Source organism: Pelophylax lessonae, assembly GCF_965119305.1.
Source record: "Pelophylax lessonae genome assembly, chromosome: 4".
Classification (NCBI taxonomy): Eukaryota; Metazoa; Chordata; class Amphibia; order Anura; family Ranidae; genus Pelophylax; species Pelophylax lessonae.
Genome location: NC_138771.1, coordinates 487,417,690 through 487,561,868, shown reverse-complemented (window position 1 = coordinate 487,561,868; position 144,179 = coordinate 487,417,690). Strand labels below are relative to the sequence as shown.

Sequence of the window (144,179 nt, the reverse complement as noted above, 5' to 3'; positions counted from 1 at the left end):
TGATGTGCATTTGTGTTCAGTCAATACTTTGTAGAACCACCTTTTGCTGCAGTTCTTTTTGGGTACATCTGTACCAGCTTCGCACATCTAGAGTGACATTTTTGTTGACAATTTTTGCTTAAGCACGTGGTGTGAAACGCGTCTGCTGACCCAGTGTCTTCCTGTATGTCGGGTGTTGGAACTTTATATCTGCAATAAACCTTTGTTTCTTTGAGTGCTGGATGTGCCGCTTTTTTCTTCTATTACATTGATCTTAACCATTGCATTGTAGCCCTCGCAGTATATTTAGTGTTGTTGTCATGCTGGAAGGTGAACCTCTGCCCCAGTTTCGTCTTTTGCAGACTCTAACAGGTGTTTCTAAGATTGCCCTGTATTTGGCTCCATCCATCTTCCCATCAACTCTGACGAGCTTCCCTGTCCCCACTAAAGAAAAGCATCTCTACAACATGATGCTGCCACCACCATGTTTCACGGTGGGGATGGTGTGTTCAGGGCGATATGCAGTGTTCGTTTCCCACCACATCTAGCATTTTGCTTTTAGGCCAAAAAGTATAATTTTGGTCTTATCTGACCAGAGCACCTTCTTCCATGTTTGCTGTGTCCCCCACATGGCTTCTCCCAAACTGAAAACTGAACTTTTTCTGTCTTTCTTTCAACAATGACTTTCTTCTTGCCACTCTTCCATAAAGGCCAGATTTGTGGAGTGCACGTCTAATAGTTGTCATGTGGACAGATTCTCCCACCTGATCTGTGGATCTCTGCAGCTCCTCCAGAATTCCCATGGGCCTCTTGCATCTCCGTGAGATGTTCAAAGCTTGGGATCTTTTTTTTTTTTTTTTTATAACCTAACCATTGGCAGCCGGCCGATAGGGGGCACAGGGGCGCCGCCGCCCCCCAAAAAAAAGAGGAAGGAAAAAAAAATTGTTACTTTTCAGCCCACTAGGGGCACCGGACCGCCAGAGTGGTATGGGGGGGGTGGGGTTTTTGACCCCGCGTGCGGCGCCGATTGGCAGCCTTCTGGGGAGTGTCGGGGCGCAGAGCATTGCGACCCGACACTCCCCACTTTACTGGACTCCTGGCTGTGATTGGTCCAGACTCCAGCCTGGACCAATCACAGGAGGACATCCCGGGGACCTGGTGACGTGACGCCTGGGGCGGTGCACCTCCCCGGCGTCACGTGATCACCTTCCCGCCCGCCGGATAGAGGAGAGTCGCCGCCGCGCGCGCCCGCCCGTGTGAGGAGTGCAGAGTGTGGTCGCCGCCGGGACTCGGTCGGAAGAACAGGCGAGAAGAAGCGCTGCAGCCGTCCTTCCAGTCCGTCCGTGTCAGTGAGTGACTCGAGGTAAGTTCGTGATGCCGCGAGGGGGCCCACACGTCACTGACAGGCAGCTTTGAAGGGGGCACGCACGCTGATCTCCGCATTGGGGGGCTGAGCTGGTCAAAACATTGGGGGCACGCACGCTGATCTCTGCATTGGGGGCATCATGTATGCTGGTCACAACATTGGGGGCACGCACGCATGCTGATCTCTGCATTGGGGGCAATGAGCTGGTCAAAACATTGGGGGCACGAACACACGCTGATCTCTGCATTGGGGGCAATGAGCTGGTCAAAACATTGGGGGCACGAACGCACGCTGATCTCTGCATTGGGGGCAATTAGCTGGTCAAAACATTGGGGGCACGCACGCACGCTGATCTCTGCATTGGGGGCAATTAGCTGGTCAAAACATCAGGGGCACGCACGCACGCTGATCTCTGCATTGGAGGCAATTAGCAGGTCAAAACATTGGGGGCACACACGCACGCTGATCTCTGCATTGGGGCAATTAGCTGGTCAAAACATTGGGGGCACACACGCACGCTGATCTCTGCATTGGGGGCAATGAGCTGGTCAAAACATTGGGGGCACGCACGCACGCTGATCTCTGCATTGGGGGCAATTAGCTGGTCAAAACATTGGGGGCAAGCACGCACGCTGATCTCTGCATTGAGGGCAATTAGCTGGTCAAAACATTGGGGGCACGTACGCACGCTGATCTCTGCATTGGGGGCAATGAGCTGGTCAAAACATTGGGGGCACGCTGATCTCTGCATTGGGGGCAATTAGCTGGTCACAACATTGGGGGCAAGCATGCACGCTGATCTCTGCATTGAGGGCAATTAGCTGGTCAAAACATTGGGGGCACGTACGCACGCTGATCTCTGCATTGGGGGCAATTAGCTGGTCAAAACATTGGGGGCACGCTGATCTCTGCATTGGGGGCAATTAGCTGGTCACAACATTGGGGGCAAGCATGCACGCTGATCTCTGCATTGAGGGCAATTAGCTGGTCAAAACATTGGGGGCACGCACGCACGCTGATCTCTGCATTGTGGGCAATTAGCTGGTCAAAACATTGGGAGCACGCACGCTGATCTCTGCATTGGGGGCAATTAGCAGGTCAAAACATTGAGGGCACACACGCACGCTGATCTCTGCATTGGGGCAATTAGCTGGTCAAAACATTGGGGGCACGCACGCACGCTGATCTCTGCATTGGGGGCAATGAGCTGGTCAAAACATTGGGGGCACGCACGCACGCTGATCTCTGCATTGGGGGCAATTAGCTGGTCAAAACATTGGGGGCACGCACGCACGCTGATCTCTGCATTGAGGGCAATTAGCTGGTCAAAACATTGGGGGCACGTACGCACGCTGATCTCTGCATTGGGGGCAATGAGCTGGTCAAAACATTGGGGGCACGCTGATCTCTGCATTGGGGGCAATTAGCTGGTCACAACATTGGGGGCACGCATGCACGCTGATCTCTGCATTGGGGGCATCATGTATGCTGGTCACAACATTGGGGGCATGCACGCTGATCTCTACATTGGGGGGCAATTAACTGGTCAAAACATTGGGGGCACGCACGCATGCTGATCTCTGCATTGGGGGCAATTAGCTGGTCAAAACATAGGGGGCACGCACGCATGCTGATCTCTGCATTGGGGGCAATGAGCTGGTCAAAACATTGGGGGCATGCACGCACGCTGATCTCTGCATTGAGGGCAATGAGCTGGTCAAAACATTGGGGGCACGCTGATCTCTGCATTGGGGGCAATTAGCTGGTCACAACATTGGGGGCACGCATGCACGCTAATCTCTGCATTGGGGGCATCATGTATGCTGGTCACAACATTGGGGGCACGCACGCACGCACGCACGCTGATCTCTACATTGGGGGGCAATTAGCTGGTCAAAACATTGGGGGCACGTATGCATGCTGATCTCTGCATTGGGGGCAATTAGCTGGTCAAAACATTGGGGGCACGCACGCACGCTGATCTCTGCATTGGTGGCAATGAGCTGGTCAAAACATTGGGGGCACGCACGCAGCCTGATCTCTGCATTGGGGGCAATTAGCTGGTCACAACATTGGGGGCACGCACGCACGCTGATCTCTGCATTGGGGGCATCATGTATTCTGGTCACAACATTGGGGGCACGCACGCACGCTGATCTCTGCATTGGGGGCAATTAGCTGGTCAAAACATTGGGGGCACATACGCATGCTGATCTTTGCATTGGGGGCAATGAGCTGGTCACAACATTGGGGGCACACACGCACGCTGATCTCTGCATTGGGGGCAATTAGCTGGTCAAAACATTGGGGGCATGCACGCACGCTGATCTCTGCATTGGGGGGAATGAGCTGGTCAAAACATTGGGGGCACGCACGCACGCTGATCTCTGCATTGGGGGCAATGAGTTGGTCAAAATATTGGGGGCAGGCACGCACGCTGATCTCTGCATTGGGGGCATCATGTATGCTGGTCACAACATTGGGGGCACGCACGCACGCTGATCTCTGCACTGGGGGCAATGAGCTGGTCAAAACATTGGGGGCACGCTGATCTCTGCACTGGGGGCAATGAGCTGGTCAAAACATTGGGCGCACGCACGCTCGCTGATCTCTGCATTGGGGGCAATGAGCTGGTCAAAACATTGGGGGCACCCATGCACGCTGATCTCTGCATTGGGGGCATCATGTATGCTGGTCAATGCGTTGAAAGGGGGTCTGTACTGTGGGGTTTGTGCTAGGGGGTCTGTACTGTGGGATTAGTGCTAGGGGGCCTGTACTGTGGGGTTTGTGCTAGGGGGCCTGTACTGAGGGGTTTTTTTCTAGGGGGCCTGTACTGTGGGGTTTGTGCTAGGGGGCCTGTACTGTGGGGTTTGTGCTAGGGGGCCTGTACTGTGGGGTTTGTGCTAAGGGGCCTGTACTGTGGGGTTTGTGCTAAGGGGCCTGTACTGTGGGGTTTGTGCTAAGGGGCCTGTACTGTGGGGTTTGTGCTAAGGGGCCTGTACTGTGGGGTTTGTGCTAAGGGGCCTGTACTGTGGGGTTTGTGCTAGGGGGCCTGTACTGTGGGGTTTGTGCTAGGGGGCCTGTACTGTGGGGTTTGTGCTAGGGGGCCTGTACTGTGGGGTTTGTGCTAGGGGGCCTGTACTGTGGGGTTTGTGCTAGGGGGCCTGTACTGAGGGGTTTGTGTTAGGGGGCCTGTACTGTGGGGTTTGTGCTAGGGGGCCTGTACTGTGGGGTTTTTGCTAAGGGGCCTGTACTGTGGGGTTTGTGCTAAGGGGCCTGTACTGTGGGGTTTGTGCTAAGGGGCCTGTACTGTGGGGTTTGTGCTAAGGGGCCTGTACTGTGGGGTTTGTGATAGGGGGCCTGTATTGTGGGGTTTGTGCTAGGGGGCCTGTACTGTGGGGTTTGTGCTAGGGGGCCTGTACTGTGGGGTTTGTGCTAGGGGGCCTGTACTGAGGGGTTTGTGCTAGGGGGCCTGTACTGAGGGGTTTGTGCTAGGGGGCCTGTACTGAGGGGTTTGTGCTAGGGGGTCTGTACTGTGGGGTTTGTGCTAGGGGGCCTGTACTGTGGGGTTTATGCTAGGGGGCCTGTACTGTGGGGTTTGTGCTAGGGGGCCTGTACAGTGGGATTAGTGCTAGGGGGCCTGTACTGTGGGGTGTGTGCTAGGGGGCCTGTACTGTGGGGTGTGTGCTAGGGGGCCTGTACTGTGAGGTTTGTGCTAGGGGGCCTGTACTGTGGAGTTTGTGCTAGGGGGCCTGTACTGTGGAGTTTGTGCTAGGGGGCCTGTACTGTGGAGTTTGTGCTAGGGGCCTGTACTGTGGGGTTTGTGCTAGGGGGCCTGTACTGTGGGGTTTGTGCTTGAGGGGTTTGTGCTAGGGGGCCTGTACTGTGGGGTTTGTGCTAGGGGGCCTGTACTGTGGAGTTTGTGCTAGGGGGCCTGTACTGTGGGGTTTGTGCTAGGGGGCCTGTACTGTGGAGTTTGTGCTAGGGGGCCTGTACTGTGGGGTTTGTGCTAGGGGGCCTGTACTGTGGGGTTTGTGCTAGGGGGCCTGTACTGTGGGGTTTGTGCTAGGGGGCCTGTACTGTGGAGTTTGTGCTAGGGGGCCTGTACTGTGGGGTTTGTGCTAGGGGGCCTGTACTGAAGGGTTTGTGCTAGGGGGCCTGTACTGAGGGGTTTGTGCTAGGGGGCCTGTACTGTGGAGTTTGTGCTAGGGGGCCTGTACTGTGGGGTTTGTGCTAGGGGGCCTGTACTGTGGAGTTTGTGCTAGGGGGCCTGTACTGTGGGGTTTGTGCTAGGGGGCCTGTACTGAAGGGTTTGTGCTAGGGGGCCTGTACTGAGGGGTTTGTGCTAGGGGGCCTGTACTGTGGGGTTTGTGCTAGGGGGCCTGTACTGTGGGTTTTTTTCTAGGGGGTCTGTACTGTGGGATTAGTGCTAGGGGGCCTGTACTGTGGGGTGTGTGCTAGGGGGCCTGTACTTTGAGGTTTGTGCTAGGGGGCCTATACTGTGAGGTTTGTGCTAGGGGGCCTGTACTGTGGGGTTTGTGCTAGGGGGCCTGTACTGTGGGGTTTGTGCTAGGGGGCCTGTACTGTGGGGTTTGTGCTAGGGGGCCTGTACTGTGGGGTTTGTGCTTGAGGGGTTTGTGCTAGGGGGCCTGTACTGAGGGGTTTGTACTTGAGGGGTTTGTGCTGGGGTGGTCTGTACTGTGGGGTTTGTGCTCCTCTCAGTCAGTGTATCCCATAATAGGGTGTCTCTCACAGTATATCCCATAATAGGGCCCCTGCTCCCAATTATGAGATATACTAGTACTGATGGACCCCTTAATATGTGATATATTGGGAGAATTTGTTCACGCAAGCTAAATACAGGGGACAAAATGGGTGGAGTCTATAAGGGGTGGGGCTTCTGAGAAATGGGAGGGGTCAAAATGGAAGGGCAGGGTCTTTCGCCCCCCATCTTAAAACTTCACCAGCCGCCACTGAACCTAACCCTGCTACTTCTCCACAACTTTATCTTTGACCTGTCTGGTGTGTCCCTTGGCCTTCATTATGCAGATTATTCACTAAGGTTCGCTAACAAACCTCTGAGGGCTTCTCAGAACAGCTGTATTTATACTGAGATTAAACTATACACAGGTGGACTCTATTTACTAATTATGTGACTTCTGAAGGCAATTGGTTCCACAAAAGTTTAGTTAGGGGTATCAGAGTAAAGGGGGCTGAATACAAATGCATGCTACACTTGTCAGATATTTATTTGTATTCATTTTCCTTCCCCTTCACAATTATGTGTCACTTTGTGTTGGTCTATCATATAAAATCTCAATAAAATACATTTATGTTTTTGGTTGTAACATGACAAAATGTGGAAAGTTTCAAGGGGTATGAATACTTACATAGTTAGTCAGGTTGAAAAAAGACACAAGTCCATCTGGCTTAACCGATAAAAAACAAAAAAAAAAAAAAAAAAACAGTAAAGAAAACCCAACCATACAATCCCATGTACACAATCCTATACCCGCAGTTGATCCAGAGGAAAGCAATAAACCTCAGCAAAGCATGATCCAATTTGCTACAGCTGGGGAAAAAAATCTCTTCCTGCTCCCCCGAGAGGCAATCGGATATTCCCTGGATCAACTGTAACTATAAATATTAGTACCCATTTATATTATGTACACCCAGGAAAGAATCCAGGCCTTTTTTAATGCAATCTAGTGAGCTAGCCAGAACCACCTCTGGAGGGAGTCTAGTCCACATTTTCACAGCTCTTATGGTGAAGAAACCTTTCCGTATTTGAAGATGAAATCTCTTTTCCTCTAGGTGTAAAGAGTGCCCCCTTGTCCTCTGTGATGACCTTAAAGTGAATAACTAAACACCAAGTTCACTATATGGACCCCTTATGTATTTATACATGTTGATCATACCCCCCCCCCCCCTTAATCTCCTCTTCTCAAGAGAGAATAAATTCAGTTCCTCTAATATCTTTTCTCATAGCTGAGCTCCTCCATGCCTCTTATCAGTTTGGTTGCCCTTCTCTGCACTTTCTCCAGTTCCCCGATATCCTTTTTAAGAACTGGTGCCCAAAACTGAACTGCACATTCCAGATGAGGTCTTACTAATGATTTGTACAGGTGCAAAATGATATCTCTCTCTCTGAAGTCCATGCATCTGTTAATACAAGAAAGGACTTTGCTTGCTTTAGAAACCGTAGCTTGGCATTGCATGCTATTATAAGCTTAGGATCTACCAGAACACGCAGATCCTTCTCCGCTATGGATCCCCCCAGCCCCAAGTGCATAACTTTACATTTATCAACATTTATAAACCTCATTTGTCACATAGTTGCCCAATGAAACAGTGCATTGAGGTCAGCCTGTAAGTTGAAGACATCCTGTAAAGAAGTTATTCCACTGCCAAGCTTGGTGTCATCTGCAAAGACTGAAATTGTACTTTTAATCCCAGACCCTATATCATTTATAAAGATATTAAAGTAAGGGTCCCAACACTGAACCTTGAACCCTGAACACCACTAATAACCTTAGACCATTCAGAGTAAGAATCATTAACCACTACTCTCTGAAGTCTATCTTTACCTTACACATTAGCCGTGTGTGGGGAACTGTTTCAAAATCTTTTGCAAAATCCAAGTATACTACATCCACAGCCACCCCTCTGTCCAAGGTTATACTTACCTCCTCATAAAAAACAAAATCAGGTTTGTTTGACAACTTCTGTCTTTCATGAATCCATGCTGTCTATCATAGGCGTGCGCACGGGGTGTGCCGGGTGTGCCTGGGCACACCCTAATCACCCTGTGTCTGTTAGTGTAGGGCCTGCTGTCTCCCGAGATCTCCATCTTTGGCACTGAGGGTAGTGAGATACTCGGTGGAGAGGCGGCTGTGCTGTTGGCTCCAGCAGATAGTGCGGCTTACCAGAGCCGTTCAGTGTGTGTGACACTGTCAGGTAATGTTACTGCTTGCAGGGGAAAGACCAGCTGTCAGAACTCAGGGGTGATGTCGGGGATGGGCGGGACCGAACAGCTATCAAACACCAGCCAATGGGATGGGGTCTGGGCGGATGCTTCATTTATGTGGCTCCGCCCATTTCTTAAGCAGCCCAATCATTGGCTGGTGTTTGACAGTTGCTCGATCCCGCCCACCCCCGACATCACCGCAAGCAGCTACTACAGGACAATGTCACACACACAGTGGGGTACCAATGGGGGGGGGGGCGCACTAGGGGTATCAGCCAGCTTCCTCTGAGAGATCCTGTATGGCAGTGTGAAGGCAGCTGCAGTGGCAGCTCCTTCAATCCGTGCTGCAAGCGGGGGGCGGAGCCGCGGCGGGAAGAAAGGGGGCGGAGCCTCGACGGGAAGAAGGGGGCGGGGCCACGGCGGGAAGAAGGTGAGTGCCCATTGCTCAAGGGTGTGTGCTCTGTGCTGGATAGGAGGGGGATGGGGAACCTGCATATAGAGGAATTCATCCTTCCCTATTCTTCCTGCAGCTGCTGAATAACTGATTCTCCTCCTCTCCCTCCTGCAGGAAGAATAGGGAAAGATCAATTCCTCTATATGCAGCTGCCCCATCCCCCTTATATACAACTTCCTTTGCTGACCCCCCAGTGATCTTAACCCCCCAGCGCACTAGACCCCCCTGTTCCTTAGCCCCCCCCATGCTCTTCAGCTCCCTTTTCATCTCCCTCCCCCTATTCTCCCTGTCCCCCCCAGTGCTCTCCACCCCCCTGGTTTTCCCTGCTCCCCCCCCAGTGCTCTCCACCCCCTGCGCCTTCCAACCCCCCTACAATGCTTTCCAAACCCCCTCTTAATTCTCTCCTGTCCCCCCCCCCCACCGTGCCCTTCACCTCCTCCAGTGCTCTCTGCTTCCCCTGTGCTCTCCGGCCCCCCTAGTGCTCTTCTATCTTCTATCATGTCCTCAGTCTCTGACCATCTCCTGTATCATGTCTGCAGCCTCTGACCATCTCCTGTATCACGTTTGCAGTCTCTGACCATCTCTTGTATCACGTCTGCAGTCTCTGACCATCTCTTGTATCATGTCTGCAGTCTCTAACCATCTCCTGTATCATGTCTGCAGTCTCTGACCATCTCCTGTATCACGTCCTCAGTCTCTGATCATCTACTGTATTATGTCTGCAGTCTCTGACCATCTACTGTATCATGTCTGCAGTCTCTGACCATCTCCTGTATCACGTTTGCAGTCTCTGACCATCTACTGTATCATGTCTGCAGTCTCTGACCATCTCTTGTATCATGTCTGCAGTCTCTGACCATCTCTTGTATCACGTCTGCAGTCTCTGACCATCTCTTGTATCATGTCTGCAGTCTCTGACCATCTCCTGTATCATGTCTGCAGTCTCTGACCATCTACTTTATCATGTCTGCAGTCTCTGACCATCTCTTGTATCATGTCTGCAGTCTCTGACCATCTACTGTATCATGTCTGCAGTCTCTGACCATCTCCTGTATCACGTTTGCAGTCTCTGACCATCTACTGTATCATGTCTGCAGTCTCTGACCATCTCCTGTATCACGCCTGCAGTCTCTGACCATCTCTTGTATCATGTCTGCAGTCTCTGACCATCTCCTGTACCATGTCTGCAGTCTCTGACCGTCTCCTGTATTATGTCTGCAGTCTCTGACCATCTCATGTATTATGTCTGCAGTCTCTGACCATCTCCTGTATCTTGTCTGCAGTCTCTGACCATCTCCTGTATCACGTCTGCAGTCTCTGATCATCTCCTGTATCACATCTGCAGTCTCTAACCATCTCCTGTATCACATCTGCAGTCTCTGACCATCTCCTGTATCATGTCTGCAGTCTCTGACCATCTCCTGTATCATGTCTGCAGTCTCTGACCATCTCCTGTATCACATCTGCAGTCTCTGACCATCTCCTGTATCATGTCTGCAGTCTCTGACCATCTACTGTATCATGTCTGCAGTCTCTGACCGTCTCATGCCAAGGTTCGCCATCACTGCTCTATATATATATATATATATACAAGCATGTGTGTTTGAGCTTTGGGGTGCACACCCTAATGCAATAGGCTGCGCACGCCTATGCTGTCTATTGCTTAAAATATTTTTTCCCAGCAAGAACTCATCTATGTGTTCTTTTATTAAACTGTCCAGTATCTTCCCGACTATAGAAGTTAAACTAACAGGTCTATAGGTACTTGGCAAAGACTTTGATCCCTTTTTAAATAAAGGCACCACACATTGGACCTAGACCAATCCAGTGGTACTATTCCAGTCCTTAACGAGTCCCTAAAAATTAGAAACAAAGGCTTTTATCCACCCTTATTCTGTCTAAATATTTCTGGACCATATCACTTTTGAGCCATTGTGGATTTAGGGCTGTGTCAATACCATCCCCATTATGGTCATGAGCTCCCCCATTCTCCTTTGTATACACAGAGCAGAAGAAAGTATTCAATAAATTTGCCTTTATTTTTGTCCCCAGTCACCAACTCCTGATTATTTTGTAAAGGGCCTACATGCTCAGACCTAACCTTTTTGCTATTAATATATTTGAAGAATTTGTGGGGGTTTGTCCTATCTTTTACAATCTGTCGTTCATTTTGAATTTTTGCCTCCTTAATTTCCTTTTTACATATTCTGTTATATTATTTGTAAGGATTAAACAATGATAGTGTCCTTTCATTTTTATATTTTTTTAAAGCTCTTTTCTTATTATTTATAGCTTTTTTAACTTTGGCCGTGAGCCACATAGGTTTTATTTTTAGCCTTTTAAACTTATTGCCCATGGGAATATACTTTGCAGTGAGTTTGCATAAAGTCTTTTTGAAAAATTCCCATTTCTGTTCTGTGTTCATCAATGCCAATATTCCCTCCCAGTCAAAATCCTGGAGAGCAGCCCTCATCCTTGTAAAAATTTCTCTCTTAAAGGTTAGTGTTTTTGTAATTCCTGTATGCGTTTTTTGCTTACCGCTATCATTAAATGAAATCATATTATAGTCACTGCTACCCAGATGTTCTTTTGTATGAACATCATTAATAAGCTCTGCATGGTTTGAGATTACCAGGTCCAGCAGAGCATAATTTCTAGTGGGGGCCTCAATAAACTGTACCATAAAATTGTCTGGTAATAGGTTTATATATTTTTGCCCTTTAACTGTTCCAGCAGTGCCATTACTCTACTCCATTCCACATTATTATCACTGTCGCAGCCCTTGCAGCTCTCTATATCTGTGCCAGGAGCTGAGTCTCCACCTCCTCATTAATACTGGGAGGTATATAACAAACTCCAATGATTATCTTTGTATTATACACACCCATGTACATTTCCACCCATACTGCTTCAGACTCATCACACTCTCCATCAACTAGGTCCTCTTTCACACTCACTTTGAAATCACTTCTCACATAGAGACAGAAACCCCCACCCCTTCGTTTTACCATCTTTCCAAAAGAGAGCATAGCCAGGAATATTAATAGCCCAGTCATGTGAAGAATGAAGCCAAGATTCAGCAATACAAATTAAATCATAGTTCTCATGCACCAGAGCTTCCAACTCACCTATTTTGCTTGGCAGACTTCTGGCATTGGTGAAGAAACACTTTAATTCATTGTCACATTTTGCACACTTATTTTGCATATTTGTAATTTTGGTAAAAATAGTACTATTTCCAATAGTACTTTTTTAAGGCACTGTATTTAATAGTTGTAACCAACTACCCTTGATCATCATTTATGGAGCCAAAATGCTCTAACTTTACTTTTCTTACTATTAATACCTGTATATTTAAAAACATTTTGGGGATTCTTTTTACTCTACTTCACTATGTGTCTCTCGTGGTCTATTTTTGCTGCCCTGATTGCGATCTTACATTTCTTATTGCATTTTTTGTAGTGCTGGAATGTTGACAGTCTCCCCTCTACTTTACATTTTTTTAAAGGACAGTTTTTTCTCTTTAATGTGCCTTTTTACACTTTAATTTTTTCATTTAGGTTTAGCCTTAGTTCTTTTATATTTGCTGCCAATTGGAGTACACTGGCGAATGCATTACCTAAAATGTTCTTAAACCACTTTTCCTCCTTGGTGTTGTCTGATTATATCCTGATCGGGTGAGCTCCAGGATTTTGATGGGGATCATTTCATGCTGGCCCCTTTTACAGGTATAGCTTTGTAAAATAAAAATAAATGCCTATACGGTTTAAAATTCAGTAATACATGGTCTCACTCCACTCTACAAATGCTCAGTTGCTCTCTATTTTTTTGACACTGTGCCAAAAATCAGAGACATGGGAGGCCAATCTGCTGACATCCTAAAGATGTACTGCTGCTCAAGGGCTCTAGGCTTTAGCAAAATGGCAGGCTCCGCCTGAACAGGAGCAATGCTGGAGGCAATTTACAACACACACTAATTTTGGTAGCATAATTATTAATGTGAAATGTATGTTCCTCACTAAAGAACGTTATTTTTTTATCAAGTTGTTATGGGTAAAGTTCTCGTTTAAACAGAGCTTTTAAAAGTGTTCTAAATTTTCTGTTAGCAGAATCTTTAAATGAAGGAACAGCTTCTATAAACACAGTAAGATTTTTAAGACTGCTTCCTGAAGATGTCAGATGATGAAACATGTAGAGGCAGGTCTTCCAGTCATTCACTATTGGTTTAGATTAGATCACATCCGCTGTGTGGAATGCACGCTGGCTCGTGGTGATTACAGTGGCTGTGTAACTTGCAAAACTAGGTGGCTAATCATAACGGGTGCCCAGGCAGGAAGGCATGGGTTAATGTGAGGGAGGAGTGGAGAATGGTCATGGTTTAAAGTACTTTGAGACCTACTTTTCTCATAGAAGAGGTCAATGATTTTTGGTGAGTGAGCATTTTCTTAAAGGGTCACATTGGTCCATAGAAGGTTATACAAGGGGAGAAAAAAAAATATTACCCTGACGCAGATTTGTTCTGCACTTGAATGGACTGTTTTTTTTTTCACTTTGGGCACCAAATTACAGATTGTGTGCAATTGATTACTCACAGTGTTCAACAATGGTTTTAAGGAGTAATTATTCACTTGCCGACCACACACTGTAGTTTTACTGCTACAGTGCGGGCCGGCTGTGCAGAATCGTGTCTATATACACACGTGAGTCAGCATGTCTGGATAGAAGGCACGAGCGCAGCTGTGCAGTCACAGGCTCCAGCACATGCTGATCAGCAATTTCTGGCCAATAATTTAGGGCCAAGACCCGACGATCATCGGAGTGAGTGACAGGAGAGAGCTTTGTGTATGTAAACATCACAAAGCTCTCTTCGGACAGCGGGGATGTGCCGGTTTTTGTTTCCCTCCATGGAATAAAAACCAGCACATTGCTAAGTAAAATCAGCACATATTACACATCATTAGGCACACATTTAACCCTTTGATTGCCCCACATGAGATGTTAACCCCTTTCAAGCCAGTGTATATCATTAGCCAGGGCCGGCGCTACCAGTAAGGCGACTAAGGCAGCTGCCTAGGGCGCAACTTAACAGGGGGCGCCGCCATCCTGCACCCCGAATCAGTAGTGGACCGGCCGGTGTGGCACTCCTCATGCTGTGCCGCCTGAGCGCTACAGCAAGCGAGCCTCAGGCAGCACTCACCACTAGTCTAGAGTGCACATTAGAATAGAAATCACAGGTTTGAGCTCCTCCTGGCGATCCAGCTCGGCGCTCACTGCACTCCGGTCTCTGCCCCTCCAGCTGATTACTGCTGATTTCTGCTTGAAGATCAGGAGCCGATCTCCAATCACACCCAGGGAGCTGGGCTTGTGCCTCTCCAGACGCCCCCCCCCCCTCTCCTCCGTGTTCAACTTCTGGCAGAAGCAGATTGCTGGACACTGGACTCCCATCCCCCATCACATACCGAGGACAGCATGCCAGGTGAGACGATGTGTGTCCCCTCCTCTCCCACCCCTCACACAGACGACACAGTACACTCCCCCACCCGGACACTGGCCTCACTCTTCATACATGGGGGGGCTGCATTGTATCATATGGAGGGGGCTGCATTGTATCATGGGGGGGGCTGTATTGTATGATATGGAGGGGACTGCATTGTATCATATGGAGGGGGCTGCATTGTATCATGGGGGGGCTGTATTGTATGATATGGAGGGGGACTGCATTGTATCATGGGGAAACTGTATTGTATGATATGGAGGGGGCTGCATTGTATCATATGGAAGGGGGGGCTGCATTGTATCATATGGAGGGGACTGCATTGTATGACAATGCAGCCCCCTCTGTATGATACAATGCAGCCCCCTCCCTATATCATATGGAGGGAACTGTATTGTATGATATGGAGGGGGCTGCATTGTATCATATGGAAGGGGCTGCATTGTATCATATGGAAGGGGGGGCTGCATTGTATCATATGGAGGGGGCTACATTGTATGATATGGAGGGGACTGCATTGTATCATATGGAGGGGCTGTATTGTATGACAATGCAGCCCCCTCTGTATGATACAATGCAGCCCCCTCCATATATCATATGGAGGGGGCTGCATTGTATCATATGGAGGGGACTGCATTGTATGATATGGAGGAGGCTGCATTGTATCATGGGGGGGGCTGTATTGTATGATATGGAGGGGGCTGTAATATATGGGGGGAGCTGTATTGCATCATATGGAGGGGGCTGTATTATATGAGGGGCTGTATTGTATGATATGGAGGGGGCTGTATTGTGCAGGCTGTATTGTATGATATGGAGGGTGTGCTGTATTATATGGGGGGGCTGTATTGTGTGATATGGGGGGGCTGTGTATGCTGGACAGTGTCCCCGTCTACCCAAATGCTGACCTCTGACCTCGTCTGACTGATGGTGATCTGTGATTGGCTGTCTCCATGACCTTATTCACATGGATGGCGGTGACGCTGCATTATTACCAACCACCAACCAGGAGGAGAAGCTGAGGTTGTTTGGGACTGTACACAGGTCACAGCAGAAATTACCCCCATCAGTGTTCCTTTAAACTGCTTCCCACCTCCACTACATCAACCACTGTGCTCACACTTGCATAATGCAGAGATCTTCTGGCTCTCGGCTGATGTAGTGAAGGTAGGTCATATGGGGGGGCGGCAATTTTTATTTTGCCTAGGGTGGCAAAAATCTTGCACCGGCCCTGTCATTAGCACTGATCACTGTATTAGTGTCACTGGAGATGGCAGTGGCAGTTAGCCAGTTCCCACAAAGTATCAGACTGCTTGCCGTCCCACTTTAAGTCACTGATCACCGCCATTATAAGTATAAAAATGCCAGAACATCTCAGTTTGTAGACCTTATAACGTTAATGCAGACCAATCAATATACACTTATTGGGATTTTTTGTTTTTTTTTTTACCAAAGACATGTAGCAGAAAATATTTTGGCCTAAATTTATGAAGAAACTTGATTTTTTTTTTTTTTTTTTATTGTATAGGTTTCATAACAAAGTACAAAATATTATTATTATTATTTTTTTTTTTTTCAAAAAATTCAGTCTTTTTTCATGCATAGCGCAACAAAAAAACAAAAACCAAGTGATGATCAAATACCACCAAAAGAAAGCGCTATTTGTGTGGAAAAAAAAAAAAGATATAAATTTTGTTTGCATACAGCATTGCTGACGGGGTTAACCCAGTTAAAATAGCGCAGTGCCGCATAGCAAAAAAAAATGGCCTGGTTATGAAGGGGGTAACATTTTCCGGTGCTCAGGTGGTTAAAGTTTTATATGCACAAGAGCACTTTAATTATCATTTTTGATATTGGTTATTGAGGATTGATACATTTTAGGTAGCACCGCTCTCTCACATGCATGCAAGGTGGTCATGGCAAGAAATGCTAGGGGTGTTTTTCAAAATGATTGCTCAGCAAAATAAAGCATGGAGAACTGGATGGATGGGGGAGTTTGCTTTGAATATTAAAAATGAATTAGTGTTTTTGGTTTGTGTTGATTAGATGCACTGTAGTTCCGCTTTAAAGCCCAACTCCAGTGAGAGGGGGGGAAAAAAAAAGCCTTTGATGCAGTAGTGCTGCCGCTGGACTGCAGGGGTTAAATGCTCATTTAAAGCGAAGACATGAAAAATTAAGTTTTACTTACCTAGTGCTCTACTTCTGCAGGCTCCCATACTGAAAGACCAGGCCCTGCAGCCTCACCCCCTGCTCTGGTGGTCAGATACTCTCTGATGTCATTAAATATAATTCTGGGTTCACAGCCTTACATTGGATGTGGGGATGCCTAGCGGAAGTCCACTGCTAGATTGTAAGGGAACACTGACCAGTGTGGGAGTAAAGGATTGGTAAAAATTGGATTTCTGACTTGCTGTAAAAACATTTTCTCGCTGATGTTAATTGATGGACACAGCTCCCGGTCTTCTTAACCATTGGGTCATACTGCCCCCTACAGGAGTAGGACACTAGGCAGAAAAAAGTCTGGTTTTGCCTATGGGCAGTCCCAGGGGGTATACTCCCTCTCTCTGCTATAGGTACTCAGTTTTGTTAAAAGCAGTGTCAGATTATTGTCTTTATTCAACTTCAACTACTATGCAACTATTGTTTATGAGAAATGATCAAGCCACTGCCACACAGTGTGTGTATATACATATATATATACACACACACACGCTGAACTGGTGTCTTTATTCAACCTCAACTACTATGCAAGAAGAATTACAACTCCACCGAGGGGTGGGTGCTGTGTCCATCAATGACCATCAGGGAAATGGATTTTACGGTAAGTCAAAAATCCCATTTTTCTCTTTCGTTCATTGACAGACACAGCTCCTGATCTTTTTAACCATTGGGACATCCCAAAGCAGTGTCAAACATGAGGGGTGGGAACAGCGAAAAAGAAATTCCTAAAGCTAACTATAGGCAACCAGGAGCTAAACAAAAACAACTGGTGCTCACCTGGAAAAAAACAATACACCCTCAAAGAGGACCAGGTCCTCTAAACAGCAGCCTGCAAAACCTTCCAAACAAAGGAAGCATCCGGAGAAGATGTCAACACATCCACTTTATAGAACTTTGTGAAAGTGTGCACCGAGGACCAGGTCCTTGCAAACCTGCATCACTGACACTTGGTGATAGAAGGTCAAGGAGGCACTGAGCGGCCGAGTAGAGTGCACCTTGACAGGGAAAGGAGGAACCAGGCCCTTGCTTTAAAAGCCTGAATCACTGTCTGTCTGATCCATCTGGAAATGGTCGCAGAAATCAACCCTTTCCAAGCCCCATTCCTAAGCACAAAAATGGGGAGTCCCGACTTCCTAAAAGACTCTGTAGCTGCCAGGTAAACCCTAATCGCCCAGACCACATCCAAGGCATGCAAACCAATTTCCTTCGGATGTTTGGGCCCGGGTCACAGGGAAGGCAACACAATGTCTTCATTAAAATGAAAATCAGACACATTTTGAAGGAACGGACAGGGACAAAGAACCAGCTTATCTCTGGGAACCACCAAATGCACGCAGAGGTAATAGCCACCAAGAAGGCCACCTGCTGGGACATCTCCCGAAGATTCACAAAAGGGAGGCTTCTAAAGGACTGAGCACCAAATCGAGGTCCCAAAAGCAGCAGTGGAGACCACATTGGAGAGGCCAAGTGCCTGACTGTCTGAAGAAAAGTACGCACCAATGAGTGTGTGGCCAAGGGCTGTTGAAAGAAGGCCGCTAAGGCTGAGACCTGAACCTTGATAGTACTCAAGACCAGGTTCTGCTCAACTGCCCATTAAAAGAAAGCCAAGATCCGAACCACCGTGAAAGAGCAAGGATGAACCCCCCAAGAGAGAGTCACACCACGCATTGTAGATCTTCCTAGAAGTAGATTTCCTAGCTTTGAACAGCGTTGGAATCACAGACGCAGACAAACCTCTATCCTTCCAGGGACTGTAAAACAGGATGGAAAATTGGTCCTTGGGACAGCAGATCCTTTCTAAGAAGAAGCCTCCAAGGAACATCGGCAACCAGCCGCACCAGATGGGCGTACCAAGCCTGGTAAGGCCAGTCCAAAGCCACTAGAGATGACCAGAATCCCTTCTGCCCTGATCCTGCGTAGAACTCTTGGCAGAAATTTGAGAAGGAAAGCGAAAATCAGATGATACTGACCCCATGAGGCCACCAGCACATCTGTGGCGTCTGCCAGAGGATCCCGTGACTGAGCCACAAACCTCTGCACCTTTCTGTTAAGCCAATACGCCAACAGATCCACCTCTAGGACGCCCCACCGGAGAAACAACTGATGAAACACCTGCGGATGAAGGGGCCACTCCCCTTGGCCCAACGCCTGCTGACTGAGAATGCGCCTGCCAGTTTTCCACCCCCGAGAACGTGTACGGCGGAGAGAGCTGGACCAAACCATTCTACCCACCTTTAGAATTCCGGCTACTTCCAGAGCCGCCAGGACACGTCTTATGCCCCCCCCTGGTGATTGACAAACCACAGCTGTGGCATTATCCGATTGGATGCGCACTGGACATACCTGACGAAGATCCATCCAATGGTCCAGGCACAGTTTGATTGCTCAGAGTTCCAAGACATTTATCGGTAGTCTAGACTCTTCCAGTGTCCAGAGCCCCTGAGTAGAATTTTTACCGAGGATGCCTCCCCAGCCGAACAGGCAGGCATCTGTGGCAACCACTGTCCAAAACAAGGGGAGGAAGGAATTGCCCAGCCAAAACACAAAGCCACCATGTCAAGGACTCCTTAGATCCCCGGCTCAGCCAGATCGGATTGTCTAGAGACTGCAGAGTCTTGTCCCATTTGGCCAGAATCTCCCTTTGCAGGGACCTTGTCTAGAACTGCGCAAACGGAACCTCCTCGAAGGTAGACATCAGGCCCAGCACCCACATGCAAGTTCGGAGGGATGACCATCTGCTGGACAGCAGGAGGTGAATTGCAGTCTGTAATTTCTGGAGCTTCTCCAGTAAAAAGGAGCACTCTGGGTAAGGCAAAGTCAAACCCAGATAGTCCAGCTTTGTGGATGGAACCAGAGCAGACTTCTGAAAATTCAGAATCCAGCCAAACTCCCTCAGAGTTCGTTTGGTGATTTCCAGGTTTTCCACCAGAGCAGTAGGAGACTCCGCTCGCAGAAGGAGGTCATCCAAGTAGCCCAGTACCGGGATCCCCCATTGGCGTAACAACGCTAGCACCGGGGTTAACACTTCTGTGAAGTCCCAAAGAGCAGAGGCGAGGCCAAAGGCTAACGCCACAAACTGATAATGTTTCTCTTCCACGGCAAAGCGGAGGAAGTGATGGTGACCGATGCAAATTGGAATGTGAAGGTAAGCATCCTTGATGTTGATAAAAGGCCAGAAAATCCCCCTGATGCAGGGATGCCACCACCGTGCGAAAGGACTCCATCCTGAACTTCTGCACCCTTAAAAAGCAGTTCAGCGCCTTGAGGTCCAGGATGGGTCGCACCTTGCCTTCCTTCCTGGGAACTGTAAACCAGGTTTGGGTGAAAACCCTGAAAACGTTCCAAAGTTGGAACCAAGACAATAACCCCTTGAAGTTACAGGTCTTGTACCGCCCCAAACAGACCCTGTAAGCAGTCCGGGGACAGGCACAAGTTGGAAGGAAAGAACCTTGCCGGGAGAGGAGAGCAAAACTCAATCTTGTAGCCGGACTGAATAACTTAGTGGACCCACTTGTCTTGTACCAGAGAAGTCCACAGGTCCGGAAACCAGTGAAGACGTCCTCCACCCCCCCAATATGGGTGAGGGCATACCTTCATGCTGAAGGAGCCTTGTCCTCGGGTCTGGAGAAGCCCACTCCTCCACAGCTCAAAGAAGTAGCCTGCGGAATAAGGGTACTCTTTCCCCCTGTGAGACCTTTATTGATGTAATCCATGGTAGCTCCAAACAGGCAATCTCCTTGAAAGGGAAGATCAGCCAAGGCCTTTTTAGAAGTCTGGTCCACAGACCAGCATTTGAGCCAAAAGACACGCCAAAGGACCACTGCCGAAACAGAGAGCCGAGCCTCTAGGTGAACCACATCCAAAGAGGCATCACTGATAAACTGCAGCACCTGGACTAGCTGATCCGCCAGCTCAGTAAAGGCAGGGGGAGCTGTTCTCCCTCCAGGTCAGGGTGTAAAAGCTTAGCCCACTCGGTCAGAGTTTGCGACACCAGGGCAATGGTAAATACCTGCCTCATAGCCGAACCAGCCAGAGTGTACATATTGCGGGCCACAGCCTCCACCTTACTGTCAGCTAGTTCCTTAAAGGTTGGGGATTCAACCGGAATCATGGTTGCCTTGTTCAATCTGGAAACAGGAGGGTCCACCCCCAGTGGAACAGTCCACCACTCAAGAAGAGACTCCTCATAGGGAGTATCACCTAGCAAATCTCTTAGGGACCCCAAGGAAACGCTTTGGTCATCCCCCCTCTTTAGCAATAATTCTTTCAAAATAGGCGGGGAAAGGGAACATCTTTGCTGCTCTGGATGGCTTGTGAGTGCCAAAGGAAGCCTGCGCCTACATCGCAGCTTCAACTGTGTCCTCCATTTTTAAGGTGAACCAAGTAGTTTGTTGCCAACGGCTGTTAGAAAAATATTGCCAAGGCGGAAAGCTGGCCCTTGATAGTGCCCAGAGCTAAACGCTGATCTACACCTTGTTGTAGAAACTCCAGCAGGCGGGACACAGAAAAGGCATGGGGAGAAACGCCCCGAGACTCACACCAAGTAATGTACGCCATCCAAACTCAATGATAGATCTTCCTTCCTTAAGTAGATTTCCTAGCTTTTAACAGCATAGGAATCACCTAATCCGACAGCCTTCTTTTCTTCAACACCTGGCTTTCAATAGCCATGCCGCTAAAGCTAGTGACCGTAAAGCAGGATGGAAGATTCTCTGAGAGGAAGTCTTCAAGGAGCGTCAACTACCAGCCTTACTAGGCCTCTGGACTAAGATCGGCGAGGCCAGTCTGATGTCACCAGAATGACTGGAATCCTTTCCACCTCGATTCTGTGCAGCAGTCACCACAGAAGTTGTAGTGGATGAAAAGCGTAAATTAGGCAATACTGAGCCCAAAGAGCCCCAGAGCGTCGGTGGTGTCGGCCAAAGGATCCTGAGACCTTGCCACAAACCTCTGAACCTTCCGGTTGAAAGGAGAGGTCAACAGGTCCACATCAGGGGTTCCCACCGGAGACACAGTTGTTGAAACGCTTCCAGGCAAAGAGAATTCACCCGGCTGCAACGCCTGCCGATTGAGTTAGTCTGCCTGCCAATTTTCCACCCCTGGAACGTGCACAGCAGAGGGCTGGAACATATTCTGCCCACCTTAGAATGCCGGCTACTTCGCGGGCCGCTAGGGCACTTCTTGTGCCTCCTTGATAATTAACATATGCCACAGCCGTGGCATTGTCCGATTAAACCCTTCCTGGGCACCCATGCAGACGATCTGTCCACTGGGACAGGCAAAGCCTGATCGTCCAAATCTCCAGGATGTTGATCGGCAGACTGGACTCCTCCCGAGTCTAAACACCTCCTGAGTCCAATCACTGCCCAATACAGGGGGAGAAAAAGATAGGACTTCCCTTGTCAAAGCACCAGGAAACGGGGCCACCAAATCAGAGATCCCCTCGTATCCCGGCTCAAGTGAATCAGATTGGCCAATGATTAAGAATTCTAGTCCCACTTGGCCAGAATCTCTTTCTGCAGAGGCCTGGCATGAAACTGAGCAAACGGAACCACCTCGAAAGAAGACACCATCAAACCCAGCACCTTGCATGCAAGTCCTGAGAGATTACAGACGGTTGAACAACAGGAGCCACTAGAGATGACCAGAATCCCTTCCCAGACCCAGGGTCTTTTGGAGTCTCCCGCAAAGGTACAGGTGGATCTCGATCCCTTGTCTGCTGGACTAAAGGCCTGCTTGTGAGCCGAGAAAAAAAGGTCCAGGTTTGCGACGAGGCTCCTTGCTCTTAGCAACCTGCGGAAGCAGAGTACTCTTACCTCCCATAAGACCTTAAATGATCTCTTCCATAGAAGCACCGAACAAATGGTCTCCTGCAAAGGGAATGTCAGTCAGCACCTTTTTGGAAGGCTGGTAAGCCAAACAGTACTTCAAACATATCATGCGGCGAAGGGTCACCGCAGTCACAGATACTCTGCAAGCCAAAGAAGCCGCATCCAAGGATGCATCACAGATATAATGTAGCCCCTGTACCAACTGATCCTCCAGCTTCGGAGGATGTTGACCCCCCCTTCCAGATCCTGGTGTAGGAGCTTCGCCCATTCCATTAAGGTCTGGGAAGCCAAGATGATAGCAAACACCGGCCTCAAAATTGAACCAGCCACAGTGAAGATATATCGGCCCACAGCCTCAGCTCTCTTGTCCACAGGGTCCTTAACCACTTAAGCCCCAGAAGATTTTACCCCCTTCCTGACCAGGGGGTTTTTTGCGATTTTTTACTGGGTGACTTTAACTGACAATTGCGCGGTCGTGCGACGCTGTACCTAAACGAATTTCACATCCTTTTTTCCCACAAACAGAGCTTTCTTTTGGTGGTATTTGATCACCTGTGCGATTTTTTGATCATGCGCTATAAACAAAAAAAAGAGCGTAATTTTTGCAAAAATAACAATATTTTTCACTTTTTTTTATATGAAATTCCCCCCCAAAAAAATTTAAAAATCAAAATTTTTCAACATTTTCGGCCAAATTGTTTTATGCTACATATGTTTGGTAAAAAAAAAAAAAAAGCGTATTTTGATTGGTTTGCGCAAAAGTTATGGCGTTTACTAACAAAGGGAAAGATTTTTGTCATTTGTGGTGTTTTTTTTTTTTTTACGAGTAATGGCGGCGATCTGCGATTTTTTTTGCGGTACTGTGACATTGCGGCGGACAGATCGGACCCTTGACTGACATTTTTGACACTTTTGGGGGTACCAGTGACATTACTGCAGTAACCAGTGCTATATATATATATGCACTGTTACTGCAAAAATGACACTGGCAGGGAAGGGGTTAAATGTATTGGACAGGGAGGGGTTAAGTGTGTCCTAGAGGCGTGCTTCTAACTGTAGTGGGACATGGCTATTGGTGTAAAAACAAAGATCAACGGTTCTACATAGTAGAACCGTCTGATCTTCATTTTTACACAGGGGAGAATGACAGGCGGCTTGTTTACATAAGCCGCTCTGCCTTTCTCCCGCTGTACCGTCGATCGGCGAGTGACCGGCGGACATCGGGTCTGCCGGTCACACGCCCGCACTCCTCCCTGAACGAGCCTCAGCGGGCGCGCGCTCGCCCGCTATTGGCTCCAATACCACTGACAGGCAAGTGACGTAGATCTACGTCACTCTGCCTGGCCGGGGCTGACTGCCGCAGTAAATATACTGTGCGCAGTCGGCAACCGGTTAAAAGACAGGGAATCCTCCACCAAAAAAAAAAGAAGAGTGGCCTCATTCAATCTGGAGGCCTGAGAGTCCACCGCCAGTGGAACCATCAGCTTCTTTAAAAGAGACACCGCAAAAGGATACCGCCTAGTGAAACGCTTAGGGGACATGTGTTTCGGGGACCACCACTGACCAGCGAAAAATCTCGTCAAAATGGGCAGGAAAACACCTTAGTCACCTTGAATGGTCTACTGGTGCCAAATTTGACCGGCGCAGCTGTGTCCTCCAATTTAATTTCCAATAAAGTTTCCCACACTGATACAATCAGTGCCTCCACAAGCGCCTTTTCATGCGCGGCCGTAGTGGAAGAGGGTTCATCCTCACTGTCAGAGCATGCGTGGGCACAGACCCCAGTGGGTTGACTCCCGTCCACGGCGACCAAAACCACCTCAGACTCTGAGGAGGCAGAGGATACCGGTGAAAGCGGGGGCGCTTCTTGCCAGGCCGCTTTTTGCAGGGCCATATCAACTTTTGACATAACTGACTGCAGGACCGCCGTCATATCCGCCCAAAGGGTCCCGCAGCTTCCGAGAGTGGGTCAGGTGGTGATACCTGCTCCAGGGACTCCATTGTTAATTCAGGGGCCACCCTTAATATGCAAGGGAAAAAAAAAAACCCTCACACTGCTACCCCTGTGGTACTGCAAGACCCAGTGCACTAGGTCGCTGCTATAGCAGAAAAAGTAGCTGTATACCCTCAGGGACTCACCACCACCTATTCAGAGTTGGATACAGAGCGCCAAGCTGCAATCAGAGAGAAAGAGGAAGCACAGTCACTGCCCCTAGAGGCCCACTGCCGCATCACCGCTCCACAGGCTACAAGGAAATGGCCGCCGCATTGACTTTCATGGGAAACCCCAAACACATGGGCACTGAGGCTGTAAACAGCCATCCAACAACAAAATAGCGGCGCGGCACCCAGGACCTAGAACGGCCCTACAGGTACTTCTAGTCCACCACGGGGGGCCCTCACAAAACGAGCCGCGGCGGCACGCTCCCAGCTCCCTCCAGCCCATCACCAATGAGACCTCATACCCATAACAGCCCGTGCACTACTCACCACACCTGGGAACCGAGTGGCACCACTCCTGACAGTTCACCGGGCTTTCTTGGAATGGGGGTGCTGTGGGCCAGAGGTACACTGACTCTGGCCATGACCATTATCGTGACCAGGGCTATGCGTCTTTGCAAGGTGTTTTACTCGCCAGGCCAGCCTCCGTCCAGTGGGGCTATGTCGCGGCCAACCTGACGCAGAGCTAATAGTTGGGTCGCACTCGCTGGCCAGACTGGGAAGACCATAAGGATCTAGGATATCCAGTGCGTCACCCAGTCCGGCAGTTGATTGCAGTTCTCACAGGAACAGAAAATAAAAGAAAAAATTCAATTTAAAAAGGAAAAAACACCAGGCTCACAGATCCTAGCCGAAAACCAGGTCCTTACTCCTGACTAGGCAGAAAAAACTGTGCCAGGGGTGCACCCAAAATTATTTCCACCTAATCCTACTCCTGTGGAGAGAGCAGTATAAGCCCAAGGGTCTAAGAAGATATAGAGCTGTGTGTCAGTGAACGAAAGAGAAACTGATATTTTGTTGTATTTCATTTTTCATAGTTTAAAATTTAACTCCAGGTAGATCTAAAGACACAAATTAATGCAGCACTGTATTCATGATCACTTCAATAAATGTACTTGTTTAAATGCAAGCAGTGTGTAAATACCTAATCCTGACCTGGTACCAGAAGAAGCAGTACAAGGAGCCAATCAGTTTTGCTGCATTGCTCATGGGCAAACAACATGCTGATAGGAGGAGAGAGCAGTAAAATGAAGATTAGTCTGCTGCCTCTCCTTTCACTGTCCAGTCACAGGCTGGGGGAGGGAAAAGACCTGTAAGTGTTAAAGTGATTGTAAAGATTTTTTTTTTCTTCCTTTTCAAAAACAAACATGTTATACTTACCTGCTCTGTGCACCTCTTCTGAAGTCCTTTTCGCCAGAGCTCCTGGCTCCTTCTGCGTGCCCCAATGGCTCCCGCTGCTGATAAAGAGCTGCACCACAGAGAATGCATTAAAGGGTATGTTCACCTTTCATAGCAGGTTACAGCCATATTTAGGGTGTAACATTTTACGAAAGGACCGGCTCCTGCACCTCCATCCTCTGACAGCTAGCAGGGATCTCCCCCCCCCCCCCCCGCTAGCTGTCACAATTTGAAAAAATGTAACCAAGCGGTCGTATCACTCATTTACAGTGTCCTGTAAATTGAAAACTACAAGGTCCATAAAAAAATTTAGAGATATATATATATATATATATATATATATATATATATATATATATATATATATATATATATATATATATATATATATATATATATATATTTTTTTTTTTTTTTTTACCTGTTTTTATTCTAAAAAGTGAACCTATCATTTAAGATAATAAAAAACCTTTACAATCATTTTAAAGCTGAATTCCAGTCTTCCCTCTCGCACAGTTGCTCAAGCTCTTCTCTAGTACCAAAACTGCTTACTCCAATTTCACTGCACACTGAGCTTCTTACACCGCATTAGAGGCTGCACCAAGTCAGATACAGGCAGCTACATTTCCTTGCTGAAGGGTCATCTCTTTCTTCTGAAGCCTTACTGTCCTAGGCCTGCCCCGTTTCTCTGGATTTTAGTTTTTTCTAATCATTCAAGCTCAATATCACATGTAGGCATTATCTAGGGTGGTCTTCATGCAAATCCAGTCTGCCTAGGCATGCCCACTCACCCAGACTGACAGAAACCCATCAAGACATTTTTATATTTGCATAACTCCTCCCCAGAGCCAGTCCACTGCTTGTATCAGGGCTGAGGGTTCCTGAGTAATAATGATGCAGGGTGCTGTGATGTTTGTGTAAGTTATATACAGCACTCTAGCAGGCACTCCCATCAGCCATCACCTGCCTGCATTGAATAAAGAAGCACAAAGACCCAGTGATACAATCACTAGGCCCAAAATATGGTATGTAATGAAAACAGATTAGATGTAAACATTTCATTACCGTGTTGATTAGTGAGGACAGAAGGAACCAGATAAGACAAAATGTATACTTCCGGTTGGGCTGCAGAAGAGAAAAATCAGGTCCTCTGCCTTGCCAGACAGGGCTGTGCTGTGGCAGAGCTGTGTAAATCTCAGGACTGGATGGACCAAAATACACATCTTTTGGTAGGTAGAACAGGCCCCATTTTGTATGTAGAGGTTTGCCTGGAGTTTAGCTTTAAATTCCATAAACAGCAGAGGTTTTGCTGGAAGTGTTATAGGAGTATTCAGCACACAGACACTAAGGACTAGAGTTCTCTCTTTATTTCGGATCAGTCAGAGAAATGTACAGGTGTAGATAGATTTCACAGTTCTGTTTTTCACCCTCCCAAGCGTCACCGTCACACAGCCACGTTAGGAGAATTTCTGTCACTTATTGCCGAGCGTAGAACAATAAGTAAAGTGCTTTCATCAGTAAAAATGATCCGATTTCATTAAATCTTTTGGTTAAGACGAGGCTCCTTGGTAAGTACTGACAACATAACAGATAATCTGACAATTCAACGACAAGTTTGCAGGAAAAGGGCTATGGAGAGGGCCAGGTAGAATCTGGCATCACCACAGCAGTTTATACAAAGCAGACCAGATGTTGTACAATCCATTCTAAAATTTACAAAGGTCATTTACACTGGCTGTGTATGTACAATATGCTACATGTGCCAGAACAATATGCTTTACACAGGTCCTCTTTTCAGAGTCAGCCCGATGGCCCATTATTGTACACAGCACATCCCTTCAGGGAAAAAAAAAAAAAAAAACAATTTCTTATTTACATTTTTTTTTAAAAATAACATTAGTGAAAAGGAAAAAAGGCAATGACACCCTAACAAAAAGTAAACCGATTTTGAGAAGTTAGGGAGGTAGCTCCTATTGGATAGCCCATAACAAAGCAAAACATTTTTCACCAAAAAGAAAATTTCATCAGCGGTGACACTGGAAAACATAAGTTTGCTTCAATGAAGCCAGGACTGGGAGGGCTGCTGAGGACCAATAGATCCTAGATGCTGGCTGGGAATGCTGGGAGTTTTATTTGCAAAAATTTCCCAATCCTGTAAGTCAAAGAGCTACAAGCCTGTCAGCCATATTAATGCAAAAACAAATAAAAATTTGGCCCAGTGCAATGCCGCTTATTTAGCAGTGTTCGGATTCCATCTACGGTACAGTAAAACGTCCACACACGCTACACACCGAGTGATGTGGGGAGGACCGAGGTTCCAGCTTCCCGGTGTCAATGAGTACCAAACAATACAAGACTCACACAGTAGCCACACACACCCTGAAATAAGGGCACTGAAATACACTATATAGCCAAAAGTATGTGAACATTCCTTAATTATTCAGTGCCAGTGTTCCCAGTTAAGAGTACAGTACTGTTAATACTACAGCATATAAATACAATTGTGCGTTTCCAACCTTCGTGGTATCGGGTGGGTAAGCACTTCTGCCTTGTAGTATGCATGTTCTCCCTGTGCTTGACTGAGTTTCTTCCCACACTCCAAAGAAATGCTGGTAGATTAATTGGCGCCTGTCTAAATTGGCCCTAGTATGTGAGATCAGGGCCTTCGATTTTAAGCTCCTTGAGAGCACTATATAAATACGTGTAATAATAGTTTGCAGAGGTCCTTTTCTGGTCTAGCATGATAATGCCCCTCTGTACAAAGCCAGGTCCATAAAACATGGTTTGGCCAGTTTGGTGTGGAAGAACTTGAGTGTCTTGCATTGAACCCTGATCTTAACCCTACTGAACACTTTTACATGAATTGAAACACCGATTGTGAACCAGGGTTTTCTCCTCCAACATTAGTACCTGGGCACAAAATTCCAACAGGCACTCCAAAAACTTGTGTAAAGCCTTCCCATAAGCCTAGGGACTGTTACATCCACAAAAGCGGGGCAACTCCATATAATGGTTTATGAGTGGATTGAGTGGAATGTCCAACACACTCAAAGGTGTGATGGTAAGGGGTACACAGACTTTTGGCCATACAGTACAACTTGTGTGCGATTCAGCATGGACATTTTTGGTCTAGTCTGTGCACTTGATCAGCATTAAACATTGCTCCCAAGATGAAGAAAGACAAGTGAGAAAACAATCATAAAATGGCACACAGATCTGCAGATAAAAGGACATGACACGACAGAGCTCATACAATCCATAGCAATTACATCCAATAACAGATTAATTATAATAGCGTCTCACTAGGTTCCCTGCAACTATATTACATATATACATTTCAAGGCAATTCAGAAGCTCAGAGCCCCCCCCCCCTTAATTACCATCTATATGCTACAAGGTGGAAGGAGAGGGGCAGAGCAGATCAGACACAAAATAGAGACTTTTGAAAGTATAAGGTACACTGTAAAAAGGTGCTTTTCACAGACAGACCACGTCCATGTGGGCACTTCCATCTCTAAAGTGCGTCTAAAAATCAACAGCGAAGCAGCGGCTGAACACATATCAGCCATGCCCGTTGGTGCCTGTATAGAACACTATCATCTCTTGCTGGCTCAGAAGCTACGAGGTACTGAATACTTCCAGTTACTAAGATAAAATGTACCATCGAGCATCATTAGCGCAGATTCACATTGAAGTTTCATGTAGTGAGTACACAGGGAGGTCAGGCCACCCCAAAAACAGTATCCAGTGAAGGGGACAGAGCACACGTGATGCACCACAGACAACGTTATCAGAAAGTAGGATTCTGACGTCAGCAATGCGAGGACAAAAACAAAAAAAAAAAAAAATGGATTTTGGTTAGACGTAAACGATATACAACTGTATCTGAAGGAAAATTGGAATCAACACTATAAATAACTTACATAAAATATTAAATAAAAAGCCTCTAGGTTGTTTGCTTACAAGTTAAATTTGATATTAAAGGCTGTGTCTAAAAAGGCAATAGGAGATTGTGGAGCAAGGCCCGGGACAACAGACTTGTCCCAGGAGAGTCCTCGAAGTGCCATGTCATGTGTAGCTTAATGAAGAACGCTCTGCTTTCTCTCTTCTCGTTATTCGGGAAGGGTCAACGCCATCACTTCCGATTTCATTTTAAAGTACTGGCTGAGCCGCACTATGGCGTATCTGGAGAAGGAACAGAAGAGAGGGGCAATTATCCAACACAGATCACACAATTCTTATAAAGCAGTCCTGAGAGAATTTATTACCTCCTTTGGCACACTGCAGTAGTGTGGGTTTACAATAATTACATTAACCTATAAATAGGTCTGATGATAATTACACATCTCTAGACACATTTTACAAAGATGCATGCCCCTTATAATCTTGTTATTACATCACAGAATATCCCTTCACCTTAATATTCCAGTGTATAGTGGGTGTTTATTGAAAATGTTCTCTATAAACATGTTTTCTTCAAGTATCATAAAGTCACCCACTTCCCCTACATATATAGAACCATTCACAGTACAGAATAACTTGCCACAATGCTGGGGGCTGTGCCATCTGTTCTATTCTATTGCATAGTGGAATGTGGGTCTGGTCATAAGTAACTTTTGTGCAACTCCAGAATTTTTTTTAATTATTATTATCATTATTTATACTACTATTATTAGGTTTCCCCCAATAGTGCTAACCTTCATTTTCCCTTTCCATGCATCAGTACTGTCCCCAGCTTCCTCCACAGTCAAGCACAAGTGGTCCTCTGTCATTCTGACATTTCCTGTGAGCCCAGCCACGTAGGCTGTTTAGTAGTTTAGGACTGCACTTAAAGAAAAAATGTTTCTTAATACCAGGGAGGAGTGGGCACATCCTGGAGTTCTGCTTTAACGGATCAACAATCAGCCCCAAGACAGCCCAAACCCTTAGTTCCTAGCCAACTGAATAATCTATGCAGAGCAGTGTGACTGGTAAATATGTAGCACCACCTATGTACCACAGCAATTCAGGAGTAAGGAGAGGGTGTGAAATTTGTTGGTGGCTAACCAATGAAATGGCTCAGCAAGGGAGTTGGTACATCTTCAGGCTGGTTGCACTTGTTAATGACAACCAGTTCAGCATTCCATAACAGCGAAGACTGCTCCCACCTCTAAAGGTAAGGTATGCTGTTGGAGGGTGGTGAGCAGGGAAGTTACTGTATGTAGCGGTAGGGCGTACTCATTATTCGAACTTTCAGAATTCATAACAAGAAAATTTGGTTGAGAAGATCAGCTGCTACCTTCTATTGTCCTCCTAAGCTTACGTACACATTCGATCATTTACAGAAAAACATTTGAACAGTAGTAATTTAATAAATAAAAAACAACAGCAAAGGGGAAAGTGGAAATCACTTACCCCAAGAAATCAAAGTCAATTCTGGAATATTTTGCTTGAATCAAAGCCCAGAGACCCCAGAAAAAGTGCGAGGCCTTTAGAAAAGAAAGAAGGATTTCAAGATGAACTTACACAATTGACATATATTACCATTAAACAGCATTACACATGGTATAGGGTTATACTATATAGTAGGACTGAAATGTGAAAAGGAGCCAAGTCCACAGTATGCTGCCATCACCAGTAAATTTGGGAGAGGTTATCTAAATACCATTAATATTTTGTCTTTGTTCTGGATCAGGTAGGGAATTAGAAACTGTCAGGCTTTAACAGACAGTTTTAGATTTCTGAGACCTTTCCCAACTGGGACACAGAAAAGAATAAAAGCCTAACTCCAGGCTTTCTTTCAGTCTTGCACAGGTATAAAGTCTAACTGTTCCATTCCCACAATTTTCATTCATCGAATTACATTTTTTTCAGTCATGAAGGCTCAGCATTAGATGTGGGCGGTCTGCATGCAAACTAAGCCTTCTTAAGAACACCCCCACGCCTCCAGACTTACATCCACCCATCAAGGCATTTTGAAATTTGCAGAACTCCTTCCAAGAGCCAGCCCCACTGAAGGCTCTTGAGGAGTGCCGAGGCAGGGAGCCATGTACAGCATCTGACAACCCCTCCCACCATTCTGATCTGCTTGCATTGCATAGGGAAGCACAGAGACCCAGTGATGATGTCACTGGGTCTAAAATATGGTAGGTCATGAAGGTGGAAAGGTTGTTTTTTTTTATATGTCATTAGCAGAATAATGGGGTTGAGAGGAACCAGGGAAAGCATTTGGCTTGTCAAGTCCAGTAACTGTTCTGCACTGTGGTTACATCACAAGCACCTGACCAGCTGCCAGAATCCATTGCCAAGTTTACATTAGACTTAAAAGGCTGCAGCCACTTGAAGATCCTCAATATTGGATAAATCTTAAGAGACTTACCAGAGCAAACTGATTGACTTGTACATAGAGAACCTCCACTTCTTTCTCAGAGACATCGCCTGAAAAGCCTTTGAATTCTTTGAATGCCTCTAGATAAGACTGTAACCATTGGAGCTGCAAGGCCCGATCTGGGTACAGGTTGTAATCAACCTCGTTTACACCTGTGGATGAGATTGGGGTGTCATTACTAAATTAAAATGATAAAACATACAGAAAACATGAGGTATTTGTGCAGAACATCTCTTCCTACCTGCAAACTCATTGAAGTGATTGCCAATATCGTAGGCCTGGTAATTGTAACCAGCATACTCATAGTCAATGAACTGTACGTCACCTAGAATAGAGATTTGAAATATTACACCTGGGGGGACACAAACTTCCCTTTCACAAAGCCCAGACCCAAAGTAACCGACACAAACTGCGACTGTAACTGAATTTTACACACCCCGGGGAGGCACCTACAACCAAAAATATTCCAACAGGCTCCATCAATTATGAAATGTTCGATATCACATGTTATGAGATGCCTGTGAAACTGCTGTTCATAAGTTGAAATGACACAACTTGGACACAAGGAACCCTGTACCTCTGATGCTGCCACGTAATGGAAGCCAATAAACGGTTCAGCAACACACATGAATGACATGATCAGAACACAACCCACTTTCTCTTTAAAGGTTCACTTTTTATCATCAATAAAAAATACTATTTCATGACAGGTCAAGATTCACCATCAAGAAATTATAGTTTGAGAGAACTGCCATATATTGGCATCTCAGAGTTTTTAGATTATACTGGCCACTAGTAGATGTACTGGCCACTAATAGATACACTTATGTGTGTGGACTAAGGATTTAAAATGTTGTAGTGCCCATAGCTCCCCGTCAGGCTTATATTCCCTAGTCCCAATACAGCAAGATATTGGCTGTGCACTTTGAAAATTGCTACTCAGACGCTTGTCAACGTCTTACTGCTTTACACTCTCCTGAAGTATACTCAATAGGACTGAGTAGAGGGTACAGACTGGATGAGTGTGCCCACCATTGAAAATTTAGACAGGTGCCTGTGCAGTGTAAACAAGATGCATAGCTGAGTTCTCCCAAAATAAGGGACAGGCTAGTGTTTGGCTTACAGAGTGGGCGAGGGGTATTACAACACAAGCAGTATTCCCCAAATAATTTCATATGCTTAATATATTTATAATAGTATGTGTAATTCTCAGCACACCAAAATAAGTTTTTTGTGCACAAATCACTTGAATGACTAAAGTATTTCTTGTTCGGAGGGAAGATCTTTGCTGGCATACTTCTGGTGAAGAGATCTTAGCTATCTCTACTTTAACCAGTAAACACAAAGACATTAAAGACTCAATTGGTGCTGTAATTGCCAATCACCAAGACTGTGCAATGATTTATGTATGCACAATTATCAGTGGAAATGGCACATTCAGGGGGATAGGACACTTTTTGCCAGACCCATGAGTACAAGTGCATTCTGGTACTTCCGTCTGGCTGCTGGACCTCTTCTAAATGGCATGTTTAGAGTAAAATTCACAGCTCAGCCCAGAACAGATGATGCATTTACAGTTTCCTAGTCATTATCTTACACAACATGGGGGGATTGTCATTTGATAGAAAAATATTGCTGCACCGCTTAACATATAAACAATTTTGAATAAAACTAAAAATTTTGTGCCGAGTTAAAGATGAAGGTTACAAACAAAAATAAAATAAATAATAAATAAAAAAAAATAAAATAAAAAAAAACACATAAAAAAGATCTAAGAAGATACTGATGAGGCCGTTACCAGGATGCGTTCACTCCCATGTGGCAGGCACGAGTGAACATGTGATCGACAAACCTCCAGTCACTGCGTTTAAGAAGCATGGAGAACGCCGCCACAGGGCAGCGGGCAATGGCAAACCTAATCTGCGGCAGATGAAGAGAATTTGGCACTCACATTTCACAACACAAAACGTTCACGGTTAAAAGTTAGATCTTTACCCCTTCTTCCCAATAGTTTTAAAGTGGAATTCAGGAAGCATGTCATTAAGTATGCTTTAGAATCTTTTAAATGAACGTAATGTTCAATATTATTGGTACAGTAAGGGATTAGCAGAATTATAACAAAAAAAAAAAAAAAAAAACCCCCACACATTGGGAACTAAGCGTCCTATGAAACGTATCACCTTTTTATACTGCAATATTATAAGTGACCCTGTCTATTCTTCAAGGAGATAAAACTGGAAATCACCTGAAAAAGAAGAAGAGGAATACTTCCCTAATAGCGGTGTGTTAAATCTTTGCTTTCATGTAGAGCTCCGGGCACCGCCCTTTTCTCATATATCTGTGACAGTGGGCCCCCTCCCGCTGAATCCTGTGTCACTAAAGCTGGGTGTAGAGGGATCTTTTTCTTTTTTTTGATCAGCTTGAAGGCCGATAAAAAAAAAAAAAAAGAAAAAAAGAATTACTACATCCACACAAGCGAGGAATACAGAGGAATCCTCACTGATGAGACATTGTAATCCGACAGCCGGACTCCAATTAGCTGCAGCCGCTGATCGTGACAAATTTCCCAACATCCCTGTTTAACAGAAGACAATAGTTACATCGACTTCTATCAAGTGGGAGCAGCCACACATGGATAGCAATTCGGCCAGTCTCTGCTGTACCGGCTAAATTTTGATCCAGCTATGGCCATGTTAAAAACATAGTAGTGACATAGGGGTTAATGGGAGGAACCATTGCTGCCATTGGTGATTGTTTGGGGGGGCACACGCTATCTGACACAGCTAGAAGAGATAGTGGCATAAAGAGCTCTTCAAAAGAGTGCAGATGCAGCACCACAGCCAGGGAGGAAAGAATTTCTCCTTTCTTGCAGGTCACTTCCAGTTTTATTTCATTGAGGAAGAGACTGGGTCACTTTGCAGTAAAAAAAGAATTGCCATCTACTTTAAAGTACACAATCAAACCTCTGAGATTAAGTATCGCAATCTGAAAGTATCAAAATACAAAAACTGTAGCAAAATACTGGAATTTATGCTTTTTTGATACAGTCACATGACTACTTAGCCATTATACCTTCTCCTATGTGGCCAGCGGGCGGAGATTAAATACAAACTGACATCACAGAGGGAACCCTCTCCTCCTGTGAATATCTTATATGGAGGCTAGGGGGAATTAAGCAATTCATGCTGGCCAGCACTAGATGTTAGCATTTCACCACACACAATTTCAGCAGCGGCTGGCAAACGTTGCTAGCCCTTGGTGTAAACCCAGTGAAAACCAAGGAACTGGGCAGGAACAACAGGCAATCTATGAATAAAGAAAATAAGGCTAGTATCATTGAACATACACTGTGCTTCTATAAAGTGTATTTTTATACTGGCCCGGAGATTCACTTTTATGTTATCTGAGAAGTTACAGGGATGGAAATTTTTTTTAAACTTAGACTTCTCTCACATCTCTGCCAACACAATATTCAGAAGAACCTTATTACCAAGTAGGACATTATTTTATGACGCATACTCTGTACCTGCCCACAATCTGTACCTGCCCACTGTGTCCAGAGTTTAATTTTTAGATACATATAAAACACTTTAACACAGCTTATTTAAAATTTTGCAGTTAATAGCCTTGTATTCTAACCAAGCTTCAACTCTAAACCCATAATATAGGCCTATACGCTTAACTTTGCGGCACCATCTGCAAGAGGCTATGATTGAAATATATAATTTTATTTCAAAGTATGTACATTGTTGATATGTTGACATTTGGGGGCAGAATGGTTTCTCAGCAAGCAATTGAAGTGATAAATGAGGTTTTAGCAGCAGAAGAGGTGCTCTTTATACTCGTTTATGGAAATAAACTCACAACGCGTCTTACCTTTAACCGCAGGTAGGAGACTAATGACAAGTCAAAGTCAGTGCTGTATGAAGTGACTGATCCTGGGATGAAATATACCCAGGAAAAAAATTGTAGGGGTCTGCTGCCATGCTCAAGCCATAGCCGCTCTGTACTACTCGTTAGTTAAAAGGTTAATTTTGGAAAATTAAAGATTTTATTTTTTGTGAAGATGGTCATTGATCTCAAATAGATTTTATTTATTTTAATCTCGATTTGTTATTTTATAGGTAGCATAGACAATTATTCCCATGTGAAGATTTCTGCACACACTTACGACACTGAATAGAGAAAAAAAAAAAATTCCACTTTAAAACCAAGGGAGTTTCTGTCCTGACCCAGGGAGCGGCCTTACAAATAATCTGTAACATACATGTAATAGCAGATATCACCTTCTAATACAGCCCACTGTGCAGTGCCTACAGTACTTCCTTTAAGCTACTTTTACATAATTAGTGCTTTCTATAAAGTATGATCCCGGACTGGAAGCAGTCAAAAGTAACATATTAGGTCCCACCCACAAGACAAGCCTTAATCATCATCACAGTGACCCAACACTTTCTTTATTTTAACAACGTACCTTCTGCTAGAGATGTCTAAGAATATCAGAATTCACCACAGATTTCAGTTCTCTTCAAGTAAACCTTTCTATTCCCCAAGCTAGTGAACACAGTGATCCCTTTGAAATCGGTTCCATTAGCTGTTTTAAACACTCTTATCTCCCCACAAAACAGAGCATAGACTAAAACAATACCAATAGGATAATTTTGGCTACGTTAAACTTTATAGTAATAAGCCATGTCATGGTCTCCATCTTTTCCCCCTCTCCATAGTGATTGATGTATGCAGATTGCAGAGATGTATCAAATCACTGGAAAGACAAGAGAACAGATTTGTAGGCTGTGACTGACAGCTTCAACCTCTGTGTTGTTGTTGTGTACATTACAAGATGGCAGCATCCGGGGCAGGAGGGGGGACTGAGGACTGCCCCAAAACCTCTATCCGTTTTACAAGTCAGCATTTGCAGATTTCAGCAGACAGATATTTAGCTTTTATGTAATCTGTACTAAGAGAAATATGAAGGCTCCAAGTGCTGTATGAACTGCGTGTAGCTTCATACTGTATGAACTGCGGTAGCCTCATACTGTATCTAGTGTTCTTGGGGGCATGCAACATTATCACATCAGCTTGTAGTCCTCTCCCGGATGTGCGAATGAAAGGGTGGCCACGACAGGGCTCCACAGGAACTTGCAAGCCAGGGAGCCACTCTGAAACCAGAAAGCTGGGCTAATAAGGAAACTGGATGAAACGGCAACATTCTTAACAAGTAGAAGTGGCAGATTTTTTTTTTTTTTTTTTTCAATAAATCAAAAAGGAAACAAGAAAATATAGCATGACTTAGGCCCCATTCACACTAGTGCGACTTGTCCCGCGATTTGGACCGCAAAATCACATGACAAGTTGTTTTCCATTATTTTCAATGAGCCCCATTCATATCAGTGCGTTTTGAAGTCGCACCGACTTCAAAGTAGTTCCTGCACTACTTTGCCACGATTTTAATGCGTTTTGAGGCATATAGCCTTGCCATTGCTTTCAAAATTGCGTCAAAATTGCGCCGCAAAATCGCAGAAAAATTGGGTCGCATAAGTGTGAAAGGGGCCTTAATGATTAAAGGCTGATGCATTCGGCCTTGGCAGGTTCACTTGCCTAGATATGCCACTGAGCACTGAACATCTAAAGGTGAATTCTAATGTCCTTATTAACAGCAGAATTGAATTACTTCTAAACCCTCACGTCAGTAATCTCTTCTACGCAGGGAGCCTAGCTAGATGGCAGCCACAAGATAAAGAAACATGCACATACAGTACCCCCATATACATACTAACCAGCAAGGCTCAGAAAGGGCATCCTTCTTAAAGAGAATCTGGGAGGTGGATTTTACTTCCGACAAGGGCTCATTTTTATTAAAATGGGCATCTCACTTAGGGACTTCATCCCCAAAACACAGTCCGAGTAGCAACCACTACTTGCTGGATTTGCACCTAGCACACCTTCTTCCACATTCCAAACCTTCCTTATTGTTCAGTGAGGCTGACTGTTGCATCTGGTAGCCAATAAGAAGGCATGGGGGTGGAAAGACAACCCAGTAATGCATCTTGGAGCCTGTGGCTGTCATTTGCACCACGTGTTCTGGGTTTCAGAATCAATCAGAACATTTAAAGACTGTCATCAAAAGAAAGGGGGACAAACTGCTACAGGTATCAAGTGCAGGATTCTAGATGATCACATACCTACAGCAGCTTCCCTAACTTTCCTGTTAAAGTCAACTCTTAAGGCTGACTGACTCTTAGCTAGTGAAGCTGGGCATTATAGTAACGGACCAATAAGAATGTGTGGGGCAGGGTTTATTTGCTAGATCAGACACTATCTGCCTGACAGAAAAGGCCAGATATAAGCCATGACAGGAAGGTTTGATAGGATGCTGCGGATGTTTGCAGACATGTCCTTTATGTGCCGGTTACTAATTTCTGCAGATTTGTCTCCCTCCTTCCCTCAGTGACAAGGTCTCTTTAATGAAGAAGACTCACCATAATTTACAAATCGTGGTGGAATTTACCAGGGGACCAAGTGTACGGATCACTGGTCTAATTCTGCTCCATGGCTAGATTGTGCAAAAAAAAAATTGTATTTTTGTCTTACTGTAAAATCCTTTTCTCGGACGTTCAGCTCCAGAATCTTCTTGACCACTGGGTTATGCTGCCCCCTACAGGAGTAGGACACCAGGCAGGAAAAAGCTTTACGATGCCTACAGGGCAATCTCAGGGGATATACTCCAATTTCCTGCTATAGGCTTTGCAAGCAGTGTCAGAAGAAATATAACCCAACTCAAAAGAGGGACAGGCGAGGTGTCCGTCAATGATCAGAGAAAAGGATTGTACGGTAAGACAAAATCCAATTTTCTCTTTCGTTCATTGACGAACACAGCTCCAGAATCTTCTTAACCATTGGGATGTCCCAAAGCAGTGTCAAACATGAGGGGGGGGGGGAACCAGCTGAAAAAAATTCCCAAAGGCTAAACCTAGCCGACCAGGTAACATGGAGCTCAACCAGGTACAACTGGAGCTCACCTGAAACATACACCCTCAAAGGAGATCTCAAACAGCAGCCTGGAAAAACCTTGCGGCCAAAAGCAGCATCTGCAGATGCCAGCACATCTAATTTGTAAAATTGTGTGAAAGTGTGCACAGACGACCAAGTGCCGCCTTGCAAACCTGCATCACTAACGCCTGATGACAGAAGGCCCAAGAGGCACCAAGTGTAGAATACGCCTTAACCGGGAAAGGAAGAACCTGACCCTTGATTGAATAGGCCTGCACCACCGTCTGTCTGATCCATCTGGAAATGGTCGCGACAGACGCAGCCAACCCCTTACAAGGTCCATAAGGACAATAGTGAGTCTGACTTCTCAAACAACTTGGTTGCCGCTAGGAACACCCTGATCGAACCACACCCGGAGAATGCAAGATAAGCTCCTTAGTATGCTTAGGACACAGGGAAGGCAACAAAATGTCTTCAGAGGAAACCAGAGACAACCTTAGGAAGGAATGACTGACAAGGGCGAATCACCACTTTATCTCTGTGAACCACCAAGTAAGGTGAAGACAAAGCTGCCAGCTCCGACATCCTACTTGCAGAAGAAATAGCCACCAAGAAGGCTACTTTCTGGGACAATGTATGCAGAGAATTCTCACAAATATTTTTGAGCGGCGGTTACTGAAGAACCGACAGCACCAAGTTGAGATCCCATGGGAGCAACGGAGATCGCATTAGGGGAGCCAAGAGGCGAACCCCCTGAACAAAAGTGTGAACCAAAGAATACGTAGCCAAAGAATGTTGAAAAAACAGCCAAGGCCGAAACCTGGCCCTTGATGGTACCCAAGTCCAGACACTGCTCAACACCTCGTTGGAGGAAATCCAAACTCTGAGCCACCGAAAAGGAGCGGGGGTGAACCCCAAGAGATTTACACCAAGCAAAGTACATTCTTCCAACGCAATGATAAATCTTCCTAGGAGTTGATTTGCTAGCTTTCAGCTGCACGGGAATCACCAATTTAGACAACCCTCTATCCTTCAGCACCTGGCTTTTGACAGCCAAGCCGTTAAGGCCAGTGACTGTAAAGCAAGATGGAAGATTGGCCCTTGGGCCAACAGATCTCCTCTAGGAGGAAGTCTCGGCAACCCAAGGAGCCACCAGTGCATCTGTGGCGTCGGCCAGTGAATCCCAAGACCGTGCAAACCTAAGCACCTCCCTGTCGAGAGGAGAGGCCAAACGCACAAAGCGGTTCAGAGCTTTGAGGTCCAAGACTGGACGTACTGTGCCTTCCTTCCTGGGAACTGTAAACAGGTTTGAATAAAACCCATGAAAAAAAACGTTCCCATTCCGAAACCGGAACAACCACCCCTTGTAGTAGCAAGTCTTGCACCGCCCCGAAGTGACCTCACAGGCGGTCTGTGGATAAACGCAGGTTGAAAGGAAAGAACCTCTCTGGAGGATAAGACCAAAACTTGATCATGTAGCCAGACCGAATCAGCTCGTGGACCCACTTGTCTTGAATCAGAGGTCCACGGGTCCGGAAAGAAGTAAAGACGTCTCCCCACCCCAGATATGGATGAGGGCGCCCCTTCATTCAGAAGAGGGCTTGTCTGCAGGTCCGGAAGGACCCGCTCTCAGCATACCAGACCAGGTCCTTTTTGAACCTCCCGAGGAGGTCCGGACAGACTTGGATCCCTTGATCTTGAGATCCCGAGGAACGAAAAGGCCGCTTATGAGCCAAGAAAGAGAAGGCCCACGACTAAGACGAGACTTTGCCCTTGGCAGCCGGTGGAAGAAGGGTGCTCTTCCCCTAAAAGACCCTTAATGATATCATCCAGGGAGGATCCGAACAGGCTATTCCCGCAAAGGGAAGGTCCGATAAAGCCTTCTGGAATGTCTGGTCCCCAGACCAGCATTTCAGCCATATTATGCGCCAAAGGACCACTGCCGTCACGAACAGCCTAGAGACTAAGGGAGCCACATCCAGGGAGGTATCACAGACGAACTGCAACCCCTGGACCCACTGGTCCGCCAGCTCCGCAAAGGCAGGGGAAACTGTTCCCCCTCCAGATCCTGGCGTAAAATCTTTGCCTACTCCGTCAGAGTCTGGGACACCAGAGATATGGTGAACAATGGCCCGAGGCCCGAACCAGCCACAGCATCATGTGGCGGACCAAGTCTTGGCTCTCCTGTCAAAGGGATCTTTAAAGGCCGGAGACTCTTTCACCGTAAATTAAAGTGGATTTATTCGGCCCTGGAAACCTGAGAGTCCACCACAGGTGGGAAATCCACATATTCAACAGAGACTCCTCCAAAAGTATACTGTCTATCGAAACGCTTAAGCACCGCCATAATGCATTTAGGAACCCACCCCCACTGACTCGCGACAAGTTTGTCAAAGTAGGCAGGAAAAGGAAATACCTTTGCCGCTTATGAGGAGCTGCAGGTACCAAAAGAGGACCAGCACCTCCAACGCAGCAGCAGCTGAATCCTCCATATTTAAAAATGCCTGCACCGACACAATCAGTGCAGCCACCAGTGCCTTTACATGGGGGGGGTGGGGGGGGGGGGGTGTCGCTCTCTGAGCCCTCCATAGAGGACAAAATAGGACATAGCCCCCTTAAAGGGGCGCCGCCCACTGTGACACGGACGCCTGGGTATCTTCACCCATACAATGATGGCGGCAAGACTGTCACTAAAAATAAAGCGCCCACAGGATCAAGGGAGGTGCCAAGCTGACCATATGGCCCAGCAGGCCTAAATTTTTGTGGAGGCCAAGCCGCAATTGCACAGATTTCCAGTCCGGCAGATGCCCAAAGGGAGAGTTGGGGGCTTCAGCTAGACTCCGAGGCCCTTACTCCTGACTAGGCAGAAAATAACTGAGAGCCTATAGCAGGAAGTGGGAGTATATCCCCTGGGTTTGACCCATAGGCCTGGTAAAGCTTTTTCCTGCCTAGTGTACTACTCCTGTATGGGGCAGTATAACCCAATGGTGAAGAAGATTCTGGAGCTGTGTCCGTCAATGAACAAAAGAGAAAAGCACATTTTTTTTTCTCTTTCTGCTGTCTGCTCCACCCCAGGTTGAAGCCCGATTTATGGGTGTTTCTATAGGCAGCTACACAGCCCTGTCCCCCACCGTTTGATGTGTGTGCACCTGTCTTCGCACCAACCAGATTGGGTAGGTAAGTTTAGCTGATCCAGCCAGGATAAGCTGAGACAGAGCCGTAGAGCACTTTGTACAGGGATGCTCTTTTAAACACTGTTCACTTCTGCCGGCAAGCCTGTGTATGTGTTCCTCTATGAACACCTCCCCCCTAGGAGAAAAATGGGGCTTGTCTATAGAGCACCAGCTGCCAGAGACTGTCACTCCTTTAAAAAAAAAAGGCTCGAGCTGAGCAGCATGGTCACACAGTGGTGCGGGAAGATGGGTGCTTGTTGTTGACCACACTAGCTCAGCAACCACACAAGTCAAACAGGACCAAGTGTTACCTTCACTTGGTCCTCAAGGGGGATTCCATAACAGTTTGGAAATGATGACAATACTTCTGTTTTAAATATACAATTATAGAGTAAACAATATACTCTAAAAATCTGGAACCCTTTTGGAAGTAAAGATCTTCTCTTCCATTCCTCTTGTTTAGTTTCGGCTGCTAACTCTCAGAAACCAAATGGTAACCAAAGTCCTTGAGTACATAGCAGCATCAAAAAGATACACATTCTACGAATGAAGTACAGTATATAAACAAAGGAATTCACCAGATCAAGCCTTGTTTGGTTAGAATGCCTTAAAAAAAAAAAAAAAGGGGGGAGGAGATACATACAACTATGGCTCATCACCCTACACATAGATTGTACATCGATGGCATTTTGTAACCTGAACCAATCAATCTACTAGCGGTGATATAAATGAAGAAAAACGGTAGCTCAAATTTTGGCTGAGGTCACAAAATATAAGCCGCACATTATGGATAAACCCCACAAAAAGTAAAAAGGAGGAGAAAGCAGTCAGAGTGGTTAATAAAGGCTTAGGAGTGCCCATTAGTACAGAGGAGTGACAAATGGATTAAAGGAAGAATAACCTTCTCCACAAAGACCTCTCAGGTAAGAAAACTGTCACTAAAATAACCACACACTATTCACAGCAGAAAATTTTCCCTACTTACCAAAGGAAACAGAAGTAGGAGCAACAAGGAAAAGTATGTGCAAGTGTAGCTAAAAGAATCTGACAGCTGATGAGATGTACTTACTGTTTCCCAGTACCTACCTCTCTTTTCATTGTAGATTATGTTCTTGCACAGCAGGTCATTGTGACACAGAACCACTGGAGAACCCAAACTGGATAGTACATCTTTCATCCATGCCATTTCCTGCTGCAGGACCTGCCGGCTTGGTACATCACGAACAAACCTGCCATGTTGATTAAAAAAAAAAAAAAAAAGTGTGGGTGAATACACGAGAATCCATGCTGCTTTTGGCTTCATTTTTTATTCTGCAGTATGTGTGTGTGTGTGTGTGTGTGTGTCGAGCAATTAACCACTTCACCTCCAGAGGGTTTTACTCCCTTAATGACCAGGCCATTTTTTGTGATACAGCACTGCGTTGTTTAAGTGACAATTGCACGGTCGTGCGATGCAGCACTCAAATAAAATCAATGTAATTTATTCCCCCACAAACATAGCTTTCCTTTGGTGGCATTTGATCACCTCTGTCTTATTTTTTTGCGCTATAAACAAAAAAAGACCGCCAATTTTGGGGAAAAAAAAAAAATATATCATATTTTTTACTTTCTGCTATAAAAAACATTCCCAAAAATAAAAAAATAAAAAATTTAGGCCAATATGTATTCTGCTACATATTTTTGGTAAGAAACATCCTAATAAGTATATTTTGATTTGTTTGCACAAAAGTTACAGTGTTTACAAACTATGGAATAGATTTATGGCATTTTAATTTTTTTTACTAATAATGGCGTCGATCAGCGAATTTTAGCGGGACTGCGACACTAAGTGACACTTTTTTAGGGACTAGTGACACCAATACAGTGATCAGTGCTAGAAAAAAAAAATGCACTATTACAGTATAAAAGACACTGGCAGGGAAGGGGTTAACACAAGGGATGATCAACTGTGGGGTGAGGGATGTGCTAGAGGAAAAGAGATCTGTGCTTCAGCTTAGCGGAAACACAAGATCTCACTCTTCCTGTGTGACACAACAGAGGCCGTTCTGTCGTTCCCCCTACACGATCGCGGCCGCCGGACCCGCTAATAGGCTCATGCTGCGTCTAATCACAGCAGGAATGGCGCCCGGAAGGTGCGCGCCCGCTCCCGAGAACCCCTGCACAAAATCATGTATTACCTATACATAATGTTGCGCAGCCGGGCCGCCCTGCCGCAGTATATATGCGGTGGGCGGTCTGGAAGTGGTTAAAGGGATTGTAAAGGCAGAAGTTTTTTTTTTTTTTTATCTTAATGCATTATATATGCATTGATAAAAAAAATTAAAAAAAAAAAAAACTGTGTGCAGCAGCAGCCCTCCTCACACTTACCTGAGCCTATCTTTATCCAGCGATGTTGCAGTAGTGTCTCAGCTGCCCAGGACTCCCCTCCTCATTGGCTAAGACAGCAGTGTGCCGCGATTGGCTCTCGCCGCTGTCAAAGTCAGTCAACCAGCCAATCAGGAGAGAGATGGGGTGGGGCCGGGACGTGGCTCCAAGTCTGAATGGACATAGGGAGCTGTGACTCGCTTGGGTGCTTCCACAGCAAGCTGCTTTTGTCCAGAATCTGCTTAGCGTAGGACAGGTCCACTGGATATTCATGACATCTCCAAATGCATTGCATGCTGTAAAGTTGACTTTGCTTTTTAACATGAAGGGCCAGTTCATACTAGTGCAATGCCAGACATCGCATGCGATTCATACCGTGCAGATCACATGCGATGTCTGTACGATGTGAATTCAGCCATGCAAACTGTATGGCTGAAATCGCATTCGCACCAAAACGGTGCAGGACTCTTTTTTCCGCACTGGATTCGGATTGAATGAGTATTCACACCTATGTATTTTCACAGTTTGCACTGCAATCTGAACTGAGGGCGTCATTAACTTTACAATGACATCCCCAGTGGTTCGCAGATCCAGTGTGATTCAGGTGCGATGCAGGAACGGGCACTGAATCGTAGGGATTTCCGCATAGCACCAGTGTGAACCAAGACTAAACAAGAAACTGTTGGTAAGGAAACCATGTGAAAAATACTCCGCAGCAAGCAATTTTTGTTCTAATGCGTAGATCAGTAGTGGAAGATATATGATAAAAAAGGTGTCACAGACTATTCAAAGCATTAAATATATCTAAAACACTAGCAGCGCTTAAACAGAACTCGAGTATTAAACAAAAGTCCTCCAAAGAAACATTCATATATATAAATTAGCGTTTAAATATCAATAATCAATCCAGTCCATGAGTCTCTAGATCACACGAAGTTCATCCGAACAGGGTAAGGGAGTGAAGGATCTTGATTGGTTCACCAAAAATTTCCACCACCACTCGGTGCTCCCCCCCTATTCATAAAACTCACCAGATCCAGGTGAAAAATGATCCTTTAAATCTCCACCAATTAACCGGGTATAGGACTCAAGACTGGAACCGCTTAACTCATTCCTTCCAAATGATACTCAGTCCACCCCCACATAAAAATGAACAGAGTGGGAGCGACAATAGTGTAATTCCGCAAACAGATTTATTAATGGAAAAAAAACACAAAAAGAGCCCCTCTCCCCTCCAGATGTCTACTTACAGGAAGGACATAAGTGAAGGCATTGAGTCAAATCTTATGCACGCTGGATGGCCACCAATTCCTTAGGGTCAAGGGAACATGGATGATGTCCGGCGTGGTACAGATGAGTAGGGCGACCGCGCACATCAGCTCTGACGCATTTCGTCTTTTTGACTTCTACTGTGTGCGTGGCGCGGTCGATCCATATTTATAAAAAACGCCGGCGCATGCGCAGCTGCACCATGCTCGGTATTACCCGGAAGTACATAGTCCGTGACGACGTCCGGTACTGGCGTCACGGTCATCCAGCTTGTACTTCCGCCAGAGAACGCCCCGGCGCTGGAAGCAACGTCGCGCCGGAAGTGAGTGGCCGATGACTACATCCGGTTACCAGCACCCGATGCGTGTCCCTGCGTATCCGCCAGCACTTCGGCTTATGCAAATAGCATTATTACAACACTGCTATTTGCATAAGCCGAAGTCCTGGCGGATACGCAGGGACACGCATCGGGTGCTGGTAACCGGATGTAGTCATCGGCCACTCACTTCCGGCGCGACGTTGCTTCCAGCGCCGGGGCGTTCTCTGGCGGAAGTACAAGCTGGATGACCGTGACGCCAGTACCGGACGTCGTCACGGACTATGTACTTCCGGGTAACACCGAGCATGGCGCAGCTGCGCATGCGCCGGCGTTTTTATAAATATGGATCGACCGCGCCGCGCACACAGGCTCTCAGTAGAAGTCAACAAGACGAAACGCGTCAGGGCTGATGTGCGCGGTCGCCCTACTCATCTGTACCACGCCGGACATCATCCATGTTCCCTTGACCCTAAGGAATTGGAATTGGTGGCCATCCAGCGTGCATAAGATTTGACTCAATGCCTTCACTTATGTCCTTCCTGTAAGTAGACATCTGGAGGGGAGAGGGGCTCTTTTTGTGTTTTTTCCATTAATAAATCTGTTTGCGGAATTACACTATTGTTGCTCCCACTCTGTTCATTTTTATGTGGCGGTGGACTGAGTATCATTTGGAAGGAATGAGTTAAGCGGTTCCAGTCTTGAGTCCTATACCCGGTTAATTGGTGGAGATTTAAAGGACTTCATGTGATCTAGAGGCGCATGGACTGGATTGATTATTGATATTTAAACACATATATATATATATATATATATATATATATATATATATATATATATATATATATATATATATATATATATATATATATATATATATATATATATATATATATATGAATGTTTCTTTGGAGGACTTTTGTTTACTACTCGAGTTCTGTTTAAGCGCTGCTAGTGTTTTAGATATATTTAATGCTTTGAATAGTCTGTGACACCTTTTTTATCATTTTTGGTTGTATAGCAGCTGCTCAGACTTTGTGTCAAAGGTTTATTATTATAGTTGCCATCATTGCATGTTTTTGAGCGCAGGTAAGTATATATATGAGATTAGCCCTTCGTATCGAACACATTTTTCACTCCTTTTGTTTATATAGTGGAAGATATATGCTTTATTATTTAGATTACCTTTCATTAATGATGGCGTCTTCAAATTCAGTCGGGATAAGAGAGAAGTACTTCCTCATTTTAAACCACAAGTTGGATTTCGGAATCCAGCCATTGTGTGCATGAATGGCATGGATCTTAGCGAGCTGCCGGGCTATGAGTCTGAAAAAAGAAAAGAATAAAAACATTTTACAGCGCTGTCTCCAACAAGTCACTTTACTGAAGGCTAACCACCATAATCGGTTCATATCCAAGTGTCTTTACATTTAAAAATAAAAAAAAATAGGACACCCCCACAGACCGAGCCTCAGCAGATCACTTCCAATTACTCCAATTTTAACTGTATTGTGCTGTGCAGTGATCACCAATGCTCTAAACCGCAGCATTACAAGTCACCGGAATCTTCTTAGGAGCTAATTTTCCCGCGTAAGCATTGGATGTATTACGTGTAAAGGTTTAACTCTGTCACCTTCAGGAAGAAGCCATGCACACAGCAGGCAGGGAAATGAACAGGAAGGAATAGCTGAATGTTCTACTGTCAGAGGCCTAGGCAGACCTCACTATGTTCTACAAAATTGTGCGAGTAAACAAGTCGCTGAACTGAGCATATGGAACAGGATATGAGTGTTATTCAGCTGAATTTGCACACATGCATGCTTTTTTTCTGTGCTTACATTTGACAAGTGATCCTATCCAGTATACGACTGTATCCACACGCAATGTTTACATTGACAAATAACCCTTAGGCAGAAAGAACACGCCTTGTATCCACAGATACAGTAAAACCTTGGTTTGAGAGTAACTTGGTTTAAGAGCGCTTTGCAAGACAAGCAAAATTTTCAAATAAATTTTGACTTGATATACAAGCGATGTCTTGATATACAAGTAGCCTCAAGTCACAGCTGAGTATAAAAGAGAAGAGAGGAGCCTCTAAGTGTAGCAAAATGGTTAAATTTAATGAAGGTACAACATTTAGCAATTCACATGGTTGATGATTGGAACAGGCACATCTAAGTATGCAGGCATCAGGGGTAAAGCTGTCCACATAGACCATCCTCCGCACCATCATCTACGTCATCCTTTCCATGCTGCCCCTCGCTTTCAGATCGCTTTACTGCAGGGTGGTCTTCCCGGTCAGGATTACAGACTAGCAGCCGGTGGTGCAGAAGATGGTCTATGTGGACAGCTTTACCCTGGATGCCTGCATACTTAGATGTGCCTGTTTTATTCATCAACCATGTGAGTTGCTAAATGTTGTACCTTCATTAAATGGAACCATATTGCTACTCTGTAGCTCCTGCTGGATTTTGCTTCCAATCCCCTTGTGGAAGCGGCTATTTGTAGATGGACATTGTATGGTTACACAACCTATCGCAATGCTATAATCTTTTTATATGGAATATAAATTGAAGGATTTATGAATAAATGGTTGTGGAACGAATCATCTGAGTTTCCATTATTTCTTATGGGGAAATTCGTTTTGATATAAGAGTGCTTTGGATTACAAGCATGCTTCCGGAACGAATTATGCTCGCAATCCAAGGTTTTACTGTATTTACTGACAGATTATAGATACAAAAAAAAAAAAAAATTGTAATAGTTTGTCAGCAATGAGTGATCAGAATTAAAGTACATGTAAACCCCAACAAAGAACTTCTCTTATTTGGTACCTTTGGTTGGTTAAGCCCTTCCCTGCCCTTTAAATAATCGTAACACCAGAGACATGCCTATCACACTTTGCTGCCAGGAGGACTGGAATGTGCTACACTTAGTCCCGGTTCACACTGATGCGAGTGCCGGGTTCGCATGTAATATCGGAGCGCACTGCTCCGACATTACATGCGATCAGCTGTGCGGTGCGAGTTTAGCCATACAGTTTGTATGGCTAAATTCGCATCGCACCCGGTGCAAACACGCACAGGAGGCATTTTTGCAGCCGCATCAGGATCGGATCGCACAGCGGTTCACACTTGTGCGATCCCATCCTGTGCGAACTGCACGATCGCACTGCGATATGCGATCAAACTGGGGGTGTCGTTAAGATTACATTGACACCCCCAGCGTATCGCATATGGCAGTGTGAACTGCCGGGGGTGCGTGTGCGATGCGGGAAAAGGCTGCGAATTCGCAGCCTTCCCGCATCGCAATAGTGTGACCCGAGCCTAAACAAGAAGGCTTATGCTGGCCATAGATGATACGATTCCCCCAACACAGTCAGTGCCGATGGGGGAATCCCTCCCGGGGTGCTATTGCGTTCTCCCGGCAGGCGTGGGGAGCTATATAGTCATTACATAAATCACATGCAAAAAAAAAAATAGATAGAGGTGTTCTGCAGCCCTGTTCTAGGATGACAATGATGCTCCTCTCCATACATACAGTACAGTGGACGAGTGTTGTAACTGGAAGTGAATTACTGGCAGGACCACCAGGTGAAAAAGTAAAAAAAATAATGCAGCCACTACATCTAAGGATTGGGTAGCTGCAATCTATTACATTTTTATTCCTGTGCCTTATTGAAAATTAAAACATGTACCTGAAAATGCTAGGATTACAGACATGTTCTGGGTCCAAGGCAGCTCCCTCCATGAACTCATAGCAGAGTCCATTGTTAAAGGTGCAGTACAGGTGGGGAGCACAACCATGAGCCTGTAGTACCCGAAAGCTCTTCAGCTCCTCATCACGGTCCACAAGCAGCTCTGTTTTATTCCCATAGATCCTCACCAGGACTACGTCGTCCATCGTATTGCCAACATAGCAGCCGATTAGTTTGTTGGTTATGCCATCAGTAAACACCTGTAAAATGAAATGCAGGTTCAACACAGGACCAGTATCTAAAATGTTCTCCATTACACAAGTCATCATATACAATTCCAAATAATGGAATATTTTAGTAGATTACTTTTTTATCTGAACTCCAGGCAAACCGCTTAATGTGCAGATGAAATTCATACTGTATATGGGAGTATTTTTTCCTGCCAAAGGATTTGTATTTCTGTCCATCCATTCTTGAGATTTACACAGTTCTGCCACACAAAGCAGTCAGCCCTGTGTGACAGGAAAGAAAGTGTGATTTTTTCCTCTGCTGTCATTAAGTAACCCTTACATAACTTGCTGACCTCACTGCCCACTCCCTCAAATTTCAGCCGATTCGTGCTGCATCTACCAATAAAATCTGAGCCATGGATGGCCCTGCAAACTCCACCTGGCTTGACAAAAGTTGATAATAAAGACTGAGTTGGGAGGAAAATTATTGGCTAAAAAAGTGACATTTTCCTGCAGTCACTGTTCAGCAGTACCACTGTATTCAGGCAGCTGAGGGTACAATGGCTGCCTGAATACAATAGCTGGCAGGGGATTTTCTCTCAGTCAGCCTGAGCTTCGTATGACTAGTCAAAGTGGTTGCATACCCTTGGATATACCCAGTGAAGTGACTGGCATCAGGTGATACAAAGATTAAACAAATCCTCCTCCATAAGTTGTTACTGTTTATCTGCACTCTTCTTTTTCTCTATATCCGTTCAAAGTACAGAATTTATCAAGCTTGTCTGAACTGGCAGAAAAAAAATGGGGCAGAGAATTTACATCTTAGGGTCGTTTCACACGGGCGCAACCACCGACGGAGTCCGTTCTGCTCAGTGGGGGATCGATCCGCCGATCCCCGCTGAGCAGGCGGATGACAGCTCCGTCTCCACTCTGTGTGTGGAGACGGAGCTGTCAGATCCCCGCTGTTGTTTATGGGGAGATCGGATGAGAACGAGCCACCTGTCGGTTCCCATCCGATCCGCCAGACGGATGGAAAATAGGGTTTCCATCAGTCTGGATTTCATGGACAGAATCGGATCAGAGAGCAGCGGGTGTCATCGGACATGTCACCGCTGACATCCGCTGCCCCATAGGGATGCATGGAGCATCCGATCAGGTCCACCTGAAAAACTGACAGGTGGATCGGATCGCCCGTGTGAAAGGACCCTTACACTGCAGAGCTCCGTAAGGAGAGCTCTGAGATCTGATTGGAGGGTAAGGACACAACCACCTTTCATACAGCACACAGAAACAGAGTTGAAGTGCTCCCTCCCTTGTCACCTTTTTTCTCTTGGGGTCAGGATTTCTCTCTTCAGTGACTCATGGCGATAGAGGAACAAGTACACACTGTAGAGGGATATGCTTTATTATTTCATATTGGAGGTTTACAACCATTTTAAGCTGAATGGCCCTGTCAGAAACATTGTCAGACATCCTCCAATTGCAAATTAAAAGCAGCTGGGTGGAAAATTACCAGCCGAATAGTGCCTGCATCTGATGGTCGCACTGGCTGGCAGGATATAATATCCGCAGGAGATTCGTTATTTCTGTGCTGGTTAGCTTAGATGGAGGAATCTCTTTTTTTCGTTAGGCCAGCAGGCGGAATATGAAAGAGTCTATGTGTATGGCCAGCTTTAATCTTTTCTTTCTGACCTTGGAAATCATCTGGTCCATAATAGTATTTATGGATAACAGCCTCAAAAATCATGCATGGGAAGATTGCAAATATAACCACACATGCAGATCAGGATACCAAAGATGACAGTGGCAAATGAGATATTAGTGGAGCAGCCATGAGGCAACCTATCATACTATATAGAGAGGGGAAAAACCAGTGTGACCCTAGAACTGCTGGAATAATGCCGAAAAGAAGATCAATTAATACGCCGATTATCAACTAAGAATCTCTGCAGATAAAAGTAACATTTTGAGAAAGGGAGTGAAAACACTATTCTACAGGATTGCATATATTGGAGCAAATGGCACAGCAATCTGAATCATCATCAATGTATCTAAAATCGTATTTTTAGAATGTGCTAACCTAGCGTTAATGAGCTTGTCTGTCCAAAATAAGAAAGGACAGAATAAAATGAGTTCCAAGTACAGAAAGATCAGGAGCAGCAAAGGTATCTTTATTGTATATAAAAAATTGCATCAGTCGCTTAAGAGTGCATTCACACCTGTGAATGGACCCTGCCTGCATTTAGAAGCGAGAACCCCAGCAGAAGTTTCTGCAAGATGCAGCCCCACCAAAAGTAAAGGGAGGATGCCGCCTACCACAGCCAACTGCTCCCACTTGCATGTACTCGCTCATGCTGACTGACTGACCAGGGCCCATCACTCGCATGTGTTTGCTGCATTCGAGATTACATGCAAGTGGGTACGATAAGCTGCAGATGTCATCAGCCCCCCATTGCTTTCAATCGATCTACTACCTCTCACAGAAAAACCTCTGCTGGGGATCTCACATCTAATTGCATGCAGGATCTATTCACAAGTGTGACTACTACTCTTAGCCCCCGTTCACATCAGCGCGATTTGACAGGTCAAATTGCAGCCTTTTGCCGGCAATGGCAGCATTCCAAGCCAACTATGCTGCACCGCATTGATTTCCAAAAGTAGTTCCTGAACTACTTTTGACTTCGGGGGCAACTTCAATAGACATTTATGCAAGAACCCGCACAGATGTCTTTCAAGTTGCCCCCAAAGTCGGACTAAAATGTGGCTTTGAAATTGTGCAAGTTCAGATTAAGTCTGAATACGACTTAATATGAACAAGGGCTTAAAGCTCAACTGTACCCAGGTTTTTTTTTTTTTACTTTGCACACAGTGGAAAAGGGACAGCAGCTCTGTTGAGGTTGTTATGATCCAAGTCCAGACTAAGAAAAATTTCCACCAACTTCCTATTGGGACAGGAAATTATCAGAAATCTCTCCAATGGTGACATGAACTTCAAAAAGAAAGAAACTAACGTAAAAAACTGTACAGATTTTTATCCCTGTTCACTAAAGAGAGAATTGTTCATGTTGCCAGAAGCAAGCAGTGGATCTCCACCTCCTCGTACTACCCAGTAGGAATCTGCTGAATACATCACGTTCTTAGCAGTAATACATGTGCATCAGAAGGAATTCTAATGGATTCAGAAAATGCTTCTGCTTCTAGTATGTTCAATAAAATGCTTTTGAGCCGTTGATACCACAGGAAGACACATACAGACTGGCTGACAGCCACAGTACCACCACATCCCCAGTTATACCTTACTGCAATAACTAAAATACAAATATAACAGTAAATATATAAAACCCGCTAGCAGGAATTTGTGGATCACAAATAGGTAGCAAATTATATCAATCTGCAATGCTAAACACAATGAATTAAACGGTCCATATAAACACTAGAGAGAGTTCATATACAATGAGCAGCCAATTCTAAAGAGGAAATCCCAGCACCGTCTCCAGTGTCAGAAAAGGATCCCCACAGCACCACAGTGATACAGTCGAACTGCTTACCGACCAGCAATAACCCTCAAACTATAGTTCAGTCATTCAGGCTCAATTGTTACACCACTTCCAGGCACGATAGGGCTGCTCTCCGGACTTCTATTAGTGCAGGCACCGGGAATCCCAGCTTAGTCAGCCAGGTTTTAAATCGGTAATACTCCAAAGTATCCCCAACACCCTGTCTGCAGATCACTTGTCTCACCATGGAATTATACCTCATAGGAGTATAAAAGGAAGCCCACCAAAGGGCCGCGGTGTCCGGCACAATGACGTTACAGGTCCTGCCTAATGCGTTACGTCACCATTTGATGTCATCAGGGGTGTGGAGACTGGATGTTGGGGATACTTTAGAGTATAACCGCTTAAGAACCGGCTAATTAAACCTGAATCCTGGTGCCTCCACTGACAGAAGACCAAAGAGCAGCCTTAACGTTCCTGGAAGTGGAACAACAATTGAGCCTGAATGACCGCTCTATAATTCGAGGGTCACTGCTATTAGGTAAGTTTTGCTGCATCACTTAGGTGCTGTGTGGATCCTTTTCTGACACTGGATACGGTACATCATGAAATACAAGAATACAAGAAGTACATCAAGAAATATTTCTTTAAAAATCTACAGCCTTATTCTTGATCACATTACGGCACTGTTAAAAATCACATACACATGATTGCATGCCAATACAGAGTTCTCATTCTATAGAGAAATAGTAAAAAAAAAAAAGTAGGATATTCCTGTTCCCTAAACACACACACACACACACACACACACACACACACACACACACACACACACAAGCTCTTTTGTTACTTATTGCAACATTAAAGTGATTTGTTCTCTATAAAGATCATCATCAGATGACCCCTGCAGTTACAGGGATGTGTATAAATGTTGGCATGCAGGTTAATGAGAGGAATTCTGTTCACCCCCCCTCCCCCGAGGGCCCGGAATGTGCTTACACCCACTAGGAGTCAGAAGGACCATTCCACAGCACAAAGCCGCTTCCAGTGATTTGATCAGAATGTCCTAAAAAAAAAAAAAAAAAAAAAAAACACGTCCTCTTTATACACTACTGGGATTTCATACAGGTTCACAGGACTAAAAATACAAGTGTCACACGTGTGCTATAAGACCAAGATGCAGATTCCTCCGAGTACACAACACATGGGATCCCAGGAGAATGTGCAAAGTGTATGCAGACACAATGCCAGCTTACCAAGACAGGCACCAGCAAACAATGGGACTGTTACATAACTTCACCAAGAGGCATAACAGAATGAAGTACAAGTGCTATTTTTGTTTATATTGCACAATGTACACATTCTGCAGAAAATATGTACTTTTTGCGTGTGTGTGTGTGTGTGTGTAGAAAATACATCAGGAATGCAGAACCACTACCGAGAAAAAAAAAAAAAAAGGGAACAGCTATTCTATGTAAGCAAAGCCAGGACATCGATTGAAGAGGATAGACTTAGGCCCCGTTCACATAGGGGCGACGCTACTTCGCACCACGACCTCCGATGTCGCGGTGCGAGCAGCGCGCCGCGACCTCGGAGCGGCCGCCACGGACTTTATAACATTGAAGTCTATGGCGGTCGCCTCCTGGTCGCCCCAAAGAAGCTCCGGACCCTTTTTCTAAGTCGGAGCGACTTGTGTTGCTCCTATTAGAACGGGTCCGCAGCTTCCCTATGGGAGGCGACCTGTGAGGCTACCAGGTCGCCTTAGTGTGAACGGGGACTCACTGTGTCCGTGAAAAATGGACTGCAATGAGTTTGTTTTTAATGTGTCCATCGCTTTTAATTACAAAGTTAGAAGCCTGACCCCATCTTGATCCAGCAATGTGCATGAGAGCCCCGGCACTCCAGGGACTCTCTCTCCTCAATGGCTGAGACAGCAGCGGGAGCCACTGGCTGTCATTCACAGCTAGTGATTCAAAGAGGAGGGGGCAGGGACAAGCCATAGCTCAGAACAAGCCTGCATGAGTGCCCCCATTGCAAACTCCTTGCTCTAGGCTCATTCGGGAAGGGAGGGGCCAATAGCGCCAGCGAGGGACCTGAGAATAGGAGGATGCGGTCTGCTCGGTGCATATTCACTGCACAGATCGGGCAAGTAGAACAGGTTTTTTGTTAAAGTCTATAACCACTTCAATCCCCTCCCTGCCCAGGCCAGTTTTCAGCTTTCAGTACGGTCACACTTTAAATGAAAGTTGCACTGTACTCCAACTAAATTTTGTATAAATTTTGTTCGCACAAATAGAGCTTTCTTTTGGTGGCATTTAATCACCAATGGGGCATTTTTTAGTAATTATATATATATACATATATACATACACACACACACACACACACACACACACACACATACATATATATACACATACATATATATATATATACACACACACACACACACACACACACACACACACACACACACACACACACACACACTAAAAAAAAGACTGCAATTCCATTTAAAAAATATATTTCTTTGTTTCAGATATAAAATATTGCAAATAAATAAATGTTTTTTAAAAAAAATCAGCCCAAAATGTATTCAGCTACATTTCTTTGGTGAAAAAAACCCAAATCAGTGAATATTTAGTATGTGTAAAAGTCCACATACTATGGCATATATCTGAAAACTGATCAATCCTCCTGACAGACTCATTTCTTTCTAGAGAACCCAGGGTATTTAGAAAGAGGCATGGCGGGTTTTTTGAAGTTGTAATCTTTTGTCATTTTTTCTTCTTTTTTTTAACATACTATCACAAGTGCAGTACAAAGTCACAACCGGTGTGGCGGTTATCAGGGACATGGACTGGTGACAGTACAGGGGGAAAAAAAAAAAAAATTATACTTTTTTTATATTACATTCTTTTTATGATTTTTATTTTTTTTTTTTAAAAAACACATTGTGACCAGAGCAATATAATGTTACATTAACAAGCATTAGCAAGCATTTTACTGAATGAAACTGAATCAGTCTGTTTTGTTGTGATTAGTGGTGATTGGTCAAAGCTAATCAAAATGGTACAGATGGGCTAAGATTGGCCCAAGTGATCAAATTGACCAATCACAGCTAGCAACGCCTTTGTACATGCTGGGTGGCTTGAAAGGAAGCTATTCATTGCGTACAGGGCCGCTGATAGGGGGGGACCACCAGCCCTCCTGTAGGGGGCCCACATAGAGAGGGGGGATTAGTGATGGACAACAAATACAGAAATCTTCCTCCAGCATCTGAATCTGATCTGTTCCTCTCCCTGCTATCAGCTTTTATCTGCTAAGAGACAGCTGTCCCTCACTAATCCCCCTTCCTGTGTGGGCCCCCTTCCGAGCACTGGCTCTAATGTTATCTCTGCTCAGGAGTTTATTTGTAACTTTGTTTCTCTCCCTCTGTCTCTGATCCAGGAGCTCCAACTGCCCAGCCTGTATATTTTTCTCATCTTATCTTCATTTTTATTTAACATAGTTTTTTTTTTTTAGATTTAGCAGGAATTGTGAGTTATGTAATATTTGTGTCTGCCAATAGTGATTTTGTTGTAATTTTAGCTAAATATAGCTAATATTTTCTTGGGGGGGGGGGGGGCCTGTCAGGTAGTCTGTACGGGGCCCCGCGATTTCTAACAGCCCTGATTGCGTACAACAGTTATGTGACCTGATGTGATTCGTTATGGCGGCCACATGGTATCTGCAGTGAGCCGTAACTCTGATCAGTCGACGGCTGTGTTCCGTTGATTGAGGCATCCTGACAGGACATCATATGATGTCCTGTCAGGATGGGTAAGCCACCGCCCGGTCGTCATTTGTCTTTAGGCGGTAGTGAAGTGGTTAATATCACTTTAACCATTACAACTAATGCATAGCACGTAAACATCGCTATAAAACACTGTTGTAAAACTAAAGGGTCAGCATCTAATTCCAGGACCAAGATGCTGGCTCAGAGATGACACAATGCCGTCAATCCTGGTGCCTGTGTAGTTTTTGGCTCATGTCTGACACAGATCAGCCCCTACTGCAGCCTCTCACCTCGTGATTTGCTATAAAGTTACAATGTTGCAGTCTGATCACTGTGGGAGAGGAGACTGAGGATGTACTCACTGGTTTAATTGAACTGTGTCCGAGTTAGATTCTGCTGGTTTGCACTGGATTGTACTGTTACAAGTGGACAGGGTACATTTTGGAGCATGCACACTATACAAAACGAACTGCCCGAAGGGGTGAAACCGGATTGGAGACTGGTACTGGTTGAGTACACTTCCTTCTGCCTACAGCTGAATAATGACACCATGTCAGCCTAGACAAAGTCATTGGAGCTTATAGACAGTTTGAAATGGTAATAGGTGCGGTTGCGGTATATTGTAATGCATCAGGAATGTATTCATGCAGACTTATAATTTTAATGACAGGTCCACCTAAACAATTTGGTCTAAAGTGAATTACAGTAATCTTTTGGATTAAAGTCGTTTTCAGAGCGGTATGCAAACACGGGTAAGCAGCTCTGATTTTACTCCCATCAACTGATCGCCCATTTTACAAATAAATATTTTCCTATGTGCAAACTGACACACAGGTAACAGGGTAAAGAGATTGTAAAGTCTTTTTTTTTTTTTTTTTTAATTAAAAAAAATAACACATGCTTACCTGCTCTGTTGCGGTGGATTTGCACAGAGCAGCCCTGATCCTCCTCTTCTCGGGTCCCTCTTTGATGCTCCTGGTCCCTCCCTCATGTTGAGTGTCCCCACAGCAAGCAGCTTGCTATGGGGGCACCTGACCAGAGTCAACTCCCTGTGTCCATTTGGACATAGAGCTGCAGCCAGGCCCTTTCCCCCCCCTCTCTCCTGATTGGCCAACTGACTGATTGATAGCAGTGGGAGCCAATGATGCCACTGCTGTGTCTAAGCCAATCAGGAGGGAGAGCCTCAGACGGCCAAGCCACTCATGGACATCGCTGGATAGAGATGGGCTCAGGTAAGTATTAAGGGGTGCTGGGGAGGCTGCTACATGCATAAGGTTGTTTTATCCCAATGCCTGGAATGCATCATGATAAAAAAACCTTCCGACTTTACAACTCCTTTAACATGGCCCAGTATTTCCTGTCTGGGTTCAGACACGCATGGCCAAATTTTAGAAGATTCAGTGACATTTAAATGAAATGTTCAAACTAATTAAAGAATAATTGCCACAATAAAGAACAGAATGATTCTGATAACATTGGAACTGTAAAAATGATTTCCCAACCTGTGCTCCATACAACCAATTTAGAGAGACAACTAGCTTGGCACAATGAGCTGCCATTGTTCGTATAATCATATCGCTTAAATAAAAATTCTGTCGAGTAGATTTTTTTTAGAAGATAAAAGCTGATCTATTGTCAGCCTGTACGGATGTAATCTGAGGAGACCTTCACCCGCATTAAATGACAATAAAGAATGTATGACATCCCCCCCCCCCCCCCATGGGATGGCTTGCAAACCAGAGGGAATTAGTGATAAAGAACACATTGTGCAAGATGCAGAATGGACTGTTTGTGGGCAAGCATTATAAATGCACCAGCGCATGTTAGGATGTGTTAACTCCAAGCTGCACCCACTGTTTTGTTTGCAATGCAAAAAGAACAAAATATCCAGCTCATGTACAGTATGTACGTATCCAAAGAAGGTTCAAGAGTTCAAAACATGGTTGTTTTTACATGGAAGTTCTAGTTTCTATATTACTGTACTGAAAGATTTTAGAAAACATAACTTAAGTGTCCAGGCACACTGGGCTTAAAAAAAAAAAAAAAAAAAAAAAAAAAACACACGCCACTTCTTTTGACAGAAAAACAAAAAAACATTCATATAGAACCTTTTTGTACAGGCATTCAGGAGAGTTTCTCAACACTCCTCACAAACCAGAAGGGTTCTTTGTCTGCACCTAAACATGGAGCTTATAAATGTGCAGGATAACACTGAGCTGCTTCTACAGGCAAAACTTCTGTAGAAGCAGCATTTTTTATTGTTGTGTCCAGTGTGCATGGACCCTTAGGGCTCATGCACACTGGAGGTTTTTAAAAAACGCCAGTATTAGCGGTGGAAAGCTGTAGCATGAGTTTCGCAGTAGCGCTTTTTAGCTTCTTTTAGCAAAACTGTACTCCCACAAAAGCTTATGGGAGGAAAAAAAAAAAAAAAAAGCTGATAAAACACCAAATAGCCAAGTTTTCACCTGAGGCTCGGTTCACACTTGTGCGATGCGGGAAGGCTGCGAATATGCAGCCTGTTCCCGCATCCCATCCGCACATCTGGCAGTTCACACTGCCATATGCAATACACAGGGGGGTGTCAATTAAATGTTAACGACACCCCCAGTTTGATCGCAGTGCAATCTGACAGTTCGCACAGGATCGGATCGCAAAAGTGTGCACCACTGTGCGATCCGATTCGGAGGCGGCTAAAAAAATGCCTCCTGTGTGCGTTTGCTGCAGATGCGCTGCGAATTCAGCCATACAAAGTGTATGGCTGAATTTGCATCTGCATAGCAGATCGCATGTAATGAAGGAGCAGTGCGCTCCGAATTACATGCGATCAGCGCATCCGCAGAAGTGTGAACCGGCACTGAAAAACTCATCTTAAAACCCACCAGTTTTGGATTTTTTTCCAGCCAGAAAACACCCCTGCCAAAAACTGCTAAAAGCCTATGTATACATAGACACATAGGATAACATGCTGGGGAGTTTATTGGCTGCAGAAAAAAAAACATATGAAGCCAAAAACAGCAGCTATAAAAACATCCAGTGTGCACAAGGCCTCAAGAGCAAGTTCAGTCAGGCCCGAAAAGTTACATTCTGGATTTAAGGCAGGCCATAAACAGTTAGAATATCAGCCGGTTCAGCTGGAACCAGTCGGGATTCGAACTGTTAATAGGCAGGCTGAATGTACCAAGTTGATCAACCGATCAACTAGGGTACAACCCATATGCTGGGTTTTACCTGCAAATATCGCTAGCGGCTTCTATAATGGCCTAGCAGGAGGGATTCCCACATCAACACTGTCTGAGTTGATTGAGGAGGGAATCAAGCAAATTTCTTCCAGGTACAGAAAAGAAAAATTCAATGTGTATTGTCGGCCTTACCTTACCTTACGCTCATTTTTTTTTGGGGGGGGGGGGGGGGGGGGGAGTGGTTACCACAGGTCCTAAATTAATGCTGTAGTAAACCACAAAAAATAAAAAGGTCTTTATTTATTTATTTATTAGGTCATAATGTGCTAGAATGCATCGCATACTAGTACATTACTACAGACTGGCATGAAAACTAAGCCCTCCAGCACCATGCTGTCCCCGCTGAAGGCACTTCCTTCTTCACCCGTTCTCCCTTCCGTGTTTTTCGGGCTTCAGCAATATGAATGACCGAGGAAGCGATTACGTCACTTCCACACATGTGCACGGGAGTCACTGTTTACAGCACTGGTATGCCGTGCCTTCAGAACGCGTGCGTCGGTGGCGTCACCGGCTGCATCTAAAGTAAATATCTCCCAAACAGTGCATGTTTACGAGATAGTTGTTCCATCTAAAAAGTGGATCTTCCGCGCAAGTGCTCCTGACCCCCATGAAATGCTACATTTGGTATGTCATTTTTTTTTTTGGGGGGGGGGGGTACCTAGATTTGACAGGTACCCGCTCCCTCCTAGGCAGTCCAAGTGGAAGTTCTCTCTTCCTCCCTCCCTGCAATTTTATGGGACACGTCATAACATTCACGACGTGCAGCGCGACTTGCACATGCGCAGTTGCGCACCCGGTTGTGAACCTGCAGGCTGTCACAGCTGGGTACCCATACTAGTGATGGCGGCGCCTCGGAGAGGAGAGGGAGAGAATCAAGGCTTTGAGCGGCTGCATCGCTGGATCCTGGGACAGGTGAGCGTGTATATTAAAAGTCAGCCGCTACACTTTTTGTTAAAATGGAGATTGTTGCAGAATTTTTTATCACACCGTATTTGCGCAGTGATCTTACAAACGCAATTTTCTGGGAAATAAAATACACGTTTTTGAATTAAAAAATAGAACAGTAAAAGGCAGAGTTACAGGGGCGGTCTAGGGCTAGAATTATTGCTCTCACTCTAACAATCGCAGCGATACCTCACAGTTATGGTTTGAACACTGTTTACATATGTGGGCGCGACTTGCGTATGCATTATCTTCTGTGCGCAAGCTAACAGGGAGCTTTAATTTTTTTTTTTCCTATTTTATCTTTTTTTTTTTTTTTTCACAATGAAAAAAATGGGCCCTTCATGGCCGTTGGGAGGAAGCGACGTATGACGTCACTCCGCTCCACCAAGGCCAGAGTCAAGTGGGGGCAATCTTGGCCTCCCTCGACTTCCTGCCTAAGAAGAGAGAGGACCAGATTGTTTTACCCGCTACAGACGGCTCCGGTAAGTTGGGGGGCCTACCGGAAGCGGCGGGAGGGGGCACCTCTCCTGCCGCCCATAAAGGTGATCCTACGGCGAATCTGCTGATGGGAATACCCTCATGTTAAAGTCGACCGCCCGCTTAACAAAAATACCCGGGTTATAGCACTTATCTGCTGATATATAAAACACACACATACACAGTGGGCGGTCCCCTTTAAGTGCCGGTTCACACACATGCCATGTCAGACGACATTGCATGTGATTCGCACTGCTGTGAAAATCACATGCGATGTCTGTGTGATGAGAATTCAGCCATGCAGATTGGATGGCTGAATTCGCATTGCATTCAGAACAAAGTCGCACAGGACCCTTTTTTGGTCCGCACCAGAATCAAATCGCATGGGTGTTCACACCTATGCTATCCGATTCCTGTCCGAACTGATAGTTCGCACTGCGATATGCAAACTTATCTGAGGATGTTGACACCCCCAGCAGCTCGCATATGGCAGTGTGAACTGCCTGCAAGTCGGGTGCGATGCGGGAACCCGCAGTGTATTCCTGCATTGCACTAATGTGAACTGGCACTAAATGGTTAAACTGACCTCATTTGCAGACTGAAGTTCAACCGTTTGATCTAAAAGAACAAAATGATACATTGTAAAACAGGTTTATAGTCATCTCTCAGCACTTAGCAACGTTGATAAATGTTTTTTTTTTTTAGACAGCTGTGAGTGAGCAGAGAACAGCTCTGAATGTATAAATCCTGGAAATGCAGAAAAAGGATTGTGAGGGGGATTGAATAGAGATGGTAATTTGTTAACAATCGTGCAGCTCTAATGCAAAGGATTATCAGCTGATTCAGTCTCAACTGATGGCCTATAAAAAGAGGTCTCATTACCAAGGTGTCACACAAGAAACATCTTATGATAAAAAGCAAAGAGCTCTCTCAAGATCTTCGCAACCTTATTGCAAAACATACTGATGGCATTGGTTACAGAAGGATTTCTAAACTTCTGGAGTATTTCAGTGAGCACTGTCAGGGCCATAATCCGGAAGTGGAAAAAACTTTTCACTATAAACTGCTCATGACCAGGCGCTCCTCCCAAGATTCAGACATCAGCGCACATCAGTGAAGGACAAAAATTACTTATTTGCAAAATGTTATAAACGAAATTGAAAAAAAAAAAAAAATTGTGACCAGGTGTGAGCATTTCCTAATGCCCGATGCCCCAGACATGCAGTTCTCCGAGGCCCAATTTGGACATTTTACCTTAGGGATGTACTCACTTTTGTTGCCAGCGGTTTAGACATTAATGGCTGTTGAGTTATATTGAGGGGACAGAAAATTTACACTGTTATATAAGCTGTACAATCACTACTTTACATTGTAGCAAAGTGTCATTTCTTCAGTGTTGTCACATAAAAAGAAAATATTTACAAAAATGTGAGGGGTGTACTAAATTTGTGAGAAATATATTTATTTATATATATATATATATATATATATATATATATATATATATATATATATATATATAAAATTATAGGTGTGTGTATTTGTAAATCCAGGAAGTGAACAGTCAGCAGCTTCAGCTGCCAACAGTTAAAATGGCTGCAGCCAAACTTAGCGAAGGGGTATTTCTGCAGCATATTTGGCAAGTACAAAATCAGAATCCGTGTATATATATATATATATATATATATATATATATATATATATATATATATATATATATATTTTTTTTTTTTTTTTTTTTATGCTAAGTGGTTGAAGGGAAGCTTCAGAATGACCAATATGTTTTTATTACAAATTATTTGAGATCACTGCAGTTCCTCTTTAATTAGGGAACCTATTTGCTTTGGTTTCTTTGTATTTATGGATAGCATGGGTTATTACCAACATGTAGGGAAAATTTCATGTCAATAGCTCCTTTACAAATATATTTACCCAGAAAAATAGTGACGTGTTCAATACTTATTTTACCCGCTGTATAGTTGGATGTTACAGGTCACAGGATTTGTAATTCTTCCCATTCAATCCTGAGATTTACACAGCTCTGCCACACAGGCCCCTCTGGCAGGGCAGGAGACCTGTTCTTTTCACTGATGCAGTTCAGAAACACCTATAGGTCTTATCCATCCCCCAGCTGGTATATGGGCAGTGATTGGAGAATCAGCAGGCCGATGAGCTCATCTCTCTGTTACTCTGCTCTCTCCTTTCAGCTTCCTTGTTAGCACAGCAGTACAGCTAAATAGCTAGTTGTGCTTTCTCTCTCCCAGTCAGAGGTCTACAAGAAGCGATTGACAAATTAAATTCAGACATTAAAAAAATAAAATAATAATATTTCTCCTGTACCATGCCCGCATCACTGCATCTCTTGTACCATGTCAGCAGCCCCTGCTTTGGGTCTCGTGGTGGTCCAGTAGCTGCTGCATTTCCCATCCTAGGCTTATACTCGAGTCAATACGTTTTTTGTGGTAAAATTAGGTGCCTCGGCTTATACTCTAATATGATATGATATGATAATATATATATATATATATATATATATATATATATATATATATATATATATATATATATATATATATATATATATATACACACATACATACACACACACACACACACCGTATTTAATCGGCGTATAACACGCACTTCTTTCCCCTGAAAATATAGTGCAAACTGTGGGTGCGTGTTATACGCCGATATTTTTTTTTTTCCCCAACGAGGGGGGGGGGGGGGCGGGGATCGGGCAGTCCGCTCCGCCTCTCCTGGCCCTAGGACAGCCCAGCCAGCGTACTCTGCATTTAAGAAAAAAATCACTGCCAGCCCTTTTTATAGATCCTTACTACATAATAGATCACGGTCATTGAAAAATGCAGCCTCTAAATACCTTGTTAGCTTCGTTCTTGCTGGCTGCTCTCCTCCTCCCACTCCTCCTCCTCTGAGTGTAGCTTCGGATTGGTGGAGGAGTGCGATCACATGACTGGCCATTGAACGTCAGAGAAGAGCAGTCACATGACCAGCCATGAAAGAACGGAGCTACTGAGGTATTTAGAGGCATCGGTTTACAATAACAGTGACACATTGTAGGAAGCATCTATGGAAAGGGTCTGGCAGTGATTTTGTTTTTACTTTAGAGTACGCTGTCAGGGCTGTCCCAGGAGACTGGGGATTTCCTGGTAGTGCAGGGGGGCTGTGCAATGTAAAGGAGGCATGTAGTGTGCATGGGGGGAACTGTGCAAAGTATAGGGGGGGCTGTTTAATGAAAGGGGCAGTGTACTGTTATTTTTAAATATTTAAAATGTTTTTTTTCCTAAAACTTCCCTCTTAAAGTGAAGGTGCGTGTTATACGCCAATAAATACGGTGTGTGTGTGTGTGTTTTTGCAAAAGTAGTTCCTACACTACTTTTGCCGATTTCGCATGCGACGTCAATAGACACCTGTGCACGAAGCCACACAGATGTTGTTCAAGTCGCGGCTGTGAAATCGTGCAATTTCAGATAAAGTCGCATGCTTTTAAAGCAGTGTTCACTGTGAACCATGGCTGAGGATAGCGAGCTCCCAGTTTGGAGAGAACTCCCAGTGTGGAAGACAAAAGTTCTCACCCATGGGTCAGAGGTGCCCCAGCCAGCAGCCAGGAGGTATCATTTCAGGAGTCAGGTGGGCTCCTATTGGGCTGTCAGGAGAACCCCTATGTAAAGGCCAGGATTGAGCTGTGCAGCAGGACAATGCGACTAAAGGCTAAGAAAGACATAGAAACTAGTAAAGCTGGACAGAGGGTCTGGTAAGAAGAGCAGTGGTGCTACCAACAAGGGAGCCAGGTAGCTCAGTATTTTCGTTTGACTTCATATTGATGTGGAAGAACCCCCCTAAACACTAATGTCCCACTGTGCAAACGATGTACTGCAAAAAAAAAAAAAAAAAAGGAAATAAAAAGGAAAAAGTCACACACATGGTTTTCCAACTTCTACACAATTAGGAACAAGGGGCCTCAATTTCTTTCATGAAGAGACACACCCAGTATAGTGAAGAGCATTCCTCACACAGACTAAGATTATAAATACATATTTGAAGAACCTCAGTACGTGGAATGTTTACAATCTATGTTCAATGGCAGAAAAGTACACAGCCAACATTCCAGTCTTAAGATACACACAAGGCTCAAGGCTTCCATATACCACTACTGTCACTAAACCAGAAATCCAAATAAAAAAAAAAAAAAATGGAACCATTTTGCAAAAAGCTAAAATTTGCATTGGAGTCGGCAAAGCATTGGTGCAATGCCCTTGGTCCTGCAGACTTTTCTTCCATCTCCCCGTACGGATTTTCAGATACGAAGCTGGAGAAAGTATCAATGGACTAGAAGTGCGGTGAAATCACTCCATGTGTGCTCTATTGAGAACTACACTCCCTTTGCAACAGTGACAGTTGGGAATTTTTTTTTTTTCATTCACAAATTCCTGCAATCGTATTACATGGGTGTGCAAGGGCAGGCGATGCAGCTATTCTGATTTCACATCAGACAGGATCAGGCAGGGAGAAGAATCCCATGGTTCTGTAAGTGGGGGCCAGTTTGAGGGGCTGTGCACACTGACCATGTTTCATGTCAGATCCTAAATATGGATGAAACATGCTCGGAAAAGATGGGAGTTTACTTTTGGCAAGCAACTGGTTGAAAATTACAAAGATTTCCGGGCACTATGGGGAGTGGAAATGAAGGCAGGACTAAACAAAAAGAAAAAGATAGCCATAAGCAGCTCAAATTTCAGCTGTGAGTGACCCTGTTGGCACTACACTGGTCAACAAAATCTGACTTAAAAAAAAAACAAAAAAAACAAAAAAAACAAACAGAGCCCAATGAAAAACTGTCGGCCGAACAATGCCTTCATCCAATCAGATATAGTCACTGTTGGGATATTCAGGCAGCGCAAATGCATGCCAAGGGTGCACACGCATATGCAATCCGAGGTTGCACCACACGTGATGTATTGCTGCAAACGAAAGTAAAAGCAATAATTCTAGCACAAGAGCTCTTGGTTAATGTTAAACTGATGAGCCGCAAAGGCTTTAAAAGCGTCACCTATGTCGAATTTTGGGCACATATAGTAGGTGCACATAATTTTAAGACTTGGCACGTTTGGCATCTATTTATTCAACCTCATCTTTTATATTTCACAAAGAAAAAAAAACATCAGGTGACATAAAAACTTGCAGCCATCATCTTTTATAATAAATACACACACACACACACACACACACATACACAATCCAATTGAGAATCTGTGGGAAGATTTGAAAATTGCTGCTCACAGGCGCTCTCCATCCAATCTGACAGAGCTTGAGCTATTTTGCAAAGAAGAATGGGCAAAAATGTCACCCTCTAGCTGTGCAAAGCTGGTAGAGACATACCCCAAAAAGACTTGCAGCTGTAATTGCAGGGAAAGCTGGTTCTACAAAGTATTGACTCCGGGGGGCTAAATACAAGAGCATGCAACACTTTTCAGATATTTGTAAAATATTTTGAAAACCATTTATAATTTTCCTTCCACTTCACAATTATGTGCCACTTTGTGTTGGTCTATCACATAAAATCCCAATAAAATACATTTATGTTTTTGGTTGTAACATATTAAAATGTGGAAAATTTCAATGGGTATGAATACTTTTTCAAGGCACTGTAATGTTCAGAGGGTTTAAGTAATTGTATTGCCAAGAATTAAGATTTTTACGTGTGCAAAAATTAAGCAAAATTTACTCTAGTGCCGAACTGGTTAATGAAACATGACTGAACCTAAAAAACCTTGTGGACTGTTAGTGATTATAAAACAAGGGAGGGTGAGTTTATTTGGGTACGTTACCGTGAAGTTACTACCAAGGGAGCGGATCGCTTTTAGGTTTGCTCAACTGCTACAACTAGTGTTAGTTTTGTAGTGACAGGTTCAACTTTCACTTTGAGAAACTGATAAACTAATAAAGCTACCAAAGAAGAAATCCTCCAAGAATGAAAGTTGGTTTATGTTTGTTTAGCAGCAAGGAAATAGTTTTCTCTTCCACTCTGATCCGCTTAATGTTTAGCCAAGTTTTACTCAAGTTTTCACACAAGCTGGCTGCATGAATGTAAATAGAGTGCTTCGGGGTGTGAATGACCACTCTGCTTATTGAAAAAAGACCAGATGTAGAAATGCCAGATTAGACGCGAACATTCAGCAAATTTACATTCCATTCCTGCACAACACATCCATTAAGATGGACAAGGATTTTCAGGAATATCAGTCACAGAACTCAAAGTTACCATTTACGCAATCAAAGCAAACAATCATGTTATCATGGGAGTCTGCCATAACACATAATTAAGCCTTGTACACACGCAACGATAGTTGGCCGACCGATCGGCCGTCTTTTGTCCAGTGTTGTTGTGTTGGTTGAAATGTGCTCTAGACCAGTGGTCCTCAACTCTGGTCCTCAGGGCCCACTAACAGGCCAGATTTTAAGTATTACCTTGGGGAGATGCAGACTAGAGTACTGCAATCACTGAGCAGCAAATGATATCACCTGGGATGTATTTCTGTTATCTTGCAAACCTGGCCTGTTAGTGGGCCCTGTAGGCCAGGGTTGAGGACCACTGCTCTAGACTGCACACGAATTTTATCGGCCAACAAAAACCAACTTCAGAAGTGATGTCATGTTCTTGTTTACTTTCCGTGTGTTTTTTCTTCTCTGAGCATGCCCAGTCTTGCTCATCTGATTTTTGTCTGCCGAAATCTGTACTGACTGACGAAAAATCGGCCGTTCTGTTGACGGCCAACAAAAATTTTATAGCATGCACACCAGATTTTGTTCGGCCGAAAAGTCGGAGTCGGTTGTCGGAAGCATCATACTAACAAGCCGAAAATCGGCCGATTGGACGTTGGCCAAAAATTCCCGGCCAACAATCGTTGCGTGTGTACGAGGCTTTACACATTATGGCAAGAAAAGCACAACTAAAAGCTGATTTAACCCTTTACTCCCACCGACTTATGTCACAGGTTGGTAACAGCAAGGAGTATCTACATACAAAAACTGATTACGTTACATACGCCGGAGTGACTCCAATAATTCTAGAGCCAGTACTCATGGTTAAGTGTAAACTAATGTCCTTTGAGGGTTCTATGGAAAATGTTGGGTACCAAAGTTGGTCTTTGTTGCAGGGGCAGATGCAATTTTAAAGTCAGACATGTTGGGTTTCTATTTACTCGGCACAATCTGTTATAGGTTACCAAACTGGGTAGTATATTGCGTTTGTGTGCATTAAATGATAGATTTCATCCACTTTACATAGTTCCTCACTAACCGGTAAGGCCACTGGAAGTGCGGAATAAAAGGTATAAAGCTGTTGCTACATACACCATACTGCACTGTGTTCCGGATTTGAGCTGAGACTAAGTCTCATACCCAGAACACATTTGAGAGTCTATCACAGCTGAGCTCCGCCATTCAGAGAAAGCAATGCATTCTAGCAATGAATACAAACCTTCCTCTGATTGGCAGAGGTTGTGGCATCATCAGTCTGCCTCTCTGACCCAATCAGGAAGCTTTGTATTCATTGCTAGAATACATTGCTTTCTCTGTATGGCTGAGCACTGCTGTGATAGACCCTACTGTGCTCCGGGTATGAGAATGGAAGCCTTCGGCTCAAACCTGGAACACAGTGTGGTATGCTGTATATAGCCTCATGTAAATACAGTTTACACCGCACATCCAGTGGCCTCGCAGGTTGTTAAGGGACATACTCTGTTTGGGACATCTTGGCCTAAACAAACTATGTAAAGTGAATCAAAAGCTGGCGTTCAGCTTTAGAGCCCATTCACATTGCTGCGACTTGTCAGCCTGACAAGTCGCGGTCTGTCACGGTCCATTGAGTAGTACAGGACCCATTCTAATTAGGAGCGACACAAGTCGCTCCGACTTAGAAAAAGGGTCCTGTACTACTTTGGGGCAACCTCGGAGCGACTTGCATAGACTTCCATTATGTAAAGTCCCTGCAAGTCGCGGTGCACGCGACTTCACAAGTCGCCCCCCGAAGTCGTGCCGTTTCAGTGTGAACCGGCACCTAATGTATCTACTAAAAATTTGTATTTGATAATCTGTTGCACCAATATCAGGTGTCCTAAACAAAAATTAACTACCACCATTATTATTATGTTTGGAGTTTTCACTAATTGATTTTTTTTAACATTTGCGCAAAAATAAAAAAAATTAAAAAACAAAAAAGGCTGTGGCAGTGAAAGGGTTAAAGACAGACTTGCTATCATTTATGTTCCTGGGTGCATTTTTTCCACACTGAAACCTTTGCCAAGATTAATGCCAAGGCTGCATTTCCAGCTCTTCTTCTGAATGGCTGATACAATGAGTCCAATGCCTTTCCAAGCACCGACCTTGGACACGCACTGAGATCTCATGTGCATATATCTCCCAGGTCAGTAACAATGTATTGATTTATTAATTAATGAAGTTACCGGATCAGCATGACAGCAAGGCACCTTACATCCTCAAAGAGGTCAGCACTGACAGCTTACATTCTCCTGTGTGCACATATTTCCTTTAATTTGCAAGAAGACTTTTGGGGACATGCAAATCAGAAAAAAAAATTAAGAAGCACAACCAAATAAAGTGGTCAGACAGTGGTAGATGAGAGATAAAGTCCCATGAAGAGAAACTTTGCCAAGAAAACCCAGTATTTTTATACAGCTGTTTAATACTTGGTAGGCTACACAAGCTAAAAAGGATCCCATTGCAAAAAAAAAAAATAAATAAATAAAAAGAGCTGGTTCACACTGGGGCGACTTGGTCGCCTGACAAGTCGCCGTGGGTCGCCTGCCATAGATTAGCACAGGACCCGTTCTAATAGGAGCGACACAAGTCGCTCCGACTTAGAAAAAGGGTCCTGTACTACTTTGGGGCGACCTGGAGCGACCTGCATTGACTTCAATGATATGAAGTCCGTGCATGCCGCTCCGAGGTCGCGGTGCGCGCTGTGCACCGCGACTTCACAGGTCGCCCTGGCAAGTCGGATCGCCTCAGTGAGAACCGGCTCTTAAAAGGCAAAAGAAACTTACAGGCTATAAAAAATATGGTAATAAGGGGTAAATACAAAATGACAGCATTTATTTAGGTTTGGGAGTATCCAACCTGTAAGCGTCTTTTCGGTTGAGGATACACACATTTGCACATATTAGCGGTTTAAACTGCACGTTATGATGGTTGCAACACGTGAGAAATGGTTTATGATTTTATTTTGTGCGAAAAGAGATTTATTTGCGGTCCATGTAGTCAAAAGCTGCTCTGTCGATCAGGGATTGTGCTGTGTCCCGGGTCTCCTGAGAAGCAGACAATTCTGGGAGTGTTGATTTCTGCAGTGCTAAAAATGTTCTTCCTGCCGAACTCCACATACACAATATTGTCAAAAGTTTTGTTAAGCCTGCCTTTACACGCACATGAACTTTAATGGCATCCCAGTCTTATGGGCCATACACACTATAAGATTTTCTGAAGACTTTTTCCTTTAGATTTACCAAAACCATATAATATGAGGTCAAACCTAAACTCTTTCAATTTGTATGCAATCTGGCAGGCCCTTGCACTACATAGAAAAGGTAAATCTGAAGGAAATCTAACCACAAAAGTTGGATAGTGTGTATCCAGCTTTAGTCCGTAAGGTTCAATATTGAGTTGTCTCACCCTTTGGAGCTATAACAGCTTCAACTCTTCTGGGAAGGCTGTCCACAAGGTTTAGGAGTGTGTCTATGGGAATATATGACAATTCTTTCAGAAGCACATTTGTGAGGTCAGGCACTGGTGTTGGAGAGAAGGCCTGGCTTGCAGTCTCCGCTCTAATTCATCCCAAAGATGTTTGGTTGAGTTGAGGACTCTGTAGGCCAGTTAAGTTCCTCCACCCCAAACGCTCTCATCCATGTCTTTATGGACCTTCTTTGTGCACTGGTGCGCAGTCACATTGGGAACAGGAAGGGGCCATCTCCAAACTGTTCCCATAAAGTTGGGAGCAAAAAATGTCCAAAATGTCTTGGTATACTGATGCCCTAAAGGATTGTAAAGTCTCTTTTGACTTAAAAATAACATACATGTTATACTTACCTGCCCTGTGTAATGGTTTTGCACAGAGCAGCCCAGATCCTCCTCTTCGGCTCCCCTGGCCCCTCCCTCCTGTTGAGTACCCCCACAGCAAGCAGCTTGCTATAGGGGCAGCCAAGCCGAGCCACAACTCACTTTGCCCATTCAGACACTGAGCTGCAGATCGGCCCCTCCTCTCTCCTTATTGGCTGACTGACAGCAGTGGGAGCCAATAGCACCATGCTGCTGTCTCAGCCAATGAGGAAGGGAGTCCCATGCAGCCAAGACAATCTTGCAACATTGTTAAATCTAGAGGGACCTCAGGGAAGAATTAGAGGGGCTGCTGCACACAGAAGGCTTTTTATCTTAATGCATAGAATGCATTAAGAAAAAAAAAAAACCTCTGCCTTTACAATCACTTTAAAAGTTCCTTTAACTGAAAATAAGGGGCCGAGCCCAACCCCTAAAAAAACAACCCCACGCCATAATCCCTCCCCCCCCCCCCCCTCCACCAAATGATTTGGACCAGTGCACATAGCAAGGTCCATAAAAACATAGATGAGTGAATTTGGGGTGGAGGAACTTGACTGGCCTGTAAAGGGTCCTGACCTCAACCCAATAGAACACCTTTGGGTTGAATTAGAGTGGGGACTGCAAGCCAGGCCTTCTCGTCCAACATCAGTGCCTGACCTCACAAATGCGCTTCTGGAAGAATGGTCAAACATTCCCATAGACACACTCCTAAACCTTGTGGACAGCTTTTCCAGAAGAGTTGAAGCTGTCATAGGTGCTAAGGGTGAACCAACTCAATATTGAACCCTACAGACTAAGACTGGGATGCCATGAAAGTTCACGTGCGTGTAAAAGCAGACATCCCAATACTTTTGACAATATAGTGTATCTACTTTGTGTTGTAGCAATATGGGGGTCAGCTCAAAAGATTCTCTCACTGGAAGACTTGAGGATAGATAGATAGATAGATAGATAGATAGATAGATAGATAGATAGATAGATAGATAGATAGATAGATAGATAGATAGATAGATAGATAGATAGATAGATAGATAGATAGATAGATAGATAGATAGATAGATAGATAGATAGATAGATAGATAGATAGATAGATAGATAGATAGATAGATAGATAGATATTCTGCTCCAGGCCTCAGCTCTAATAGAGGCAAGCAAGAACCATTCATTTTAACGGGCCCCTGTTCACATCTGAGTGTTCCGTCGCCTTAAGCAAAACTCTCGTCGCTCAAAAAAGTACGAGATTCTTTTTTTGCAGATTACAGGCGTTTTTATTTTGTTTTCAATGGTCACTTGTCAACCTAAAAATGCCTGCACAAAAACGTCGCAAAAAACGCCTGTAAAAATAGCAACATCTAGATGTGAACATAGCCTAGTGTTTGTAAAAGGTTCTTCATTCAAATAAACATGTTATACTTTCCTGCGTGGTGCAATGGTATTGTACAAAGTGACCCGAACCCCCTCCTCTGGGGTCCAATGGCTCCCGCTCCAGCCTCAGAAAGCAAGGAGAGAGCCCAAACAGACGGGCACAGCGCCAGATCATAAGACTAAGGGCTCTTTCACACGGTCCGCCGCCGCAGGCGGATCCGTGTTGCTCAGCGGGGATCGATCCGCGATCCCCGCTGAGCCGGGCGGATGACAGCTCCGTCTCCGCTTGCAGAGCGGAGAGGGAGGTGTCTCAGCACCCGCTGCCCTCTATGGGGGATCGGAGGAGAGCGGACCGCTTGTCCGCTCTCATCAGATCCGCTCCGCTCCGATTACTGAACGGATGGAAAAATAGGGTTTCCATCCGTCCAGATTTCAGTACAGGATCGGATGCGGATGGCAGCGGGTGTCAGCGGAGGTGTCTCCGCTGACACCCGCTGCCCCATAGAGCTGTATGGAGGATCCGATCAGATCCGCCTAAAAAACTGACAGGCGGATCTGATCGGACCGCCCGTGTGAAAGAGCCCTTAGACAAGTATAAAGGGAGGTGAGGGGACGATACAAACACTCGGACGTTTTTACATCAATGCAGGGAATACATTAAAGCGGAGTTCCGGCCTATTTTGCAACTTTAGTGATTCCTGGAGTACTCGCTATGCTGATCAACAATTGGGCATTTTCATTTTTTTATGGGGGTCCCTTACCTTATTTTCAGGGCATTTTTGATTGCACTTCCTACTTCTCCCCCCTTTGTGGCTGCAGCCACCGACATCACTTCCGCCTTTGCATTGCATCCTGGGAGCTGTTTGTCATCACTCCCAGGAGGCTGGAATCAGGAAGAACCCCCAGAACACTCCCTGGAATCAGGAAGAAGGACACAGCAGATTACACTGCAGCTTCAGATGCCCACATCCAAGATGGCCGCGTTCAAACAGCGTTTTTAAAGTAAGATTTTGACAAAAATCCAATACTGTACACCTTGTAAGTATGAGAATAGCGGTTCTGTAAAGGACGATGGATTATTATAGGGGTATTTAGTTAAACAAAAAAACGGTATCTGAGGCCAGAACTCCGCTTTAAGATAAAAAAAAAAGCCAAGGCTTAAAGCGGAGTTCCGGCCACAAAATCAACATAATCAATTTTGGGCCATCCGCTTGCTATTGGTAACCTGAAAAAGAAATGGATGGTTACGAGTTTTTTTTTTTTGTTTACTTACCTTATTATTGAAGAAAAATATACTCCCCTTTCTTGTACTTCCTCCCTCTGCGGCCGCGGCCCGCGCCGTCACTTCCTCTTTGCATTGATTCCTGGGAGCTGAATGTCATCGCTCCCAGAAATCAATGCGCCTGCACCGGCCCCGCTCATCACTTACGGTGTGGCGCCTCATTTCCTGCTAAACAGCTTCTGGGCATGCCCAGAAGCTGGGGAGGGATGACGCGCTCGCACCAGAAGGGACGAGCGGGGCCGGATGCAGGCGCATTCTGAGAGAAGAGGACGCAGAAGAGGACGCGCTGGCTTCAGCTGCCCACATCCGAGATGGCAGCGCTGGAGAAGAAATTTTCAAGATAAGTATTTCTTCTAAAAGGCAAGTGCGACCCGGGACAGTACAGAGGCTATCCATTGTGGAATGTACTAGCCCCGACTGTCCCGGAGGTATTTTTAAAAAAAAATTTTGTGGCTGGAACTCCGCTTTAACTACTTAATACTTTTGTGTCGTCTCTGTTTCCATCACCTGCAGATCACAGAGATTAACTTCCATCTACATATGTAATGTAAAAATAGAATGTCAGTTAAAAAAAAAAAAAAAAAAAAAAAAAGTGTAATTTAGGGCCGGTGTTGTAAAATTTTGTCGGACCCGTGAAAGAAAAAAAAAAAAAAAAATCGGACCTCGTCACTTCCGTGATAGAGCATCACAAAACCGCTGATGGGAGTCGTCCGTGTGCATGCGCAGAAGACATTTTTCGAGGTTTGGCAAAATTATAACAGAGAGCGGACAGCTGATTGAGAGGAGGCGGGGCTGAGGTGCGATGGAGGACGGAGGATACCGCCGCGTCATCGAGACATTAGGGACAGAGGCACATATGCAGAGCTGGCGGAGGAGGCAGGATGGAGGTGCGGCCGTGTAATAAATGCAGGGATTAAGCAACTCCTTCTGTTTTATTATCTTTACTAATTATCGTATTATTTATCCTTAGGATTTCATTAAATTTAGTATTTCTTATTTTGTATTATATAAATAGTAAATGTAATGAAATCCTAAGGATAAATAATACGATAATTGCTAAAGATTATAAACCAAGGAGTCGCTAAAGTCCTGAATATATTACACGGCCGCACCTCCATCCCGCCTCCTCTATTCAGCTCTGCAGATGACGCGGCAGTGTCTTCCGTCCCACCTCAGCCCCGCCTCCTCTCATTCAATTGCCCGCTATGTGTTATAAGTTTACCAAACCAAGATAATGTCTTGTGCGCATGCGCACTTGAGACTCCCATCACCGGAAGTGACGAGGTCCGATTTTTTCACGGGTCCGAGAAAATTTTAGAACACCGGTGCACACCACAATTTGTTTCTGCAAGTGCATTTTCAAAATGTTCAGCTGCGTTTTTCCCCATCCTGCTGCCCTGTTTTCAGAGAATGGTGGGGTCAGTGGAGACTGGTGGATCAGACTGGTGGTCAGAGGAATGGTGGAGAGGCAGTGTGTCCTGAGCAGATTAGAGAACTTGTCCCATAGATTACTGGCAGTGGTGCAGCAGAGTTTTAAATTAGAGAGGCGGTGGTGTAAAGGTGGACGAGCTCACAGAGAGCCTTCTGAGCAAATTATTCCCAGAAGGTGGGGAAGCACTGCTGGACCTATTATAACTATAGGTCTCTATGCATATCCCACATCTGAGGTGGTGCACAGTGGTGTGAAAAGTTGTGACAACACTGGGATTTTGGTCTCACTGCCTTGGCAGAAGTTGGGATTGCAGTGGACCAATTGAAACTGAAATCCCAGTGCGCTTTCCTGTGGGAAGTTGGTAATTGCAGTGGCACACATTTATTTTAAGACTGTTAACTGTATTTGGGACATTTTGCATGTAAATTTTCATCATCACGTAATGATGAATGAATTCACAGCCAATCGTATTATGTTTTATAATATTTTTTCTATATTATGAGCACAAAGGACACTAGGACAGTGTGACTGGACGCAGCAGCGCGGTACACATTTAGGTTTGATTTTTATATATATTTGGTGGTGAACTCACTCTGGGTGTTTGCAGCAGCTGTACTACATTTCATCATTATTTATTTTCAGTAGTTAAAGTTATGTCGCGCAATTTCAAAATCAGATTCAGTGTAAAAGGGGGGCGAAAGTATTTTATGCACTCCCCTTGCCGAGTGCCCCCATAGCAAACTGCTTGGTGTAGGGGCACTGCGAGCTCGCTCCCAAGCCGTGAGACAGGGTGAGTATGGCTTAGCCCCGCCCCCCGGCAAAATCTTTGAGATTTTAGTGATTAGGTTTACAGCGACTTCAAACTCTACCTGCGATCCATTACATGGGTTCAGCCAACATGTTGTGCAAGACTACCAATTTACTGGAAAACAGTCCTAGCACCACCTCCTCATTTACGACGCCTGCTGGGATTCCTCCTAAATGCTTAAAAGGATGTGCACAGACTCTCCTGGATTATTGTATTGGCTAACTGGAAATACATTATGCTCGCCAGACAAGATACCCTGATGATAGCAATGATGTTAGAAAACACCGCTCAATGCACATTTTGCCATGCAGTAACATGTGTTGTATTAAAGTAGCCTATTACATTTTGGAAAAAAAAATAGATTCTTGTGCATTTTATGGCTAACACAGTGCAGTGTGGGTGCACCACACCATGATATGCATTTTGCCGAGCATTACTACAAAGGAATATGCCCTATAGGTCAGTGCTGTCTATAGCAACTGAGAACATCACTAGTTTTAAGCTGTCATTCTTCCAGGCCTGGGGAGGAAAATAAAATAAAACCACTAATAATAGACTGCTATAGCTGCACTGCTACCTAAATGTGTGTTCATTACACGCTAAACTCTTTACAATGCTGCAACCAGTCCCAGTTTTCTCATGCTGCAGAAATAAAAAAAATAAAAAAAAACAGATAGAGAGGAAAGGCTACATGAAAAAATGATCCGAGTGTCAAAGGGGAAGAAGATTATGTGGGAGGGCAGACGCCAGTGTTTGTGGAGTGATTCAGTCCTGGGAGAGAAGAAAGGGAAAGGAAATAAATGAGTAGAGAAAGCAGAGAGGTGACACGCCCCAGGATCTCTAGCACCCAAAGGATCATTTACATGACTGTTCTGCAACTCCTGACCTGGGGACCCCTTGCTGACTACAACCTCGTCAGCATTTCACAACACAGAGCTGCTATTACGTAGGTTGAACATGTGTCCGTTATGATAACACTTGCCTCCCAGGAAGATAGCACAACCTGACTGTGCCTGCAAGGCTCATCTACACAATGGAAGGAGCCAGATTCATACACAGAGCAGGCAGCAGGTGTGTGTGGAGCTGTGATAGATCTAGTAGCAAACCGCCACCGTCTACTCCGTGTGTATAGGAGGAGTTGTCATGTCTCACTGCAGGGCAGAAACCGCTCTCATGTAAAGCAAATTATACACAGCCACCCCTCTCTACTAGTCTGTGGCAGCACTTCAGATTCTGAGAACACCTCAGCTATGCAGTTTGGAGCATCCGCACAATCACTGCAAAATACCTGAAAACGGGTTCAGAAGCCCTGGGGGTATTGCAGCATCATCCCAGAATCCCATTTCCTGCAACCCCGAGAAATGCCCCTCCCATCTCTTGCACCCCAAAAAATCCCCACCCACCTTATATCTTGCAGCCCCAGAACCCCCCAATCTCTTACACCCCCTCAGAAACCCCTCCCCAGAAACCCTCCACCCCCCTCATCTCCAGCATACTCAAAAAGACCCCCCCTCCCCATCTCTTGCATCTTCAGAACCCCCACCATCTCTTGCATCCCCACAACACACCCCCCCCCCAATCTCTTGCTCCCCCGTAAAAACCCCTACCCATCTATTGCACCCTTAAAAAAAAAACTCCCCCATCTCTTGCACCCCCAGAAAGACCCCCTTCTCTCGTGCACCCCCAGAACCCCCCCCCCATTTCTTGAACCCCACAAGCCTCCCTCCATCTTTTGCTCCCCCACTTCTCTTGCACCCCCAAAATCCCCCCTTAACTTCTTGCACCCCCACAAATGCCCCCATCTCTTGCACCCCCACAAACACCCCTCCCCCATCTCTTGCACCTCCAACCCGCCCCCCACATCTCTTGCACCTACAAACCCCGCCACCTCTCTTGCACCTCCAAACCCCGCCACCTCTCTTGCACCTCCAAACCCCCCCCCCCCCCACCTCTCTTGCACCTTCAGAACCCCCCACACACTGCACCCGCAGAAAGCAACCCCCCCCCCCCCCCATCTCCTGTACCCACAGAAAGCACCCCCCATATCTTACATTCCCAGAACCCCCCCCACCCCCATATCCTGCACCCTCACAAGCCCCCTCCATTTCGCACCCCTACAAACCCCCCCATCTCTTGCACCCCCACAAACCCTCCCCATCTCTCTTGCACCCCCACAACCCCCCCCATCATCTCTTGCATCCCCTTAAACCCCTCCTCTTGCACCCCCACAATCTCTTGCACCCCCCAGAACCCCATCTCTTGCATTCCCAGAAAGACCCCCATCTCTAACACCCCCACAAACCCCCCTCCCCCCACATCGCCTGCACCTCCAGTAAACCCCCCCCTCCCACATCTCCTGCACCTTCAGAAAGCCCCCCCCCCCCCGCATCTCTTGCACCTCCAAACCCCCCCCCCACAACATTTCCTGCACCTCCAGAAACCCCCCCCCCCCCCCATCTCCTGCACCTTTAGAACCCCCCACATCTCCTACACCCTCAGAAACCTGCCCCCCCCCCCATCTCCTGCACCTTCAGAACCGAACCCCCCCCCCCCCCAAATCTCCACACCCAGAAAGCCCCCCCCCCCTGCACGCACCGACAGAAAGTCCCCATCTCCTGCACCCACCAGAATCCCCTCCATCCCCCCCATAAACACCACCCCCAAAAACCCTCATCTCTGGCACCCCTAGAACACCCCCCCCCCCCCCAAGAGCCTACCATCTCCTACACATTCCAGAAATACCCCCATCTCTTGCACCCACCAGAATCCTCCCTGCACCCCCATTGTAATCCTTTGTACAAACCCAATCCTCACTCTTACTGGACACAACTTACAGACAACCATTCCCTGATCCCCTTATTAATGTACTGCACCTCTATCATCTCCTGTCAAGCAACATACCCAAGTCCCCCTTTGCCCCATCATGCACTGCACCCATCTCCACTCCTCTACCTTATCACACTTGTGTTTCCCAGAGCCCTCCACACATTTTCTGAGCCTCCTGTGTGGTGACACCCTGTTTAAATAAGGACACATTCACATCCATCCAGAAAGTGTGGTGTATTTTGCTTGGTTTTCCCGGGACACATATAGTGCAGTCCATTGATTGTAATGGTTTACCCTGCACACAGAAAGTCGCTCATGGAGCGTTTTGCACCAAACTTTTTGTCACGAGTCCAGCATTTGTCGTGCCATTAATAATTAATGGTGACGGGTGGGTAGGTACCTGCGACGTGTACTGCCCCTTCCCCCTGCAGGTAGGTCATGATATCATTACAGTAGTTACCTGTGGATTGCCTCCACCTTCCCCCGGTAGGAGCCTTATAGTTTTGTAGCAGACATTCAGTAGGTATTGAGGTATTAATGTAGGTACTTACTTGTATAGAACCCCTAACTACTCATCTGTTTAATGATCCCAGGGTGGGCACACCTATGAAGTTCCTCCAGTAGATACTCACCTGTTCAGTGCCTCCCCTCCCCAACAGGCAAGTACTCATTGTAGATAGGTAACCACCTAAGTTGTCCCAGGAAACAGTGGTAAGTGCCCACCATGCTCTAGGAGGGGCTCGCTTGTGTAGTGCCCCTGTATGTGGGTACCCCAGTAGGTTCTCATCTGTGTAGTGCCTCCTGTAGGTGGGCAGCCCAGTAAGTTTTCATCTGCATAGTGCCCCCTGTAGATGAAGTACATTTCTATGTAGGTTGGTTCCCTCCTGCGGTGCCTCCTGTAGGTAAGTACCCAGCTATGTAGGTGGATTGTCTTCTTTGTGGTGCCCCCTGTAGGTAGGCACCCCACTATGTAGAAACGTTCACCTGTGTAATACCCCCTTTAGGTAGGCACTCTACTAAGTTAGTGGATTCTCTCCTGTGTGGTGTCCCCCTCCAGGTAGGTACTCTAAGTTGGTGGGTTATCTTGTGTGGTGACCCCTGTAGGTAGGTATCCCAGTATGTAGTTAGGTTGTGCCCTGTGTAGTGCCTCCTGTAAGCAGGTACCCCGCTATGTAAGTGGGATCTCCCCAGTGTAGTGCCCCCTGTAAGTACTCAAGTACATAGGTAATGTCTCTCCTGTGTGTTATTCCTGTAGGCAAGTACCCTGGTATGTCGGTGGGTTCTGCCAGGTACATAGAACCTTACAGGTAGGTACTCCACTTTGTAGATAGGTTTCCTCCTGTGTGGGGCCACCAATCCGTAGGTTCCCCAGTATGCAAGTGGGTTCTGCCCTGTGTAATGTCCCCTATAGGTAGGTAACCCGGCTATGCAGCTGGGTTCTCTCCTGTGTGGTCCCCACTGTAGGTAGGTACCCAGATATGAAGGTGTGTTCTCTAATGTGTGGTGTCCCCCTGTAGGTAGGTACTCCGCTAAGTTAGTGGGTTCTACTCTATGTAGTGCCCCCTGTAGCTAGGTACCCTATGTAGGTAGAATCTCTAATCTGTGGTCACCACTATAAGTAGGTACACAGATATGTAGGTGTTTTTTCTTATGGGTAGTGCCCCTGTAGGAAGGTACTCCGCTAAGTTGGTGGGCTCGCCCCTGTAAGGTGCCCACCGGTAGGTAGCATATTATGTAGGTGGGTTCATTCATGTATGGTGCCTCCTGTAAGTTGGTAACCCGCTGCGTAGGTGGGTTCTTTAATGTATGGTCACCACTGTAGGTAGGTACCCAGATATGTTGGTGCGTTCTCATGTGTAGTCCCCCCTGTAGGAAGGTACTCCGCTAGGTTGGCAGGCTCTCTCCTGTAAGGTGCCAGTTTGTAGGTAGGTAGCCCACTATGTACGTACGTTCTCCTCTGTATGGAGCCCCCTTCAGGCAAGTACCCCAGTATGTAGTTGGGTTCTGTCTTGTGTACTGCCCCCTATAGATAGGTATCCCACTATGTAGGTGGATTATCTCCTATATAATGCCCCCAGACAAGTACCCCAGTATGTAGGTAGGCTCTGCACTGTGTAGTGCCCCCTATAGGTAGGTAGGTAGGTATCCTGCTATGTAGGTCGATTGTCACCTTTGTATTGGCCCCAGACAAGTACCCCAGAATGTAGATGGGTTATGCCCCGTGTAGTGCCCCCTATAGGTAGGTACCCCACTATGTAGATGGATTATCTCCTTTGTATTGCCCCCAAACAAATACCCCAGAATGTAGGTGAGCTTTGCCCTGTGTAGTGCCCCCTATAGGTAGGTATCCCGCTCGCTATGTAGGTGGATTATCTCCTTTGTATTGCCCCCAGACAAGTACCCCAGTATGTAGGTGGGCACTGCCCTGTGTAGTGCCCCCTATAGGTAGGTACCCCGTTATGTAGGTGGATAATCTCATTTGTATTGCCCCCAGACAAGCACCTCAGTAGATAGATGGGTTATGCCCTGTGTAGTGCCCCCTATAGGTAGGTATCCCGCTCGCTATGTAGGTGGATTATCTCCTTTTTATTGCCCCCAGACAAGTACCCCAGTAGGTAGGTGGATTCTGCCTTGTGTAGTGCCCCCATTTGGATAGGTATCCCACTATGTAGGTGGATTATCTCCTTCGTATTGCCCCAGACAAGTACCCCAGAATGTAGGTAGGCTCTGCCCTGTGTAGTGCCCCCTATAGGTGGGTATCCTGCTATGTAGGTGGATTATCTCCTTTGTATTGCCCCCAGACAAGTACCCCAGTAGGTAGGTGGGTTATGCCCTGTGTAGTGCCCCCTAGAGGTAGGTACCCCGCTATGTAGATGGATTATCTCCTTTGTATTGCCCCCAGACAAGTGCCCCAGTAGGTAGGTGGGCTCTGCCCTGTGTAGTGCCCCCTATAGGTAGGTATCCCGCTCGCTATGTAGGTGGATTATCTCCATTGTATTGCCCCCAGACAAGCACCTCAGTAGGTAGATGGGTAATGCCCTGTTTAGTGCCCCCTATAGGTAGGTATCCCGCTATGTAGGTGGATTATCTCCTTTGTATTGCCCCCAGACAAGTACCCCAGTATGTAGGTGGGCACTGCCCTGTGTAGTGCCCGCTATAGGTAGGTACCCCGTTATGTAGGTGGATAATCTCATTTGTATTGCCCCCAGACAAGCACCTCAGTAGGTAGGTGGGCTCTGCCCTGTGTAGTGCCCCCTATAGGTATGTACCCCGCTATGTAGGTGGATTACCTCCTTTGTATTGTCCCCAGACAAGTACCCCAGTAGGTAGGTGGGCTCTGCCCTGTGTAGTGCCCCCTATGTAGGTGGATTATCTCTTTTGTATTGCAACCAGACAAGTACCCCAGTATGTAGGTAGGTTCTGCACTGTGTAGTGCCCCCTATAGGTAGGTACCCCGCTATGTAGGTGTATTATCTCCTTTGTATTGTTCCCAGACAAGTACCCCAGTATGTAGGTGGGCTCTGCCCTGTGTAGTGCCCCCTATAGGTAGGTACCCCACTATGTAGGTGTATTATCTCCTTTGTATTGCCCCCAGACAAGTACCCCAGTATGTAGATGGGCTCTGCCCTGTGTAGTGCCCCCTAGAGGTAGGTACCCCGCTATGTAGGTGTATTATCTCCTTTGTATTGCCCCCAGACAAGTACCCCAGTATGTAGGTAGGCTCTGCATTGTGAAGTGCCGCCTATAGGTAGGTACCCCGCTATGTAGCTGGATTATCTCCTTTGTATTGCCCCCAGACAAGCACCTCAGATGGTAGATGGGTTATGCCCTGTGTAGTGCCCCCTATAGGTAGGTACCCCACTATGTAGATGGATTATCTCCTTTGAATTGGCCCCAGAAAATTACCCCAGAATGTAGGTGGGCTCTGCCCTGTGTAGTGCCCCCTATAGGTGGGTATCCTGCTATGTAGGTGGATTATCTCCTTTGTATTGCCCCCAGACAAGTACCCCAGTAGGTAGATGGGCTCTGCCCTGTGTAGTGCCCCCTAGAGGTAGGTACCCCGCTATGTAGGTGTATTATCTCCTTTGTATTGTTCCCAGACAAGTACCCCAGTATGTAGGTAGGCTCTGTCCTGTGTAGTGCCCCCTATAGGTAGGTACCCCACTATGTAGGTGTATTATCTCCTTTGTATTGCCCCCAGACAAGTACCCCAGTATGTAGGTAGGCTCTGCATTGTGAAGTGCCGCCTATAGGTAGGTACCCCGCTATGTAGGTGGATTATCTCCTTTGTATTGCCCCAGACAAGTACCCCAGTATGTAGGTGGGCTCTGCCCTGTGTAGTGCCCCCTATAGGTAGGTACCCCGCTATGTAGGTGGATTATCTCCTTTGTATTGTCCCCAGACAAGTACCCCAGTATGTAGGTAGGCTCTGTCCTGTGTAGTGCCCCCTATAGGTAGGTACCCCACTATGTAGGTGTATTATCTCCTTTGTATTGCCCCCAGACAAGTACCCCAGTATGTAGGTAGGCTCTGCATTGTGAAGTGCCGCCTATAGGTAGGTACCCCGCTATGTAGGTGGATTATCTCCTTTGTATTGCCCCAGACAAGTACCCCAGTATGTAGGTGGGCTCTGCCCTGTGTAGTGCCCCCTATAGGTAGGTACCCCGCTATGTAGGTGGATTATCTCCTTTGTATTGTCCCCAGACAAGTACCCCAGTATGTAGGTAGGCTCTGTCCTGTGTAGTGCCCCCTATAGGTAGGTATCCCGCTATGTAGGTGGATTACCTCCTTTGTATTGCACCCAGACAAGAACCCCAGTATGTAGGTAGGCTCTGCATTGTGAAGTGCCGCCTATAGGTAGGTACCCCGCTATGTGGGTGGATTATCTCCTTTGTATTGCCCCAGACAAGTACCCCGGTAGGTAGGTGCTGACCTGTGTGGTGACGTCCTCGGGCCTCCATTGCGGTCGCAGCTCCTTGAGCAGTACCATGGCCCCCTCTCGGTAGCCGGTCTCCTCCAGAACGGTGACATCCAGGCGGGGCACCTCGGGGGAACCCGGGGGAAGGTGGATGTAATTGGCCATGAGCGGAGGACGAGGGAAACAGCCGGCCAGGAGAGCCCGTCCGAACCGCCCGCACACCGCACCGCCCGTCCTGGGGGGACTGTCTGAGTGAGAGCCGGGGAGGCCTAGGTGAGGGTAGAGCGGGCTGGTGAAGTGTGCCTGGGTTCTGGTTCTCTCCTTGCTCGCTAATTCTCCGGTTCTTTCCCTGCACAGTACAGCTCCGTCTATCTATCGTTCTTTCACCGGTCTGAGTCGGCGCCTCTCCTGTCAGGATGGAAAATTCCACCGCCACACCCCCACTGACACTCTGCTGTCGCCTGATCCCTGACGTCATCGCCCCGCCTACAGAGGAAGCGCCCCAAGAGGAAGCGAAGTGCAATAGGAACGCTGGAGCACGTGACTCTGTGCCGTCACCCGGCAGCTGAGATCTCCTGTCACCAGAGTACCGTACACAATATAATATACTGGACTAAACTCAGGCTTGTCACTGAGTACTGTGTACACTATAATGCACTACTACAATATCACCCAGGATACCGTACATACCATAGTACACTGGAATAACACCCAGACCTGTCACTTGGGTACTATATATACCGTAATACAAAAGAATATCTAATAGAGCTGTCACCTCGGTAACACATATACACTGGTAACACATATACACTAGTACACAAGAATATCCAATAGGACTGTCACTTGGGTAACACATATACACTAGTACACAAGAATATCTAATAGAGCTGTCACATGGGTAACACATATACACTAGTACACAAGAATATCTAATCTACTAGACCTGTCACTTGGGTACCACATATACACTAGTACACAAGAATATCTAATAGACCTGTCACTGGGGTAACACATATACACTAGTACACAAGAATATCTAATCTACTAGACCTGTCACTTGGGTACCACATATACACTAGTACACAAGAATATCTACTAGGACTGTCACTGGGGTAACACATATACACTAGTACACAAGAATATCTAATGGACCTGTCACTTGGGTAACACATATACACTAGTACACAAGAATATCTAATGGACCTGTCACTTGGGTAACACATATACACTAGTACACAAGAATATCTAATAGACCTGTCACTTGGGTACCACATATACACTAGTACACAAGAATATGATCTACTAGGACTGTCACATGGGTAACACATATACACTAGTACACAAGAATATCTAATAGACCTGTCACTTGGGTAACACATATACACTAGTACACAAGAATATCTACTAGGACTGTCACATGGGTAACACATATACACTAGTACACAAGAATATCTACTAGACCTGTCACTTAGGTACCACATATACACTAGTACACAAGAATATCTACTAGGACTGTCACATGGGTAACACATATACACTAGTACACAAGAATATCTACTAGACCTGTCACTGGGGTAACACATATACACTAGTACACAAGAATGTCTAATAGACCTGTCACTTGGGTACCACATATACACTAGTACACAAGAATATCTACTAGACCTGTCACTGGGGTAACACATATACACTAGTACACAAGAATATCTAATGGGCCTGTCACTTGGGTAACACATATACACTAGTACACAAGAATATCTAATGGACCTGTCACTTGGGTAACACATATACACTAGTACACAAGAATATCTAATGGACCTGTCACTTGGGTAACACATATACACTAGTACACAAGAATATCTAATAGACCTGTCACTTGGGTACCACATATACACTAGTACACAAGAATATGATCTACTAGGACTGTCACATGGGTAACACATATACACTAGTACACAAGAATATCTAATAGACCTGTCACTTGGGTAACACATATACACTAGTACACAAGAATATCTACTAGACCTGTCACTTAGGTACCACATATACACTAGTACACAAGAATATCTACTAGGACTGTCACATGGGTAACACATATACACTAGTACACAAGAATATCTACTAGACCTGTCACTGGGGTAACACATATACACTAGTACACAAGAATATCTAATGGGCCTGTCACTTGGGTAACACATATACACTAGTACACAAGAATATCTACTAGGACTGTCACATGGGTAACACATATACACTAGTACACAAGAATATCTAATAGACCTGTCACTTGGGTACCACATATACACTAATACACAAGAATATCTACTAGACCTGTCACTTGGGTAACACATATACACTAGTACACAAGAATATCTACTAGACCTGTCACTTGGGTACCACATATACACTAGTACACAAGAATATCTAATAGGCCTGTCACTTGGGTAACACATATACCATAATACAAAAGAATATCTAATAGGCCTGTCACTTGGGTACTATATATACCGTAATACAATAGAATATCCAATAGGCCTGTCACTTGGGTACTATATATACCGTAATACAATAGAATATCCAATAGGCCCGTCACTTGGGTACCACATATACCTTAATACAAAAGAATATCCAATAGGCCTGTCACTTGGGTAACACATATACCGTAATACAAAAGAATATCTAATGGACCTGTCACTGGGGTACCACATATACCGTAATACAAAAAAGATGCAACAGGCCTGTCACTAGGGTACCACATATACCGTAATACAAAAAAGATCCAACAGGCCTGTCACTAGGGTACCACATATACCGTAATACAAAAGAATATCTAATAGGCCCGTCACTTGGGTACCACATATACCGTAATACAAAAGAATATCTAATAGGCCTGTCACTTGGGTACCACATATACCGTAATACAAAAGAATATCTAATAGGCCTGTCACTTGGGTACCACATATACCATAATACAAAAGAATATCTAATAGGCCTGTCACTTGGTTAATGTAGATACAATAATACATCAAGATATCACCCAGGCCTATCACTGGGGTATCATATATACCATAATATATCATCCAGGCATATCACTGGGGATCATACATACCATGATAAATCAGATTATAGTCTAGGGTTGCCACCTGTCCGGGATTTACCCGGACAGTCTGGGTTTTAAATCACATGTCCGGGTTTCAGACAAACTGAAACCCAGACACATTATTCAGACTGGGCTGTGGCTAACCAAGTAACCAAGATAGTCCCGCACAAGTCTGTTGCCATCCAGGAGCTGTGGACGACTGTCTGGGGGCAGATTCAGCATCACTGGGGGGCAGGGCAATGATGCCAGCAAGAGCAAGTTGGCCACACCCATTGTGCACTATGCGCATCGCATTTCTACTCTCCTTGGGCCACCCAAAGGTGTCCCAGGCCGCTAAAGTATTTGGCTTTGGCTTGAAGAAAACGTGGCAACCCTAGTATAGACTTGGTTAGTCAGTGTTTTTGCACAAAGCTTTTCACCAATCAGATAAACTTGCTCAGCTCATAGCATCTGACCTCCTAGTTGGAGGGCAGGGGGATTTTATTGCCAGGAGTTAGCAACAAAAGTTTTTATGTACTGAGAATTGTCTGACAATGGAGACATTTCACATTTCAGCAAAATTTCACAATTTCAGCTAAATGCCCTAAAAATAAGGAAACAGGTGAAATGAAGGTTTTCTTCTCTCTTTTTTTTTAAAGGGTTAATTCACCTTTACCAAACACCTGCCTATGCAGTGTGAGGGCATGTGGCCTGGTATGGTTCAGGAGAGGGGGGGGGGGGGACTCACTTGTCCTCCCCTTTCCTAGCCTGCTGGGCTGAATGCTCGGATAAGGGTGTGGTATGAATTTTGGCTGATCCCATGCCATTTTTCTTTGAATTTTGGCATGGGATTCCTGTAAAAATCAATAGCAGACCCTGGCACTTCTTTTGTTTACATTCTGCTGTCAGCAGGTCTTGGTTCATAAACAGGAGTTCCGCCCCCCAGGAAAAAATATTAAAAGTCAGCAGCTACAAATACTGTAGCTGCTGACTTTTAAATATTAGAACTTACCTGTCCAGGGTTCCCGCGATGTCGGCACCCGAAGCAGATTTTCGTATCGGCTCTCGGGTGCTGCCGCCGCCATTCAGGGTAAGGGAACCTGGCAGTGAAGCCTTTCGGCTTCACAGCTGGTTCCCTACTGCGCATGTGCGAAGGGTGCTGCGCTTCCTAATTGGCCCGGTGGCAGAGGAAGAAGGAGGGGGGGGGAAACTTCCGAGGGACAGTGCTGCGGTGCTGTCTCCCTGAAGTGGGGAAAGGTACCTGTCAAAACAGGTGATTGTTCCCCCCTCTCCCTGAAAGGTGCCAAATGTGGCACCAGAGGGGGGGGGGGAAGCATATAAGTGGAAGTTCCACTTTTGGGTGGAACTCCGCTTTAAGGACATGATGGCCAACCGATCCCTAAAGAGGTTGTAAACCTCCAAAAAAATTTAGGAAAAAAACAAACCTGAAAGACAAATGCATACTGAGCTAGTAGGCATTGCATTCTAGCCCATTATGAAATACTTACCCTGACACGGCCAACATGTTCACCCGTCTTCTTTCTGGGTTCGCCTCCTCCGGCCATCTGATTGGCTGGAGCCACAATGAAGTCACACATGCCTGCGGGAGCCGCTGTTTCCGGCACAGGGCTCTGAAGGAACAGCACGGACAGCCTTTCATTCAGAGCGCATATGTAACTCTAACACTAATCCTTATGCTAACCCTAACTCTAACACTCACCTTAAAGCCCCATTCACACTTCATGTTTCGCATCTCTAGCTCTGGTACCCTCCTCGGAAGAAGGAACCAAGCGGTCCATGCTCCAGCCCCCTCTGGACACTCCTCTCCAGAGATTGGCTGGAGCATACATATTCAGGTTGGTTATTTAAATCTTCCACGCTAAGCTCTGGAATCTTCTTCCAGAGGCAGGAGAAAGCAATCAAACTCCCAGCATGTGAAACCCTAAACAGACCTGACCAAACAAACACTGCTTCCTTGAGTACAAAAGGAACTAAACACCAGAGGTGGGGGAATTGAGTCACATGACTTGACTTAAGTCAGACTTAAGTCACCAGTTTGAGGACTTGAGACTTGCTTGACTAAAATTAATAAAAGACTCGACTTGACTTTGACTTAGTATTCATGACTTGAGACTTGACTTTGACTTAGTATTCATGACTTGAGACTTGACTTTGACTTGAGACATATGACTCGAAATGACTTTACTTTTTTAAGTTATTAAATATTTGCATTTTCTCAAGATGTGTTAAAGTAAAATTAATGTTCCTGTTATGTTTCTGACACCACAGTCACTTGAAACACCTCAGTGTGTTCTGATTTTTAGGACACTGGCTGTTTAACAATGGAAATACTTAACATGTTTTTAGTGACTGTGGTGTTGAAACATGACCGGACGAAGGATTTTGAGCTGTCTGGGTGTTTCTTTAATATGCCAAGAAAAAGCGCTAAGCAGTTTTGTTAATGTTGAAAATAAAACAAAACCTTTCCTGATTACTGACTTTTAACTGATTTAACCACTTGCCGACCCCCGCAAGTACATTTACTGCGGCAGTCTGGCGCTCCTAGTCAAACCGACGTAGTACTACGTCGCTCGCCCAGGAGCCTGTAGGGGGCGAGCGCACGCCGCCGGAGACGCGCCCCCGTCCCCGCTCGTTCCCTGACATCCCTGCGCGAGTGACCAGCGGCCCCGATGTCCGCTGGCCACTCGCAATCTCCTGCTGGAGAGGGAGAAAGGCAGGCGACTGATGTAAACACAGCCGTCTGTCATTCTCCCTGGTGTAACTGTAGAGACTATACGATCCTGCTATGTAGGATCGTATGTCTCTGTGGTTACATCACAAGCCACGCCCCCCCACAGTTAGACTCACGCCCCTAGGGATACATTTAACCCACTGATCACCAATAACGTTAACCCCTTCCCTGCCAGTGTCATTTTTACAGTAACAGTGCATATTTATAGCATTGATTACTGTAGTAATGTCACTGGTACTCCCAGAAGTGTAAAAAATGTCAGTCAGGGGTCCGATCTGGCCGCCGCAATGTCGCAATCCCGCAAAAAACATCGCAGATCGCCGCCATTACTCATTAAAAAAAACAATAAAAATTACAGAAATCTTTCCCGTAGTTAGTAAACGCAATAACTTTTGCGCAAACCAATCAAAATACGCTTATTGCGATTTTTTTTTACCAAAAATATGTAGCAGAAAACAAATTGGCCTAAAATGTTAAAAAAATTTGATTTTTACTTTTTTTTTTGAGAATTTCATATAAAAAAATGTGAAAAATATTGTTATTTTTTCAAAATTCAAAAATCTTTTTTTGTTTATAGCGCAAAAAATAAAAATCGCACAGGTGATCAAATACCACTAAAGGAAAGCTCTCTTTGTGGGAAAAAAAGGACGTCAATTTAATTTGGGTACAGCGTCGCACGACCGCGCAATTTTACATTAAAGTCACGCAGTGCAGAATCGCAAAATAGGCCCTGGTCTTTGAGCAGCCAAATCCTCCGAGGCTAAAGTGGTGAAAGGTGAAAATTGGAATGGATCCGCATTTTGACTTGATTTGTGACTTGACCAAAATAAATGACTTGATTTGACTTGTTTCACTTCTAGCAGGGACTCGACTTGACTTACTTGCTTTTCATCACAGTAACTTGGGACTTGCTTGAGACTTGAAGGTTAAGACTTGAGACTTGCTTGTGACTTGCACATGTGTGACTTACTCCCATGTCTGCTAAACACTACATATACCTAGCATCCTACGCTAGGAGGGTGCTGCTTGCAGATGGCAGAGGGAGGAGAGAGCAGATAGAAACCACAAATGCTATGTATTGGGGCTAAATCACACTGTAAAGGGATAAGCTTTGTTCATTTTTCATTTCAGAGTTTTACACCCACTATAATGATCACACAAAAGTCTCAGAAGAAAGGAGTTACCCAGGAGACTAAAAAGATGAATTTGATTGGTTATTGTGGGCAGCCCGGAGAGTCCAGTCTTCAGACGCTGCTGTACTTGAAGTAGGATACGAGAGCGTGGCCAGAGAATGACAGAAATCTCAGTCTGATTTAATAATAGCAGCCAGCGCATACACATTGTCCGTATCTCCTCTCTCGCTTACTCAGGTTTCCATTTCACCCAGTTCTATCTCTGAGCTATTTTCAGCGTCAGTAAATGAGGTTTCCTTGGTTACTCTGTCACCCTCCCTCTGCAGATGATTACAGGAGGCTTAATAATAAGCAATTCTGAGAATCCACCCAATCCCAGACCGAGATCTGTTACAGTGGCCTGCATAGAGTTAGGAAAGTTTAGGTGAGTTTTTTCCTTATGTTCCCCAGAAAGATGAAATGACAGAGAAACTTAACACCGAAACAGAATTTAATTTATTGCTGGATTTATATAACAGGATACAGTGCTTTGAAAAAGTATTCATACCCCATGACATTTTCCATGTTTTGTTATGGTTACAACCAAAAACGTAAATTTATTTTATTGGGATTTTATGTGAAGTGGAAGGAAAATGATAAATGGTTTTCAAACATTTTCACAAATATCTGAAGAATGTGGCGTGCATCTGTATACCCCTAACTAAAATCTAGTGGAACCAATTGCCTTCAGAAGTCACCTAATTAGTAGAGTCCACCTGTGTGTAAATTAATCTCAGTGTAAATACAGCTGTTCTGTGAAGCCTTCAGAGGTTTGTTAGAGAACCTTAGTGAACAAACAGCAAAGCCCAAGGAACACATCAGACAGGTCAGGGATAAAGCTGTGGAGAAGTTTAAAGTAGGATTAGGTTATGAAAAAATATCCCAAGCTTTGAGAATCTCCTGAGAAGCAATGTGGGAGACACACCAAACACGTGGAAGAAGGTGCTCTGGTCAGATGAGACCAAAATTAAACTTTTTGGCCTAAAAGTAAAACGCTATGTGTGGTGGAAAACTGACACTACACATCATCCCCACCATGAAACATGGTGGTGGTGGTAGCATCATGTTGTGGGGATGCTTTTCTTCAGCAGGGACATGGAAGCTGGTCAGATTTGATGGAGCCAAATACAGGGCAATCTTAGAAGAAAACCTGTTAGAGTCTGCAAAAGACTTGAGACTGGGAAGGAGGTTCACCTTCCAGCAGGACAACGACCCTAAACATACAACCAGAGCTACAATGGAATGGTTTAGATCAAAGCATATTCATGTGTTAGAATGACCCAGTTCAAGTCCAGACCTAAATCAAATTGAGAATCTGTGGCAAGACTTGAAAACTGCTGTTCACAGATGCTCTCTATCCAATCTGACAGAGCTTGAGCTAGGTTGCAAAGAAGGATGGGCAAAAATGTCACTCTCTAGATGTGTAAAGCAGGTAGAGACATACACAAAAAGACTTGCAGCTGTAATTGCAGTGAAAGGTGGTTCCACAAAGCATTGACGCAGGGGGGCTGAATACAAATGCACGCCACATTTTTCACATATTTATTTGTATTTGTTATCATATTTCTTCCACTTTGTGTTGGTTTATCACATAAAATCTCAATAAAATAAATTTAAATTTTGGTTGTAAGAAATTGTGGAAAATTTCAAGGGATATGAATACTTTTTCAAGGCACTGTATTTATAACCCCACTGTATGAACTACAGAAATAGACAAACAATACTGTATTCATGTCATGTGCCTGCAAAGGACAACTTGTCATTTTCTGCTTTATATAAAGCTGTCTGATATAAATCAGTGTTTCTCAACCCTTGTTCATTTTAGGCACCCTTTAAAATTCTGCACATATCGAGGAATCCAATTCTAAAAGATTAAAAACAAATAGTTTTGCATGACGCGGCAACATCCTCACACATAGGACACCCAATGTTAGAGGTGGTTTATTCTTCCATAGTCAACACATCTTTGCAAATTGGTTCTGACTAGTATTCCAGTGTTTTTCTTCTCCCTCAGTTTATTTCATTCATCCAGCTAATGTGACCCAATACTGACAGAGAGGGGCAGAGGAGGGGCAAACAAGGATGCGGTGAACAAGGATGCGGTGCTGGTGCCCCTATGTCCTCCCTATCAGCTAGATGGTTGTAATATAAGAGAGGAGAAAGGTAGGGCTCATGAAGCAGGGGACTTTACAATAGGGGTGCTGATAAATCAAAGATGAATAAAACAGTAAAGTATCAAACAAATTATTTATTTTATTAAAGAGAAAAAAACAATTAAAAATTGTATACTGTATGTAGACAGATACAAAGATAATATAGAGCATATTAGTAATAAAAACAATTAGCCATTATAGACCATGTTCTTATGTATAGATTATATACCATATTATGTACAACAAATCCTACACAGGGGTAAACCTTAATGGGATTTACCCTATACCATAGAATACTGATGTCTGTGCAGAAAAGTGGAGATATCCACAGATTCAACCCGACATGTTTCACGGCGAGTAGCCGCTTCCTCAGGGGTGTTTTTTTACACACAAAAGGGGTACTTTCTACACAAAATTTAGGTATATATGTATAGGTATCATATATAAGGTTTTTGAGTTCCATATATCCGTTTATACGAGTGCCTAATTAGATATAAATAGCTTCAACATGGTCTTACCCAGATTGCTCCCAAGTGATTGTATATGGGCAGGGATGGGCAAGAATGTGGTAGAACCCACAGATATGGAAGATAGGCCAAACAGGTTCCTGTATGTGCCACCTAAAAATAAATTGGATGAAATATTTTTAGGTGGCACATACAGGAACCTGTTTGGCCTATCTTCCATATCTGTGGGTTCTATCACATTCTTCCCCGTCCCTGCCCATATACAATCACTTGGGAGCAATCTGGGTAAGACCATGTTGAAGCTATTTATATCTAATTAGGCACTCGTATAAACGGATATATGGAACTCAAAAACCTTATATATGATACCTATACATTTGAGATGTGTCTCTTTATTTGCTCTGAGACACATACTATCATTGATGTCTTTTTTACTTTTAGATTTTTAAGACCTCAGCCTTGCAGTGTGGCCCTCCTTTTTGGCTACGCTCCCGTGTCCGCCCCGGGGGGGTTTTCCCCTCTACCTTGTGGTCCAGATACTGTACCATCCTAGTGACCGACCATATATCAGACAGGTGTGATATTTGATTACACTATTTTTCCATATTTGATTGATCTATCTCAGTGGACATGTTTGTAAAAGATATCAAATGTTATATCATAATACACTAGTATATGTACCAATGACATCATGAGACTCTTTATTAATAATGTAAAAAATGGTTATACTCATGTGTTCTCTCTTTTTCTTTCCATTTTAGTGTTCTTACCTAAATTTTGTGTAGAAAGTACCCCTTTTGTGTGTAAAAAAACACCCCTGAGGAAGCGGCTACTCGCCGTGAAACATGTCGGGTTGAATATCTCCACTTTTCCGCACAGACATCAGTATTCTATGGTATAGGGTAAATCCCATTACGGTTTACCCCTGTGTAGGATTTGTTGTACACAATATGGTATATAATCTATACATGAGAACATGGTCTATAATAGCTAATTGTTTTTATTACTAATATGCTCTATATTATCTTTGTATCTGTCTACATACAGTATACAATTTTTAATTGTTTTTTTCTCTTTAATAAAATAAATAATTTGTTTGATACTTTACTGTTTTATTCATCTTTGATTTATCAGCACCCCTATTGTAAAGTCCCCTGCTTCATGAGCCCTACCTTTCTCCTCTCTTATATTCAATCGGGACGTGGTGCTCTCACCATCTATACTATTTTTCACGAGTCTGTCTCCCCCTGTCTTCTAGATGGTTGTAATGGTGTGCAATGAAAATATGCAGCTTTGTGTAACTAAAAGGCATGTTTGATCTACCCGCTGGCTTGTATATAATTTTTGGACAATTTTTAGGCATTTTGCCAAGGTACCCCTGAAGAAACCCAAAGGCACCCTAGGGTGCCTGGGTGCTATGGTTGAAAAAGACTGATATAAATAATACAAATTAACCACTTGCTGAATGCTCCATAGAAGATTTACTGCTACGGGACAGCCATTCTGTGCAGAATCACATATACATGTGATTCTGCACTTCCAAGTAGGGGACGCATCGGGAGTCACAGCAGAAGCCGAATCAGTGGATGCCAGCCAATGGATGTCCCCCGGCACCCGCTGATTGTCGAGGAAAGAGGCTAGACAGAGCTCTGCATATGTAAACAGAGCTCCCTCCTGACAGGGGGAAAGTCATGGATTTTCTTTCCCTGAAAAATCCATCATACCCCTTAGTAAATCACACACACAAGCACTGGTTAGACACACATTTAACCCTGTGATGGCCCTAGATGTTTAACCCCTTCCCAGCCAGTATCAATAGTACGGTGACTGTGCATATTTTTAGCAGTGATCACTTTATTATTGTCACTGGTTCCCACAAAGTGTCAAAAGTGTCAGTTAGTGTCAGACTGTCTGCCGCAACATCGCAGTCCTGCTATAAATCACTGATCGCCGCCAATACTAGTATAAAAAAATAAATAAAAATTCCATTTTATATCCCATAGATTGGTTTGTGCGAAAGTTTTTGCGTCTACAATCAATATACACTTATTGGGATTTATTTTACCAAAAATATGTACCAGAATATATATTGGCCTACATTAATGAGGAAATTAGATTGTTAAAAATGTTTTAATGTTTTATAGCAGAAAGTAAAAAATATTATTCATTTTTTCCCCCCCAAAATTGCCGTTTTTTTTTTTGTTTATAGCGCAAAAAATAAAAAACACAGAGGTGATCAAATACCCCCAAAATAAACCTCACATTTGTGGGGAAAAAAAGAACATGAATTTCATTTGTGTACAGCGTTGCATGACCGGGCAATTGTCAATTAAAATAACGCAGTGCCGTATTGCAAAACATGGCCTGGTCATGCAGGGGGGTAAATCTTTAAGTGGTTATTTGAGCTCTGTAATCACTAATACGTTATCAAATTTATTTTTATATGCAGGCTTTGATGATCTAGGAACATAGAGAGAGCACACAAAGGCAAAAAACACAGAACATGATTTGCAGGGGGTTTATTGGAGAAGTTCGATATATGAGAGGGGTACAGCAAGAGGTGGGTCTACAAGTAGCAATCCAGGGGGACAGGGGATGGCACAAAGAGGTATAACCCAACCAGGGATAAATCCAGGACAACAAAGCTTGACTGCAGGGATAAGTTCAAGATCCACAGAGTAGCAATATGACACAGCGAGGAGAAAAGTCCATTGGGCAGCAATATGTTGTAGCAAGAAAAAAAGCAGGGTTCAAGTACTGATGCTGCAGATGTCTGATTATCCCAGGTAACTGGTGAGGTGGTCTTGGTGGAGGGAAGTCTAGACAGGATAATTTACGAAGGAACATCCAAGGCAGGGGAATGCTGGGTCCGAAGAGGGGAAGCCCAGGGTGCCCTGGTCGCAATTTCAGATCCACCAGGCAGCAAAGGCTACATGTAGGGAGACTGCTGGACAAGGAGAGACAGAGGTGGGCAACTCTTGGAGGCCCAGTCACAGTCTCGGATTCTTGCAGGCACAGGTGGAACATTCTCCCTGAATCAACTTTAGTAACTAGTCACTTAACCACATGAAACATTAGGCAGTTTTAGTAGTTCAGTAGGCATGCAGTGTTTATTTCAAGTAGGTTGCAGGAGGTTTGCTTCCTTAAAGATGAGCCTCAGTCAGTTCTGTGAAAATTAAAAGTTAGTAGCTACTCAACGTGAGGACGTTCTGCATAGTGAGTGGTCGTGCCCACGACTGATAGGCTTTTGGTCAAGGGTTTTTGGCTTGCTGCAGACATTGTTTCATGTGACAGCTCGCAAGGACGCTAAGTTGGCTCTCTCATACATTGTCCTTTACCGGGCCTTTTCGCAATGCACCAGAAATTTTCTTCCTACCATTTTATCTCTACCAAACGTACCATGGTTTTAGGCCTTATGGTACCTTCCAGGGTTTATGGTTGCCTTCCAGGGTGTGAAAACCCCATTGATTTCTATGATAGTCAATGAACAGATGTCCAGTATTCTTAAGGATTCACACCCAAAGTTTCTCAAAGTCTGAAAACCCTGGATAAGCTACTGCTTCCCATCCTTACCGCCGACCAGTTATGGTCATTTACAGGTGTTGTCCATGCCGGTCCGGAGTCCTTGATACCTTTTTTTTCCTCTTGCTCCACTCTCCTTTCTTTCTTTCCTCTCTCTTCCTTTCTTACTCTTTCTTTCTTTCACCAGATGACACTTGCCATTGGGCATTGTCACCCCTTAGAGGACAGCTTGGCAAAAATAGCAATGTTTGCTCTGACTTTCCTACTGGTCCTCTTTGGTTTTGGCTAGTCTTTTGCTGATTTAATATTATACATTGCCTATTTGTACTTGTTCTTCAACGTGACTGTTTAGCTCCTGTGTGGGCAAACTGTATATTAAATAGAAAGGTTAGCAGCAACAAAAACTGTAACTGCTGACCTTTATTAAACAGACACTCACCTGTCCAGGGTTTCAGCACTGTGCCTAACCAAGCCGGGTCTTCAGCAGATTTTGGGTCCCTGGTGCTGTCACGGTAACTGTGAGCAGCCGGCTGTGACTCCTTGCAGCTTTATAGCTGTCCTCCCACTGTCTGTGTATGAGCCGCGCTGTGCTTTGTGAATGGACCGTCCACCTTCTGCAATCTGTGACATGTCCCAGAAGGTTGCAGGCAGGGAGAGGGGGAGGAGAACTTCAGTGGTGATCCAAACAGAAGTGGAAGCGGGCACCTGTCAAAACCAGGTACCCAGGTACCCCCCCACCAAAATAAAATATCTCAAATGTGGTAGAGGAGGAGGAAGAGCGGAATTTCCTCTTTAGGGTGAGGCTCAGCTTTAGGCACATTTGCTTGATACCGATCACTGTACCCTGCTGCATGGTCTCTAGGTTCAGTCTATTTCTTCCTCACAAGCAGATGTCTGTAACTACCTGCTTTCCTCACACTGCAAGTCTCCCAAGCTGATACAGCAGGGGCTATATATCCCCTCTCTTGCACAGATGGCTGCTCACATCTTAAGAGAATTCTGGGGGGAACTTATCAAAAATGGAGTAGCTTGAATGAATCTGGGGAAGCTGTGCATGGCAACCAATCAGCTTCTATCATCAGCTTGTTCAGTTAAGCTTTGAAAATGTAAGATATATACGCAGATTGGCTGCCATGCAAAGTAGCTCCAGACTCTCTCACTCTCCCACTCTCTGTGTCCATACAGACATAGACCACCTCAAGATGGTGCCTGGAGTTCATGGCAGAGAACACATTGGTGCCATGCCTGACTTCCCCATAAAAGACATTATAAAAGGTAAGTACTTCTGGTGAACATGATAAGAAATAGAGATACAGTATATATGTATATACTGTAGATATATATATATATATATATATATATATATATATATACATATATATATATAGTGCAGGGGTCAATTCCTGGGAAAAAAAGTGTGGGAACTCACCCAAGATTACCACCCCCAACCTCAAAAATTAAAAAAAAGTGTGTGTTCGTGTATATATAACTCTTGAGGAGCGAGGGCCACTTTTGCGACTTGGTAACCGGTTGCGGGCCACAATGAGCGGAGCAGGCAGATCAGATGACAGGCCTGTGTCAGCATATGCAGAGCAGACACGGACACAGCCCCCTCTACTCTATGGCCCCTCCAATCTGATCTGCCCAGACAGAAGGGGACGGATCCCCTTCTGTTTTTTTAAGTGGATCGAATTGGTTCCTGCAGGTATCGCTGGCTGCTGCTGTCCCCCAGGCGGGTATGGCTGGTGGCTGCTAACTGGCTGTCATCCAGGGCTGGTACTGCTGGCTGGTACTGCTGGTGGGTACTGCTGGTGGATACTGCTGACTGGTACTGCTGGTGGGTACTGCTGGCGGGTACTGCTGGTGGGTACTGCTAGTGGGTATTGGTGGTGGGTACTGCTGGTGGGTACTGGTGGTGGCTACTGCTGACTGATACTACTGGTGGGTACTGCTGTCTGGCACTGCTGGCGGGTACTGCTGGAGGGTATTGTTGGTGGGTACTGCTGGCGGGTACTGTTGGTGGGTACTGCTGGCGAGTACTGCTGGTGGGTACTATGGTGGGTTATGTATACATTGAGTTGCAAATTGGCAGTACAGGCGTGATTTATATCAGTTGGACACAACATCATTAAAACCCTGGATCTGTCACATATTTCTTTGCAAAATAGACTTGATTTATATCGATATGGATTTTGCTCAGTAGCACTAAGGCTTCTTTCACACGGGCGGTGCGCCCGACGGATTCCGTTTTGCTCAGCGGGGATCGATCCGCCGATCCCCACTGAGCAGGCGGATGACAACTCTGTCTCCGCTCTGTGTGCAGAGACAGAGCTGTCAGAGCCCCGCTCTCCTCTATGGGAGGTCGGATGATAACAGGCCGCCTGTCTGTTTTTATCCGATCCGAACCTCCAGACGGATGGAAAATAGGGTTTCCATCTGTCCGGATTTAACGGACAGGATCTGATCGGATAGCAGCGGGTGTCAGCAGACATGTCACTGCTGACATCTGCTGCTCCATAGGGTTGCATGGAGCATCCGATCCGGTCCTGACAAACTGACAGGGGAACCTGTTTGGAAAGCCCATGTGAAAGGGACCTAAAGGCATATCTCTTTTGGTCCCCCTGTTTCTTTCTCCTCAGTCTCTCTTTTTATTTATATTTTCTGTCACATACAGTCACTTTTGCTGCACATTTTCTGGTCCTTTAAATGAGCCACTGTAATGGGAATGATGCACATGAACTAATCATTTGTTGGATAATGTGTTTGAACTTTGGTGAACTGTGCAGCAGCCTCACACAGAAGCAAATTATTCTACATGTGTACTAGCACGTATGTATGTCACAGGCAATGACTTTAACACAGGGTGTATGGAGGACGGCTGGAGCAGGTGCTTAAATTACACCTGGGAACAGGCAGTCTCCAGACAAGTGACAGTGACATTTGGCCCTGCTCACTAGAATAAGGTGAATAATTGGCATGTGCCATTGGACAGCCTGCGGCTGGGACCGGGTGCTTGTGTTGTTCCTCCTACATATGTTGCAGAGAGACCCTTACTATAATAAAAAAAAACTTTAAAGTGGAACTTTAGCCATAACATCTTGATAAAAATATTGGATTTTTGACTTACCGTAAAATCCATTTCTCAGATGTTCATTGACGGACAGAGCTCCTGATCTTCATAACCATTGGGTTATACTGCCCCCTAAAGGAGTAGGACACTAGGCAAAAAAAGAATATGGCTATGCCTATGGGCAGTCCCAGGGGGTATACTCCCTCTCTCTGCTATAGGTACTCTGTTGTGTTACAAGCATTGTCAGAAGAAATACAACTCCACAGAGGGGTGGGTGCTGTGTCTGTCAATGAACATCAGAGAAATTGATTTTACAGTAAGTCAAAAATCCCATTTTCTCTTTCATTCATTGACGGACACAGCTCCTGATCTTCATAACTATTGGGACGTCCCAAAGCAGTGTTAACCACTTCCCAACCGCCCGCAGCAGTTATACTGCGGCAGGGTGGCCCTCCTGCGCGAACCGACATAGGTATACGTCGGTTGCGCGCTTGCAGCCCCCAGCAGCGCGCTCCCACTCCCACTCGTCAGTAGGGACTCCGATGCGCGGGGCAGGCGGCTCCGATTGCCACCTGACACCCGCGATCGCTCCCCGCTGAGAGAGAAGGATGGTCAGCTGTTGTAAACACAGCTGACCGTTCTTCTCTCTAGAATGATCACAGAATGCCTGTGATCCTGCTATATAGGAACACAGGTCTCTGTGATCATTTCACAAGCCACATCCCCATACAGTTAGAAACATGCCCTATGTACACATTTAACCCCTTGATCACTTCCTGTGTTAACCCCTTCCCTGCCAGCGACATTATTACAGTAACAGTGCATATTTTTAGCACTGATTACTGTGGTTATGTCACTGGTCCCCCCCTAAGGTGTCAAAAATGTCAGTCAGGGTTACGATCTGTCCGCCGCAATGCTGCAGTCCTGCAAACAATAACAGATCGCCACCATTACTAGTAAAAAAAAAAAAAAAAAAAACAATAAAAATGACATAAATCTTTCCTGTAGTTAGCAGACGCTATAACTTTTGCTCAAACCAATCAAAATACGCCTATTGCGATTTTTTTAACCAAAAATATGTAGCAGAAAACAAATTGGCCTAAAATGTTAAAAAAATGTGATTTTTAAATGATTTTTGTGGGGGGAATGTTAGCAGAATGTGAAAAATATTGTTTTTTTTTTTTTTTTTTAAGAATTGTCGCTCTTTTTTTGTTTGTAGCGCAAAAAATAAAAATGGCAGGGGTGATCAAATACCACCAAAAGAAAGCTCTATTTGTGGGGGAAAAAAAGCCATCATTTTTATTTGGGTACATCGTCGCACGACCGCGCAATTGTCCGTTAAAATAACATAGTGCCGAATCGCAAAATATGGCCTGGTCATTAAGGGGGAAAATCTTCCGGTCCAGAAGTGGTTAAACATGAGGGGTGGGAACAGCAAAAAAATCCCCAAGGCTAAACAGTAGCCAACCAGGCAACAGGCAACTGGAGCCCACCTGAAAAAAAACAATACACCCTCAAAGAGGATCAGGTCCTCTAAACAGCAGCCTGCAAAACCTTGCGGCCAAAGGAAGCATCCGCAGATGCTAACACATTTACTTTATAAAACTTTGTGAAAGAGTACACCGACGACCAGGTGGCCACCTTGCAAACCTGCAGCACTGATGCCTGATAATGGAAGGCCCAGGAGGCACTAAGCGCCTGAGTAGAGTGCGCCTTGACAGGGAAAGGAGCGACCTGACCCCTGATGGAATAGGCTTGAACAACTGTCTATCTGATCCATCTCGAAATGGTCCCAGAGGAAGCAGACAATCCTTTCCGAGGCCCATCCATGAGCACATATAGTGAGTCTGACTTCCTAAAAGACCTTGTTCAATCTGGAAACCGGAGGGTCCACTACCGGTGGAACAGTCCAATTCTTAATAAGGGACTCCTCATAGGGGTAACACTTTGGTCAACTCCACTCTTTAGCGACGATTCTGTCAAAACAGGCAGGGAAAGGAAACACCTTTGTCACTCTAGAATGCTTGTGAGTGCCAAAAGGAACCTGTGCCTCAGTCACAGCTGCAGCTGCGTCCTCCATCTTCAATGTCCCACGCACAGATACAATCAGTGCTTCCACCAGCACCTTTTCATGCACGGTTGCAGATGTGGAGGAATCATCCTCACTATCAGAGGATTCCAGGTGCATGGTTGCAGACCCAGCTGGGTGACCCATGTCCGCGGTGGCCGAATCAGAGGCAGGGGTAGGCGGGGGGGTGTTTTTTTGCTAGCCCGTCACCTAATAGCCACCTCCGTCTGGAACACAAAGGACTCCAGGACCGCCATCAATGCACCGATGGATGGTTGGGACCCAGAGGGCCCCGCAGCCTCAGAGAGGAGATCAGGTGGGAAGATGTGCTCCAAAGACTCCATGAGTCACCAGATGGATCCCACAAAAAGTATAAAACACTGCAAAGGAACAACCCCCACCGTGCTGGGTCGCTAGGCACAAAGCACCAAGTGATCCTCAGCAGAGAGTGATAGGACCCCACCAGACTCAAGCGGAAACAGCCACCTGCAGCCACCAGGATAATCTGCATTCCACAAGCGGCGATCACGAAATGAAAGGATCCAGGAGTCAGCACCAGGGGATAAGGAGGGGCCCACTGCCAAAATCGCCACCCACAGGGCTCCACAGTCATGGCCACCAATATTTTCAATGGCAAATCACCGCAAAACGGTCGCCGTATTACAAAAACATGGCCGCCATGCACTAAAAAAAACAGGGTACACCAAAATGGAGGTCTCATGCGGCACCACGAGGCTTACAGGGACCTAGGAGGGATCCCTAGGCCCCAGAGACAGGCCCAGGCAGGACGGAGGGCCCTGGCAGGAGCCCCCACCGGTTTCAACCCCCTCCTGCACAGTCGATCATCCGGTCGATGGCGGCACACCCCCCGGCCCTCATCGCCAGCATAGCGCCCTGCCCCCACCCCAGGAGGCGGACCAGACCACCCACACAGCCCCAGCATATGTGGAGGGGGGTAGGATGGAGGACACATAAAGAGGGGGTGTCTGACGAGAAGGAGGGGAACCCGGGGGTCCGACCCTCCCAAGGAGGGGGCCCAGGTTCACCCCAAATCCCTCAAGGGGAGGGGGGACAGCTAATCACCATACCAGGAACCAGGCGAGCACTGCTTCAGACAGAACCCCTTGCCATCGAAATGGGGGTCTGTCAGCAAGGAGGAGCAATGCGACTCGGGCCGAGATCCATTCATATGCGACCTCGCGAGGCATTTATCTCGCAAGCCAGCCCCTTTCCAGTGGGGCTATGTCGTGACCGACCTAGCACAGAGCTGAGGTCTGCGCGCGCTCGCTGGCCAAACTGGGGTGACCACTGGATCTAGATTATCCAGTCAGTCGCCCAGTCCGGCAGTTAATTGTAGATCACACAGGAAAAAAACAGGAGAAAAAGTTTCTATCTAAAAATAAAATAATTGCCAGGACCAGAAATCCCAGCAAGGAACTAGGTCCTTACTCCTGACTAGGTAGAAAAAAAACTGAGTGCCTGGAGCAGAGAGAAGGAGTATACCCCCTGGGTCTGCTCATAGGCGTAGCCAGATTCTTTTTCTGCCTAGTGTCTTACTCCTGTAGGGGACAGTATAACCCAATGGTTATGAAGGTCAGGAGCTGTGTCCGTCAATGAACGAAAGAGAAATAATGTTCTTCAGCAAAGAACATACATTCCACATTAATAATTATGCTACCAAAATAAGTGTGTGCTGTAAATTAGCTCCAGGACTGCTCCTGTTTCTTCTTGTTGGAGGCTGCCATTTTTCTGAAAATCAGAGCCCCTGAACAGCAGTTAATCATAAAGTGGAACTTAATCCATCGATTTAATGGTTTCAAAAACAGTTACAATTCTGTAATCCTGGGATTGCTATCTGTCACATTTGCTTGTGTCCTCAACCAAACTGTCAAACCATCAAATGGCTTGTGTCATAGCTGATCACGTGTGCTGCACCATTGCAGTTGTGGATCAAACAGAAGCAGCTTCCTTGGTTGTAAAGAATAGAAGGGTTTAATTCCGCTTTAGGGCTGTCAGCAGATTGGCCTCTAAAAATTCGGCAGTGCCTAAAAATGGAGAGCAACTGAGCATGTGCAGAGCAAGGTGAGACATTGTATTACTGGATTTTACACAGTATAGATAGTTATTTTTAATGTTTTACATAACTATAACTGCAAAAGGGGCCAGCATGAAGTCATCTAGCAGGACTGCATTTTCTGACTGACTAAAGTTCCACTTTAAGTTAGAAACAGACTTTATATTTCTTTAAATCGTGGAGAAAAAATTAAATGCCACACTAGGGCAGCTCATTAGCAAGGAGGGTGGCATTAAGGCCTTGGGTTAAATTCCCATAAGAAAATGAATTTCCAGAAATGTTCCAGGGCTTTATCAATATGGGGTCTAGGTGGGATTGCATTCAGCATTACTGTCTCCACACACAATTCAAAAATTGTACTCAGTGGTATGTGTGTAAGACTGTGGAGGGATATTAGAGTGTAAGCTTCTCTAGTACAGAGAGTAATGTGACTAGTTCAATGTCCTCTTTTCAGCACTGCTGAATATGTCAAAGCTATCTAAATGTATAATAATCATATTGTGTGACTGTGGTGAGAATATTAGAGTGTAAGCTTCTCTTGTGCAGATTCCAATGTGACTAGCTTAGTGTTCTCTGTACAGTGCTGCAGAATATGTCAGACCTGTATAAATATATTATTCTAGTTATAGTGTGTGACTGTGGTGGGCACATTAGAGTGTACACTCCTCTGGAGCAGAGACTGATGTGAATGGTTCATTGTTGCTGGAAAACACTGCAAAACATGTCAGACGTATAATATTAATAGTGCGTGACTAAGGTGGGACATCTCTGATGTGTAAGCAATCAAGCCATATAATACAGAATGCTAATTTGTGCCTCAAAGTGGTGAAACACAAAATTAAAAATGTATTAAAGCTTTATTCCAATTTTTTTTTTTTTTTTAAATACCACTCATATGGAAATCTCTTAAAAACAGTTTACAGAGCTTATAGTTGCAGTGGTCATTGCATCAGACAATTGTGTATACATCATAGAAGTCAATCAATGTCAGGGCCCCCCCACTTCTTCAGGACTGCATGACCCCAGCTGATAACATGGATGTCAGCAAACTACAAGTACAAAGATATCATTTAAGTATTTCTCCCATAAGAAATAATTGCATGCATTTTTTATAGGAGATGTACTTAAAGTGTGACTAAACCCAGAACCTGAAAAAAAATAGTGGGGTGATAAATGCGCTGTCACGTATGTATCTGAGTGGGAGGATTCCTCTAATATGCCGCAGCTCGTTATAAATGAATAAATAAATAAATAATGACTCTGAGATTCGGATTCAATCCGATTCTATATGCAGCCAACTCTAGTATTAATCACTAAATACCAATACAATAAGGAAGATACAATGAGTCGGCGCACGACAGAAGAGATCTCAGAAAAGACTCTGACCAAGTCTACCAATGTCAGAATCGCAGCGAGACGTCTTAAGATATAGGAAGATGCTGAAGAAAAAAGGGGGTCTCACTACTTATAATATATAGACAGACCAGATAATTAAATCAGACTTAAAAAATCCCTATATCTGTCTGAGGTGTATGAAGGTGGGAAGTAAATCCTACTTGTAGACAACTTTCATCAGGTCAATCTATAAACAGAGGAGGTATAAGACGACATATATAATGCAAATCTTTTTTTAAAACATCCAAATCCGATTCCTTGACACTAATTAAAAATTCTAAAATATTAATTCCCAGTAGAATAAAAAGCCTCCTTTTCTAAAAACGACACATGAAGATAAAATGACCTTGATAATCGCAACAGCCAACTGAATCGCAGTAATAGTTTGCTAATTCACAAATGGTGCATGTGTGACCAAATAAATATATATCTATATAAAGTGCTATGATGAATAAATAATATAAAATAATCAAATATCAATAAATATCTAAAAGGTGTATAACAAATTTGTGTGTAATCCTGATAAATAATTTAAAGTGCATATATCAATCTGGTGCAGTGATCAAAAATAAATATATATCAATAATTCTATGTGCACTCAACAGTCCATGTGCATAAAATGTATATATATATATATATAAACAAATATTTGTGCAAATGATGATCCATGTGCGGTGAATACAGTTGGTGCAGTGATAAAAATAAAGTTCATTCGTGCACAATTAATAGGTGACAATTAGTGATTTTCTAAGGCACTATTGTGAATATCCCGCGTAAGGATTTTAAAGGAATCGGATTAGTTTGCAAGGGTCTGTCTATATATTATAAGTAGTGAGACCCCCTTTTTTCTTCAGCATCTTCCTATATCTTAAGACGTCTCGCTGCGATTCTGACATTGGGAGACTTGGTCAGAGTCTTTTCTGAGATCTCTTCTGTTGTGCGCCGACTCATTGTGTCTTCCCTAAACTCAGAACCTGCATTCACTATATCTGGTCCCCCACAGTACACAGAACATGGAAATGCAATCGTTTTAGTAAATATAAACAGCTAAATACCTTTTCTCATCAGCAGTTTATAACAGCCTTGCGACTTGTATCAGTTCCTAGTAAAGCTTGTAGGAGGAGTTTGCATTCTCCCCTGACCCTCTGTCTGGACAGTGCTGATTGACCCTGTGCTGATCACATGCACTCTCCCAGGAAAAAAAAAAGCTCTCTAGCAATACACACCAAACTGAGCATGTGACAAACTGAGCAACCTGACTCCTAATGCTCTGTTCTATCAGGAGAGGAGTCAGTAAGGCCCCTTTCACACAAGCGGGCCATTCAGATCCACCTGTCTGTTTTTCAGGCTGATCTGAACGGATGCCCCATGCATCTCTATGGGGCATCGGATGTCAGCGGAGACATGTCCGCTGACATCCGATCCGTCAAATCCGGGCGGATGGAAACCCTATTTTCTATCCGTCTGGCGGATCGGATGGGATGAGAACGGAGAGACGATCCGTTCTCATCCGATTCCCCCATACAGAAGAATGGGGACCTGACAGCTCTGTCTCCGCACACAGCGCGGAGACACAGCTGCCATCCGCCTGCTCAGCGGGGGATCGGCGGATCGATCCCCCGCTGAGAAAAACGGAGTCCGCTGACAGACTACCATGTGTAAATGTGCCTTAAAGAAGAGGGTCACACCGCCTTTATACACAATGCAGATGATTAACCCTCTAGGTGCCACAGGAGGTATAACAAGCATACTTTACTGCATATACAGACTGATTTTACTGTTGTGGGCTTAGTAGTACTTTAACCACTTAAGCCCCGGAAGATTTTACCCCCTTCCTGACCAGGGCCTATTTTGCGATTCGGCACTGCGTGACTGTAATGGACAATTGCGCGGTCGTGCGACGCTGTACCTAAACGAATTTGACGTCCTTTTTTTCCCACAAACAGAGCTTTCTTTTGGTGGTATTTGATCACCTGTGCAATTTTTTGATCATGCGCTATAAACAAAAAAAGAGCGTCAATTTTGCAAAATAGCAATATTTTTCAAATTTTTTTATATGAAATTCCCCAAAAAAAATGTAAAAATCAAAACTTTTTAACATTTTCGGCTAATTTGTTTTATGCTACATATGTTTGGTAAAAAAAATCGCAAAAAGCGTATTTTGATTGGATTGCGCAAAAGTTATCGCGTTTACTAACAAAGGGAAAGATTTTTGTTGTTGTTTTTTTTTAACGCGTAATGGCGGCGATATGCAATTTTTTTTTTGCGGTACTGCGAAATTGCGGCGGACAGATCGGACCCTTGACTGACATTTTTGACACTTTTGGGGTTACCAGTGACATTTCTACAGTAATCAGTGCTATACATATGCACTGTTACTGTAAAATTACACTGGCAGTGAAGGGGTTAACTTTTTTTGAGAGGGAGGGGCTGTGTGTGTCCCTAGGGGCGTGATTCTAACTGTGATTGGCTGTGGCTTGAGCTGTAGGAACAGTGATCAACGGTCCTACATAGTAGAACCGTATGATCACTGTTTCTACACAGGGGAGAATGACAGGCGGCTTGTTTTCATTAGCCGCCTGACTTTCTCCCTCTGCAGCGACGATCGTCGAGTGACCGGCAGACATCGGGTCCGCCGGTCACACGCGCGGGGGGGGTCTGTGACCATGCGGGAGCGGGAGCGCGCCCTCCGGGGGCGCGCGCTCGCTCCCTAGACCCTCACAGGCTAGCGACGTAGATCTACGTCACTTTGCCTGTGAGGGGCTGACTGCTGACGTAAATAGTCGTGCGGCAGTCGGCAAGTGGTTAAATTATCTCTTTGTACTTGTAGTTTTCTGACATCCATGTTATCAGCTGGGGTCATGTGGTACTGAAGAAGGGGGGGAACCATGCTAAACGCGTTGACCCTGACATCACCTGGTTTCTATGCTTTATACACAACACATGTCTGATGCAATGACCTCTGCAACTATAAGCTATATAACCTATTTTTAAGTGATTTCCATTTTGTGTTTGACCATTTTGAGTCACGTTATTATATGGTTTGATTGCTATTACTATACAAGGGGATGGTGCCCCTAATGGCAGATGTGTAGTGTTGTACTCCCCCTGGCCTTTCTTTTGTAGTTCTGATGTGTAAGCTTCTCTGGTGCAGGGACTGTGACTGGCTCAGTGTTTTCTGTACAACACTGTGGAAAATGTCAGAGCTTTATAAATAAGGGAAATACATGCATGATTTGGTCAATTTCAGCAGAATCATGCAGAAGTCGTGTTAGGAAACAAAGGACTTGTTTGGGTTTTGTGTGGGGAAAATTAAAGATCAGCCCTATTGTTTTCTGTTGATTGTGTAGACATAAGTCTTGTCATTAGAGATATTTTGCATAAATAAATTACTGATTATGACTTTTAAACCAGAACTTGGCATAAATTATGCTGAAGTGCAGAATAGTGCAGAACTTTTTTTTAGCATTGCCATAGGACGCCCTTGAGCTTGGGGCCCCAGCTGCCTCTGTAAGTGTACCTTTCCACTGAGTATCACAGGTCAAAGTCTCACAGTATGCACTGTCCTGGTATTGTGCTAGGTCATTCTTGGTGGATAGTTCTCACTGCACCTCGTGCAGAACACCTCGATTCCACAAGAGAGCACACCTACAGACTGGAGACAGTGCCTTAAACAAGTATTCATACCCCTTAAAATTTTCCACATTTTGTCATGTTAAAACCAAAAACGTAAATGTATTTTATTGGGATTTTATGTGATAGACCAACACAAAGTGGCACATAATTGTGAAGTGGAAGAATAATAATAAATGGTTTTCAACATTTTTTACAAATAAATATCTGAAAAGTGTGACGTGCATTTGTATTCAGCCTTCTTTACTCTGATACCCTTAACTAAAATCTAGTGGAACCAATTGCCTTCAGAAGACACCTAAATAGTAAATAGAGTCCACCTGTGTGTCATTTAATCTCAGTATAAATACAGCTGTTCTGTGAAGCCCTCAGAGGTTTGTTAGAGAACCTTACTGAACAAACAGCATCATGAAGGCCAAGGAATACACCAGACAGGTCAGGGATAAAGTTGTGGGGAAATTTTAAAGCAGGGTTAGGTTATAATAAAAATATCCCAAGCTTTGAACATCTCACAGAGCACTGTTCAATTTATCATCCAAAAATGGAAAGAGCATGGCACAATTGCAAACCTACCAAGAAATGCCCGTCCACCTAAACTGACAGGCCAGGCAAGGAAAGCATTATTCAGAGAAACAGCCAAGGGGCCCATGGTAACTCTGGAGGAGCTGCAGAGATCCACAGCTCAGGTGGGAGAATCTGTCCACAGGACAACTATTAGTTGTGCACTCCACAAATCTGGCCTTTATGGAAGAGTGGCACAAAGAAAGCCATTGTTAAAAGAAAGCCATAAGAAGTCCTGTTTGCAGTTTGCGAGAAGCCATGTGAGGGACAAGCAAACATGTGGAAGAAGGTGTTCTGGTCAGATGAGACCAAAATTGAACTTTTTGGCCTAAAAGGAACAAAAAACGCTATGTGTGGCAGAAAACAAACACTGCACATCACCCTGAACACACCATGGTAGTGGCAGCATCATGCTGTGGGGATGCTTTTCTTCAGCAGGGACTTGGAAGCTGCTCAGATTTGATGGGAAGATGGATGGAGTCAAATACAGGGCAATCTTAGAAGAAAACCTGTTTTCTGGAAAAGGCTGGATACTGGGGTGGAGGTTCACGTTCCAGCAGGAATCATATTCAAAGCATATTCATGTGTTAGAATGGCCCAGTCAAAGTCCAGACCTAAATCCAGTGGTGAAACTGTGGCAAGACTTGGAAATTGCTGTTTACTGACATTCTCTATCCAATCTGACAGAGCTTGAGCTATTTTGCAAAGAAGGTAGGGCAAAAATTTCACTCTCTAGATGTGCAAAGCTGGTAGAGACATATCCAAAAAGAATTGCAGCTGTAATTGCAAAGTAATGACTCAGGAGGGACAGAATACAAATGCACGCCATACATTTCAGATATTTATTAGTAAAAAAATTTGAAAAAAGTTTATCATTTGGATGTAACATGACAAAATGTGGAAAATGTTAAGGGGTATAAATACTTTTCCAAGGCACTGTATACTTAAGTATGTCCTACATTCAAGCGCTGCAATTTTTGGTTTATTTAATGTACACCAAAGTATAGACACTGATATGCAAGTTTTTTATCTGTTAAAAAATATCTAAAACCTTCCTGGAACTAGGAGTATTCTTATCGTGCTAGTGAAAAGATAAGTGAAATACCTTTTTCTAATTAAGTGAAAAATTGTATGTCATAACAAACATATTATACTATACCTACAAATATATTGTGATAACATCCACAAAATCAATACACAATGAAGGCTGCTAAGATCGGGTTTAACACCCTCTAAACAAAAAATGTATTAACTCAAAGCGCTGCCCTCTATAAAAAAATAAATATGAAATCATAAAAGTTCACATATATTGATGGTCCAAACAAAACATTTGCATTAAAGTTCGACCAATAGAGCAGTCTATGGTGAAATTGTGCAATATTCTTCCAAGGAGGTAAGTGCAGAAATTACAGTGTTTTGCTACCCTCCTGTGTTCCCACACTCACCAACATCTATGGATCCTGGACTGTGGGATTGTTGGGACTTGTATTCATCCAAATCAATCACTCCTCCGCTGTTTTAACAGGATTCACAGGTTGATGTGCTCTCACATGAAAAAAGAATTTCACGATCAGCCCACATAGCGTAATTCCATTTTTATTGAGGTAAAAAAAAAAAATCGGTTGCACTCACATAAAATCACATAGAAAAGCCACAAACCGCCAACCAGAAGTCACGCATCAGTGTGCGTTCCACTAGCCAAGTATGATGTTGCGGCTACTCTCCCACTAACGCATTTCGTCCCTCCCTCTGAAGGGACTGTGTGAGGGATGTTTCTTTGGCACATGCACAAGGAGGGCTTAGTTATAATATTAAAAGTAAATTTGTGTTGTCAAAAATACATTTCAAGGATCACTTTTTATGGGACTTTATTAATGTTTGATTGTAATGTGAACGATGTAAATATATCTATTTATTGGATTGTGATTTTATATGAATATTTTAATTAGTTTGGACAATTGCACCTATTATTGAGGGTATCAGAAACATTTTCATAGTACACCTACTATTATCATTTTCATTGATAATTCAGTGCATTTTACGGGATATTTTGTTTTTTTACCATAGCGCTGCTTATCATTCATTTTATTTTGTTTGTATACTGGGTGGTTGATATTTAATCTAGGGAGTGCAGCAGCTGTGGCAGATATATATATATGGTTATTGAACACACATTTTTTGTTACATATGCTTTTCACATTTCTATCCTGGGTGCAGGAAGTACATATGAGGGTTCTTCAAAAAGTTTCTGCACTTTTTTAAACTCTATTCAACATAAAAAGTGCAGAAACTTTTTGAAGACTCCTCATATATTTTTTCACATAGTAATGATGCCCTTTAATCCAAAAGCCATTCTTTTAATCAAGGTTAACGTCCTTAGGAGGATAAAGAAGTAAGAAGTAAGTGACTATTCTTTGAGAAGATTCAAGAATGTCTTAGAACTTGAGGCAGGAAGCAGGATCATAAATTCAAAGTCGCTTTCCTGGAGAGTCCCAGACAACATCTCTCACATGAAAACAACAAGAGAAGAGCGCACCGACCTTGTGCATTACCACTTAAAAGTTTATTAAAATCAAAGAAGGGTAGCGTACAATATACTCACAAACGTAGCATATGAACAAGCATATAGGAAATGGGCACCTCTCGCTTCCAGGACACTTCTCTACTGCTGGATAGCGTGATGGCGTCCTCAAAGCCTGATGTGGCTTACGCGTTTCGAGGGAGGAGCCTCTTCCTCAGAGTGGCGATTTTGGCTCTGAGGAAGAGGGTCCTCCCTCGAAATGCGTAAGCCACATCAGGCTTTGAGGATGCCATCACGCTATCCAGCAGTAGAGAAGTGTCCTGGAAGCGAGCGGTGCCCATTTCCTATATGCTTGTTCATATGCTACGTTTGTGAGTATATTGTACGCTACCCTTCTTTGATTTTAATAAACTTTTAAGTGGTAATGCACAAGGTCGGTGCGTCCTTCTCTTGTTGTTTTCTTGTAGTGCCTTTTGGATACCCTTGGTCCTGAGGGGGGCAGCAAGACCACTTCATTTGTGTCATAAAACCACCTAGAAGATTAACTTTCCCGCATACCACTTGAGCGCAGGAGAGATATTGTTGTTTTTTGAACATCTCTCACATACCTGGTGGAGATTGAGCTGTAGAGGATGCTTCTCTTGCATTTCTTGTCCAACATCCTTGGTAGTGATGAAAGAGGGTGTGAGGACACAGAGTGGCCTGAGAGCCGCTGTAACAGGCAGCACCAGCTGAGGTTTGCAGGAAGCAGATGACTATGGATCACCAGGCAAGAACTAGAACACAGTGACACCTGATCAGCAAGCAGGAGCGTAGCCAGGACACAAGCCAAAAGGTCATAAACAGACCGGGCATCGAAGTACAGGAACAGCAGGCATAGGCAGAGTCAGGATACAGGCCGGGGTCAGTACACAGTCGGGCAGCAAGGCACAGGACCAAAAGACAGTAAGAGTCAGAGTACAAGCTAAGGTCACAGTAGGCAGACAGGAATCCAGAGACTGGTCAAGGACAAGCTGGGTCGTGCACGAGTATGCAGATATAGCAGGTCAAGGTGTAGGTTAAACAGGAACTAGCTGACGACCACTCAGCAATCTGTTCATGCCATAATCCAGCTTACATAGGCCAGTGGGCAGACATGTGTGTGCGCACGTGTGCGTGCTCATATGCACATTCCATCTTGTGCACATGGCAAAATATGTTTGCGCGTGCGTGCTAATGCCTGTTCTGCAGTGAGCCTTTGCTCAGAATTTGGAGCATGCGCATGAGCATGTAACGGCGTTCTGGTTCCAATACGTACTGAGCTTCTCTTACAATATCTATGATTAGCCATCAGCCTTACTCTTCCTTGACCCAGGTCGATACGAGATAATAAAATTGAACTCGGAAAAGAACAGCAACCAACATGTCTAGAAGACAATTTCTTGAGAGAACAGTTACAGGATGATTATGTACTTTCAGCAGATGTCTCCATTTGGAAAAAGCTTCATTAATTGCCTGCAACTACTTATTCATAATTCCTTTCAGCTAAAGTATTAGACAAAAGAAACAAGCACAAGGATGAAGCTACATGTTTCTTCTTTTCACAGAGATAGGATAGCTCCCACAGCAGTCTGGAGCATCAACTTCCACAATAATAGATAATTCAGGATTCTGATATATCAATTTTGGTGCAGAAGTGAAAAGAGTCTTTAGTTTACTAAAGGCAGCCTGTGCCTCTGGTGACCACACAAAGGGCATCCTTTTCCATATAAGCGGTGTAATTGGCGCAAATACCTTAGAGAAGTTTCATATGAAGTTTCTGTAGAAATTGGCAAATTCAACAAATCGTTATATTTCCTTAACATTTCTAGGGGCAGGCCAATCCACCACTGCTATGATTTTATCAGTATCCATGCTCACTCTTTCAGTAGAAATTACATATCCGAAGAACTGGATCTGGGTTTGTTCAAATTCACATTTCAACAATTTGATGTAAAGTTGATTCTCCCTTAATCTTTTGAAGACAGTGGAAAAATGCTTGTGATGTTCCTCTAGATTATCAGAATAGAACAGGATATAATCCAAGTATGCAATAACAAACTAATCCAACAAATCCCACAAGACATCATTGATAAAATGTTGAAAAGATGCGGAAGCATTGCAAAGGCCAAAAGGCATGACCAAAGACTAGAAATGGTCATATCTGGTTCTAAAATCAGTCTTCCGTTTGTCTCCTAGAATGCAGACAAGGTTATATGCCCCCCGTAAACCTAGTTTGGTAAATACTTTGGCAGAGCAGTCTTTCCAACATTTCAGGAATTAAGGGGAGTAGATCGTTTTTAGGAATGATTTTATTCAAATCCTGGTAATTGATGCATGGATGCAAGGTGGAGTCTTTTTATTCAACAAAGAACAGGGCTGCCTCTGCAGGAAACTTTGAATGTCTGATAAAGCCCTTCTCTAAAGTCTCACCAAGCCACTCCCTGAGCACCTTTAAATTAGGGTTCTGACATTAAAAATATGTGACCAAAAGGTATTTCTGGCAGCAGACATGGGACAATCGTATGGGCGATGAAGAGGTAATTGATGGGCATTCTTTTTATCACAGACGACCCACAATTCATGGGACTGTGTAGTCATACCAACTTGTGATTCCTTGATCAATAGAGAACCTGTTTAGGTGCTGTAATAAGCTAATAGATGATAGTCTCACAATGGTAAGTCTCAAATTGTTCATACAGTTCAAAAGGAACTGTTTCATCGGTAACAGGTCCTGAAGATAAAGGTGAAACATCAACCATCTCCATTTATTTCTCATTTGCATATCACTGCTTTGGACGACATCTATGTCAGTAAAAGTTCACCCGCACCTGGAGCCCAGCATAGCAGAGTAAGAAATTTCATGGCCCTCATTGATAGGTTTAATTGGGATGGCAAAATGAGATCATAGAGAATTAATTTTATTTTCTTCATGAGTCAATGGGAAGACAGACTGTGTATTTATTTGTTCAGGTACATTTGTTGCAGCAATTGCTCTTTTAACTTTGATGGGACAATTAACTGCATAATGTCCAGAGTCCCCACAATCCAGACAAAAGTTCTCTGAACGTCGTCTCTCTTTCTTCCTCTTTTAATAACATCAACTTGCAAATGTTTGGAAGTGTTAGAATCTGGAGAAGCTTATGGATCATTCTGAACAAACGAATCATCAGGGAAACGCATGCCACCATTACTTCCAAACATTTCCAGGCTTTCCTTCCTCCTTTCTGTAAGTCTCTGATCAGATCTATTACATGACTGGATGAAAGCCTTGAGATCATTAGGAGTCTCTACTCTGGCAAGCTTATCTTTTACCTGTTCAGAGATCTCTTGGCAGAACTGACTTTTTTGTGCTGCTGGGTTCCAGATGGTATCTGAGACCCTACATTGAAATTCAGCTGTGTACTTAGCAACAGAGTATCTACCTGCCAAAAAGGATGCAACTTTTTTTTCCAGCGCAGCGGTTGGGATCATCTAAAACATTTTTTTGATCACAAAAGACACAAAATCATTCAGATTTGTACTGTATTGCTTTTTATAAGGGAAAGCCCAAGCTAGAGCTTCCTCCATCAGGACAACAAAGACTACCTTCTTTTTGTCAGAAGTAAATGTAGCAGGTTGCATGTGGAAATATATGTGGCATTGGTTAAGGAAACCACTGTAACAACGGCAGTCTCTATTGAACTTGAGTAGTAGGCATACGTGTGTTGGCAACGTGAATCCAGCAATTGTCTCTGAAGATTATAGATTTTCTCTAGTTGCCCTTTTACTATGCTTTCCAGTCCAGAACATTTTTTCTTGGTAAGTAACACCAAATTATTGCAGCTCTGCAAATTGCTGCCTGAAAGGAGCCACAGCAGTTGCTATAGTAGCCTCTATGTTTTGAACAGATTATTCTGTCACGTTCAAGGGTCAGGCTCAGAGGCCAGTAGCTATAGCAGTGGAAAGGCTCACACAGAAACCAGCAGGATAAATACATGAGTAAGTCTCCCTGGCAGATGATGTGGGCTCACCTGAGGCACGGGGTCTAAACACTAGCTGGTCTTCACTAACAATTCTGATGGTCCAGGTCTGAAGTGTAGTTGAGGAAAAAGCCAAAGGTCGGTAATGAGTGATATTGAAAATATGGATGGCAGCAGGAAAACAGGGAGCAAGATATCGCCTTGAGAAGAGCACAATAATCTTGCAAACAGAAGTAAAAAGGCATTGCCTAAATAGAAAGTTAATGGGAGGGGCAAGGGGTTTAAGGTTCACTAGAAACAAGATAGAAAGTAAGGTTGTCCAAGGGATCAGGTAGGAAGCCGTCCAGCATTTTAGGTGGCTTAGTAGGAAGAGCTACTGCCAGATATAGCAGAGGTCACAGGTTCAGGTCCATATCCTGACAATTTTAGCGTTTTCCATTAACTGTGTCACAGCGGTCACTCCCTCAAGGCTTCACCTGGTTCCTTGTTCAAGGGAAAAAGGGGTAGCCTCTGGAAGTCACACATCCATGGTGTCCTGTAAAGGTGAATAGAGTGGCAACCTCAGCCTGGATTCTGACCAGGCCACGCCCCCCAAAGCATTTCACTCTGCCCCCCCCCCGGAGCTCAGTCATGGGTGGGCGGAGTGAATGACTAAGCTCCGGGGGTGGATCGAAATGCGCTGAGGCATGGCCTGGTTACTACTCCATTCACCTTTCCAGGACATCACAGATTTGCGACTTCGAGGGGCTACCCCTTTTCCCTTGAACTTTCACAGGAGCAAAAATGGGTTCCATCCCTTGTCAGCACTCTAACAGCAGCTGTGGATGCACCTTCTATTTACCCCTTCACTACCAAGCCTAACATACACTTCCCAGGACACACCTGGTTCCTTGTTGTTAGTGAACAAATCATTGAAACTTGTAAAAATGCCTGTCTACTTGAACTGTGCTGGTTTGGATAAATTTCCATTTGAGTTTTTATTGGTTGCTTGTAAAGCATCCCCCTGACCCCTGGAGGGACAAGGAGAACTGACATTTCATCGCAGGAGTGTGTCTCCTAGGAATAATGGGATTTGTGGACAGAAGGGCGTCAGTCATTTTTCGGTAAAACAAAAAGGGGTTTATTATTCACAGTTAAATGGGGGAGAGGGTTAGAGTTGTGGACATTCAGAACTATTCAGCTGACTTTTGCCAGAGAGATAATCTCTGTTTGTTGTTCTTTGTAAGGCACAACTCTAATAAATACATATTGACCCAGTTCTGGCCATTCCTGGAAAAAAAAACTTCAATTTCTTTCCTGGTCCCCTCAGCTCTCTTCCACCAGCTCAAACAGACACACTGGTGCCTGAACAGGTAGCGTGGCCTCAGTCACCTGGAACAAAATCACAATATAAATCTGTTTCTTGCCAAGTACTTGATAATAAGGTAGGGAATGGGCAGAGCCGGTGAAGCAGTGAAACAAACGCCATTTCACAATGTCACTCACTGCAGGCAAAGGGATTTAAAGACATGACCTTAATTTTCCAGGTTAACTTTAACATTAGTTGAAGAAAATTTCTCCCCCATCTCATTCTCTCCCTTCTTTTCCCTTTCCATTTCTTCTCCAGTGCCCGGAAAAGGTCACCCAGCGCCTGGAGCAAAGGTGCCAAACTGCGCCCCCCTCCCGTTCATGATGTGCAAGCTTAGGATATCCTACACCCATCAGTCACTCACTTAAAAACACTGCTGCTGTTAGCCTTGCAGCAGATGGAAGACGCCCCCATCCCTACAGTAAACTGTTGCTCCCAGGGCAACCGTTCCTCCTGCCCAGACCCGTCACAACAAGGCAGGCAAACCAAGCAATTGCTTGGGGCCCCGAACTGGCCTGGGGCCCCAAGACAACGACTGGTCAGTCACTTACTTTGTATCTATTTCTCCCGGATATAAAATGTACAGGGGCGGACTGAGCGGTCGGGCACTTCGGACGTGGTCCGAGGGCCCGGCCGGGAAGCCAGGAAGGTGGGGCCCGGCCGGCAAGGGGGCCCGCGGCCCAGTATAAAATCAACTCACCCGGCCGGCGATAAGTAGTGGATGGAGGGGAGGGGCCCGGCGCTGATTTAGTGTGAGGAGGGGAGCTGGGGAGGGGCTCGGCGGCGGAGGCGCTGCTTCTGTGTGAGGTGGGGAGGGGCCCGGTGGCCATTGCTGCTTTAGTGATGGTGTCCTGTGTGCGGGGGCGTATCAGGGTCGCATACTGACGTGACGTCGACGTGCCCCGTCTCCATCGGGTACGACGATCCAGTACAGAACAGTGGATTCCTGCGATTGTCTTCTTCAACAAGCCCTTCATCCATCCATGGCAGCGGTTTCATTGTGAGTAGTTCTTGTGGCCTGAAATCCAGAGATGTATAGTAACTAAGTAGAACTACTTCACTACTGTACTTAAGTACCGAAAGGCGGTATCTGTACTTTCCTAGAGTAGAATGTTTTTCTCCTACTTCCACTTTTACTTCACTACATTTTTTCAATGATTTCAATACTTCTACTACGATATTTTTTTTTTTGTGCTGCATAGTTACTCGTTACTATTATAAAAATTACCACTGCCAGAACAGTAGATGGCAGGTTTCATGAAGCTCAAAACATGTGTATTATCAGCGCATACGAAAATAAAAGCTACTGTATGTATAAATACTTTTACTTTCAGTACTTGAGTAGCAATTTTTTTTCAAAACTACTGGTACTTTTACTTTCAGTACTTGAGTAGCAAAATTTTTTAAAAAACTACTTGCAATACTTAAGTACAAAAAATGTTGAATACTTTAGTACTTCTACTCAAGTCACTTTTTGATCGAGCACTTCCACTTCTACTCAAGTCACTTTTTGATCGAGCACTTGTACTTTTACTCAAGTATGGGTTTCGAGTACTTTATACAACTCTGCTGAAATCCAGCTCCACTCAATGGTCTCTCCTGTGAGAAATGATGTGTACATACATTTGCATTATCCCACACAATTTTAATAAAAATATACGATTCATATATTTTTATTAAAATTGTGTGGGATAATGCAAATGTATGTACACATCATTCCTCACAGGAGAGACCATTGAGTGCAGCTGGATTCATTGCTGATGCCTTGCAATTTGCAAAGCAGTTCCCTCTTCCTCAGATCCCCTGATTCTATTTGATTTGTGAGTAGTTCTTGTAACATATGGCCTCTATGTGAAATCCAGCTCAACTCAATGGTCTCTCCTCTGAGGAATAATGTGTGCATTTGCATTATTCCACACAATTTTAATAAAAATATATGAATCATATATTTTTCATATATTTTTATTAAAATTGTGTGGGATAATGCAAATGTATGTACACATCATTTCTCACAGGAGAGACCATTGAGTTGAGCTGGATTTCACATAGAGGCCATATGTTACAAGACATACTCACAATCAAACAGAAACCGCCAGGGATCGTCAGTATGCGACGCCGACACGCCCCCGCACACAGGACACCATGGAAATATATATATATATTATACCTTTTAGCTGATAAAAAAAAAAGGCTTTGCGTGTGTGCAGTGGGTCGGGGGGGGCCTCCATGTCCATTTTGCTTGGGGCCCCCAAATTCCTTCAAACGGCCCTGCTCCTGCCCACCCCTTGTCCCGGCCCTGTTCTTCTCTCATCCTCTCCCCTCTTTTCTCTTCTATTCCTATCCTCTCCTTTCCCCCTCACTTTTCCTCTTTTTTCTAATTTTCTTTTCCCCTGTTCTCGTAGCTACTACTCTCCTTCCCTTTCCACTGTTCACCTCCCCTCCCTTCTCCTTTCCCCTTTCCTTTCCCTCACCACTGCCCTCTTCTCTCCTCCTCTCTCCTTTCACCTCCCCCCTTCTTTTTTTTCTCCTCTACTCCCTTTTCCTTCGCACCCCCTCCCCTCTCCTCTATTGCCTTCTCCTTTTTTTCTCTCCCCTCTGATCTCTCCTTTCCTCTTCTCTCTGCTGCTCTCTCGCCTCTACGCTCTTCTCTTCTTTTCATTGGCCGCCCTTCCTTCTCCTCTCCTCCTCTCCTCCTCCACATTTCTGAATTTGCTTCAAGACCAGTTATGTTTTAGACAGTTTTAGCAAATATGGATACATGAGGGCAATGCCAGTCCAGACACCCTCCATATCTAAGTATAGATGTAACAAAAAAGATACTGGGCTATACCCAGAACTGAAATGCCACTGCAGGTGGAATTGTCAGATTATTGCATTATTTAAAATATTTAACAGTCATTCCTTCATGTTTTATGTTCATGATGGGAATGTGAGATAGAGATTTTGTGAGCTTTGAACTGACGCCATTTTCAAAACAGATATGTGTGTTACCACCATGATTTATATTGTTTATTTACAGTTTGCTGGTTTTGCTGATGGGAGTTGTTAGCTGACTGGGGATCAGATATAAAACCTGTACAGATTGAAAGCCAGACAGGTCCCTGAAGCAAAGATTTAGTGTGAATACAGAAACTGCCCATTATGGTCACTAATAAAGTATTACATAAACTAAGGCACCATCTCAGAACAATACAAGTTCAGTCAGGCAGATTTCAAATATTTGTATTTCAATTGCATATTTAGGTATATAACTGAAGTTACTGTAGTTATGTTTAATGTAGCGGTTAGACCCTCTGTTAGGTTTATAATTAGAAATTTTTCACAATGAATAAAGTTAAATTCTAAAGTTGTGATTTTACAAGTATGTGTATTGGCATCATACATATTTTTAACTATTTGGAGTTTAAATATTTTGACTATTACTAACATAATCTCATGTTATACTTATTTGACATTATTACTTTTTTTTTTTCATTACTTACCATCATTTTTTTTTTTTTATGTCTAATTTATACTTATTCTTCTAATGTATCTACAGGGTTTATTTTACATATTAATTGTGTTTTTTTTACACATGTATTGTAATTTTATGTATGGGCATACAGTCTGTCCAAAAACAAGGGGACTTTTAAGGCACGTGTAGGCCTCTGATCTGTTTGAGATCAAGGAACTCAAGTTCCATTGCCAGGGCAGCTGATAAGGCAGTACAACCAGTCCTGTTGTACTGGGCCCAGGCCCCATCAACAGTGGGGCCCAGGCCAAATCATTTAAAAAGGGGGTCCCAGGGCAGCTTTATTGTTAATTTATGCTTAAATAAATAAATGTTTTTTTACTAGTCCACACCCACACTCCTACTTGCTTACCAGGGCTTAAATTACATTTCCCTGGGCCCCATCAGGAGGTGGGAGCAGAGGAGGGATTTTTTTCTCAATTTTTGAGAGGAAATGCACCTACAATGAAAAGCACATAATAAGATGTCCCCAGATGGAGAACCTGAAGATAGTCCGTTATTCAGGCACCTCTCCCACTCGCAAGTGCATAGCGGTCGGTCTTCTGGTTCTCCACCCAGTTGCAGTTATCCATGTTACTGGACTATGCAGGAATCCCTTTCATTCACAAGATGACATTAGAAAAGTAGGCTTTTTGTTGGGATTGACCTTAAACTGCAGAGCGCTGAGAAATGTAGTTTGGGGAAAAAGTAATTACCAAAGCTGGGAAGAGAACTACTGTACCCAAGTGTACCTGAGAGCAGGAGGAGCAGACAGAAGGTTGGTATAAAACGAAAAGCCCGAAAAGCGGGAGGAAGAGTTGGAGAGAGCCACCAACTGAGGAGCTGATGCAGAGTGAGAGGTGTTGTTTATGTCTTGCTAGGGGAGGAAGGAACCGAAAGGCCCATTTCATGTTGAGTGCTGCTATATCATGACACAGACTGCTAGACTGAGCTAGAAGTCTACACTGTCAGCTGCTCTGGTGCTAGTCTGAAGTGCCAGCCTGAGACCCAAGTCACCGCTGCCCAGGCCTGCTGCAGGAGCAACAGAGGTGTACCGCCACTACGGTCCTCATTATCTTTCCAGATGAAGTCCCACAAAGAGGGGCCCCTCCAACGTCTATGCTAGTCACTGCAGAAGATCCCAAAAGAGAGCGGTGACAGAGTCACACAGTTAAGCTGGAATACTAACAGTGTTCATATTTTTCACTTGGGAGAAATTTGCGGTTTCATACTACTAGACATCAATGTCCTAACATTCTGCTGCTGTTGAACCAGGCCCAACTTGGCCATTTTACCTGATATTTTCATCAAATTGCTGAAACTCTACCTTACAGATCTCTCTATACTTTTCAACGGGATGCAGTACTGCCACTACTCACACCATAGACATTAGGGATCGACCGATATCTTTTTTTTTTAGGGCCGATACCGATTTTCCAGCCACCCTTCAGGCCGATAGCTGATATTAGATGTCGATATTCTGTATTTTTTTGGTTTTATTTTTACACTGTCCTTTTAAATGTTTTTTTTTTTTATCACTTTTTTTGCTGTCACAAGGAATGTAAACATCCCTTGTGACAGTAACAGGCAGTGACAGGTACTCTTTATGGAGGGATCGGGGGTCCAAGACCCCAAACCCATCTGCACTTAAAAGCATTCAAAACGCCAAGTTTGGCTGTTTTGAACACTGTCATTTTTTTTTTTTTAAATCTGGCGCCTTTAAGGCTCCAGTACCCATGTCATGACATGCTTCCAGGTTAGTACATCGGAGATTTGATCAAAGCCGATTCTGGCTCTGTTCGTGTTTCCGGTGGGACAGGAGACCCAGGCGGAGCGGCGGGGGGGGGGGGGGTTTGTCCCCTCCTGCTGCTTGTAATAACAGCTGAACTTCTGATTAGCGGTATCGGTTGTAATTACAAGAAAGCCGGTCTTCGGCTCTAAAAAACGGCTCCGGGGGTGATGCAAGCATTACTCCGGTACAGTCACTTGAAGCAATATCGGCCATATCGGCTAATTTGTGACCCATACTGATACTTCTAAAAAAGTGAATATCAGCCCCACCGATAATAGGTCGATCCCTAACAGGTATAGCTCATTCACACATGCCAACGTCTTCAAGGGCCCAACTTAGCCTGGCAGAAGATTAATACTAAGGACTGTATCCAGATAACTTTATCCTGAGGGCATATCTGTATTTGACATTAAATCCATTACCTCAGGCCTAAGTTTAGTCCCTCATCTTGAGAGCTCCTAAGTGACCTAGCTCTTGCCCATTTTGTTACCTATTGGTATCACCTACTGCAGCTCATCTTATGACGAGCGCTATAGTTTATGCTGTTGAGGGTTACAGCACATGCTATAATCTAAAAGTCATTGCAAGTAACTCTGTGCATCTGGTTATGTTTTCATTAATATGCTTTATGTTGGTTGACTTTAACTTGGAAATACTTCATGTTATTTTCCATAGAGTTGTGAGTCTCATTATTGTGTGCTCGTTAAGGTTAGGTGACCAGATTTTTAAAATGAAATCGGGGGACATATATTTTTTTTTTGGCAAATGGCACAGGACTGCATAATACACAGAGCGCTGGGCACAGGACTACATAATACACAGCACAGAGCGCTCGGCACAGGACTACATAATACACAGCACAGAGCGCTGGGCACAGGACTACATAATACACAGAGTGCTGGGTACAGGACTACATAATACACAGAGCACTGGGAACAGAACTGCAAAATACACAGAGCGCTTGGTACACAACTACATAATACACAAAGCACTGGGCACAGGACTGCATAATACATAGAGCGCTTGGCACAGGACTACATAATACACAGAGCGCTGGGCACAGGACTACATAATACATGGAGCGCTGGGCACAGGACTACATAATATACAGGAGGGTGTTAGGCATAGAGTACAGGGTTCAGAGGTTTGCTATGCACAGAGCACACTTCTGCCCCCACATCCATAGCTTACCTCTGCACCCTTCTCTCACAGATTATCTCTGCAGCCACCTCTTAGCCCTTCCCCTACAACAGCTAAACTCTCCATCTTCCCATGCAGCTGCAACAGCTTTGACCCCTGCTCCTCCACTGCCCTCATCTGTGTACAAACAGACCCCCCCCCCCCATCTACTCATCTCCTGTTCTCAGCCCTCCACACAGTTAATTTGGCTCTGCCTCTCCTCCACTGAACAGCAGCAGGAGCAGCAGTGAGATCATCCAGCAGGGGGCACCCCACCAGGTTGTTTCTCAGCCAGCATGGGAGGTCCTGTCTACATTAATCCGGCCCTGAATCCGGAGACAAAACTGGGGACAGACTTGAACCGGGGACAGTGTTCTCAATCCGGGGACGTCTGGTCACCCTACATTATGGTGAAAGAAAAGATATACTGGTGGTGTTGGTGGGACTGAAGCGCTACATACCTATCTTTAACCGGTTGCCGACCGCCGTACGACTATATACTGCAGCGGTCAGCCCCGGCCAGGCAGAGTGACGTATGGGTACGTCACTCGCCTGTCACTTACTTGAGAGCCAATTGCGGGCGGGCGCGTGCCTGCCGAGGTGCGCGCCCGCCGCGGCTCGTTCACTGACAAGTCAGTGCATGTGACCGGCGGACCCGATATCCGCCGGTCACACTACGATCGCTCCGGTGAAGGGAGAAAGGCGGAGCGGCTTATGTAAACAAGCCGCCCGTCATTCTCCCTGGTGTAAAAATGAAGATCAGACGGTTCTACTATGTAGGACCGTTGATCTTTGTTTTTACACCAATAGCCATGTCCCTATACAGTTAGAATCACGCCCCTAGGACACACTTAACCCCTCCCTCTCCAATACAGTTAACCCCTTTCCTGCCAGTGTCATTTTTGCAGTAACAGTGCATTTGTATAGCACTGATTACTGCAGTAATGTCACTGGTAACCCCAAAAGTGTCAAAAATGTCAGTCAAGGGTCCGATCTGTCCGCCGCAATGTCGCAGTACCGAAAAAAAATCGCAGATCGCCGCCATTACACGTTAAAAAAAAACACCAAAAATTACAAAAATCTTTCCCTTTGTTAGTAAACGCGATAACTTTTGCGCAAACCAATCAAAATACGCTTTTTGCGATTTTTTTTACCAAACATATGTAGCATAAAACAAATTGGCCGAAAATGTTAAAAAATTTTGATTTTTACATTTTTTTGGGGGGGAATTTCATATAAAAAAATGTGAAAAATATTGTTATTTTTGCAAAATCAACGCATTTTTTTGTTTATAGTGCATGATCAAAAAATTGCACAGGTGATCAAATACCACCAAAAGAAAGCTCTGTTTGTGGAAAAAAAAGGACGTCAAATTTGTTTAGGTACAGCGTCGCACGACCGCGCAATTGTCTGTTAAAGTCACGCAGTAAAAAATCGCAAAAAAACCCCTGATCTTTTAGCAGCCAAATCCTCCGGGGCTTAAGTGGTTAAAGAGGAACTGCAGTCTGCTCACATAATTTGTAATAAAAACATCTTTGCTATTCTGAAGCTTCCCTCCAACCACTTTGCATATTATTTTATATGCACTGTGATTCTGGCAAATATGCTGCAGAAATCTACCTCCACTAAGTCTGGCTGCAGCCATTTTAACTGTGGGCAGCTGAAGCTGCTGACTGTTCACTTTCTGGATATACACAGACACACAAAGGCACACAGACGCATACAGTATCTCACAAAAGTGAGTACACCCCTCACATTTTTGTAAATATTTTATTATGTCTTTTCATGTGACAACACTGAAGAAATGATACTTTGCTATAATGTAAAGTAGTGAGTGTACAGCTTGTATAACAGTGTAAATTTGCTGTCCCCTCAAAATAAGTCAACACACAGCCATCAATGTCAAAACTGCTAGCAACAAAAGTGAGTACACCCCTAAGTGAACATGTCCAAATTGGGCCCAATTAGCCATTTTCCCTCTCCGGTGTCATGTGACTCATTTGTGTTACAAGGTCTCAGGTGTGAATGGGGAGCAGGTGTGTTAAATTTGGTGTTATCGCTTTCACTCTCTCATACTGCTCACTGGAAGTTCAACATGGCACCTCATGGCAAAGAACTCACTGAGGATCTGAAAAAAAGAATTGTTTCTCTACATATGATGACCTAGGCTATAAGAAGAGTGCCAAGACCCTGAAACTGAGCTGCAGCATGGTGACCAAGACCATACAGCGGTTTAACAGGACAGGTTCCCCTCAGAACAGGCCTTGCCATGGTCGACCAAAGAAGTTGAGTGCACATGCTCAGCGTCATATCCAGAGGTTGTCTTTGGGAAATAGATCTATGAGTGCTGCCAGAATTGCTGCAGAGGTTGAAGGGGTGGGGGGTCAGCTTGTCAGTGCTCAGACCATACACCGCACACTGCATCAAATTGGTCTGCATGGCTGTCATCCCAGAAGGAAGCCTCTTCTAAAGATGATGCACAAGAAAGCCTGCTAACAGTTTGCTGAAGACAAGAAGGCTAAAGACATGGATTACTGGAACCATGTTCTGTGGTCTGATGAGACCAAGATAAACTCATTTGGTTCAGATGGTGTCAAGCATGTGTGGCGGCAGCCAGGTGAGGAGTACAAAGACAAGTGTGTCTTGCCTACAGTCACGCATGGTGGTGGAAGTGTCATGGTCTGGGGCTGCATGAGTGCTGCTGGCAATGGGGAGCTACAGTTCATTGAGGGAACCATGAATGCCAACATGTACTGTGACTGTCAGAGAAACGGCCATGCTGCAACTGGCAACTCCGCCAGAACTTCCAATGGCCGCAATGGACTCAGGCCATAGACTCATTATCAGTGAAATGGCTGTGCTGCAACTGGTAACTTTGCCAGTACTTCGCATGGCTGCAATGGACTCAGGCCATAGACTAATTCACTGGCCTATAAAAGGACTCTGCTCAGCCCAGCAGATTGCTGGATTGTCTTCAGCTCTTCCTGTTTCCTGAGCATTGCTACTTCCTGGATTCCCGTTTGACCCGGCTTGTTCCTGCCTGACCTGTCTGCTCTCTCTCCTGGCTTTGACCCACGGCTTCGTCTGACCCTTCGATCCTGCTCCAGTGTTTGACCCTCGGCTTGTGTGACCATCCTTGCTCTTTTGTCCTCTACCTGACTTCAAGTGTATCGATCCCGGCTTGCTCAACGGACTTGCTTCTGCTCAATCCCCTTGTCTTGGCGACCTGTTTGGACTGATACCTGTGTATGACCCTCGGCCTGGCTTTTACCTGCACATTGCTTGATTCCCTGGAGGCCCTGCAAGTTGTTCCTATATATATCAAAATAGTGCAGCGCTAGGAACATTGAAATAAATCATACATAAAAAGGCTAAAAACTGTAGTATGGTTAATCACTCAACCAAACCCAAGTGTACATAGAAACATGAGTCCATTATATTAAAAAAGACAATCAACTTGCAAGGATGGTAGAGAGTCCAATGCAGAGTAGAAATCCCAAGGTGCGGAGAGCAGAGTTGGAAAGACACCCAAATGTGTAAATAAGGTGGCTGCTTACCGCAACTAGTGGGCCTCCAAATTAATGGATAAGCCACTTAGGCGTGAAGTGTTAGCCCTAATGGGATGGACTTTCTCCTCCACTTCAGTGGACCAGGATCAATTCCGTGTGTTCCTATACCCCGCTCAGTCACAAGGCAGATATGACTCCAATATGTATGGCAGTATGCAAGGAATGAAGGAAATCATAGCGTAATCCCGTAATACAATTAAATTGGTTTTATTAAAGTTCTACTTACATTATGGCAGACATGTATGTGCAGACAATATACAATAGCGGCGTCCCGCTAGGATAAAACACGAGCCGGCGTCTTGGGGGCGTGACAGGCGCGATGTCCGGAACCTCCCGACCGGTTTCGTCAGAGTGACGTCGTCAGGGGCGTGGTTACCGGACATCGCGGTCACGCCTGGTAAATACCCCATATGCTCATCACTTCCGGATAATCCTCCAATTAAAGAAGAAGAAGGGCGGAAGTGACGCATCCGCTGTTTGGCCGTTGAGGGCGGAAATGATTAATATGTGAAAACGATCTAGATGTTCACAAGGGACAGGGTTGGAACACTCTGTCCTCTTTCGTTCTAACATTAATATAATAGAATATTAAATGAGCCACTATGTTAATTATACAAACAGCGGCCCAAAAACAAAAACAAGCAGTATAGAAAAAACGGCAATATAGAGAGAATAGCCACCAATTGTGCATAGCGCCATCTTGTGGCCAAAAATTATATTGCGGCCAAAAAAAGATCCCTAATTGAGATAAAAAAGAGGAACGAAGGCCAAAAAGTGGATTGCAACACCTTTCCCTTTAACAGATGACCTCTTACTCATAGCCTTACATGTATCATAATACTCATAACAATAAAAAGTGAAAAAGGCCATTAATTAAAAATACATTTAACAGATAGTGATATGTGGCTAAAAATACATATAAAACCAGAAAATATCAAAATAAAGCTTGAAAAATAGTGCAATTCCTAGAACTGCAAAAATTAAGATAAATGGGACTTGATGACATATCTATCCATTTCCCGCATCAACCTCATTAGCTGTTATTGATGAAACAGTTAATGTCCCATTCGACGTTAAGGCCAAAGGGGACATAGGATTTTAAAATGTAAATCCATCGTGTTTCAGCACGGGATAATTCCCTTTTGGCATTAGCTCCTCGCCAATTTGGAGCAAATTGATCAAATGCCACAAACAGCGTGTTGCGGGGGTCTTTATGTCGACAGGAGTCGAAATGTTTCGACACACTGTGGCCAGGAAAACCTTTGCGGATATTGGCCACATGTTCTCCCATGCGTATTTGCATGGTCCGCAGAGTTCGTCCAATGTACTGCTTCCCACATTTACATTGGAGTAGATAAACTACATTTTGTGTTGAACAAGTGATGAAGGAATTAATCGGGTATTATCGAGAAACCACAGAAACCCAGGTTTTTCCCAGAACTTAAAGGGTTCTATCCCTGCAAGAGATGCAATATCTGTGCTCTAAATGTGTTCAAGGGTAGGAGGATAGAGAAAATTAGGTCTCAGGTCACTGGGAGAGAATACCCGATTAATTCCTTCATCACTTGTTCAACACAAAATGTAGTTTATCTACTCCAATGTAAATGTGGGAAGCAGTACATTGGACGAACTCTGCGGACCATGCAAATACGCATGGGAGAACATGTGGCCAATATCCGCAAAGGTTTTCCTGGCCACAGTGTGTCGAAACATTTCGACTCCTGTCGACATAAAGACCCCCGCAACACGCTGTTTGTGGCATTTGATCAATTTGCTCCAAATTGGCGAGGAGCTAATGCCAAAAGGGAATTATCCCGTGCTGAAACACGATGGATTTACATTTTAAAATCCTATGTCCCCTTTGGCCTTAACGTCGAATGGGACATTAACTGTTTCATCAATAACAGCTAATGAGGTTGATGCGGGAAATGGATAGATATGTCATCAAGTCCCATTTATCTTAATTTTTGCAGTTCTAGGAATTGCACTATTTTTCAAGCTTTATTTTGATATTTTCTGGTTTTATATGTATTTTTAGCCACATATCACTATCTGTTAAATGTATTTTTAATTAATGGCCTTTTTCACTTTTTATTGTTATGAGTATTATGATACATGTAAGGCTATGAGTAAGAGGTCATCTGTTAAAGGGAAAGGTGTTGCAATCCACTTTTTGGCCTTCGTTCCTCTTTTTTATCTCAATTAGGGATCTTTTTTTGGCCGCAATATAATTTTTGGCCACAAGATGGCGCTATGCACAATTGGTGGCTATTCTCTCTATATTGCCGTTTTTTCTATACTGCTTGTTTTTGTTTTTGGGCCGCTGTTTGTATAATTAACATAGTGGCTCATTTAATATTCTATTATATTAATGTTAGAACGAAAGAGGACAGAGTGTTCCAACCCTGTCCCTTGTGAACATCTAGATCGTTTTCACATATTAATCATTTCCGCCCTCAACGGCCAAACAGCGGATGCGTCACTTCCGCCCTTCTTCTTCTTTAATTGGAGGATTATCCGGAAGTGATGAGCATATGGGGTATTTACCAGGCGTGACCGCGATGTCCGGTAACCACGCCCCTGACGACGTCACTCTGACGAAACCGGTCGGGAGGTTCCGGACATCGCGCCTGTCACGCCCCCAAGACGCCGGCTCGTGTTTTATCCTAGCGGGACGCCGCTATTGTATATTGTCTGCACATACATGTCTGCCATAATGTAAGTAGAACTTTAATAAAACCAATTTAATTGTATTACGGGATTACGCTATGATTTCCTTCATTCCTTGCATACTGCCATACATATTGGAGTCATATCTGCCTTGTGACTGAGCGGGGTATAGGAACACACGGAATTGATCCTGGTCCACTGAAGTGGAGGAGAAAGTCCATCCCATTAGGGCTAACACTTCACGCCTAAGTGGCTTATCCATTAATTTGGAGGCCCACTAGTTGCGGTAAGCAGCCACCTTATTTACACATTTGGGTGTCTTTCCAACTCTGCTCTCCGCACCTTGGGATTTCTACTCTGCATTGGACTCTCTACCATCCTTGCAAGTTGATTGTCTTTTTTAATATAATGGACTCATGTTTCTATGTACACTTGGGTTTGGTTGAGTGATTAACCATACTACAGTTTTTAGCCTTTTTATGTATGATTTATTTCAATGTTCCTAGCGCTGCACTATTTTGATATATATTTGAGTGGGATTTCTATAAGTCCAGTGTTCTAGCTGCTAGCCTGTTCATGTCATTATATACGATCAGTTTGTCATCTCTATTTGTTATTTAGCGCAGGATTTCCCCCTTGATTTTAAGTTGTTCCTATACCCTTGTGAACCTTTACCTGCACTCCACAAGCATCCAGTGCTCCTTGGGACGCGTCACCTCCTGTCCCACTTCCAGGGGTGAATCGCACCGAGCTGCAAGGGAAGCCCTCTCAGCATTTCGGCCTCTACCAAGAAGTGATCTGACAGTGACATACTAAGGCAGAGCATGATCCTCTCCTTTCAGAGACTGGGCTGCAGGGCAGTATTCTAGCATGATAACGACCCCTAACACACCTCCAAGACGACCACTGCCTCGCTAAAGAAGCTGAGGGTAAGGGTGATGGACTGGCCAAGCACGTCTCCAGACCTAAACCCTACTGAGCCTCTGTGGGGCATCCTCAAATGGAAGGTGGAGGAGCGCAAGGTCTCAAACATCCACCAGCCCTGTGATGTCGTCATGGAAGAGGACTACAGTGGCAACCTGTGAAGCTCTGGTGAACTCCATGTCCAAGAGGGTTAAGGCAGTGCTGGATAATAATGGTGGCCACACAAAATATTGACACTTTGGGCCCAATTAGGACATTTCCACTTAGGGGTGTACTCACTTTTGTTGCCAGCGGTTTAGACAATAATGGCCGTTTGTTGAGTTATTTTGAGGGGGACAGCAAATTTACACTGTAGCAAAGTGTAATTTCTTCAGTGTTATCACATGAAAAGATATAATAAAATATTTACAAAAATGTGAGGGTGTACTCACTTTTGTGAGATACTGTATATATATATATATATATATATATATATATACAGTGGGTACGGAAAGTATTCAGACCCCCTTAAATTTTTCACTCTTTGTTATATCGCAGGCATTTGCTAAAATCATTTAAGTTCATTCTTCTTCCTCATGAATGTACACATAGCACCCCATACTGACAGAAAAACACAGAATTGTTGACATTGTTGCAGATTTATTAAAAAAGAAAAACTGAAATATCACATGGTCCTAAGTATTCAGACCCTTTGCTCAGTATTTAGTAGAAGTCCCCTTTTGATCTAATACAGCCAGGAGTCTTTTTGGGAAAGATGCAACAAGTCTTTCACACCTGGATTTGGGGATCCTCTGCCATTCCTCCTTGCAGATCCTCTCCAGTTCTGTCAGGTTGGATGGTAAACGTTGGTGGACAGCCATTTTTAGGTCTCTCCAGAGATGCTCAATTGGGTTTAAGTCAGGGCTCTGGCTGGGCCATTCAAGAACAGTCACGGAGTTGTTGTGAAGCCACTCCTTCGTTATTTTAGCTGTGTGCTTAGGGTCATTGTCTTGTTGGAAGGTAAACCTTCGGCCCAGTCTGAGGTCCAGAGCACTCTGGAGAAGGTTTTTGTCCAGGATATCCCTGTACTTGGCCACATTCATCTTTCCCTCGATTGCAACCAGTCGTCCTGTCCCTGCAGCTGAAAAACACCCCCACAGCATGATGCTGCCACCACCATGCTTCACTGTTGGGACTGTATTGGACAGGTGATGAGCAGTGCCTGGTTTTCTCCACACATACCGCTTAGAATTAATGAATGAATACCGCAGAGAATCTTATTTCTCACCATCTTGGAGTCCTTCAAGTGTTTTTTAGCAAACTCCATGCGGGCTTTCATGTGTCTTACACTGAGGAGAGGCTTCAGTCGGGCCACTCTGCCATAAAGCCCCGACTGGTGGAGGGCTGCAGTGATGGTTGACTTTCTACAACTTTCTCCCATCTCCTGACTGCATCTCTGGAGCTCAGCCACAGTGATCTTTGGGTTCTTCTTTACCTCTCTCACCAAGGCTCTTCTCCCACGATAGCTCAGTTTGGCCGGACGGCCAGCTCTAGGAAGGGTTCTGGTTGTCCCAAACGTCTTCCATTTGAGGATTATGGAGGCCACTGTGCTCTTAGGAAGCTTAAGTGCAGCAGAAATCTTTTTGTAACCTTGGCCAGATCTGTGCCTTGCCACAATTTTGTCTCTGAGCTCTTCAGGCAGTTCCTTTGACCTCATGATTCTCATTTGCTCTGACATGCATTGTGATCTGGAAGGTCTTATATAGACAGGTGTGTGGCTTTCCTAATCAAGTCCAATCAGTATAATAGAACACAGCTGGACTCAAATGAAGGTGTAGAACCATCTCAAGGATGATCAGAAGAAATGGAAAGCACCTGAGTTAAATATATGAGTGTCACAGCAAAGGGTCTAAATACTTAGGACCATGTGATATTTCAGTTTTTCTTTTTTTAATAAATCTGCAACAATGTCAACAATTCTGTGTTTTTCTGTCAGTATGGGGTGCTATGTGTACATTCATGAGGAAGAAGAATGAACTTAAATGAATTTAGCAAATGGCTGCAATATAACAAAGAGTTAAAAATTTAAGTGGGTCTGAATACTTTCCGTACCCACTGTATATATACACACATACACATATACACTGTTCAAAAAAAATAACGGAGAACAACAAAGTATAGCATCAAGTCAATTAAACTCCTGCAATATTGATCTGGTCAGTTAAGTAGCAGAGGGGGTTGTTAATCAATTTTTAGCTTTTCAGCTGCTTTGGTGTTAATTTAGTCAATTGAAGTTAAAAATAGATGCACTAGATGGGCAACAATGAGACGACCCCCAAAACAGGAATGGTTTTACAGGTAGAGGTCATTGACATTTTTTTCCCTACTCATCTTTTCTGACTGTTTTTCACTAGTTTTGCATTTAGCTTGGGTCAGTGTCACTACTGGTAGCATGAGGCGATACCTAGACCCTATAGAGGTTTCACAGGCAGTCCAATTCCTCCAGGATGGCATATCAATGCGTGCGGTTGACAAAAGGTTTGCTGTGTCTCAGAGCACAGTCTCAAGAGCATGGAGGAGATTCCAGGGGACAGGCAGTTACTCTAGCAGAGCTGGACAGGGCCGTAGAATGTCCCTGTCCCTTCAGCAGGACCTGTATCTGATCTTTTGTGCAAGGAGGATCAGGATGAGCACTGCCAGAGCCCTACAAAATTACTTACAGCAGGCCACTGGTGTGAATGTCTCTTACTATACAATCAGAAACCCATTTCATGAGGGTGGCCTGAGGGCCCGGCGTCCTTTAGAGGGCCTTGTGCTCACTGCTCAGCACCATGGCGCTCGATTGGCATTTGTCATCCAAAACCAGAATTGGCAAGTCCGCCACTGGTGCCCTGTGCTTTTCACAGATGAGAGCAGGTTCACCCTGAGCACATGTGACAGAAGCGAAAGGGTCTGGAGAAGCAGTGGAGAACGTTATGTAGCCTATAACATAGTTCAGCATGACAGGTTTGGTGGTGGGTCAGTGATGGTCTGGAAAGGCATATCTATGGAAGGACGCACAGACCTCTACAGGCTAGACAATAGCACCCTGACTGTCATTAGGTATAGGGTTGAAATCCTTGAACCCACTGTCAGACTCTACGCTGGTGCAGTGGGTCCTGTATTCCTTCTGGTGCATGACAAAGGCCAGCCTTATGTGGTGACAGTATACATCCAGTTCCTGGAGGATGAAGGAATTGATACCACTGAATGGCCCCTACGCTCCCCTGACCTAAATCTGATAGAACACCTCTGGGACATTATGTCTCGATTCATCCGACACTGCCAGGTTGCATCTTGGTCTGTTCATGAGCGCATTGATGCCCTGGTCCAGATCTGGGAGGAAATAACCCAGGACACCATCTGTTGGGTGTTTTTGAATTCAGCTCTCTGTAGGTTGATTATTTTCATTTCCATCAAATCAAGTGGCATCTTTTCGTTCCCACCACATTACCCAGTCCATATCAGTATAGATATCCAGCATGATATTTTTCCCCATTGAGATCTGATCCGTTTTCAAAGTGTTCCTTTAATTTTTTTGAGCAGTGTATATAGAGGCACACACACACATATATATACCGTATTTTCCGGCGTATAAGACGACTGGGCGTATAAGACGACCCCCCCTTTTACATGATCTACCAGTAATACTTATACTTAGGTTACCTTGGAGATAATATACTCGGCGTATAAGACGACCTCCCATTTTTGGGGGATTTTTTTGAGGTTCAAAAGTAGTCTTATACGCCAGAAAATACAGTATATATATATATATATATATATATATATATATATTATATATTATATATATACTGTATATAGACAAACACACTCACACCACTGCTTGCCTACATATTTCTCCTCTCTTGATGAATACTCATGGATCTCTGCAGTCTTCTGTTATTTCTGTCCTCATCCAGCCCCCTCCAGATTTGCAGCTCTCCTTGGCTTTCCTATGACTCATTCCTCCCTCCCTTGCTGGAAAACTCTCATGAGAGTTAAAGAGAGAGCTGTGTATGATGTCATTAGCCTAGGCTAATGACCAGACAAGAAAGAGGAAGTGGGCTATGTAAGGTATTTACTGGAAGAAAAAAAAAACGTTTTACTATCCAAAGTTGAAACAACAAGGGCAGAGGATTTAATAGATGGAAAGATGAAAAAACTACTGAAGGGCCGCTTTAATTAGAGCGGCTTAAAAAAATGATGAATGTCTGTCTAATTTTAGGTAGAGGCACTTCAAGCACTGAATTTAACACTAGTGTGAAAATTTGTTTTGAATAAGAAGACTTTATTTAGAGTTAGTGTGGCAGGCGCAGCACTACAAAGTGCCTTATGTGCTGTGGCATTAGAAGAATTGGATCTCTCTGACTTCAGTCTAACCAGACTGTCTGTTACTCTATAAATTCCTCTAATACCGTTCTATGGAAAGCAGTAGGTTTAAAGAGCACACCAAACGCTTAAGATATCTTCTTTATTAACTTCAACTTTTCTTCATAGATAACAGTGACACTTTTGCAGCAGACAGTCCATGTACAACATGTGCTGAATACAGTATAACAAATGGTGGATATATTTCTCTATTGCTGTTTGCTGTTTGAGTTTGTTTGCTTGGGTTTGGTTTTGAGTTGTTAGAGTTGTTTGGGTTTGTTCGATAGTTTGAATTCGATATAACTTTTGAAGTTTGATAGTTTGTTTGATTTCGTGTTTGAGTTTGGTGGAACTACAAGTGAACACATAACTAGTTCAGTATACAGCTCTAATCACATTACTAACAATAGGAACATGTATAACTGTTAATTACCTATTTTTGGCCACTTGCTTCCATAAAACTGCTCTGTGGATCTGTGTGTCTATTCAGTTCTCTTGCTCTGTAGTGGAATGAGAAGGTAGGCTGAAGCATGAGGCTTCAGAGAAAAAAAAATGGGTGTAAAGCTGGCTGTGATTGGCCAAGACTGTTGCTGAGTGTGAGATTGGCTGTGATTGGCCACAAACTCCTTATGGGTAATAAAGTTTAACTCTGTGCTTTCTGGTTTCAACTCTGCTGTGTCTGAGCTTACCTTACATGCATACAAATGAATCTTACAGGCATATGTTTCCTTTGCTTCTGTGAACACAATATACAATTGTTATATGACATCCAAACATGAAATCACAGTAAATAACTCTGCTTTTGTCTCTCACATATAAACATATGCACTGTGCTGCCACGCAGCTTTAACTGTCTAGCAGTTGTTATTACATGTTATGTTATGCTATGTTATTGGTATCTTCCTTGCACCCCTGCTGTTTCTGGCTAGATGGTTTCTCCCATCCTCCATTTTCCTGCTGTAACTCCCATTTTGTTTAGTTGTTATGAGGATACTGCAGAGTGTGGAAGCTGTGTAACTTCATTGGAAATTTACCTATGGAAAAGTCTCTATGTTATGCCTTTGCTAACTTGAAGCATAAAGAAGCATTGGAGAACACCTCTGGAGTCTTTATTCATTGAGTAAACTATCTGTTAAAGCCATCATTCAACCTGCTGCACACACTTTCAGACTGGGTCTACAAGGAGGTCACAGGTACAATCGATGCTGAGACAGAACAGTAAATTTCCAGGAATACACAGCTTCAGAGAGTAAATTTCCATGAAGAATCCATCACAGGTATCTCTGCAGCTTAAGAAAAGTAAATTTCCAAGGTTCTGCAGCTTCAGAAAGTAAATTTCCAAGAATCTGCAGCTTCAGAAAGTAAATTTCCATCTTCAGAAACGTGAGTACCCACTTGCCTGTGTGTTAACTGCAGTCACCAGAAGCATTACTCTGCATATGAAACCAGCCACCTACTGAATGCTTCATTACTGTTAAAGCCTTCTGAGGTGATCCAGTTTGAACTAGTTTCAGCAATAGCTAGCTATTGTATCAAATACCCAGCACCTCAGCCAGCCTGCTTAATAACAGAAGTCACTACTTACAGAGCTGAGCTCTGGCAGATTTCTAACAAGACACCAGAAATACAGTACTTATTATGTCTGACAGAGATCTCACAGAATTACCTGCATTTAGTCAAGATAAAGCAGACTCCTTACTTCATTCTGCTCGTCCTGTCAGAGCCCCTCATCCATCCTTGAAAGCAAGGGAGGTTTATGAAGCAAGTAAGGAAGAAACATCTAGTAACCTGACTGCATTGTGGGAAAAGACTTTAATTTGTATAACAGCCACTAATGAAACTAGCAACAATTCTGAGCAATTGAACACTGCTCTCTCAAGGGTTAAGAAGGCATTTGAGAATTATAAAAGACTTTCTGAGAAGTACTATTCCCTATTGTCACATTCCAACATAGAGGAAGCTGCATTGGAATTAAAGGACTTTATTTCTAATGACCAGCAGAGGCATAGCACATATCTTGAAGCAAAGGCACAGATAGAAGGTAGATTGGCACAGCTACATGAGACTACATCCTGTAACTCTGCTTCTTCCAGACACTCAGGAAAATCTTCTAGGTCTGCCCGCTCATATCATAAATCTTCTTCTAAGTCTTTGCGGTCCTGCTCTATAAGGTCAATACTGAGTGACCAAATACTCAAAGCTCGCCAAAAGGTTGCAGTAGCCCAGGTTCAAGCCGCCTGCTCTGAAAAAGAAGCAGCCTTCAAGGCAGAAGCTAAATGCAAGGAAGCAGAAGCTCAACGCATTCAAGCAAGAATACAAGCAGAAACAGAGGCTCAGCTAGAAATTCTTCAGAAGAATAGAGAAAAGGAAGTAGCTTTAGCAGAGTTATCTGTCTTGGAACAAGCCCTATTGGAAGAAGAAAGAGCAGCTTGTACCAGCTTAGCTGCTTGTCAAGACCCTGTTGAAAGGACCCTACAGTTTGTCCTAACTCAGAACCACGACAATACAGTCCCACCTACAGTTGGAGATTCTTCTCATAATCATCCAGCAAGTGGATCAGAAGGCAATGTGTCGCCAAAGCAAGCTGGTCAACTAGATGCACCTACTAACAGAGACCCTCCACAACTACCGCACGTCACAAAATCAAGTGAATCAACCTACGCAGCTCATGTGCCACCACAACCCTATGTGCATAGAGATTACAAGGGCACAGCAGAAGACTACAGAATGAACTCTATACCCCCTTTGATACAGCTCTCTTTGACTTCAAATGCTCAGAGACCTTCAGACGACAGACCCTTACCTAGATTAAACCCATCTGCAACACCTTTCTCTCTACCTACCAGCCAACATCATATACCAACCATGGTCCAAGACGGCGCACCATCAGTACCCCCTGTGGCTATAAAAACTGAAAGCACTGACATTGCAGAGTTCAGCAAGTATATGATTCGAGGAGAGTTGATTACAACTGGACTGTCTAGATTTGATGACCGCCCAGAGAACTACAGGAGTTGGAGATCTACATTTAAGGCGGTAACCAAGAACTTGGACGTTGAACCTCAAGCAGAACTCGACTTACTAATAAAGTGGTTGGGGCGTCAATCTTCAGAACAAGTAAAGAGACTTAAATCTGTCTACATTTATAACTTTAAAGCAGGCCTTGATGCTGCCTGGGAACGTCTAGAACAAGACTATGGGAGCCCCGAAGCCGTTGAATCTGCCTTATTTCAGAGACTAATCGACTTTCCTAAAATCTCTGTTAAGGACAATCATAAGCTTAGAGAGTTAGGTGACCTCCTTCATGAACTTGAAATTGCTAAGTTAGATCCTAGTTTACCAGGTCTTAGCTATTTAGACACTGCTCAGGGCGTAAATCCTATTGTAGCAAAGTTGCCTAGTCATCTTCAGGGAAAGTGGACTAGTGTAGGATCAAAGTATAAGTATGAACATCATGTTTCCTTCCCTCCCTTTTCTTATTTTTCAGAGTTCGTGCGGAAGGTTGCAAGATCCAAGAATGACCCAAGCTTCTTCTATCCAGATACAACCACCATTCCTTTAAGTACTTCAAGGGGTATTGCCACCAACAGTAAATTCAAGGATTTAAGGCATCCTATTGCCGTGAGGAAGACTGCAATAGCATCCAACGTCTTAGCTACAGACATTAAAGCTAGCAATCTTAATCAACAGTGTCCTATTCATAATGCGCCACACTCTCTCTCCAAATGTCGTGCATTTAAGGACAAGCCTATTGAAAAACTCAAGTAATTTCTCAAAGAGCATAATATCTGTTTTAAGTGTTGTGCATCCTCTGATCATTTAGCCAGAGACTGTAAGATCGCCATCAGATGTTCTCTCTGCAACAGTGCCAAACATGTGGACGCTCTTCATTCAGACCTGTTCAAAGGAAACCTTCACCCGGCAGCAACCCCAAGACTACATCAGATGATGGCGGGGAGAGAACTGAGCAATATGCCGACCCCGTAACCACAAGGTGTACAGAGGTATGTGGAGAAGGGCTTCATAGCAAGTCTTGTAGCAAGATATGTCTTGTAAGAGTTTTTCCTGAAGGATGTCCACAAAAATCCATAAAAATGTATGCCATACTCGATGATCAGAGCAATCGCTCATTGGCCAGTACAGAATTCTTTGACCTATTCAACATTCAAGGAGAGACCTGGTCTTATACCTTGCAGACATGTGCAGGAAAGGTCAATACTTCTGGAAGAAGAGCCCATGGCTTCATAGTTGCATCAGAATATGAGGACACAGAGTTTCCTCTTCCAACGCTAATCGAATGTGATCAGCTACCGAACAACAGAGAAGAAATTCCCACACCAGAGGTTGCACGTCATCACCCTCATTTGAGTCACATTGCTAACTACATTCCACCACTTAACAAGGATGTTAAGATTTTGATTCTACTAGGGAGAGACATTCCTAGAGTTCATAAAATAAGAGAGTTATGTAACGGTCCAGATGATGCTCCTCAGGCCCAGAAACTTGATCTTGGATGGGTGATAATAGGAGAAGTCTGTTTAGAACAATCTCACAAGCTCTTGGATGTAGCTTCCTAAAAAACTAATGTTACCTATCAATTGATAAAATGTCCATTGCACTATTATGTGAAGGAAAGACTTAATTTCAAAAACGAAGTTCCATATCAAGCACTCCAAAGCATTAACTGCAAGCTCACTTCTCAAAAGGACCTTAGTGAATCAGTGTACCAAACTACTCGTGATGACAACAAGATTGCCCCTTCAGTCGAAGACAAGGAGTTCATCAAGATTATGGAAGAAGAGTTCTTCAAGGACAATTCCAACAGTTGGGTAGCTCCATTACCCTTCCAAGTACCAAGGCTTACTCTCCCTAACAATCGAGAACAAGCTTTAACCAGATTTGCTGCACTTAAGAAAACTCTCCGTAACAAACCTGAGAAGCAAGAGCACTTTCTAGCATTCATGCAGAAGATTTTAGTGCCAGCAGTTGTCCTCACACAAACCATTTGGTTTTCAGGCCCCAAGTTTTTAATGGACCAGTCTTCTACAAACTCAGAAGAAGATATCGATTTCCACCTGGAGGATCCAGATACTGATCCGGAAATCCAGCCTGAAGTTGTAGCATTGAGTTCCAACATCTGCTCAAGAAGAAATTTGGAGGATGAAGATGACTCCACAGATATGGGGGATGGAGCTGATGAATGGATGCAGGCCAAGACTCTGGTTAAGCCTCCGGACCAGCTGGAACTCAGCGAGGCTGAACTTAAGGAGGAATTCACTCGTATCCTGACTGCAACCCTCATGCCCCCCAGAACATTGTGAGGTACAGTTTTAAGGAACGGGCCTACAAACCCATTAGCATCGTGGACCAGCTGGCCGTACACTTTTCCCTGGATGGAAACATGTTACACAAAGACTCAGATGAAGCGTGGCGACAGATGGCAAAGTTGGGAGTCATTGAAGAGACTCAGACCAACGACTCCACAGAGCCGGGAGACAAAGATACAGATGGGAAGTCTGATGCTCAGGCTAGTGAAGAATGGACAGAAGGTGAGGAAATACCATCCAGGAACACGAAGGAGAGAAAACTGACCAACTAGTTCAATTATAGCGAGAGAGCGTCCCAGAGCATTAACAAACCCCTGCGGGAGCGAGCTTCTCAGACAGAGCCACCTCCAAGGGCCACCTTCTCCACCACTGCAAACCAGTGGAAATTCAACCCACCACACGCTTCACACATTTGCGGAGCATGGGAACGTATGATTGGGATGGCAAGGCGCATACTGGATTCTATGTTGCTTGATGTGAGTTCTTCACGTCTTACATGAAGTACTTACTACATTCCTTGCTGAGGTCGCAGCAATAATCAACTCAAGACCGTTGACCGCTGTATCCACAGACCCAGAATGTCCGAGTGTTTTAACTCCAGCTGCATTATTGAGCCGGAAAATTGGACAGATCCCAGCGCCAAAGAGCATCTTTGATGAAAAGGACATATATAAACGTCAATGGAGATACGCTCAATACCTTGCAGATTGTTTCTGGGACAGATGGAGGAGGGAATACCTCACACTTCTCCAAGGACGTAAAAAGTGGCAAACCCAGAAGCCTAACTTAAAGGAAGGGGACCTGGTTCTTCTAAAAGACAAGCAAACCAATCGGATCCAGTGGCCAGTTGGAGTTATTACAAAGGCCATTGCTAGTGATGATGGAAAGGTCAGAAGTGTGGAAGTCAGGATTGTAAAGGACGGGAGCCCAAAAACCTTCCTGAGACCAGTCACTGAGACAGTCCTAATTATGCCTGCTTCCAAAAAATTCTGATGCAGTGTTATGTGAAGGAGTCACTTAGACCTCTAGCATAGTTAGCTTAGAGGATAGGGCTACATAGCATTCTACTGTATGCAATGTTAATTGTATGTTTATGGAAAATAATTGTGTAGTGGTATCTCACGATACCAGGTGGGGAGTGTGCTGCCACGCAGCTTTAACTGTCTAGCAGTTGTTATTACATGTTATGTTATGCTATGTTATTGGTATCTTCCTTGCACCCCTGCTGTTTCTGGCTAGATGGTTTCTCCCATCCTCCATTTTCCTGCTGTAACTCCCATTTTGTTTAGTTGTTATGAGGAGACTGCAGAGTGTGGAAGCTGTGTAACTTCATTGGAAATTTACCTATGGAAAAGTCTCTATGTTATGCCTTTACTAACTTGAAGCATAAAGAAGCATTGGAGAACACCTCTGGAGTCTTTATTCATTGAGTAAACTATCTGTTAAAGCCATCATTCAACCTGCTGCACACACTTTCAGACTGGGTCTACAAGGAGGTCACAGGTACAATCGATGCTGAGACAGAACATGCACTGTATTGAGGTTATTAACAGGTCTAGCTGTATATACATGTAGGTCATATTAGCAACCTAGGACAGGTTCTAGCTGGCCAGCTACACTCCCACCAAAATTACCTATAATTTTATGTTCTCTATAGTAGGATTTGAACATGAATTTGGGGAATTTTCTATCAGGTTCTCAGCTTCCAAGTGTGTCATCTTGACACTTGGCAGCAGTGCTCAATGTTTGTACAACTTTTACTTCTGGATCACCCATGGACAATTCGGTGTAACCTTCACTGGGTATGATCTCCTTTTCCCAAAGGAACTCTGGACCGGTGAACCAATTTGAATTTCTCAATTCTGTTACATTCAGGCCTCTTGAAGCATGATCTGCTGGGTTATGCTTTGTATCAATGTGATGCCAGTGTTCCGGATTTGTTATTTCCCGAATTTTCTGAACTCTGTTGGCGACAAAGACATGGAATCTTCGAGCTTCGTTATTTATGTATCCTAGGACAACTCGTGAGTCTGTCCAAAAGTATTCTTCATCTATTTTTAACTCTAATTCTTCTCTCAGAAACTTGCTTACTGATGCTGAAACAACAGCTGCTGTCAGTTCAAGTCTTGGTATTGTCTGAATACTGGTAGGTGCGACTCTGGTCTTTCCCATAACCAGGGCACAGTGTATTCTTCCTTCTCCTATCACTCTGATGTAGGAGCACTGACCA

At 44.5% G+C, this 144,179-nt stretch overlaps 1 protein-coding gene across 1 annotated transcript; it reads right to left on the bottom strand.

The window, feature by feature from the left end:
• Positions 1 to 29,507: 29,507 nt before the first annotated feature.
• On the bottom strand, positions 29,508 to 85,266 carry ETNK1 (ethanolamine kinase 1). Its single transcript, XM_082257202.1, has 8 exons — positions 84,833 to 85,266; positions 49,890 to 50,149; positions 47,378 to 47,518; positions 43,330 to 43,472; positions 32,319 to 32,402; positions 32,069 to 32,229; positions 31,105 to 31,178; positions 29,508 to 29,895 (listed from the first exon to the last, which is right to left on the bottom strand). Exons 1-8 carry the CDS (start codon positions 84,980 to 84,982, stop codon positions 29,823 to 29,825), a joined length of 1,086 nt encoding a protein of 361 aa, XP_082113328.1. The 5' UTR covers positions 84,983 to 85,266; the 3' UTR covers positions 29,508 to 29,822.
• Between the last annotated feature and the right edge of the window lie 58,913 nt (positions 85,267 to 144,179).

Coding starts and splice junctions, on each gene's coding strand:
- ETNK1 (XM_082257202.1), bottom strand. CDS start 84,982: ATGGCCAATTACATCCACCTTCCCCCGGGTTCCCCCGAGGTGCCCCGC. Junction 50,150..84,832: donor CCGAGGACGTCACCACACAG/GTCAGCACCTAC, acceptor TTCATTTTACAG/GTGTTTACTGATGGCATAAC. Junction 32,403..43,329: donor AATCTACAATGAAAAGAGAG/GTAGGTACTGGG, acceptor TCTCTATTCTAG/GTGACGTACAGTTCATTGAC.